At 42.0% G+C, this 107935-nt stretch overlaps 2 protein-coding genes and 1 long non-coding RNA gene across 7 annotated transcripts; 1 reads left to right on the top strand and 2 right to left on the bottom strand.

Annotated features, from left to right (window-relative positions):
• Positions 1-7667: 7667 nt before the first annotated feature.
• On the bottom strand, positions 7668-17442 carry LOC149525149 (uncharacterized). Of its 2 annotated transcripts, none has more exons than XR_016349055.1 (3): positions 16776-17442; positions 13367-13470; positions 7668-9108 (listed from the first exon to the last, which is right to left on the bottom strand). It is a non-coding gene; the product is annotated as an uncharacterized LOC149525149 (long non-coding RNA). The 2 variants fall into 2 exon arrangements; XR_016349054.1 differs by lacking the exon at positions 16776-17442 and adding an exon at positions 14277-14516.
• Positions 17443-17525: 83 nt separating this feature from the next.
• On the top strand, positions 17526-74381 carry HEATR1 (HEAT repeat containing 1). The gene is made up of 45 exons (XM_075924808.2): positions 17526-17679; positions 18033-18187; positions 20424-20640; positions 21592-21733; positions 22267-22368; positions 24155-24295; positions 24996-25207; positions 26568-26701; positions 28206-28314; positions 28938-29048; positions 33271-33388; positions 34382-34489; positions 34887-34982; positions 35761-35849; positions 35992-36203; positions 36827-36948; positions 37582-37779; positions 38973-39156; positions 39662-39810; positions 42143-42335; positions 42910-43082; positions 44945-45112; positions 46550-46792; positions 47419-47550; positions 48081-48187; positions 50303-50446; positions 51986-52107; positions 52266-52387; positions 53891-54019; positions 56361-56591; positions 57737-57863; positions 59392-59555; positions 62125-62171; positions 63391-63514; positions 64413-64553; positions 64794-65086; positions 65742-65892; positions 67062-67220; positions 68256-68390; positions 68698-68802; positions 68892-69060; positions 70357-70511; positions 71326-71484; positions 73381-73489; positions 74101-74381. Exons 2-45 carry the CDS (start codon positions 18046-18048, stop codon positions 74187-74189), a joined length of 6477 nt encoding a protein of 2158 aa, XP_075780923.2. The 5' UTR covers positions 17526-17679; positions 18033-18045; the 3' UTR covers positions 74190-74381.
• LGALS8 (galectin 8) lies at positions 69060-101316 on the bottom strand. Of its 4 annotated transcripts, none has more exons than XM_075924811.2 (11): positions 101158-101316; positions 97647-97762; positions 96284-96372; positions 94875-95085; positions 87958-88077; positions 85428-85484; positions 85315-85341; positions 84508-84596; positions 77788-77953; positions 77181-77315; positions 69060-69217 (listed from the first exon to the last, which is right to left on the bottom strand). In XM_075924811.2, the coding sequence occupies exons 2-11, from the start codon at positions 97704-97706 to the stop codon at positions 69209-69211; spliced, it is 963 nt and encodes a 320-aa protein (XP_075780926.2). In that variant the 5' UTR covers positions 97707-97762; positions 101158-101316; the 3' UTR covers positions 69060-69208. The 4 variants fall into 4 exon arrangements, with proteins under 4 accessions (XP_075780926.2, XP_025039915.3, XP_075780924.2 ...); XM_025184130.3 differs by lacking the exon at positions 69060-69217 and adding an exon at positions 73884-75623; XM_075924809.2 differs by lacking the exon at positions 69060-69217 and having other exon boundaries at positions 73884-77315.
• Between the last annotated feature and the right edge of the window lie 6619 nt (positions 101317-107935).

The following is a 107935-nucleotide window of genomic DNA, read 5'->3' as shown; positions in this document are numbered from 1 at the left end:
ATGCGCTATGCACAGGAACAATGATTTATCTACAGGAGGGAAGTCTAATCAAGAAAATTCACCTCTTTATGCATTCTCTCTTTAGTAGCTCTGAATACTTTTTGTGGTGTGCATTGCTGTCTTTTTATTTTAACAGCATGAAGAAAGTGTTGAAGTTAAATTTCCACATTCAGTGCATGTATCTCTAGTTTGGAGAAGGAGGGCTACAATATATAAACAGTTTATAAACTAAAAAACAGAATCAAAATGGCTATATACACATTCTGACATATAACACACCACTTACAGTTGGTCCAAAGTTTCAAGGCCCTTGACTCACTTCTCACTTTTCCCGTTTTGAAAAGGTTCTCATGAGCCATTACAGAAAAGCATTTATCAAGAGAAAACAAATTACTAAATAGATCAAGACTTGAATATAAACCAGAGAAATTAAACGTCAGATCTAGCAAAGCACTGAGTACTCTAAACTCTCACTGAAATCAAGGGGAGGCAAATGTAGTACTTTGTGGGATCTGGCCCCCTCATTAGAATGAGACCATTATAAATTAAGGACATTAAAGACTAGTTGATTAGTCGACAATCCAATAAGCAAATGCTTATCTGACAGTCGAGTCGAATAGTCGATTCCCCCTCCCCCTTGCTGCCTCTATCAGATAGAAGCAGCAAAGGGGGGGGGAAGGGGCACTTCACAGTGGCAGTGCCACATGGAGCCCTTACCGAGCTCTATGCAGCGCTTCCCCTTTGAAATACCACCACCGCATGGAGCCCGGAGTCAGAGGGGACTCCCCAGCTGATCCCAGATTCCAGCACAGCATTTCAAACCATGCAGAGCCCGGGGTCAGCTGGGAAGTCCCCAGCTAATCCCAGGTTCTGAGCAAATGCTACATGGAACCTGGGGTCAGCTGCGGAGTCCCCCTCTGGGAGTCCCCAGCTGACCCCAGGCTCCATGTGGCATTTCAAAGCAGCAGTGCAGCGTGGAGCCCTGGGTCAGCGGGGGACTCTGAGTTCGCTGCTGACCCCAGGCTCCATGTGGGCGCTTTCACTTTGAAATGCACAAGAGCCCCTGCTGGGGACTCTTGTACATTTCAATGCTGGCATGCCATGTGCAGCCCGGAGTCAGGGGGACTTCTTGCTGGCCTTGGGCTGCATGTGGAGTTCCACATTCCTCCTTTGAAATGTACAAGAGCCCCAGCCCACATTTCAAAGGAGGAATGCGGAAGTGCCTATCGACTAGTTGAGTAGTCAATGGAAATTCCATCAACTACTCAACTATAATAAGGATGTTAAGTATTGAGTAATTTACTAAATTAAGGTGACTGCTAAAACAACAATTTAGAAAAAGTCTGTTGGAAAATTCAGCGGGGAAGCTTTTTGTTCTCTGTATGGCACATTGTGAACAATGAAAATGCAGGACTGTACTCAAGATACACACAGGCACATCCCATGCTTCCTATGTCATATAATTTTAATATTCCTGAAATGGAACACTTCTCTTGGAAACTGGCAGGCAAGTTTACTTTGTTCTTTATCTAGTCTATGTGTATTGGACACAAATCTGTCTTCATCTACAAAGACAGAATGCTCCCCAAAGGTGACCCCAAATAAATTAGGTCAGATTTAGGGCTACTGTATGAAGTGGCAAGTGTTCCTTGAGATGCTGAGAGAGAACTGTGAGAGTTAATGTAATATTAGGAAGTCTGAAGCAGACTATAGGCAGTCATCCGAAAGGAACACAGTTTAGAAATATGCACCTTTTTAATATGTTCACATATTCTGTGATAATTATATAAAGTTGGGGGAATCACATGAGCACAAAGCTGGTATTAGCGAGGGAAGAGTCAGGCTAAAAGCGAAGCAAGTGGTGCTAGAGAGAAGGATGTGTGGAACAGGAAACAAGAACCCAGTAACAGGCAAGATCAATCAGAATGAACCTAGAAAGGGAGGATGAGGCGTTTGACTGTGATGTGGAAAGGGACTTGAAGCCAGTAAACAGATTTAAAGTGGAAGCAACACACTTTAGCCATAGTGTGAGCCCAGGGTGGGCAATAAAATGGTGGTGATTCACCAGGGTTAGCCCCCGTGGGCTGCCACTGCCATATTTACCTGCAATTTTGCATGTATGGGCAATCACAGCTCCCATTGGCCAGGAATGGTGAACCACAGCCAATGGGAGCTATGATCCCTCAAACCTGTGGAGGCGCGGGTAAATATGGTGGTTTGGGAGACCCCCAGGAGCTAATCTTGGCAGCCCATAGGCTGGTATTTGCCCACCCATGATGTGAGGAGAAGACGATTTTCAGAGTGGTATTTTGAAAATTGGATAAAATGAGGTTCACTTCTGGGAGATGAGAGATGGAGAATGTAGCAGGAAATTGTCATGGCCCAACTTCCTCTCCCCCAATCTTAAATCCCTCCCAGGAAGACACTGTAATGGTAGGATGTGATTGTCACCTCCCTTGTTCCAATGCAATATAGGAAACTAACGCGTTCTAAAATAAGTAAGTTAAGTGTAAAGCCTGGGCATTAACTCAGTCAGCATCTGCTCACAATGCTTCTTACCCATGGAGCATTTCTGAAATTCATGTTATCAAAGGGAAGACATTGGTAACACTGCTTGCTCTCCCTTACATTGAACCTTCTGTGGCGATCTGCATATTGTATTTACATCCACACATTTAAGTAATGATCTTTGTACAAAATATGTCTTGTGAGGAATCATTTGAAAACTCATAACTTGCTTGTTAGTGTTATCATAGTGAAACATATGTAGCAACACTGTATGTGAAGTTATAAGATTCCAATGTTCCATGTTATTAACACATGTACCAAATCCCACAGCCCGGCCCAGGCAGAAGCTGGCAAACACATCTGTCTTTAGAAAAGGAATCCATGTTTTGCTTTAGTTTGCATTTAAGCAGTACACAGAGTCATCATGCAGAAAGGGAGGAAACCTGCATGCAAGCATACACAGGTGAAAAAACCCAGCAGGCAACATCCTTCCATATAGACTCTTTGTCTCCTGGCTCTCAGAAGGAAAAAATTTTCAAGATGGTGACTGAAACTATAAAAAGGAGTTGCAAACACCCCTAGATTCAAGGTTCAAGAAAGAACTAGATAAAGAATAGATGTAGGTTATATCCATCAATACTTATTAGCCAGGATGGAATGGTGCCCCTAGCCTCTGTCAGGAGCTGGAAATTGATCACAAGACAGGGATCACTTGATGATTACCTGTTTCTATTCACTCTCTCTGGGGCATATGACATTGGCCACTGTTAGAAGACAGGATACTGAGCTAGATGTACCTTTGGTCTGACCCTGTATGGCTGCTTTTATGTTCTTAAGATACATCTCCTATCACTTCCTGTCCATTTCACTCTTTGCACCTGCAAAAACAAAAGCAGCATTCTTTGACTCTTGGGGAGAGATCCTGATGGAAAAAAATTGGTAACACTCATGGAAACATGGTGAGAAACTGTGCTTTAAACCTAATATAGTTTGAAAAGTTAGATGCTAGACTGCTTTTTATCTTTATTTTTCTTATAACCATTTCTTACTCTTATCCCTTGTTACATATACTCATTTAAAATCTCTCTCTCTCTCTGTAGTTAATAAACTTGTTTTGTTGTTTTCTCTAATCCATTATGTTAAACTTACGGCATCTGGGAAACACTATTTAAGCTAATAAGATGTATATAAATTCTCTTAAAGAAATAATAGACTTAATATCTTTGGACTGGCCAGGAGAGGAATGGGCAGTATAATTTGTACATTTAGAGTAGGAGGGTGGGAAATCCTGGACTGGGAGGGCTTGTCTACACTACGTGTAAGAGCTACTGCAGTCAATCTTCAGGGTTCAAATTAGCGGGTCTAGTGAAGACCCCTAGTTCAACCTGAGAGGATGCCCCTGTCAGTGCCGGTAGTCTTGCTTCTCATGAGGAATAAGGGAAGTTCTTATTCCTCCTGCTATGTGGATGGCATGAACACACGATTTAAGATCAGTCGACTCCAGCTACATAATTAACGCAGCTGGAGTTGTGTATCTTACGTCAATTTTCCCCTGTAGTGTAGACCAGGCCAGAGTTTATTTGGGTCACCCCGCAGAAGTAAACCAGGTTGATAAAAGCCAGAGGATAACCTAAGCATAACTGGCAGGATGCAGTTACACACAGGCACTCAGGATGTGGCTTGCATGCTCAAAGGCTGTTTGTGAGCAGCCCAAGTGGGAGTTACTGCAGCAAGACATTGAAAGGCACCTAAAGTTGCAGAACAATGATGACACACCTCCTCCCTGGTCTGGATTGCATGCTAGTATGTTCCATCTCCTGACAGTCAAAGAACTGTTCTCATTGAGTTAGATGCAATGTTCACCTCCCTGTACCAGCTTTAAGCAAACTGGCTCATTGTATCATTTTAAATGAAATAGGCATCCTATTTCATGTAACTCATTTTTTTAAATCCTGCTCCGCCTTGCTGAGATTTTTTATTTCCCCCATCAATGTCTCACAGAAAACTTCCAGTGTTCACTAGGCCTTTCAATTTATTTTTTTCCATCCTCTCACCTTCAGAATACTCCCATATGCTATACCTTTGTTTCAACCATAAAACCAAAATCTTATAACCTTAGTCCTATAGATCATTCTTTCAAATTAATCAAAATATACTAAACAAAAAATTAAACATTTCTGCTAAATCAATCACCAATGAAATAGTTAACAGTGACATTTAAATTATTATAATTAAGTTTCAGAGTTAACACCCCAGATTGTTAATGGAGCAGTTCACCTCTACCAGAGCAGTTTCAGGGACGACAAAAGATCCTCTGAAAGTTCCAAAATTTTCCACTTGAGTTGTTAAGGACTCCTGCAGCCACGGCAGGGCTTGTCCCTCTCACAAAAACCTGGGCTTCCCAATCTCATGAATTATGGGATTTCTCAAAAATCATAGTACATCTAGGGTAACCATATCTCCCTATGCTGAATTACTTTTATTCAAGTGAGTTCAATGACACTCAATCAGAACTATGCAGTACAAATGTTCAAATTAACATCAAGTTGACAGGAGTCCCTGCTGGTCCATAAATGCAGTCCTCATCATTTTGTGCATATAGTTGGGATTATGTTTTTAATATGTATTACTTTGCATTCATCAACATTAAACATCATTTGCCATTTTGTTATCTAGTCACCTAGTTCTGTGAGGTCCTTTTGAAGCTCTTCACAGTCTGCTTTGGTTTTAACTATCTTGACCAGTTTGGTATCAACTGCAAATGTTGCCACCATTCGGAAAACTTATCATTTATTCCTACATTTGTTTCCTGTCTTTTAACCAGTTATCAAACCATGAGAGGACCTTCCCTTTAATCCCATCATAACTTAATTTACTTAAGAGCCTTTGGTAAAGGACCTTGTGAAAGGCTTTCTGGAAATCTAAGTATATTATATCCATTGGATTCCCTCTTGTCCACATGTTTGTTGATGCCCTCAAAGAACGCTAGTAGATTAATAATGCATGATTTCCCTTTACAGAAAACCATGATGACTTTTCCCCAGCAAATCATGTTCATCTATGTGTCTGAGAATTCTATTCTTTTAGTTACAGCTAATTTGCCCAGTACTAACATTAGACTTACAGGTCTGTAATTGCCAGGATCACCTCTAGAGTCCCTTTTAAAGACTGGCATCACATTAGATACCTTCCAGTCATTTGGTACAGAAGCTGATTTAAAGCATAGGTTACAAACCACAGCTAGTAGTTCTGCGATTTCACATTTCAGGTTTTTCAGAATGCTTGGGTGAATGCCATCTGGTCCCAGTGACTTGTTTCTATTCAGTTTATCAATTTATTCCAAAATCTCCTTTGCCAGAGTCTTTCACTGTGGAGGAAGGAGGACTCCAGCAGCATACATGCTGAAAATAGGAGGGAGTCACTGCCTGAGCATATGGAGAGGCAAGCAGAGTGTATACCCTTGGGCTACATCTAGACTACATCCCTTTTTCAGAAAAGGGATGTAAATTAGACGTATCACAATTGCTAATGAAGTGGGGATTTAAATCTCCTGCACTTCATTAGCATAAAAATGGCTGCCGCTTTTTTTCAGCACAGAGCTTTGTTGGCAGCGCCCCAGCTGCTCTGTTCCAGGCGTCCAGATTCAGCCACTGTTGAAACTGATCAGCGGCTGATTCCAGGAAGCCCGGGGTAGAGAAACTCTGCCTCAGGCTTCCTGAAGTCAGCCGCTGGTCAGTTTCAGCAGCGGCTGAATCTAGATGCCAGTTCCGACTTACGTACAAATTCAACTTAAGAACAAACCTACAGTCCCTATCTTGTACATAACCTGGGGACTGCCTGTACATGCCTCTGCCGAGAGAGGCATGTAGTCTAGACATACCCTTACAGAGATCATTGCAGAGTATAGCTCTATATCTTATTTCTGAAATCAGTTTTAGTAAGTTACAGTTTTATTAGTTATGTAAAAACTGACTATTATTTTAACTAGGGACAGCGTGACTTTAAAAAGTGAAATAGAGCATGATTATAAAAGTCTAATAGAAAAACTTTTGAAGTCAAGAAAATAATTTTTGAAAGAAGTGTTGGTAATTTCTCAACACAGTGAGGAGATATATAAAATCTCATATTATTCTTATTAGAAAGAGTTATAAACTTAAGACATGTTTCAAAGTAAAAAAAAACTATATTGAGTATTAGACACGTCTGGTTCATAACAACCAACGTTGTCAAAGGATCCCAAAGTGTTTACAAGCTATATATAGATATATAGGAATAATTTTGTCTGATGCTGAAATACAACCATGGATAAAATGTGGCAGGAAATACTTATAAACTATTCAAATACTACCAAAGCATAATAGCATCTTTAAGAGTACAAAGCAGATGCTGATGAGACTGCAATCAAGTTTTGCCAACTTTCTTGAATGCAGAAGGAAGGTTGTGTGGCTATGCCTCTGGACAGGGACTCAGTCTCAAGCATAGCCAGATTTCCTATCTGACATTGAGCAGGTCACTTAGAGTGACATTTCAAAAGAGCTTGCTTGGTACTGGCCTAACAGCTTCCACTACAATAAGTGATCTCTCTGTGCCTCCATTCCTTCATTTGTTAGACAGGGTAAATAACGCTTCTCAGTATTACTTACTACTTCTCATAATGCAAAAACAAGGGGTCATCAAATGAAATCAACAGGCAGCAGATTTAAAACAATCCAAAAGAAGCATTTCTTCACACAACACATACTCAACCTGTGGAACTCTTTGCCAGAGGATGTTGTGAAGGCCAAGACTGTACCAGGGTTCAAAACAGAGATAAGTTTATGGACTTCAATGGCTATTAGACAGGATGGGCAAGGATGATGTCCCTAGACTCTGTTTGCTAGAAGCTGGGAATGAGCAACAAAGGATAGGTCACTTGATAGTTACCTGTCCTGTTCACTCCCTCTGGGGCATCTGGCATTCACTATTGGAAGATAGGATACTGAGCTAGATGGATCTTTGGTCTGATACAGTATGGCTATTCTTGTATTCTATTCTTTGTCATGCCCTTTTAGATTGTGAGAAATTTGGGGCAGAGACTTCTTTTCACTCTGTGTTTTGTAACTTGCCTAAGCACTACTGCAACACATTATAAAATAAAATAATAAACTGCACTGTGAATGTTGAAAGATTTATTATAAAGGTGTACAAACCCCTTAACAGTGATTGGACATGTTGGAAATTTAGAACTGAGATTAGACAAATATTGTTACTTTTATGAATCAGAGGAATCCTCAGCTCTTAAACTTCTCTCTTCTCCCTTTAAAATTCCACCCTTGAGAGGCCATTACACCTTGGTTCCATAGTCCTACCTGGGTGACTACAGATGTATCTCATCATAGTGACGTGAAGTGGTAGTCAAAGGGTCTTTGCGCGTATTGGAATTATAACACCAAAGCTGGGAAATTTATATGGTAATTTATACACAGCATACCTAGTCTGTTAAAGTACTATAACTACAGCAGCATTAGACAGACATTACAATGTAATACACATGACGACAGGTGGGAAACTACAAATAGTGTTGGCATAAGATTGGAAAAAATGGTCAGACAGATCCAGGGTTTTAAAAATGATTCAATGATGAGAATGCATGGGGCAGGAGCAGAGGTATAAAATAGCCTATTACAAACTTTCAGAGGAACAGACATGTGTTCTCAGAACTTTGGCTGTGTTCCTGAGTTGTGCTGGCTTAGTCTCAGCTCACACAGATTTTAAATAAGGAAGAAATTACAGTTTTAGAGCAATGCTAAAACCTGTAATAGGCCTATAAAATATTCAGGAATGTCAGCTGATTTTAAAAGTCCATCTTTGAGCTATATTATGGGTTATACTTGATTTATTTGGAATAGTCTCAAAGATGTGCTATGCTGTTGAGCCATGGTTTGGGGTATCATTGAACAAGGAGAGCAGGTATGTGTATCAGGTAACGAGGACATGAACAATTCCATAAACTGTGCTGTACCTAGAATAAATTGGCAATAAATGCTGACAATCAGAATTCCCAAGCAATAACTAACTATGATGGTAATTATAGGTAGGGTTGGATTTAGAATTACTGCAGTGTGATCTAAAGGTTAGAAGTGGGATAGGAGGAAAATCAGACCTAATGAGTTCTATACCCAGCTCATATAATGAATCCCTCAGTGACCTTCACCAAGTTATGACATCTCTGATCTAAACCAATGCAATCCCACTGAAGTAAATTAGAAGATCACTTGCCTTGAAAACCCAAAATGGATATGATTACTTCTTACATATTCCACAGGGATGATGTGAGGATCAGTTAATGGGCCAAATTCACCTTGGATAAATGCCACGAAAGTCAAATGAGTTACAGAGGGTTGACTTGGAATCATCATCAAGCATTTGGAGGTATAAGGTTTTATCTTCTCTTTGGAACACATATGTAGTACAAGCTGCTGTTGTCCAAAGATGAATTCAGTCTTGGAGAGCTTTGCTTGAACATTCCGCTGTATTCTTTTAATAGTCAGTGGAGAGAACTAAGCAATACTGCTGTGACATGGGGGGATAAAATTTCTCAGGTCTTGAGTTCTCCAATTCCTGTTTTGATAAGCAAAGGAAGATGAGTCAGGAGGTGGCTCTGTCTGTCCAGCACCTATCAGTACCACATTTATCTTATTCTTGTCCCCATCTCAGGAGCACTGGGCAAAATATTGCCCTTCCTACTGTCCATTGCAAGAGTGGTAGCTAATGAATTCACTATCCCCAACTATAATTTTTTCATGCAGGAGTCATTCATGACTTTGCTTGTAAAACCAAGCCTTGTCACCTGGTTCTTTATTGGCTTCTCTCTTTCTTAACAGATACTTGGTTTATCTTAAGTCAAAGGAGGAGGGAAAATATGTTATTTGTAGATAATTTCAGCTGTAGGAAGTGGTTTGTTCACTTTGAATCAAATTCATCTCGAGTGTAAATGCACAGAGGCTGCACCAGTCATGAATTTGGTCTCTTATCTGGGGGGACATAACACAGGATTACACTTGGAAGAGAGTGGTGCACACGTCTCCTCAGATTTTGTATCAGAAGCTGACCAGACATTTTGTCTTAGGACAGGTGATCTTAACATCCCAATGGACAATAGTTCCTATGGTTGACCCAGGGTCTACCTTAACATGACAATCATGAGCCTATCGCCAGAGCTTCCAGGCTCTTCACATAAATGTGAGTAAACTCCAGAACTCATTTCTGAACTGAGATGGGGAATTATGGTCATACCATCGTATCTTTACTTACTGAAGTAAAGGAATCATTTTGCTCCCATCAAGAAATGCATTTTGGAGATGCAGATCACTGAGCATATTTGTTTAAAGCTAGGGTCGGGAACCTCAGGCCCATGGGTTGGATGCAGCCACTAGCTTGCCTGGATCTGGCACCCAAGACTAGTGAGTCCATGCCGGCACTCCAGCCCCTCCCTCCCGCCACCATCCTACTGCAGGACAGAAGCACACAAAATCTACAAGCCTCTACTCCCCTAGCCTCTGGTGTGCTAGGGAAATGTGGGGAATGTCTTTCTACTTATCAGTCAGGGGTCACGCCAATGAGGGAACATTTTGTTTCTCACTTGTGCATAGGCCCTGACTAATTTTTCTGTGGGCCAGCGGCCTCCAACCCAAAAATGGTTCCCCACCACTGGTTTAAATTTTGCATGAATCAAATATGGGTTCTTCCAAGGCCAGATATAAATTATACATGAATGCAAATCTTACAAACAGGAATATCATAGCTCTCAGGAGAATTTTAATCCCCAAAAAAGATATTAACTTTAAATTTAGTCTTTCCATGGTTTTTTGTTTGTTTGTGTAGTCTTTTCAAGTGAGCCAATGTGTGAACAGTGGGAAAGGGATCATAACATGTGCTAGAATATATGAGGGACTATATACAGTATATTGGAAACGATCTATCACAAAATATAGACTTTGTCTCTATGTTAATTGTCTTACTGCTAATATTTAAAATCAATAAAGTATAGGAGAAAATTGCACAACTAATACAAAAGTATATTTTATTTAGTATGTAATATATGTTTAACTGAATTCCTATATTTGTGGTTAATCTGTTATATTTGCATTGTGGACAATTCCTAAAAATAAAAACCCTTAGACAAAGATATTCAGCATTAACTGGTAACTCTGGGTGTGTAATCTGAGACATCGCAGATGCGCACAGGATGTGAACTTTATACTTTCTGAACATCATACTAGGTTTAGGAGTGAAGCTGAGCACCCAAAATTTGGGGCACACAGAATTCAGTCATTCTTGAAAATCTTGCTATGGAAGTCTGAATCTGCAACCCTATCTCATATGGGTAATCCCTTACTAACACAGTCAGTGGAACTATTTGTGTAAACAAAGGTTGCAGGACTGACTGATTTTGTTTTGTTTTGTTTTCTACTCTCTGTGATAGGTTTGCAGCTGGACAAATAGCTTCAGCTTCTTGTTCCATGTTTTGAAATACCAGAAGACTAAATTTCTCCATCCCCTCTCACCTTTGTCACCTTACTGGCAAGTTGCCATTCTTCCAGATATGGTAGATACATGCTTGAAGAATAACTGGCTTATTACATGAAGTTTATCTGCAAAGTTTACACATCAAGCAAAGCTAAAGATACTAGCCAATATTTTGGAAAGAGCAATAGAGAGTACATCTGTAACTACTGCTTTCCCCTACAACATATTGGTTGAAAGGAAATAAACATCTTAATTATTCTAAGTACACCAGATAGTGTGACATATTATCATGGAATCATAGAATACTAGAACTGGAAGGGACCTTAGGAGGCCATTAAGTCCCACTTGCATATCCTCTTTCAAAAATACAGCGTAGTTTAAATGTACCCTTGCTGTAATTTAAGCCTGTTTCTTCTTATCCTATCATTAGAAGTCAAGGAGAATAATTTTTCTCCCTTCTCTTTATAACACCCATTTAGGTTCTTAAAAGCTGTTATGTCCTCTCTCTGTCATCTCTTTTCTCTTCTCTTTATGAAAGTTGCTCAATATTTACCATAAAAAGGCCTTGTTTTCAATAGCTTATGACTTCACTAAACTTTAAGCAGATGAGCTGAAATTTTATGCTGGATGTCTCCCTCAGTCTCGTTTTTCCCCCACAAAATTTCACCCAGAACAGTTTAGCCATTTCAAGAATGAGGCTAGTAAAAGATATGCTCTTTTGCCCATGTTAAAAAATTTGGTAAATTCTCTTTGACAACCTCTGGAGACTCATTGTTTGTAGCAGGAACTTTAAACCTGGAAGAGGGGTGCTTTTTTGTCACAGATGTGCCTTCTATTTTCTCTGTGAAAAACTGTCCAAATTTGGCCAGGTTATGAGTCGTTGGGGGTAAGTGGAATCAAAGTTCACACATGCTCAACAGAGACTTACTAAATTCCCTCTAAATTGTTTGCATTGAGCATCTTCCAGCTATTGAGGGCTGAGTGGAACTTTCCCTGCAACTGCAAGCTTTAGACCACTACAAGCCATGCTGAGTCCCCTAAACTTTGGGGAAAGCAGCTGTCTATTTTCTGTTCTTAATGACACCACCACTCAGCCCAATCATCAATCACAAAGTTGCCTGATCCAAAAGTAGAGAGGAAAAGCATCAGACTTTCTGGGACAAGGAGTATGGGAATGGCTGGGCAGAGACTGGGACATAGTCAGACTGTTATAACTAAAGCTCTACCTAATTCATGGTCTACTTTGGTCAATTTCACTGTCATAGGATTTTAAAAACAGTAATTTTCATTCTGTCAAATATTTAAATCTGAAATGTTATGGTGGTATAATTGTTGGGGTTCCGACCCAAAAAGGAGTAGTGGGGAGTTGCAAGATTATCGTACGGGGTCTGTGTATTGGCTATTTTTGCTTTTGTGAGGCTGCTGCCTTCTGAGTTGGGCAGCCAGAGAGCACTGGGCTGCTGATCAGGAGCCCACTTCAGAAGGTAGAGCCACTGCCAGCAATCGTGCTGGAGTAAGGATGATATGGGATAGTATTGCCAACCTTACTTCTGCCTGCTGCTGGCAAGGTGCTATCTTTAGTGTTGGGAACCTGGCTAACAGCTGCCACCTTACATCTTCCCAGCTCTAAAGGCAGTGTAACAGTAAGGCCAGCAATACTGTGACCTCCTACACACAACCACCTTTAGGGTCAGGACTCCCAGGACTGTCAAATGTGTGTAGTGTCGGCTAAAGGCACACAAAAAGACATGCTTTCACAGTCCAAGATGCATGTTTCATGGCCATGAATTTGGTAGGGCCCTAGTTAATAACTCTTCAGTGGGGCAAACAATAGATACATTCCTCTGTCCTTTGCTGCTCAAAAAGAAACTGTAGGACCTTCAACAATGAAATATGTTGGGGGCAGGTAGTATCACCTATGCTGCACTTCTAGCTCAAACTCTCTGCTGAGCAGTTATGGAAAAGTCTAAATGACAACGGCAGTTGAAGGAATGAGAAATGGTAATAACTTGGACAAGCAGTCTGACAAAAAGGATCATTATTTATATTTAGCACTTATATAGAGAACAGTATTTTTCTTTCATGGAAAGAACTGCAGTTCACCCTAACCCTTCAAAATATCTAGCAACTGGCAAGCTGAATAGTAAATAGAAGCTCAAACAGCTGTGCCCTAGGAATGGACAGTTGTACCATAAGAGATCTGCTGCTAAACCATATGTTGTGAACACGACACATGGTTGGCTGGATTACTGGTGGGAGAGAAAGGTGGCTTTGGGTGCAGAGGGCAGAAAAAACCCTAGAAACCTGAGATGTTATACTACAGAAGACATATAATAAAAAGCAAACTTACATTCTTTACTTCTTTATCTTTAATTGCTGTAATTTATATGTTGTTTCAGTGACCACAAGTGGCATCTTGACTAGTTTCCAGGAAACAAGAGAGATGTATACCAGCTAAGAAAACTAAATCTGCCATTAATCTATACTTACTCAACTACAAAAACAGATCATTAATATTTTAGACACTCATACATAACACAATGTGTGGCAAAACAAAATACATCCTTCAACTAGATGTTGACCCTATCTTGCAAGAAATTTACCAGCTACATCAACTACCGAAGGACATGGATTGACTTACTACTCAGTCATACCAATAAGACACAAATGAATGCAAACATGCACAAATGAATGCAAACATGAACTTCTTGCTTTTCTAAAAAATTCTTCATATTTTAGTAACCACAAAAATTTAGAACATAATAGATACTAAAGAGGTTACAGTCCCTTTTACATGTCTTAAAGAGACTTTAAGACCTTATAATTTCCTTGTGATGCGTCAAATTTCAGACACTATGCATGGTCATTTTCAGTAACCAATGGCCTTGGAAACTTCATGGAACATATAATGCTGAGGTGTCCAATATGCTAGCCACTAGTGGCAATTTGGCCAGTTGAGCATGGCTAATTCACTATAGCAGTAACCACTATAGTTGCTACTGCTTCAGAACAAGCTGGACACAATAGATGTAAGGGATACAGTAAGTGGTAAGGATGATTCCTTCTATGTCAGCACTGTGTTAGTGCTCCAAAATAATCTGATATTTTGGGATATTGCTGATGCAGAAGAAACACAAAATTAATCTACTTAATTAAAGCAATCTAAAAACTTCTGACCCATTTCATCAGTGTGGGCTACATATCACCAATATCCTGACCAAATTCTAATTTGGAGAGTTACTTCCTGTTTACTTACTTACCCTCTGCAGTTTTAGCAGAATACATATTCACAGATTCTTCTTTTTTGTTGCCATGCACGGTCATTGCATGTTCTAAAACAGCTGTTGCATACTACCCCAGAAGTGACTGCATTTCAGCTCCACATGAACAGACTCCCTTTCTATAGTTTGAAAGTCAATACAGTTGGTGAAGTGTTTGGGGAGAAATGGGATCTGTATGAATAAGGACACTGTTACATGTCCTTCAGCAGTAATCAAGCATATCCAAATATGAAGGAAATTAAACATTTCCAGATTTTGCATCTCTTAAAGAAATCTTGTCAGACATGACCTGTGTATTAGTTCTCACAGGGGATGAAGTTAGTCACAAATACAGATACTGTTAGAGAAGAAACAGGCGACACAAGAGTGGATGGGGTACACAGAACTGCTTTATTGCCTATGCACTTTTACCTTGGACATACAACACAACATCTAAAAGGCAACAAATTGGCTTTAGTCAGATGCTTTTATCTATTTTAGTATGTTAATTCACATGTCATCACTACTTTTCCAAAAACCTTATTTAGTAATATTTACTCCCATAAAATGAATAGTAATTAGCAAATAATTAATACAATTATACTCACCCCTAATTACTATTTATATAATTTCTAATTGAATCAACAGTTTCCTATACTACACACTAACAGGTTACAGAGATTACAAGGAATTTGACCCTGAAGATGTTATGCAGAGCCAATGAGGATAATCAAGACACATAAAAAATAAAGCTGCATGCTTATCTATTTTTCTAGGATACAAAAATGAAGGGAAACAGCATGTCCAAGGGTAATACCTATTGTGGCTGAACTCCTGAACAACTAATATAGAGCCATTTCAGACCTATTCATTTTTACATACCCCAACAGATACTTAAAGCGAGCCGTTTTCTAATTATGAAATCACAAAAAGCACAAAGATTTTAAAATATAAAGAATTGTTTTACCCCAAACTTAGAATTAAAAAATGGCTTATTAGCTGATTTATTTCAGTCTTCAAAAGTGATTAACAGTAACTACCGTAAATTAACGTATATAACCCGCATTCGTGTATAACCCGTGGTTTTTCCTGAATGTAAAGAAAAAAAAGTCTTAGATAACCCACGCACCTGTATAGCCCATGGGTTATATATGCTACTTTAAGGTACCTGGTAATTGCACATACCTCCGGGAGGGGGGAACAGAGAGCGCAGCGCAGGCATGCTGCCTGGCCTGCAGGAGGGAAGCCGCACTCATTCCCAGGTTCCACGCAGCTGCAGCCAGGCGCAACCCACCCTCCTCCAGAAGGGGGGAACAGAGAGCGCATCACAGGCAAGTAAAAATAAACTTGCATGCCCCGCAGACATGTATACCCCACGGGGGCGTTGCAGGGTTTGTAAAAATTTGTATAACCCGCGGGTTATATGTGCTAAAACACAGTAGTTACAGGCTTAATCTGGGGCATGATATCTTTACCATAACCAATATTAGGGCTACGTATTAGCAGCAAAGTATGAGCAACTAGAAGAGACAGATCACAGAAGGCCCAGGCTTAAATATGAAAAAAGGCCCTCTGAAGTTCAAGTTTTTCTCAGGCGTCCTAGTTTAATACAAATAATACAAGCTGAGAAACATCTCTGTTTATATTAAGCTTTACTGTTAGGGAATTACAAATCCAGACAACTTTCCCCATTGTCCCTACATTTGTATATTTCTCTAGCATTCCCTATGATCAACAACACCTCCATATCCCCACAGGGGGAAAGGCTCAGTCAGCTCCTCTTTAAAGTACACCTAATTAATTCCATCTGGGAGTTCTTGAGATAAACTGGAAGCAGCAAGAGTTCAGAATTAATAAAAGAAAACAACAGAGACTACAGGCTCAATAAGGCATTTTTCTAGAGGTACATGAGAAACCTGTACAACTTTCATAATCTGTAACAGAGCACTTCGCATTTGCCTTTTCCAAGCAAGAATATTTGAAATAACCATATTGTTAATAAATAATTGATTTTAATGGTAGGTCCATGGTAAACTGATAAGTACCTTTTAAAACAGAACTGTCTTTTTTTCAAAGAGTATACACTTCAAATAATATGCAAGTTTAAAACATAGCTTTATTAAGCATACAAAGAGTTAAACTATTTTTAGTAAAAGAGGTTTGCAGGACCCCTGTAGAGGAAAAATATGTACATAACAGTAAGCTATGCAGAAAAATGTGAAAGTGGTATTTTGATTTGCATCAGAGCATATCATCTAATATGCCAGAACAAGCACCATACATGCCATTAACCATATAAACCCAGGGGCTACATCTAGACTACATCCCTTTTTCGTTGACAAAATGGGTGCAGGAGGAGGTGGGAGGCAGTGTTTGGCCAAGAGGTAGGGTGTAGGAGTGGGCTAAGGATGGGAGGTAGGGGACAGAACCAGGAGGAGGCGTGAGGAGAGTAGGAATGCAGGGTCTAAGCATGAGGAGAATGGGGGGGGAGGCAGTTACCTGGATCCATGCCCCCTGCTGCTCCCAGGCACCACCCCCACAGCTCCCATTGGCAGTGATTCTGGCCAATGGGCACGGCAGGGAAAGGCTCCTGGCTGCGCTGCTGTTCTCCCAGTTGTGGGGGAGGGGAGCGGCAGCGCCCCCCGAGTCTCAGGGCTCTGCCACTCCCAGTACCCACAACCCTTGACCCTGTTTTTTTGATCATTTGTCCCACCGAATTAGTTGCACCCCAGGTCCAGTCATCCCTCCCGCAAGGCTGGGGGAGGGGCTTTTAGAAGTGGGCTTTCAAATAGACCAGTAGGGGGATGCTGGCACTGGCGTGACAATCACAATGTGTGTGTGTGGGGGGGGGGGGTAGATTGGCATGTCAGTGTCAGCTCCTCTCTGTGGGGAGCCCCAGGCCTGCGGCCCACCTGCAAGAGGCCGGGGCCCGCGCTGTAGAACCACTGGCTGTATGCGCAGAACCCCCGACGCCATTGGCATGAGCGGGAGGCCCAGAGCAGCCCCGCCCGCCCCGGCACAGAGCCAGGGGCACGCTCCCCGCTAAGGAGAGCGACGCGCTTATTGGCCCGCCCCCGCGAGTTTGCTGCAGGGCCGCAGCGCCTCCCGCCGCTAGGGGGCGCGCGCCCCCCACAGCCACGGAGAGGGAGCAGAGACGCGCGCCTGCTTCCACAGGCAACCCGAGCGCTTCCGTTCGCCCCGCCCCGAGCGTGTTATTCTGGGGCGCGCATGCTCAGTCCATGAACAGGCGGGGATGCCCGGTTGTGGGTTTTTTTTCCCCCCCTGGTCGTTTCAGCCCATCACTTCCGGGTCAAGGGTGAAGTCTCTTTACGCACGTGGCCGCGGGGACCGCTCGCCTCGCGTCTCTGCTGCGTTGCAAGCCGCGTGCGGCGGCGGGGGCTCGGTAGGGACCCGCCCCCTCCAGTCCCCGCGTGCCTGGGCTGCGCCCGGAGACCCCGGCAGGAGACCCCGGGGGGGGGGGGGGGGGGACAGATTGTTAGGGAGTCGCCGGGCGCGCCGCCGTGTGAACGCGCAAGGACTTGGCATCCCCCCCCCCCCCCCGTGGCACCCCCCTGTGTCCCCGCACGCGCCCATTTCTCGCCTTGCTGCCCCCGGCAGGGCCGTGTCGCTGGCTGCATTGAGTTCTGTAACCTCTGGCTTGGGTGACAACTGGGCAAAAGGCCGTTTGATCCAGGGTTGCTTTATTTGTGTGGGGGTGCGTTGTTTAAAGTTTGTTTTTTCCCCCCCCCGCCGCAGAAATATTTCAACTATGACATCCCTCGCCCACCAGCTGAAACGGCTCGCTCTCCCTCAGAATGATCCCAGCCTTCTGTCTCGAAGTGAAGCAGCATCCTTGCTGTTTGATTGCAAGGAAGCTGCTAATATTGACAGAGACACCTTCTTTGCAATAGGTAAGTGTTACTGTAGGGGCACCAACAGGTTAAAATCCACATGTCTATCAGAAAATGACAAAGTGATTTGGGGGGAAATTCTGTTTTCCTCTTTGTGCCTTTGAGGCCACTTCAAGTTTAGTAGTTTCTTTTTTTCCATTTTATAGTCACTCTGCTTGCATAAGTCTTTCCCATTGGAATATAGGAGAGTAAAACTTCTTAAAATACAAATGTGTGTACAACATCAATAATTATCAGAGACATTGGGATGCACTGTCCTCATTTTAATGTAATGGTGCCCTTTTTATTCTCTCTCTCTCCATAAATAAAATGTACCATAGATATGTCTAAGGTGCCTGTTAGCTTTATATTTAAGCACCAAGGGAATCCCTGTATTCAGAGCTGGTGACATAATTTGCCAGGCCCTGAGCAGTGTGTGTGTGGGTGGGGAAGAGGAAAGTTTCTGGGCCTCCGACACAAGGAACTGAGGTAGACTCCCCAAGCCAGCCACCACCTAGACCCGTGGTCGCCGACCGGTAGATAGCGATTTACCGGTCGATCTCAAGGGCTCTGAGTCACTCTTGAGCCCTCTCTGAACTGCGCATCTGCTCAGTACATTTAAATTTGATTTCCTCATTTGAGGAGTAGCTACTCACCGAGCAACAACACTGGTGGGAGGTGGGAGGTCGGGAGGGCTGAAACACCCCGGCCAGCTGGCTGTGGCTTTCAGCTGAAAGAGGCTTCCCCGTGCTCCAGCTGACCAGGTGGCTTCTCCTCTGTGCCTGCCCACGTGGAGCGTGGGGCACCGTGGCTGAGTGTCATGGCCAGCTGGCCAGGCAGCTTCCCCTCTGCACCAGCCCATGTGGAGCATGGTGCACTTTGGCTGAGCACCATGGCCAGCTGACCGGGCAGCCGCTTCTCTTTGCTCCAGCCCAGCTACCCTGCGGTCAGCCCGGAGGGAGCATGGGATGGAGGCTTCCCTTCTTGGCTGGTGTAGGGAACTCCCTGCCCCCAACCTTGTTCCCTCTCCCCTGCTTTGGTTTCCTTTCTTTACTTATACACTGGGGTCTTCAGACGTAGTGGCTGTGTCTAGACTGACAAGTTTTTCCACCAAATCATCTGATTTTGCTGAAAAACTTGCCAGCTGTCTACACTGGCCGCTTGAATTTCCGGAAAAGCACTGACAATCTCATGTAAAATCATACTATGCTGCTCCTGTTCAGGCAAGTCTTTTTCCAAAAAACTTTTGCGCAAAAGGGCCAGTGTAGACAGCATAGCACTGTTTTCCGCAAAAAAGCCCCGATCGCGAAAATGGCGATCGGGGCTTTTTTGCGGAAAACCACGTCTAGACTGGCCACGGACGCTTTTCCGCAAAAAGTGTTTTTGCGGAAAAGCATCCTGCCAATCTAGACGCGATTTTTCCGAAAATGCTTTTAACGGAAAACTTTTCTGTTAAAAGCATTTCCGGAAAATCATGCCAGTGTAGACATAGCCAGTGTGTACTATTTACAATCCTGTTTTACAGTAATGAAATAGTTCTCATGATTTTTACTGTGCTGTAAAAGATAAAACCAATGTATTTGCTATATATGCTGTCCTTTGCATCTTTCATGACTATATATTTCATACATCAGAAAATAATGTATTGTAGGTTAGTTCTTAAAGGTTCTCCCTTTCATTTTTTATGCTTTATTAGTGAAAAGTCATGCTTTTTCTTCTCCAACTTAAAAACTGTCTAAATGCAGCAAAAGCTCTGCTGTTAGATATGTTTACCAATCATCTATAGAAAATTTTGTATTGGTTTTTCTGCTGTATGTTCTATACGTAGTACATAATATTTCTTGCTATAGTTATGGTATTGTGCACCTTTTAACGCTCCTGTGACGCAGGAGCCATAAATATTGGATTTACTGTTGAAGAAACTGAGACGGGGGAAGGTATGACATGTCCAGATTCACAGGTGACACTACTATCAGAACAGGGATTAGAGTTCTGAAGTTCTTGGTGTTGAGTCCTGTGCCCAGATCTCTAGTAAAGAATGATTGCCTGTTTGAATTGTTATGGCTATCTCTAATATGGCAAAATATACTTTGGGAGGGGGAGTTGTAACATCATAGTTCAGTTTGTATGACTCGTTCTGTGAAGGAGTGCAGAAGGAAATATTTCAGATTATTTGTGATGATTCTTGGATGGGAAGGAGAAAAATTTTTGAGGTAGAGAACTTCTGTGTTAAACCATTTTCACATATTTCTCATAGGTTGCACTGGCCTGGAAGAGCTGATGGGGATTGATCCTTCCTTTGAGATGTTTCATTCCACTTTGTTCAGTCTCGCGTCAAAGGGCCTGGAGCGCAGTGTTCAGACTAAAGCAGTAAATGAACAATTGGATGAGAATATTTCATCATTTCTGATTCATTTGTCTCCTTACTTCATGCTTAAACCAGCACAAAAGTGCCTTGAGTGGCTAATTCATAGGTAAATAAATCACATGCACGTCTACAGATAAATTTATGACACAAGGTTTTTTTCTGTAAGCCTAGTTTGGGTATGATTTGGCCCTCGATTCCTTGAACTGAGACTTAAATCCTAGCACTGCCAACTCAATCCTTCCTCTTTATTAGGCAAGATAAGTTTAGTTCCTTGCCAATTCCTGTATGGGTCAGTTGCAGGAGAACATAACAAGGGTCTGTATTCTCTTTGTGGCCATTGAAGATTCTGTGGCATTCTAAAAAAAACGAGGAGTCCTGTGGCGCCTTAAAGACTTAACAAGTTGGGCACAAACTTTTTGTCAGCTGCAGGAGATTGAGGCATTTATTTGGAGTGTTATGTCAAATTGGTGTATTTTTAATCTAAGTGAACTCTGAGCAATATGATCTAGTCTATAGTGTAATATTTTAGTATGTGTTAATTATTTTTGAATTCTATGATACTAAAAAGAATGGAAGAGAAAATGGACCATATATATTATGATATGATGATGTCCTTATTTACATAAAACAGTTATACCTTAAGAAAGTGGAAAGTATTTCATACCTCTAAAGTGTGAATGACTGTTATACATGCTTCCATTGGGTTGCAGAATTGCTCTGGTCTGTGTTATGCGAAGATCAAACTAGATGATCATAATGATTCTCACTGATTTTAAAATTTGTGGAAATGAGACATTTGTTTCCCTTGAACTAATTAAGGTAGAACATTTCTTCGATCAGTTTATTCCATAACTGCTGGTTGCAGGATCTCTTGCTGCTTCATCTAAGTATGGTGCTGAATGCTTTTGGAGACTGTGTAGAGGGCTAGATGGACTCAGGCCTGATTCAACATGGCATTCTATGTTTCAGGTTTTTATTTTAAACCTGTGTTGTGAGAATAATACGAATGGACCTCATACTATGAAATTTCTGATTGTATTGGGTTTTTTTTCCTTAGGTTTCATATCCATCTTTACAACCAGGACAGTTTGGTTGGTTGTGTGTTACCATACCATGAGACTAAATTGTTTGTGAGAGTTATTCAGCTGTTAAAAATTGGAGACCCAACTCATAAATGGAATTGGTTGCATCCGATTACGGTAAGTAGTTACAGGATACAGTTCAGGTGATGTCTGGCTGAGAAATCATACTATTAAGGTCCTGGTTTTGATATTGTATCTGTTGACAAATTTTCCTACCACTGTTGGCAGCCCCATGGATGTGGGTCTTGGCTAAAAGATTTGGTTGCTGGCTCGAGGTTCCAGTGTTCCCATATTGTTCCTGATCTCTCTTTTTAAAGGAAAATTTATTGTAGTAATTGGTTTGACAAAGGGAAAAAAGTCTGCTTTTTATTGTGCAATATGTTGGCAGTCAAATTGGAAAGATATATGTAAAAATATCAATTACTAGTAGATATAATTTTATAAAATGAAGGCGAAGAAATGAAGTCCAATGAAAGGACATTACTGCTTATTTTAATTTACATCAGGATATCTGTGATTGTTCAGTCTAGTTTGGAAGTTTGGAGAGGTGACTGAAGCTTGTGTGTGTATTTGTATTTGATTTTACTTGAGAATATTCTAATTTTATTAAAATTTAAAAATCTCTTTTCTTTGTTTTTTATCATGGACAGAAACCAGGAGTCCCCCTTGCTAGAGGTGCTTTGATTACACACTGCTACAAAGACCTGGGTTTCATGGATTTCATTTGCAATCTGGTGACAAAATCTGTAAAGGTTGTTAAATTGTTCAAGTTCTGTCTATCTCTCATTCCCCTCCCTCTTATGTATTTGTGTTATAGTGTGCTGTTCGTACTCATTTTTTATCTTGTATCACTAAACATTCTCAGTACATAGAAGTAGGCTGATAATCTGTATTTGAGCTCACTGATTTACACAGAACCTAGCATGAATGAGCAGGGCTCGACAAATGATTAAAGATTTTAAACTGGCGGGTCCGTGCAGCGCGATCTGCGCATGCGCAGCGTGCGCTTCCGCAAGCGAATGAGTATGATGTCATTGGGAACAGAATTTTGAAGATTGGATCAGACCATTGTTGGGATGTTAAAATGCATTTATTTGTGTAAATGTGTAACCACTGAAAATTTCAATGGTTACATGTTTACAAGGTGGGGGGAAGCAGCTCTATAGGAGCCATTACATGCTTTGCTGCCTCTGATAGAGAGGCAGCAGTGCATGGGGAAGCCTGCATGTAACCATGCATGTTAAGCAATGAGAAATGTGTACATGAGTACACATTCACATCCCTAGGCCACTGGTCCTTCCTCTCTGATATTTTGCTTCTAGAGGTGGCCAGTATCTGAAGCACCAGAAGAATCCCAAGTGGGAGAGACAAAATGAAGTTAGCCAACGGTGTAGTGCTTTGTATACGATGGGAGGAGAGGGCGCTGGAAAAAGTAGGGGCAAAGATGTTTTGGGTGTTTTATGCAGGAAATTGTCTGGTGTCCTAGAATAGCTCCAAAATATGTTTACTGTAATGGTTATGGAGAAAACTGAGTTGCTTTTAGTTGGAAAAAAAAAGCCATCTAATTCCTGCCCCTTATTGGTAGATAATTTTTGAACTTGGGAACCTCTTCTTATAGTTTTCATGGCTATTTTAAGTGTGTGCTTTAAAATATTAACAATAGTTTTAAATTGTGTATTAGACCCATTGATCTCAGGATGGTAGAATCAATCATCTGGCCAAAAATCTCAACCAAAAAATGGGGTATTAAAAATGATGGATGTAGCTGTTACAGTTTCTTAAACTTCTGGAACATCCCAAAATAAGCAAAATGTACAAACAGTGGATTCCACTTTTTAGGAACTTCTCAGTCCTTGACAAAATTGCTATTATCCAGAAGTTGCCAAATAAGTGGCAAAGCAGCTTTATCAGGATGCAGCCAGGAAACAAAGGCCTGCGATGTGCCAAACACCAGCTATAGGCACGCTTGCAGAGTTGCAGCTAGGAAAGGCATGTCCCTTCTTTTCCTTCCGTAGCTGTAGCTCTTCAAACCTGCCAGTGGTCAGGTCTTTATTCCAAAATAGTGCAGTCAGTGGTATGCCATTGCCAATATCTAGATCTCATTAACATTAAAGTCAGTGGGACAGGACTGGTGCTGGCAAAATGTTGTTAACATCAGAAGTGATAGTAAACAGAATCTATGTAGTAACAAGAACTTTTAATATGAGGCCTTAAATATATATTTTATCTTCAATACTTGAATACCTATTACGGATGTTTACCCATAACTGGTTAACTGGCAGCCCCAGTTACGTGGGCAGGGGGGCAGCCCCAGGCTGGCTGGTTCCACCATGCTGTGGGTGGGGGTCTGCTTCAGGCTGGCCAGGCCCATCTCACAGTGGGCAGGCTGGAGTGGCCCAGCATGCTCTGAAATCCCGATTAACCAGTCAAACTAAATGTTTAACATTCTGTTTAACTAGTTAACTTTTTAACCGAGATTTTACATCTCTAGTAAATACTATTAATTACTAATGGCTAAGTATTTCTCCTTTATTCTAGATCTTTTCTGTGCATCGTGACAGCGTTTCTCAGTTGAGAGTCCTGTTTACTTTTTATGCCTCCACCATTGTGTCTGCTCTTGGGGCTGTAGAGAAGATAACAGATACTATAGTCTCCAAACTGCTGCCTTATATACAAAAGGTACCCAGTATTTCATTCTTTTGCATGATACGACATGGCTTATTTTGTAACTAGAACCAAGAGGGATTTTCACCCTTGAATAAATTAGAAGAGGGACTAGATAAACAGAGCCCACCTCACTTTTCTGTCTTCCTGTTGCTGCTTCTGCTAACTATTAAAAATGTACAATATGTCTTGTCTTCATGATCCTATGTGGCGGACCAAAATTTGACCAGGAATGCTATTGTTAGGCTGCCTAGGAAACTGGGTCTGCCTTGCTTCAGTCTGATACACTTGATATAATATGACACATTGAGGCTAAGGGAGTGCGGATAACCATAGTGTATTGCTATGAGAAGAGCTTGAGAGACATGTACACAACCAAAATTGTCATCTTCATATTATTATGGCTAAGGGTGATAAAATGGTGCCTTCTAACTGATTGTGCAGCATAAGGGAATGTCAGTGTTAATGAGCATGTCGTCTTTTTCTCCATTTAGAGTTGAGGTTTAACTAGCTCAATAAGGGCACGTCTATACTACATTCCCCTTTCGAAAGAGGAATATAGTCTAAACATAGCTAAAGCATAAACATGATGAAATGGGGATAATGCAGATGCATGAATGTTGGTCAAAAAGTATCCTGTACCATTATTTAGACCAACTGTTTTTAAACTTACACTTGGCAGAAATGCACTTTTCAATTCTTTCCCTCTTGGTAGGGTTTAAAATCCTCTCTAGTGGATTATAAAGCTGCAACCTACATGATCATTTGCCAGTTGGCAATGAAAGTGACAATGGAGACCTCCTTGGTGCAGTCCCTGACGTTACAGATCAGCAAGAATTTGACCAAAACCCCTTCTCTAGCCAGGGAAGGGCTCTCCTGCCTGCTCGTTCTTCTACAGAACCAAAAGGGAGAGTGCCTTGGGAAAAAGTAAGTATGTATGAGTTCACCAGTAGGACATAGCAGATTGCCTCTTAATAGCTAGGTCCTAAATATCTTCATATTAGTTTCCATCTTCAAAAGGATTCTGTCATTACCATAGGGTGGTCACACCACTGTACTTGAGACTGCGTCCTGTATAATAGTCAGTATTTCAAAATGCTCTGAAATGTACCTGCATAATCAAGATGAAGATTGCTGTGCTTCATAAGCAGGGCCAAGGATCAAGTTAGTGGTACAAGTTTGTGGTCTTTTTGTCCAGCTGTTCCTCAGATATAGCCCCCAAGGCATGTATCAAAGGGGTAGCCGTGTTAGTCTGAATCTGCAAAAGTGGAGAGGATTCCTGTGGCACCTTACAGACTAACAGAAGTGTAGGAACATAAGCTTTCATGGCAAAGACCCATTTCGTCAGATGCATGTAGTGAAAATTTCCACAGGCTGGTATAAATATGCAGTCCAGAATCAGGCTAGAGATAACGAGGTGAATCCAATCAGGGAGGATGAGGCCCACTTCTAGTAGCTGATCTGGAGGTGTGAATACCAAGAGAGGAGAAATAATAGAGATATAGCCGTGTTAGTCTAGTATAGCTGAAACAAAAAACAGGACTATGTAGCACTTTAAAGACTAAAGAGAAGGTTTATTAGGTGATGAGATTTCGTGGTCCAGACCTGCTTCCTCAGATCAAATTGTGGAAGAAAATAGGCATGGCCATATATACCAAAGGGATTCAATGAAAAAAAGTGAACACATAAAAAGGACAAATCAAATTTCAGAACAGAGGGGACGGATGTGGGGGAGAGGTAAATGTCTGTGAGGTAATGATATTTGAGGTGATAATTGGGGAAGCTATCTTTGTAATGGGTAAGATAATTAGTGTCTTTGTTAAGACCCTGGTGTAAAGTGTCAAATTTAAGCATGAATGACAGTTCAGAGGTTTCTCTTTCAAGTCTGGTGTTAAAATGTCTTTGAAGCAATATGCAGGTAATCAAGTCATTGAGACAGTGCCCTTTCTGGTTGAAATGGCAAGCAACTGTTTTTTCTTTGTGATACTGTCTGACATCCGTTTTGTGTGCATTGATTCTTTGGCGAAGTGTCTGAGATGTTTGTCCAATGTACATAGCAGACGGACACTGTCGGCACATGATGACATAAATTATATTTCTGGATGAGCAGGAATATGTGTTCTACACTTTGCCAAAGAACCCAGTAATCCCTTTTTATATTTTTTAAACTGAGGCTAAGCCACTTGATGGTATAATACAAACAGTAGAAAGTTCTATATAATAGAAAGTGATGGCTGAGCTATAACCCACAGTGATATTCGTTCTTCTCGTGTTCTCCTTTGTGCAGGCCATTTCGTTACCTATGTAACGTTCCAGACCTGGTTACTATTCTGCATGGCATTTCAGCTGTCTACGATATCACCCCCCTTCTGCGTTACCTGCTGCCGCACCTCGTTTGTTCCATTATTGACTGCGGTACTGGTATGTCTGCATGTGCATGTATACATTTTCTGAGTAGACTGTTGTAGCAGCTTTGCTAGAACTAGTTTTCTTTGTTCCTGATAGACTGCTCCAGAGTGAGGGGAACTACTCATGGTCTACTTTCTGTTAGGTTTGTGGAATAGTTCGGTTGCTATGCTAGGTGCCTAGATATTCATTTGCAGTGCTCCAGTGAAAGCATAAGAATGGCCGTACTGGGTCAGACCAAAGGTACATCTAGCCCAGTAGCCTGTCTGCCGACAGTGGCCAGCAACAGGTGCCTCAGAGAACTAGGTAGTTCGGATTAGGCTTCTTCGTTACCGTTCCACGAGGAGTAACGGTAGTTCGGAATAGGAAGCCTAGTCTGAACTACCTAGTCCGTGCCGCGTGTAGCCGTGGGCACGGAGTCCGAACTAGCGGACATTTAAAAATGGCGGCGCCCGGCAACATGCAAATCAAGCCTGGGAAATTCAAATCCCGGGCTTCATTTGCAACTCCGGTTACCTACATTACCACCCTAGTTCGAACTAGGGTGGTAATGTAGACATACCCTAATAGATTATTAAGACATGATTTTTCTTTACACAAACCATGTTGACTTTTGTCCAACAAATTATGTTCTTCTACATGCCTCACAATTTTATTCTTTGCTATTGTTTCGACTAATTTGCCCGGTGCTGAAGTTAGACTTACTGGTCTGTAATTGCCAGGATCACCTCTAGAGCCCTTTTTAAATATTGGTGTCATGTTGGCTACCTTCCAGTCATTAGGTACAGAAGCCGATTTCAAGAATAGATGATCTAGTGAGAACTAGTGTAACCTTATGAAGATCCTTGACTTGTCAAGCGCTACACGTAGAACATCATTTGATAGACTAGATATAACATTGCTAGGGATGTTAAATTGCGGGTAATTGACTAATCGAATAGGGCTGTTGCTACACTTGAAAGGTGAAAGTGCCATGTGGAGCCCGGGGTCAGCTGTGGGCTCCCTCCTGATGCTGGGCTCCCGTGGCGGCGGTTAAAAGCGGCAGCTTTTGGTCTAGCCCCAGGCTCCACGTGGCACTGCCTTTAAGTACCCTCTTGGTCTCCTCTCTCCCCTCTTCTGCCCTCCCCTGCTACCTCTTTCTGATAGAGGCAGCAAAGCCGGGGACGGGAAGGTGACTAGTCCTTCACATCCCTCATTTTTACTCCAGGCACATAGCAGTAATACTGAGCAACTCATAACATTTAATCATATAATTTATGTGAAATAAATAAGCTTAATGGACTTGGTTTTACAGGTGGGGGAAGTAGGATACTGCATGTGGATACTAGGCTTGATCAAAGGCACACAGCAGTTTAGTGTTAGACGGGGAATGTTCCTTTCTCCTAGTTATGTGCTTAGTCCACTAGACTTCTTGTGTTTGTTTTCTTTCATGGGTGGTGGTGTAATAAGTGTAGAAAGTTTATTTAAACAACTTTTCATCTTTCTTTCAAAATTGTCTAATGATGTGTTTCTTATTAAGAGAGTCATGAGGAATCTGAAGTGGCAGATAACCAAATATTTACAAGTCATCTAGAAGCCATACTTACAAATATAGCCCTGGAAAAGGATTTAGATCGCTTATTGGCCATGTGAGTTAATTTTGATTATTTTCCACACTGTATGTTAATTTTAGCTGCAATAGGCATAATTTGTGACAGTCTTTGTGTCACAATGTTTATTGCCCCCACATTCATGGACCTGATCCTAACTTCATCCTGAAAATCTATTGGTGCCTAAACATAGAGTTTTTACCTTCACTAGGATTACTTACTTAAGCAGAATTTAAACCATGGATGAATCTTTGCCAGATTGGAGCCTTATAAAGAAAAATTGGGGGGGGGGCTGAAATTTCAACTCAAAAGAGAAGCTGTAGTCATAAATACATGAACCACACAAACTATCACAATGATTAAATGTTATGGGTGACGGGAGGGATCACGTGAGGATTACCTGTTGGGGTCCCTCCCTTTGGAGCATCTGGTGATGGCCACTGTTATCAGACAGGATACTGGACTAGATGGACCGTTGGTCTGACCCAGTATGGCCATTGTTATCCTGTTGGTCTAAGAGGTGCCACAGGATTTCTCGTTGGGATTTTTTAGATACTAGTTAACACTGCTACTTCTGAGACAAACTATCGTTTTTGCCTCTAATACTGATGATTAGTCTTGTTTTGTTGATATGTCTGTTGCATTTGTGTTTGTTGTTTTAGTAAATTTCTTGAAGGATTTATTTCCTATGGTGTGGAGAATGATTCTGATTCCACCAAATTGACTGTGCTCAATAAACAACTTCTTCCCCTTGTCAGACTTCTTGAAAGAAAGTAAGTTACTTTTTATTTCCTGTGCCTTCTGTGCAGTATGAAAGTATGTTACATCACTTGTGAATCTTTATATTCATTTTAGTTATATGTGTTCATATAGTGTTGACCTAGGGCACCTTTATCTTAATTGTGTCTTCATACTTGTTACTTAGATATGTTGAGGGATTTGTGGAAGCAAAGTCTTTATGGTACTAAAGCCAAATCCTGGGGCATTCCCCATCACCTCAGCTGCTAGCCTCCCCTTGTGTTCCTAAATTATACTGAGCCTTCTCTATTCATAATTTACAATCATGGTCTGCTTATTAATGACCTGTTTTATGAAAATACTTCAGAATTACTTGCTATAATTTATTGGATCAGGCTTTTTAAAAACAAACAAACAAAAAAACAAGTAACAATCATCCAAAGCATAGCACTAGGTGGTGATGGTGAACTTCAACTACAGTAGAACTCCATTAGTCCGGCATCCAATGCTCCGGTACTCCTGATGGTCCGGCACCATCAGGAACCCGGAAGTGCTGGGGCAGCCGGACAGGCTTCCCACATTCAGCTGCTGCTGAAACTGACCAGCAGCTGAATTGGGGAAGCCGGGAGCAGAGCAGCTGGGGTGCTGCTGGGTTGGTCCCGCAGCGCCGAGGGGCGGCGCTACGGGACCAACTGGGCAGTACCCCAGCTGCTCTGTCCCAGGCGTCCCCAAGAGCAGTGGGAGTGCTGCTGGGTTGGTGCTGTAGCGCCGCCCCTCGGCGCTGCGGGACCAACCCAGCAGCACCCCAGCTGCTCTATTGCAGGCATCCCCGATTCAGCTGCTGCTGAAACTGACCAGCAGCGGCTGAATCAGGGACGCCTGGGGCAGAGCCGGACTATCGTAAGGGGGGGGCTATGAGGGGTCTGGGGTGGCATCCCCTCCCACCCTACTCCAGACCCCTCATAGCCCCCCCCTTCTAATAGTCCGGCATATCTGATAATCCGGCACCCCCTGGGTCCTAAAGGTGCCGGATTATCAGAAGTTTACTGTACCAAGACATCTGTTGGTAAAATAACCTAAAAGGGCACACAAAGTTCTTGGAATATATTGGAGACTGTGTGTTTTGTTTTGTTTTTTGTTTTTATTTATTTTAGAAGGTAGAGAAAGCTACTAAGGGAAGAGGCTGTTATAGGTTTGATTTTTGAGAAATAGGGAGGAGTTTGTTGAGAATTTGAAAGTGGAAGGAAGCTTGGGTGAAAATGATTATGAAAGAGTAGTAGTCATGATTCTAAGGAATAGGAAGAGGCAAAACAGCACAATAAAGGGGGATGCCCAGAAGTCCCCTTAAGAATCTCTGTTTACCTCCTATAACTAAACCTGCCTTTCCTTAAGCACCAGCATTCAAGTTTAAGTAAAAAACTATTACTCTATATTTTTAAAGAAAAATAGAAGAATCTCAGCTACATTATGGCTTATTAGCTTTTGTGGGACAGTTTGGGGACCTAGATAGCATACATAAAATTGTTTCTATGGGAAAATGCCTTCTGAGTTCCAAACAACTGACTTACAAACAAACTTTTGGAAGACAGTTGTTTGTAAGTTGGGGACTTTGTGTAAATGGCAGTGAAAATGAGGTAAGATCAGAAGCTAAAATAGGGGAAAGAACAAGTTAAGATTACCTAGACAAGTTAGATGCCTTTCAGGACATCAGGGCCAGATGAAATACATACTAGAATACTCAAGGAATTGACTGAAGAGATATCTGAGCCATTTGTGATTCTATTAAAAAAGTCATAGAAGATGAGGGAGATTTCAGAGGATTGGAAAAGGAGCAGAAATAATCCCCATCCATGAAAAGGGTCAGTAAGGACAATCGTAGAGGATTGCAGATCGGTTAACTTCAGTATCTGGAAATGTAATGAACAGATAATGAAGTGACCTGTTTTCAAACACCTAGAAGATAAGGAGACAAGTAACAGCATGGATTTGTTAAAAAGAAATCATGTTAAACCAATCTAATAGCATTTTTGACAGAGTACCAAGCTTTGTGGACAGGGGCCAAGGGCTAGATATAGTATAGCTTGATTTTAGTAAGGCTTTTGATACTGTATTGCACAATCTTATAAACTAGCCAATTAGCCCATCATAAGAAGAGATTTTCAGGTCTCTCCTCCATGTCGGTCTTCTCTCCTGAGCCTCCGGTCTCCTGCTCCGTGTGTCTCTCTCTCTCTCTTTCTCCTACTGCCTCTCCCCCCCCTCTCAGCTCTCTTCTGCCTCTCTCTCAGTCTCTCTCTCTCTCTTCTCCCCCTCCTGCCTCTCACTGTCTCTCCACTCTCTTCTGTCTCCATCGGGGATGCACGCTTTTCCAGGTCCTGCCCCATGGATGTGTACATCACCGCCCTGCCCCCCTTCACCTCTCGCATGGTGCTCTGCTGACGTCTGCGCTGGTCAGCCAGCTCGCTGCACGGGCGCAAGCGGTGCAATCGGCCCCTCTTTCTCTCCTCCTCCTACTGCCTCCCCTTCTCTCTCTCTCAGCTCTCCTCCGCCTTCTGCCTCTCTCTCCATCTCTCTCTTTCCCTTTCTCTTGTCCCCCTCCCGCCTCTCGCTCTGGTTCTCTTCTCCTCCACCTGTTGCATCTCTCTCTCTCTCTCTCTCTCTCTCTCTCTCTCTCTCTCTCGCTGTCCTCCGCCTCCTCTGTTCTCCTCTGTCTCTTCCACATCCTCTGTGTCTGCTCTGCTTTCCTTCTTTTGAATCCTCACCCGTTCCTGATGTCAGAGATGCACGCTTGTCCTTGCCCTGCCCCTGGCTGTTCCCTCTGGGCGGCGCTGTTGCCTCCCTCCGTGGCAACAGCACCGCCCAGAGGGAACAGCCAGTGTTTCAGCGTTAGTCAGAGACATTGGACTACTGTGTATATGACTAGGGAAATATACCTTAGTGTGCATTGAAAAATGGGTGTGTAACTGTTTGGAAACCATACACAGGGAGTATTTATCATTGTTTCACAGTTAAGTTTGAAGGGCATATCAAGTGGGCTCCAGCAGGGATCCGTTCTGATGAATATTTTCGCCCATGGTTTAGATCAGTGGTTCCCAATTTTTTGGGGCTGCTGGGCACCTGGGGGTGGGGCCACTCACTCACTGGGCACCGGGGAGCGGGGCCACCCATATGTTACACTCCGGGGCTGGCGCCAGCGCTGCTCCTCTGCCACGCACCCAAGGGCGGGGACGCCCATATGCCGCGCGCCTGAGGCTGGCGCCGCTGCTGGGCCGTGTGCCCAGGAGCGGGGATGCCCATACGCCGCGCGCTCAGGGCCAGCCCCAATCACTCAGTGGGCACACGGAAATGGCCCGGCAGGCAACATGGCGCCCATGGGCACCACGTTGGAGACCACTGGTTTAGATAATGGCATAGGAAGTACACTTATGAAGATTGTGGTTGATACCAAGTTGGGAAGGGTTGCAAGTGCTTTGAAACATAGGATTAAAATGGAATGTTATATGGACAAGCTGCAGAAAGGACAAATGCTAAGTGCTCCATTTACAAGGGGACCATTTGTCCATATTTAAAATAGGAAATGACTGCCTAGGAAAGAGAACTGCAGAAAGGGATTTGGGGTTCATAATGGGCCACGTGCTAAATGAGTCAACAATGTAACGCTGTTACCAAAGAGAAACAAAAAACAAATTACCATCATTCAGGGGTGTAAAAGCAGAAATACTGTAAGCAAGACACAAGAAGTAATTCTGCTCCTTAGGGCACTGATTAGGCCTCAACTGGAGTATTATGCCAGTTCTCTGTGCCACATTTCAGGATAGTTGGGCATAAATTGGAGAGAGTCCAGAGGAAAGCAATAAAAATTAAGTCTAGAAAATATGATCAGAGTAGGAGGGAGAAAATTTGTTCTTAATTTCTGGGGGTAGGACAAGAAACAGTAGGCTTAAATGCAAGAAGGAAGATTTTAGGTTGAATGTTAGGGAAAAGCTTGATTAAAACACTGGAATAAATTGTCTTGGCAGGTTGTGGAATCTGTCATTGTTTAACGTGCTCTGAAAAATCTCCAAACAGAGATGGTCTGGGTTATACTTAGCCCTGCTTTGAGTGCAAGCGACTGGAGTAGAAGACTTTGGAGTTCCCTCCAGTCTTGTGGTTCAAACAGCATTCTAAAATTCTGTGTCCTCTGCATGTATTTCTGTTTTAATTGGTGCATAACTTCTGTGGTAATTCTGTATAGAACCTGTTTCATTTGGTTGTTGGCAGATATCCTAAAGCCCTAGACATGGTGCTGGAAGACCATTTGCAAGACGTTACAAATCAGAGGGAGCAAGATCTTTTCCACCAATTTATCTCTCTGTCTGTGAGTGGCAGTAAATATCAGGTAGGTAAAAGCATAATTTATGGATGTAAATCACTGCTGGTATGCTGCCTCAAAGTCAGCAGTATTTTACTTCCTTCCCATCCTTCCTTTTTTCTCTTGTCACTGATTTCTGTGATTTGTACTTGATCAAAACTGATGCCTACAAACGTAAAAAGCAACTTGAATAAATGAGCATTAGCTTATATTGTGCTGCTTTGGTCATGATCTTTGGTCACAAGGTTGTTATAATCAGGGCTTGACAAACAGCAGCGAAATCTGCTTGCCAGCCATGCACTGTGCATGTGCAAGACCCGCATTGCGCATGCGCGCGCCGCCAGCAAACGGGGTGACCAGCTAAAATCTATTTGCCATGGGCGAGTAAATTCAATAATTTGTCAAGCCCTGGTTATGAAAAAACATCTGTTTTTGTGCAAAAACCTGCGGATCATCCACACCTCAAGCGCGGTTTTGCTCAAGAAAATCTACAGTTAGTTGACAGAACAGAGGGCTTTTTGTGGTGTAGGTATACCGCCTTCTACGAGGCATAACTCCTTTTTGCGCTACAGCTCTTGTGCAAAAAGGCATGTGTGGATGCTCCACAGAGGATTCTTGCGCAAAAAGAGCCTATCTGAAAAAGCACAGGTGGGGTGGCCATCAGAGCTTTCTTGCGCAACAGCGTCCATGCAGTGTGGATGCTCTTGTGCAAAAGTGATGTGCTTTGAGGTGTGGACACGCTTTTGCGCAAGAGGTTTTTGTGCAAGAACTCTTCAGCAAAAGATTTCTTGTGCAAAAACCTTGCAGTGCAGATGTACCCTTAGGGTATAATTTAGGAAATGCACTAAGTGCATATATAGGGCAATTGTGTTATTCTGAAGGTGACATTTTACAATTTGAATTATACAATTTCTATTCTGGATTTATAGTTACCATATTTTTTCTTACTTTGTGATTAATATGTATACTATAATTCAATAATTTTCAATATGTATTAAGTAACTGTAATGTGCACTTCAGTTTCTGGCAGACTCGGATACTTCTCTGGTGCTCAGCCTGAATCATCCACAGCCAGCAGTCAGGATCTTGGCTGTTCAGCATTTGAAGGAGATCATTGCATCATCAAAAGTGAGTACCTCTAAGTCTCTCATGGACAGAACTTAATTGATGTCTGTTGTCTTCAAATTTCTATAAAAAGATCTTCGGAAGACAAGACAAACATCCCATTTAAAATATGACAGTCACATATCTTTAATGTTTTCTTCCATCAGTTCACTTAACTATTTCTTTAAACTTGGATTCTGTCATCCAGAATCTCGGATTAATTCTTGTTTATGAAGCTGTTTGTAGTCCCTCCGCGGAGTGACTGGGTGTTTATTTCTTCCATTGATATTGGCAGTTGGCTTCTCCCTAGCTGAGGTTTCTGTTCTCCTGTGTTGTAGTTAGTTCATATGTCATGTCAGTTACGCTGCCAAGAAGGCTTTGGAAACTAATGGTCCTTAGCGGCTTTTCTCTTTTTGTACAGGAGGGCTTTGACAAGACCTTCATAGAAGAAGCCATTTTTGCACGACTTAAGGATGACAATCTGGAGGTTGTTATGACTGCTCTCGGTGCCTTGGAGGTAAGTCAGTATTTCTTGGTATGTCAAGTAAGATGTTACTATTTCTCTATATTCAGAAGCAGTCTGAAATTAATGCTGTGCATTGTCATCCTCTCCGCTCACCTCTGGCATTGGTGAGGAGGATGTGTGCATAGCCTTTATTCTTGAATGGGACAAAGAAGCAAAAATCTAGCTGACTGCTGCTTAATTTACAATTTTTCTCTCTTGAGGCAGTTACAACCAGTCAGAGAAAAGATTAAACCCAGGATACAGCCTGGATCTAGTCACTAAGACCTATTTTATTTCAGAATTGTTCCTGATGCAGAGTTCTGCTCATCCTACAAGCTGCTCTGTCCCTTTTCTAGAAATAAATAAGGAGCATTTGGCCCACTGCCATAACATCTGTAGCTCATTTTTTGGGACAAGATGTTTGTCAATATTCATTTTCTATCATGATGCTGATAAGTATGCATTGTTACTTTTTTAATGAAGTTGATTGTAGCCATACTTATTCAAGTCCTGCCTAATATTTCTGTATCAGACAATACTAAGTCTTGTGGGAGAAAAAAAATTTCCCCACTCAAATATGCATTCAGACCATATTCTTCATGGATCTAGCAAACCCAGTGGATATAAGAAGTTACTATATTTATCTTTTTCCTTAATAATAATCATGCTACCTGATCAATAGAAGTTCACTCAGCAGTGTTTCATTTTTGTACTTAATAGGATCAGTTATGCACTTGCCATTATAGTTTTGTAGGTTGATCATTTCACTTTTGCATTTGTTGATTTGTAGGTTTTCAAAGGACAAATGAGTACAGAAATAATTGTTTCAAGTCTGTTGACTCTCTTTCAAAGAGTTGATCTTTCAAAGGATGGGAAGTGGTATGTGCTTGTATTTTCCTTTCTCTTACCCCAGCTTTTAATATTAATGGCTGGAGCTTTGGTTGAGGGGCTGTTGTCGGGTTGTGGTGATGATGGAATCAAGTGGTGCTTCTTCAGCTTTTTTTTTTCCCCCCCGTTTTAGGCATAAGGCTCTGGAGGGAGCAATAAACATCTTATTCAAAGAAGAAATTCTGAGTGAGAAGGAAGAGCTATTAAATCAAGTAGTAATTCAGTTGCTACCATTTATGGTCATCACTAATAATAATTCAAAATCTGCAGAATGGAAAATAGCAGTTTCTCTATCACAGTCTGGCTTCTGCTCCCTACATCCTTTATTGAAGGGCTGGCCAGAAGGTAGGCTATTGAAAACAATTGGTTTGAGAAAAGAAAAATGATTGAACATGAGAATTTGATGCTCATATAAGACAGTAGAGATCTCTGGTCCACCACTAAGAAGTTGCCATCCATAATGTGTGCCTAAATGCCTTAGAAAGTAGTTGTTTAATCATACATCAAACTCTTGTGGGGGGTTTTAGTCAAATTTAGAGAAGCATGTTGCTACGAATGTGTTTTTGTTGTTCAGTGTTGTTAACTGTAACTGATATGAGGAGTCTATTCTTGGGACGTCGGTTTGCCATTTTGAGGCCAAGTCATCTGGACTTTAATGTGGCAAAATTCCAGTTGAACTTAAAGAGAACTCTCAACGATAGATTAAACAGTAAAACAGTGAGTGTGACATGTTGAGTAGTGGGATTCTTTTTTTTTGAAACAATAGTATGTTCTTAAAATAAGCTCTTCTGATTCAGACACGAGAGGGCTCATAGAAAGCAACAATAGTTTGAGTGCTTAGTAGAGAAAAGCAAGAACATTAGTGATAAGAAAATTACTTAGTGTCAAAATATTTCTAAACATCATCAAGCTTGTCAGTATTTTCACTTGTGATTAATTTATTCACCTTTTCTGTTTTATGCTTATAGCTTTTGAAAAAGTGATAAAATCCAGTAAGTCGGTAGATTTGGCTGGTGAGGCCAACCAGAAAATGATTCTGCTGATTTCTGATAACATAACTTCAGGGAATCCTGACTTAACATTACAGATGGTAGGTGCACAATTTAAAATGTATTCATTTTAATGGTAGCCCAGACTTATTTACAGATAATTGCTATGGCAGACTGAATGAGATTTGTTAGAACTTGAAATACGCAGTTTGCTACATTTTTCAGCATTATCCAGCTTCTGGTACAATATATTTATGGCAGAGTCCCTTATGTAATAATACATTAAACACCTATTAACTCTCTCATGACAAGAAAAGCCTTCTATACAACACATTAATGTACTCCTATAGGTGCCTTATTAGCGTAACCATAGCTAAACTACTTTGTGAGCATTCTGTGCCCCTAAGCCAATCAGAAAATAAATATATAATGAGTTTGAAAGTCTCTGCACAGTTTGGACAGAGAGATGTCAATGGACAAATGTTGGCATAGCTTATTGCGATAGTATTTTCTATATGGATTAGTATCCATGGTGGAAGAGAAGAAAAGGACTGAATTGGCTATAGAGACAGAACTCTATTCTACTTCTACTGTCTGTGCTGGGACATTGATGGAAATAAAGGACTTCACTCTCCCAGACTTCTAGTCACGTACCTTTCCGCTGTTTTAGATCCAGAACAAGGACATAAAAAGTCTCTTATGCTGCCATGGATGTTTGTGTTTTGTTCTAATAGGTGGAAGGTCTGATCCACATAGCTGAAAATGAATCTGACAGTGTGAGACAGAAAGTAACTGCTCATGTTATCAGCTTTGTGCTTGTCCAGTGTTGTTGTAATTCACAAACGGAAGAAAGCTATTGGTCATTGGCTCTCAGAGTCTTCAGTCTTCTGGAAGGAAAAATTAGAAAACTTGAAGGCAGTCATTCTGCAGAGGTAAGCATTAAGTAATTTTGGAGATCATACTTTTTGTGTGTTTGAGGTCTCTTTCATAAGTGGAGTTGCAAGATCAGCAACTTTGGGATGTACAGAAAAATCTCGTTTCTGTTCTTAAAAATATACTTGTCAAGATTTTCTTAAAGTATTAAGACTTCAGAGTTTCTTTTTGTAGTCATTGAAGTGTATGCACAGATAGAATTAAGGAATTGAGCTTTACAATTGCGTAACCTATTAAAATGTAGTGTTCCTAGTATTGTTCTATTAATTACTTCTCATCAACTCCTTAATTACTTTGTTACACTGCTATAAACATTCCATGCTCAAGTAAGTCCCATTGAACTAAATGGGACTACTCCAGTACATGATATTTGTTGTGCATATGAGTATTTGGAGAAATTGGCTGAGTACAGAGTAAGCAAATAGAGAAAAAGCTGCTATTAATTGCACATAACTTCTAAAAGGAGAAATTTGTTCATTTTATTGGTATAACTGTGTACTGCTTGTAACTGTAGTAATAGTATATGCAGATTTTCCAATAGAAGGTATCAGATTTTCAGCCAGAAGTCTTTTATGGCAATACTCCTTTTAACAGGCATGAAATTTGCCATTGGAAAACAAAGTACTAGTAAACTTTATGTAGCGAAGATAATCTTGTGACTTGTTCTTTTACAGTTTTTGGGCATTTTAACTGCTGCCAATAGTCTTTTGTTTGGCTAGCCAAACAATCAGTGCAAGCTTCTGGCATGCCTCATTACCTGCTGCGGTATGAAGGAATTCTCCTTCCCTTTTTTTAAGTGTTATACAAATTAGTACATTATTTTATTTCCCTAAAGACATTCAATTACGGGTAACTTCTTAAGAGTGGATTCCTATGTTTGTGTGTTCTTGGAAATAGTATTGAATCACAGAAGAGACTGTTACCATTAGAATTCTGATGGCACTTGATGCTATTTTAATGTAACTTCTGGTTGATTTGGTTGTATCAAACAGAATTGTGACTCCAAATGCAAAAACCTGTTGGTTTGTTTTCTGTGCTCTAAATAGTTAATTTCTGTAATGCTCTGAAAATGTCAAATGCTGTACATAAGTGCTACAGTAAGTATGAGCATGAAAAAAGGATAGACACAGGTCATTTCATAATAACCTATGGAGTTGTATGGGTGTCCATTTACGTTTGCTTTCATTTTCAGATGATTCCTGCAAAATGGCTTACCGAGTCAGTGCCTGGGGGCTTGGTGTCAGTTGAGCTGTTGACTAAATACATAGAAAAGCTCAACAGTGGCCAGGCTGTTGATGCAGAAGATTCAGCCATGCTTGTGCTTCTGTTGAAAGGCTTTGTTAGTGGTCTGAAGCCTCCTGTATTGTGTTTGAAAGGTAAGCTTCAGAACTCAGATGGCGAACCTTCAGAGACCATGTGAAGTAAGGAAGAAAAACATTCATTTTTTTTCCCAGTTAAAAGTTGTTCTTAGAAACATAAACTTTGTTTTATTTTTACATAGATGTATAAACATTTCCTTTCTCTAGACTTGAAAACAGCCCCATTTCTTCAGCTGTAAAGCTGTTGAGGGGATTGTCAGCATTGTGGCTAAGTTGGGGGCTTGGGCTTCAGTTGCAGAGCTACATAGTGCATACATTTGGGCTTTCAGCTGGAGATTGGACTTTGCGACCCTGCAAAGGAGTTGGCTTCAAGACCTCAGGCTGCATCCTAAGCCCAAATGTGAACATTGCGATTTTTTTTATGTCCCACAGCCCAAGCTCTGTAAGACTGAGTCAGCAGACCTGTGCTGGCCATGGCCATGCTTTGGGTCCTTGTGTGGACATACCTTGAATGTACTTAGATAGTTTTTGGTTTTTTTTTCCACCCTTCATGTGCCCATAGATGAAACCTGGTGGAATCCTGAAAGTATGAATGACAAGAGCAGAGACTATTTACACCTGCTGTTGGGGCTGTTTGACATCACTGTCTGTAGAGCCAGTGAGGGAGCTGATGCTCTTCAGTTCAGAGCGCTGCTCAGCCTTTTATTCAAGGTATTGTTTGTTTGCAAGTTTGTGCTTAATGAATATTGTGAATTATTTCTTCAATAACATATTTTGAATCCCTGTGTAATCTTTAAAAAAAAAAAAAACCTGAGAACTGTTCCATGGGATCTCTTGCTTACATATTGATTTGCTTGATGGCGTACTTGAGAGAGAAAGGAAGCCTGTTGGAGCACTGAGGAAGTAATGCATTCCTATAAAAGGTGGTGGGTTGCTCGAAGTCCTTTACTCTTCCTGAATATATTCTTCAGACTAAATATTGAATAGTGCAATTCAGAGTGTTTTTATAGCAACTATGATTGCCGGAATGAGGAAATGTTTAATACTGCAAAGCGGACCTGCTCTAGATAATAAGAGAAAAGTAGACATGCTTAACTATGTCCACTCTAGCTAACTAGATTTAATGGGTTATATTAACTTTTTGGTTTTCCATACAACATGCTAAGAATGCATGTAACATTTGCAGAAGAGGAGAGAAAATGAGCTGCTACTGAGTAGGGCGCCTCTTCCCATCCAGTTTTGTTTGTAAGTACTGTATTCCTGTGCAACGTATGGCCTTGGCTCTAGCTAGGGGTGCTCCCTCTCCTCATGGGCAAGAGCGTGGAGTGGGCCAAAGCTGGGACCATAGATGCCTAGACCTCTCTCAGCCCCGGGCTCAGCTTCAGGCTGCATGGTGTGAGTGGGGTGCCAGTGCCGGTGCAGGGAGCCACTATCCTTCCCTGGCTGCAGAGTTTCCTGTAAGCAACCAGGCTCAGACTGTGTGCTCAGTGGCCAGTCAGCGTGGAGGGAGCCCAGGATGTTGTGCTAGGATTGGGAAGAAAAGGCCAGGTTGAGACTGCCCAAAAAGTGGAGCAAAAGCCAGACAGTGTTAGTAGATGCAGGTAGAGGTCACTACCAAATTTCCCAGGCTCCCCCATTTCCTCACTGTCCCTATCTTCTGTCTACTTCCCTACCAGGACATCCCATGTCCAGCTCCTCTTTTCCACTGGGACTCCGCTTCCTTAGCTGTCCTCCGCCCTCCCCTCTCCCCGTACTTCTACATACACCTTTTTGTAGTGATTTCTGTTATGTAATAGGTAAACTATGGTGGCACCATAGACCAGTGGTCCCCAACCTTTCCAGGTTGTCGGGCGCCGGGGGCGTGGCCGTTCGCTGGCCGGGCGCCAGGGGGCGGGGACACTTGCGCCCCGGGGGCGGCCCGAGGCCGGCTGCATGCCCGAGGCCGGCGCTCCCCCCGCCCAGCATCCCCCCCCCTTGGGCCTGCGCTCCCCCCGCCCAGCATCGCGCGCCCGGGGCCGGCGCTCCCCCCCACCCAGCGCCATGCGCCCAGTGCCAGGCCAGCCCCGAGCACCTGGCGGGCGCATGGAAATGCCCCCGCGGGCGCCATGGCGCCTGCGGGCACCGTGTTGGGGACCACGGCCATAGACGATGGTGCCATATTGTCTTGCAGTACTTTACTCTCAAATAAGCTGTTTGATGTAAGGGCTGTGTTTGTACAGCACTTAGCTCAGTGTTGCCTAAAAGCTGATTCGGAGCTTTGGGCACCACAGTACAAGTGCAGGTTGAACCTCTCTAGTCTGGGACCCCTGGGACCTGACTGATTCTGAAACAGAATTTTCCGGACCCGGGGACCATTGTCTAGCAACATTACCAACTCTTCGACTGCTTACTGGGCTGTTAGAGAGGACATGTAGCGGTAAATTAGAGCTAAATAACAGTACTGAACACTGAGTGAGGACTGGTGGCTGTAAACAAACTTTGAGACTGTGGGAAACATGGCCACATCCATGAAAAGTGGACATCCAGGTAGCTAAAATCATTCTGGATAATGGATGTTTTCAGACTAGAGAGATTCAACCTGTATTAAATAATAATTGTATGTTAGAACAGATCATTGATTTGTGTCTGTCATTTAAACTGAAAAGAGACTGTTTCAGTTTATATTAAAAGCACAAGAACTTGAGAAATCCTTGCATCAAATGACATTGAATTCCATAGTTTCTGAAAGCATAAAAAAACAAGTCTCAACTCTAGAAGTCTTCAGCTGAATAAAACAATAGAAAGCTCTCAGGATGGCATAAAGGATGCTTCACTCAGACAGGGGTTAATTGATGGCAGAAAAAGAATGGAATCCTTAAACAAGAAATACAATTTCTAATGTTCACTTTATATCATGCCCAGCACTTTTAGTATCAATCAAAATGAAGTGGGTGTTTTTGTAAATACCTTTTCATAGTAAGTTATAATAGCGAGAGAAAAGGTACGTTGCATAAAATAATGTGAAGGAGAAGTGTAACAAATGTATATAACACTTATTTTAAAGGTACATTTAGAAGACTCAGAGGATCTGTTCAAGTTCTTTTCAGTCTTATGGACCTATAACTATAATCTCTCAAATCAGCTAAACTACACAGTAAATGCAATGCTGCAGACTCGAGCTTTGTATATAGGGTGTGCAATGCTGATGTCACAGGCTGCCCAAAAGAAGAAACAACTGGTGTCGACCTCCTCCCCAGGTACTGGAAAACCATAAACTTTCCATATGCCTAATCGTGTGTTAAAAATATTTATGCTCTAGAACAAGTGCTAACATATGACAAGAAAATGAATGTTTCTTTCTTTCTGCATTATGAATGCTACATTTCTTGTTAAAACTGTACATTTGAATTTCCTGAGGCTTTGTCTCTATCAAATCATAACCATAACAGAGCCAGATGTTATTTTGGCATAGAATGTGCATGCAATTGTGCAACAGCCAAGGGCTTTTGAAATTTGACTCTGAGAAATTACACCATGTTTTTTATGTAGAACGGAATACAAATTTAAAAAAATAAAAGGCTGTTGTATAGGCTTACGTTTTTTACTACTGAAGTTTTTCATTTAAAAAAAATACAAAGTATAAGCACGTTGGTGATTAAATTGATTGATTACATGTGGTTCATATTAAATATAGTTAGATCCCTCAAGATCTAAAAGGAAAAGCAGACCCTTCAAATGCAAAGGAATCTGTTGATGCTGCTATAGATAGAATTTTTACATTATTATCAAACTGCTCCTTTTTAAACATACTTTTTCTATTTTAATTTTTAGTGGTAATATCTTTGCTGATTAATTTGGGGAATCCTGTGAGTGAAGTGCGAAGGGCTGCTCTTAACTGTCTTCATTCCCTGAGTGGGATAAAGGAGTCTCCATTTCATCCCATTCTTCATAATCTGGTACAAAAAGCAGAGGAGATCATAAATGACCCCATCTATGTGACCCAGGTAACATTTTTGTTGAGGAGCATATTGGCAAAGTAAATTTTCAGGATCCTACTTGGAATTCCAAATTCTGTATTTGTAGATCCGTGCAACTCCACAGCTGTGAACATGGGTAGCCGCAGCTCATTTTTTGTGGATACAGATTAGGGATGTGAACGACTAGTCAACTATCTGATAAGCAAATGCTGACCCTAGTTGATCTCGGGCTCATGCGGTGCTGCCACTTTGAAACGCTGCGGGGAGCACGGAGCCAGCAGGTGACTGCTTGAGTCCCTACTGGCCCCATGCTCCCCACAGTGCTTTCGCCTTTGAAGTGTAGCAACAGTCCTTACGAATAATTGAAATTGCACTGACTGATTAGCCAAATAATCGAAATTTTACATCCTAATGCAGATGTAAATACAAATTTTGTATCCATCAGAGGCAGCAGGCCTGGAGTGAGGGCGAGGGCGGGGAGACTGCTGCAAAGCAGCCCTGCCAGTGGCGGGCCCTGGCTCGTCGCCATGGACACAGGCTGCTCTTCATCCTGTGGAGCAGCCTCTGTCTGTGATGAGCCTGGGCCCACTGCGGGAAGAGGCTGCTTTGCAGCAGCAGCCCCTATCCATGGGGGGGGGGGGAACCCTTCTCCCCGTGAACAGGGGCTGCTTTGTGGCTGTCCCGCTCTTCCCCCCCCCACACGCACCCCCAGCAGTCTCTGTAAGTGGGGAGCTAGGACTCCCACAGACAGGGGCTACTGCCTCTGATACAGAGGCAGCAGCGTGGGGCAGCAGGCAGATGGTGTGCTAGGGGAGCTGATTTTTCAACTGGCTCTCCTTGCGGACCAGCTCCCATCTGACACCCTGCACTGCTGCTTCGAATACAAAGGCAGCAACGCAGGGTAGCAGGGGGCTCCCCAGGAGTGTGGGGCCAGAGCACATTGGCTGCTGGCCCCACCCCTGAAGACTACAGAATAGTCAACTAACCACTAAGAAATCATGTGGTTAGTTGACTATTCAATTAACCGATAGCTAACATCCCTAGAGCTCACTTAATACTTGATGATTGAATGCATTTTGTTTAAGCCACTGTTCATATTGAGAAAAATTAAATACAACTTGGAAATCAGTGTGCGTGGCTATTATAGAATTATGTAATTTGCAGATAATTTGTATTTAAAAACCATAATAATTTAAGATCCTTTCAAGAGATTCTCTTTGAATAAATAGCTACACTTTCATGGACAATAATTACTAATAACACTAGATGTGGAAGACAGGATGAGGCCATTGCTCAGAAAACTAGCATTATTGAAAAAATAGGGTTGTTACAGCTCTGCATCATTTTCCCACAAAATCCCAGGCAATTTCTGCTGGGCCATTGGAGAGAAAAGGCACTCCAAAGACTGTTACCTTCTCTAGAAGTTACTCTTGGTTGGAAGAATAAGGAATAAGAACTTATCTGTTTTCCCCCAGAGAGAAGCTGGTAAAGATAAAAATAGACATTGAAGCCTCTTTCCCACAGTCCAAAAGATGTAAAGGATTGCAAAGAAAGACAGTCCCAACAATTTAAAAACATGTTGATTATGCATTATTCTTTCAAGCAGCAAATGGACTGTGTTGCTAATGTCGTTTGAACTTGCTAGATTTTTGTATAGAGCAATAGATTAATAAAAGTAATAAAAACTTCAGTTTGTAGAGTACACAAATTATTTGTATGTGGAGTGTTTATGCATTTGTCATCTAAGAGTGTTTATTTCTGACTGAAGGAGAATAATTAAGAAAGGAAAAAAATTACTTCACATTGCATTCACTTGAAAATATTTCATCTTTTTAAGGGACTTAACTTCTGTGGCAGGTACTTACTTTTTTTTTTTTTAAATACACTAGAATTTGGGAAGCTTATTTGAGGAGCTGCAAGCACAAAGTCAACAGAAATCACAACAAAAAAGGTTGTCGGAAGCTTTGGAACACATACTTGATAGTATAAGAGCCCCTGGTTGTCCTTCATATGTTTCAAGAAGCTTGATGAAGATTCTTCAGCAGGTTAATGGTGAGGTATGTGTTGGCTTTCTGGTTTCTCTAAATTTGTTTTATGGATAGAATGTAAGGTATATTTGTGTTTTCTCATTTAAACAATGGAAGTATCTTAAAACTGCATCTTTTGAGTTTTCTACATTGAGATACTCATAGATATTTGGGTGAAGCAGTATGCTATGCAAAGATTACATGTCTGAAAAATATAATGAAAAAATTATCACAAACATTTCCATGCTCCAGCCATGAACTTTTTCTATTGTAGGACACTGCATTCAAGTCCTTGGACAAATTTAAACTCTGGAACCAAGTCTCAAGAACATTTTTCTATAAAGATTTCACTAGGAAATTCAGTTCGTCATGTAATAACAAATGGCCTGTGCATTTATTCAGTATTTTAGAATTAGATTTATTTTTGTTTATTTTACTCCTTTTTAAGCAGTCTGTTCAGAATTCACTTCTCTGTACTGCTGATGCATGCATTAGTTCATTGTATGTTGATGGATATGATGATGATATATTCAGAGGATTGTAAATGGCATCTGGATGATTGCTATGGTTCCAAGAAATTTTGGTTTGTTAGGAGCTGTAATAAATCATAAATATTCTGAAAAACCAAGCACAGATTTATGCAGTGGTGTTGGATCCTTGTCCTTCTAGGTAGACATTAGAGAGATTAGGTGGGTGAGATGAAAATACAGCCTCTTCTCGACTTACAAACCAGTTATGGACCAAGCAATGGACCCCATTGAGTTACACGTGACCACGCTGTTCGTAAGCGCAGATCGCGTTGGTAACTCGGGGTCCGCCATTTATGACAGCTTTGGTCGTAACTGCGAACGGTCATAAGTCAACGGTTCGCAACTCGGAGACTGGCTGTATTTTATTAGAAGCTCTCTCAGATCTTTTCTTCAGGTCTGGAAGAAAAAGAGCACTACGTATGTTCAAAGCCTCTCTCTCTGTTGTACCAGCAGAAGTTGGACCACTTAAAAGATACTACCTCACCCACCTTGTGTCTCTAATATCATGGCACCAACACAGCTATAACAGCACTACATACTTCCAGTCTTTCTAGTCAGTCTAAGATTTTTTGTGTCTAGCATTATTCATTCATAACTTTGCTAGACACTAAAAATCAGGGACTGGATTTATGTCTTATTACAACATTATGTAACCCCTGAACTTGTCTGTGCCCCAGCTGCCTTTCTCTCTTTTCCTTTGCTACTTGTTACTGGAGGGGTATTAATAGGCAAGGTCCCCTGAAATGCCACATCCAAGTTAGAAGGTGCATCCAGGAGATAAGGACGTGCCCTGATTATATAGGTATAATACAAAGTAATGCACACTGTGATGTTGGTGATTGATTTTGTATTAAAAATTAAACTGTTATTCTGAAAGTTGGTTAAAACAGCTGTTAAAAAAAACAAAAAACCTTTTGTAAATATTCTTCACTTGTAGAAGATACTGTGTTACCTGTTGCCTGCAATAGATAGATTGCTGGAGAAAGTCCTAAAGGAACCTGAGAACATGCTGAAAGATGAAGTTGTTCTTCTGCATCTCATCCTTGGAAAATACACGGAACATTCAGCTGCCCTCTTGTGCAAGGATCAGCAAAGTCTGGATTTGTTCATCAAAAGTCTGCATATCGCAAAGGAGCTTTACAAAGGAATTCCTACTTTCCAGATCACAGCACTTGGACAGGTAGGTATTTCTGAACAAAATTTTCCATGTTATTGATTTATGTATGTTGTTTCAAATAGAAGATCTGAATGTTGATGAGTGAATTTAAAAGGACTCTTTCAAAATTAGAAGGCCCTAAATTCTGAAGGAAACTTTGTGCCACTTTTCCCAGATCCGTTTAGCTCTTTTGAAGAGTTATCCAAACAGCAGATGCCTTTTAGTTTTTAACATGTTGAAAGGTAAAAATGTGTTTCCTTTTTTGTGGGTATGTGTGTTTTGTTGCTTGTTTTTGTTTTGTTTATTTAATGAGAAGTATTCAGGGTTGCTCCTGGCTGTGGTTGCTGCTCCATTTTCTTTACTTCTCACCAAGCTACTGCAGTGACTTTCCATCCAATTTTTGTTTTTTGAGAAACAGAAAATATGTAATTAAGATGAGTGAGACATATCTTTGCTTGGAATATAAATCAACACTTTGTCTTTCAAATATTGTGCTATAGTCACAAAAGGGGCAGAAATGTCACATTGTGTGCAGAAATCTTACATATACATATAGATAATTTAGATTTTTCTCATGTTTCACTTTTGCCATTAAAAAGTGTACCTCTTTAGGGCTTCGTTAAAAATGCATTTATTTTTTAAATTTGCAGATTACTAAACCATTCTTTGCTGCATTGCCAGATGGGAAGGTGCAACAGAAGCTATTGACCATTCTGTTTGATTTACTATTAAATTGCAAAAATCCACTTTGCGCCCAGACGATTAGCAGTGTTTTTAAAGGGGTAAGTTGCAGTCTGCTAGGACTTTGCAATCTAGTAAGGATTGTTAAGATGACTTGAGGTTAAACTACAGTCAAAAATTTAATTTTTATTGCTTGCAGATTTCTTAGAATGATAATCATCACATGCTGGATAAACCATATTATAATGTAATTGAACATGCAAGCATTAAAGATGAATTAAAATATTTTTCCTACAAAAATAAGTATCATGTTTGTATGTATTTGTTATGTTGTAGTAATGAACTTTAGAGGAAGGAGAAACATTCCACTGTGCTTCATGTTTATCTTCAAAAAGTAACTTATTGAAAAACAAAAAATGGTCCTCCAAATAAATTGAGTATCTGTTGCTTTAATATCAGTTTGTTTGTTGTAATACATAAAAACTGTTCTTATGTTTTAATTGACATGAGAAATGTGTGTAAGACAGGCATTCGTAGCTATTATGATAACTGAGGCCAGATAAATACTTGGGTAGGTGGATAGATATTTGTTGCTCATATGTACTTAGTGTTTTCTTTTATTCTACTCTAGATTTCAGTTGATGCTGAGCAGATTAGTATAGAGCTAGAACCTCCTGAGAGAGCCAAAGCTCCAGCTACTGTTCAGCAAACTAGAAGACAGAAAATACAGCAGCAGAGGTAAAAGAGGCATAGAGATGTAAAAGCTACAGTCTTTGTCTATACAGGCAGTCCCCGACTTACGTGGATCCGACTTACGTCGGATCCCTAGATACGAACGGGGTGAGGCAACTCCCGCACATGCGCAGCAGCATTCCCGGGGCTCGCTCACCTGGGTCCTAGGATCCTCCTCCCCCTCGGGCCGGCTCCGACTGGGGTCCCGCAGAGCTGCTGGGCAGAGGAAAAGTGCCTCCCCACGCCCGCTGCCCCCCCCCCCCCCCCGCAGCCTCGCATCCTGCACGCCTCCCCCCTCCCAGCAACAGGCTGCCCCCTCCCCTGAGCAACAGGCTGCCAAACAGCAGACAAAAGCAGCCTCTCCGCCCCTCCTCCCCCTATACATGCTGGGCTCCCTAGGCAAACAAAGACTCCACCAAAACAAACAAAGTGCTGGCCTCATTGTGTTAGCAAAAAAAGGACCCTCCTCCTAGAACCCTGGGTGGTGTGTGGAAATAAAGCTATTAGCTCAAAGCATGGTGCAGAGCTGTTTGGTATTTGATGAGTTACTCCTTTAGTCCTGAGTTTGTCACAGGGACAGAAATAGATGTGAAATCTTCTGAACAGGGGAACAGACAGCAAAACAAACATTAGAGGGGAGTTAACCTTTCCCTATGCTATCCAAAACTAAAAAAAATGTTTGGCTAGAGTTTCCCCTACAATATGTACCAGTTCCGACTTACATACAAATTCAACTTAAGAACAAACCTACAGTCCCTATCTTGTACGTAACCCGGGGACTGCCTGTATAATATTAGAAAAAAACACTTGTTGAGGAAAATGTCATAAAATACATAGAAAGTATGAGAACTTCTCTGACTGTGTCTGTAAAGAAAGGGGAGAAATCCCAATGATTTAAGAGTTTTATTCTACTGCTCTCTTTCCTTCCTTTCTTTGGAATCATGAAATTGGTTTCATGATCACCTTCACTCAGATTGTCTGTCATCTTCAGATTTGGTACCAGTTCCTCCCTGTTCATCAGAATCAAGTCTAAATGAATATCCCCCTGGCTGCTGCTGTTACTTTCTGGAACAAAAAGTTGTCAGTACATTCCAAGAACTTAATGGAAATTATGTATGTTGTCATATTACTTTTTCCAAGAGATGTCCAAGTAAAGACACCCTCCCCCACACACACAACTTCCAAATCTTCTGTTTAGAAATGACTCCTTTCTCCCACCACCTGCTCCAGATTTGTGATCTGTAGTAGGCCCCTATCAAAATGTCACCCTCAGGGTTTTTTTAAATATTTTTCCACGGACTTCCAACTGGTTTGTCTTCCACCTCCTTCCCTTTTTACTAAGCCTGTTCTTCCTGAACAGGCTGTGCCCCACTATACCAGTATTCCAGTCATGAGACTTATCCCAGCACATCTCAGGGATGCTATTCAAGTTATAATTTAGTTTGTGCACAAATGCTTCTAGTTCTACCCATTTATTCCCTATACTCCTTTCATTTGTGAATAGCTATCTAAAATATTGAGCATATTTTCTCACTGATTTTCCTCTTGTCACTTCTGTGACCTTGCTGAAATTGTTAGTTTCCTTCCTCCAAACATCTAAACCTCTGTTAAAGTTACCTTCTTTTATACTTCATCTTTTTCTGTTTGGTTGATTGGTTGGTTTTTTGGCTTTCTACTTTGAGTCTGGTTTAAAACCTTCCTTATTAGATTAGGAAGTCAGTGAGTGAAGATGCCCTTCCCCTTCTTGGTCAAATATATCGAGTTGAGTCCGTGCCTAGTCAGTAGTAGTTAAAATGAAATTATTCTTCATTGGCTGGAGGCCCAGTGGGTCAGCATCGAGACAACTGATCAATAACAGGAAAAAATTTCAATCACGGGGGCCTATCTCAGGTTATAGAATTGTGTTGGGAGTATGTATCTGTACAGTAGGCACGCAGTACTTTTACAATTGGATTTGTTTTTATTTTGATACTTCCTGAGATTGATTGATTGATTGTTTGCAAAGGTGTTGTTTGTCCCTCCAGTTTCAACCCAAGTCGTGTTGTTTTCTAACAGCGAGCTGTGCTCATTTCTTTTTCTTTGAATGAATCCATCTTGATTTTCCTAAGTTCTAATCTTTAGGAAATCCCAAGTGCCAGACTCAGTGCAAGAAATAAGCAGTGTGAACTGGCAGAGAGTTACACTCATCCTGGAATTGTTACAGCACAAGAAAAAGCTCAAGCATCCTCAGCTGCTAGTACCTACACTTTTTAATCTGCTGGCCAGGTAATGGAGCCTCATTAAAAACTAGTACGAAACATCAGTCATTATCTATCCTTTCCTCACTAGCAGAGGATATAAACCAGAGCTACTCAACATGCGGCCCGTGGTGTGGTTTGGTTTGGGTTTACACAGGGCTCATCACGTGGCCTGCGGGTGGGATCCTTTGAACATGCCCTCCACTGGGAACACACTCCACAGTGGCGAGTCAATACAATGGTCTTCTGTTGATATGCATTTTAGTAGTTAAATTCCTGGACTGCCATTTTTCATTAACAGTAGTGTCATGGGTGGAAATTGAGTAAATATTGCATTTTATTAATATTAGCAGAACTGACTTAAATGGTGGCTGTGTTATATAGCCTTGCCTTAATCTTTGTATTGATGCTCATTGAGTGTGAAAGAAACTACTATTTGCATATATATATTTGCATGTACATGCAACCACGCTTAAGTTGTGGCCCTTGGCATGTGCTGTGAGTATCATTGTGTCCTCCAGGGCTTCCAAAGTTGAGTAGCCCTGATGTAAACCATTAAGGCTATATCTACACAGCAGCATTATTTCAGAATAACTGATGTTATTCTGAAATCACATAGTGCACATCTACATTACAAGCCTTTATTTTGAAATAATGTCAAGCTGGAGGACTTCTTTCTCTGCATCCTGGTAACCCTCATTTCATGAGGAGTAAGGGAAGTTGAAGGAAGAGTGTTCTTCCTTCGACTTCCTGCTGTGTAGTCAGTGCCAAAAGCCAAATGAAGCTATTGCGACTTCAGGTATGCATTTAACTTAGCTGAAGTTGCAAAGCTTAATTCGACTGTACCCCTAAACTTTGATTTTCTGCATGGCCATGCAGACCTCTGATGGTAGTGACACCACTGACCTTGAGGTTCCTAGTTCAGGCTTGATAAAAGATGATTTACACAACGTAGTAATGTGGCCCTTTTTAAAGCAGCCTCGTGAAATTACTGCTGTTGCTCTTTTGCCCCATTTCTAGCTGTTTAATGATTTATTTTTTTTTACAAGTACCTTCCCAACCCCCAAAAAGCACTCAAAGCCAGATGTTACTCAAATGTATGATATCTTAGGAAGAGCATTGCTGAATTATCTGTCTGTCTCCATGGGACCCAATCTATGAAAACTAAACCCCTTTTAACAGATTTGGTGTTTAGTTTTCAAACCTTTAAATTGACTTTTTAATGTCAAAGGAAGATGAGTACTTCAAAGGGAAGTGGGTGATTCAGTGACGTTAAGTGTGCACTGAAGTGTCATATGAGCAACAGTGATTGTTTTCTTAGAGGCCTATAATGAAATTCTTAGTTTGAAACTTCTGATAGTTTTTGTAAAAAGAATACTGGATTAAATAGGAAAATTCTCTGCATGCTATGAAAGAGTAGTAGATTTTGGAATTCTCCTTCTTGTAACATGAAGACATTATCTCTAGGTTGATTTTTTTTTTTTTAAACATGTGACTTGTCCACTAATTTATCTGAATTTTATTTTTCATCCTCCTTCCTGCTCTTGACTATCTCCTGAACCTTTAGATGCCTGGAAACATCAACAACAACAGAACAGGAAAATACGGAATATACAAAGCAGTTAATCCTTAGCTGCTTGCTAAACATCTGTCAGAAACTGTCCCCAGATGGCAGCCGGATCCAATCAGGTGAAAATTTACAGATTCCAGTTCCGAACACAAAAACTTCCCTTAGTTTTTGTATGTTACCTGTCCTTAGGATTGCAATAATATATCAGTTCATGCTTAACACTGGAAATATTTTAAAAAAACAGTTACTAAGCAAGGGTTTTTTTTTTCTTCTGCAGATGTCCTTGACAAAGAGAAATTCAATGTGGAGCTGGTAGTTCAGTGTGTCAGGGTATCAGAAATGCCTCAGACACATCACCATGGACTGCTACTGCTTGGTACTGCTGCTAGCATGTTCCCTGTAAGTAATGTGCAAGGTGTATTACCAACTCTTGGGTCTCTGATTTTTAAGAGAGCAGAAGATAGAGAGAATTCAGGAGAGAAAACTACTTCCTGAAAGAATTACAACAAAATTACATGTCCCTTAAATTCTTTTGGGTAGATACCCACACCCATTTATTTATTTAGAAACAGAAAGATACTTTGTCATGTTGTTCTTAATCATTAATTATCAAGGGTCATCTTATTCCTCCCACTGAAAAGCTCACGGGGAAAGGAACACTTATTACGAAAAGGCAATATGGTTAAACATGACATTATTCCCTTTAGGTTAAATGCCTCACCCATCCTTCTCTTGTGTTCAGGGCCTTTTGCACTTCCTTTTGTTCTTTCTCTCCTCCACACCATGCAGCATAGGAGAGCAATGTTTTAAGTGTTTGAAACTGCTTCTGAAATAGGAGTTCTTTTCTATAAGTTACACAAGTAGCGTTGAAGCCTATCAGTACATATACAAAGACATATTTCCCCTGTTACTCAGCCTACCTGATAAGTGGAAAAATCAAGCGCTTCTCCTCACGATTAACTGAAATGTTTTGATAGCTAGTTTTTAATTTTTTTATGGGAACCCTATATACAACGTGTGAACAATTTTTCATCCTTCTTTAATACTGGGCCAGTGACTGGTTTTCGTGTTTTATATAAAGTATTTATTGTTTACCTGGAATATTAAATATCCTTCTAAGCATGTCATATTTATTCTGCTTATTAAGTCTGGATTGGAAACCTTTTCACAGCCTCTTATCTTAAAAAGGTATATCTACACAGAAGCATTATTTTGGAGTAACTGAGGTTATTCCGAAATAACAAAGAGTGTATCTACACTGCAAGCCATTATTTTGAAATAATGGCGAGCTGGAGGACTTCTTACTCTGACTCCTGTAATCCTCATTTTATGAGGAGTAAGGGAAGTCGAAGTAAGAGTGTTATTCCTTCGACTTCCTGTTGTGTAGTCCATGCCAAAAGCTGAATTAAGCTATTTTGACTTAAGTTATGCAATTGACATAACTCAAGTTGCATAGTTTTATCCAACAGTAGCCCTGCTGTGTAGACATACCAGCAGACTAGAGTCACAAAGGCTTTAGCAAGGTTGTGCCATTAGCAAGACTCTAAAAAGAACTTCTGACAGTTCTTAAGAGCTTTCATGCCACTATGTTACATTAAACTGAAGTTTGAAATTGAATTTGTGTTTTCCTCCCAATCACGGTATGAGTTTATCCTAGTCAGTTTAAAATTGAATGAAGAACCATTTTTTCTAATTTCTTTCAGTTTATAGTAAACTTATATATTTATGGATGAAAAATCTAGACAAAGAAAGGGTCAAAAATCCTTGGTGTATGGGGGAATGGCTGGGAATTGAGGAAAAACAACACTACAGACACATATACACCCCTTGCAAGAGTTAGTAGCTTTAGTATCTAAAACTGAAAACACTAATCTTTTAGTTTTTCGGGGAATTGTTTTTCAGGATAAAGTTCTGCACAACATCATGCCCATTTTTACATTCATGGGGGCAAATGTCATGCGTCTGGATGATACTTACAGTTTCCAAATAATTACTAAGACAGTGAAGATGGTTATTCCAGCTCTTATACAGGTGAGATTTGTTTTCTTTCATTAGAAGCAGGAGGGAGTCTCTGAACTAGGATGTCCGCGACTAGTCAGCTACCCAATATGCTTTGGTTTATTGGGTAGTCGAGTTACTATCGACTAGTCACTTCTCCCCACTTGCTGCCTCTGTATCAGAGGCATCAGGGGGAGCAGGAATCAGTGCTGGGGGGAGCCGGCTTAACAGCCGGTTCCCCCAGCATTGTCTCCATGGGGGAGGAAGAGGCGCAGCGGGTGAAACGATGCAACTCGGGACTGATGTAGTCTCCTCTTGCACAGGTTCTTGACTGCTGCTCCTCTTCCTTTGAAATGTACAAGGGCTGCTGGCAGCTCTTGTACCTTTCAGAGGCAGAGGCACAGCAGGATTGCGAGCACCCTCCTTACTGAATAATCTAGTAGTCGACGGAAATTCCAGTGACTACTCAATTAGCTGATTAATTGAAATTTAACATCCCTATTCTAAATGGTGTTTTGTGTATGGGTTTTTTGTTTGTTTTGTTTTAAAGGCACTAATTAAATAATTCATAGCATGTTCCTTGTGATTTCTACATGACCTGACCAGCCCCTACGGTCCAGTAAAAAGTATACTGAAAAAGCATCCTCCTTATCTAGTGGAGTGGAAAATGGATTTTACAAGAGATGTAGTGAAAGTGATGACTTGAGTTAAGGATGTTAAAACAATGAACCTATTAAATACTACCACTTACCCAGTTAACCATTTAACTTAGGGTTTGTTACCTGGCTCGCCATGGGGGCCCACCAGCCTCTTTGAGGCCAGGATGCTCCTACCTGACAGAGCTGGCTGTTCCCAGAGTTCACTGACAAGGGCCAGTTAACCATTTAGCATCCCTAACTTACATAGCTAGTATGGAGCATGTTTTTGGTGTATAAGTCTTTGACATATGTAAAGGCCTTTAATCAAATCGCTACAAACACCGTATGTTATTAGTTTGCATAACTGAATGTGGCCTGAAATGATGAAACAAAAGCATTTTCTAACTTTATTTATCAAAAAATACCAAATCTGATCTTCCTTGCTTTTGTTGGACTAATTGGAGATCGCAGATGTAATACTGCCCTTATCTGATGGTCGTGGGAATGTCACTTCTAATGCCTTTTCTTTTTCTGACCATTGAGCTAAACAAATGTAAACCCAAAACAAACATACACTGTAAGTTGGAAGTCCTAAAAGCATTTATTCCTGAATCTGATTTCACTTGACATTGTCCCTGTTCTCTAGTTGTCCATGGCTGTGTCTACATTGGCAAGATTTTGCGCAAAAGCAATTGCTTTTGCGCAAAATCTTGCCACCTGTCTACACTGGCCGCGAGTATTTACTCAAGAACACTGACTTCGTAATGTACTAAATCAGTGGTTCTTGCGCAAATACTCTTACGCTCCCACTCAGGGATAAGCCCTCTTGCGCAAGTAGGCCAGTGTAGACAGCAACATTAATTTCTTGCGCAAGAAAGCCCGATGGCTAAAATGGCCATCAGAGCTCTCTTGCACAAATACTTATAATGGAAAAACTTTTCCGTTAAAAGTATTTGTGCAAAATCATGCCAGTGTAGACACAGCCAATGGGTTTTCATGAAAAACATGGTGAGATCTGAATTTGTATTGTAAGCTCAGATATTTTCTTCCTACTTATTTGGAAAACCTTTCTGGCCCCTTTCATTCATCATAAAGAAACAAAGAGAAAATCCCCATTTTATTTCCTCAGAATGTCACTTTATAGATCCCAACATGAAAACAAATGTGTGTGCATATATGTGTGTATATAATTATTTCATATAGCTTGTGGTCTGTTAGTGAACAGTTGATTCTCAATACTACCAAACTTGTGTTTCTTAAAGTGTAAAATTTGAGGAAAGAATGAAAATTTCAATCTCAGCATGCGTATTAAAAAATACTCAGCATTAGTCTCCCTTGAAAGTCTCCCATTGACTTCAATGGAAATAAATATAAACTGTTGCTGAGTAATTTTTCAAAATCTCAGTCATCTTGAGAGCATCTTAATAAAAGACTTCCATAAAACTCAAAAAAAAAAAAAATTAGTGACTGAAAATTGTTTAAAAAAAAAAAAATTCAATCTTTTGTTAGTGCAGCACATCCACATTAAGGGATGTATATATGGTCTGTATTGTATATGGTTACATCAATACAGACTTTCATTATGTCAACAAACCTAACATTTTTGCAAGATGAAGCTTTTAGACTTGTTATAACATTTGGGCATGGTCTGTCTTTGGTTTGTGTGGCTCTCAACAATATCCTCATGAGACTGCCTGTTTAAGATAATTATGTTGTAACTCCTAACTTGTTGATAGGCTGAAGATGGTAGCTCTCCAGAAGCTGCCCAGAATATGGAGGAAGTAGTTAATAAAATCATTCATGTGTTTGTGGATGCGTTGCCTCATGTGCCTGAGCACAGACGCCTGCCCATCCTGGCTCAGCTGATTGATACGTTGGGAGGGGAACGATTCCTCTGGGTTCTTCTGGTGCTCCTGTTTGAACAGCATGTGACCAAAACAGTGACTGCAGTAGCCAATGGAGAAAAGGTCAGAACACAGAAGGGAGAATTGTTTTCCTGTAAAAATGTTGAAACTGAATATAACAGCATGTTTTCAGTGCACAGGTGGTGTAGCCTTGTTGATCCCAAGATATTAGAGACATGATGGGTGAGATGGTTTAGTAAAAGATACTATCTTGTGTAGGTGAGAGACACAAGCTTTGGATTTAAAGTAAGCTCAAAGGTTTGGCCCTATAAAAGGTATTATTTTACCTACCTTGTCTCTTCTAGCATGTATTCCATTCAGTTGTGAGATGAGGCCATTGCCTATCCTACACAAGTAACTATCTGTGTAAGAAGTGATGCTGCCAAAACATGAGGAGGGTGTTTTTCATGTGTTTTGTAATAACACAAAGGTGCCCCAATCATAGACTAGAACCCATTCTTCTAGGTGCCATCCAGACATGACAAAAAAAGCAGTCCCTGCCTCTGAGAACTTGCAGTCTTAAGTAATTATGTGTGACACAAGTGTGAGGGAAAATAGGAAGCTGTGTATGTTCTGAATAATTCCTTGCTTTTTTCTTTCCAGCCCGTTCCACTGTTCCTTTCCAATACTGTATATTGTCTCTGTTAAGACAATGTTTTAACAAACTCCTCCATTTCTTGCTAGGCCCAGGTCTACCACTACATAATCAGAGAACAAAAACAATCCTATTCAGCCTGTGTCTGTCTTTGCACATATACCTTTAGCCTGCTGATAAACAGAAATAGAAAGCCCAGAACTGGCAAGGAGCAAGAGTTGGTAGTTAGGCTGGACAGACTGAAGCCATTTAATTCATTTTTATGAAACTGCAAGTGCAGTTGTAGCATATTTGTGGCAAGATTTTATTTTTAAACTATTTTTAAATGAGAAATGTAGTATTGGGTTGTTTAAAAAAATAAAGTCTGAATTAAATTTAAAAAATCAGATTTTTTTAAAAATATTGACTTTTATCCACTCTGATGTGAAATGAGCTGTTGGTCTCTGTCCATTCCTAGTGGACATGAGTCCACCAATACATTTTGCTGCTGTTAATAAGAGTCCTCACTGTGACCAAAAGTTCCCTAGCACTGTATATTCACACACATTCAACAATTGAAGTTTTTTCTCTTATCTCAAGAACTAAAAATATTTCCCCTTTAATCCCTGCACAGGATGCTGTTTTGGAGACAGACATTGAATTTTGGATTTCGGTTTGTTGTGAGTTTAGTGTTCAACATCAATTCCAGAGCTTGATGAAAATAATCCAGTACTTAACAAAACTGCCAGAGAACAAAGAAGGTAACGTCAAAACAGATTTGCTGGGCAGAGCCAATAGATGCATATGAATCTTACTGTTACTTCTGATGTTGAAGGTTTTGGGCTGTGCAATTATGCTAATTGCATCTCTCTCCTGGTCATTCAATTACAGCTAGGCTATGTCTAGACTGGTCCCTTCTTCGGAAGAGGCATGCTAATTTCGAACTTTGGAATAGGGAAATCCGCGGGAATTTAAATATCCCCCGCGGGATTTAAATAAACATGGCCGCCGCTTTTTTCCGGCTTTTCCCCAAGCTGGAAAAAAAGCGGTGGCCATGTTTATTTAAATCCCATGGGGGATATTTAAATCCCCCGTGGATTTCCCTATTCCAAAGTTCGAAATTAGCATGCCTCTTCCAAAGAAGGGGCCAGTCTAGAAGTAGCCCTATAGTTAAGAAGCATATACCACTTTTGTGCCCAAAAATTTCATTTCAAAATACTTTGAATTAGTATTCAGGGCCAAATAGTATTTGTGCTTCACAGAATATGGTAAGAGTCTCCAAAGAAGTTCAACTTAAAATAAAAAGGTTCCAACCATAAGAATTTGTGTGTACAACATAGCATGTGTAATATAGCAGGCTAATTTCATGATGCTGTTCTTGAAAGAAAAAAAGTTACAGGAACTTAACTCAAATTTATAATGAACTTTTTTTAAATGCAGATTTTGGTTGGAGTACCTCTTGAACAGTATGTCATGATGCTTTAAACTAACCATTATTTAAATATTGTAAGGAGTTCTCTCTTCTTTGTTGATGTTTCCATGACACTTTTCAAGAAAGGGAGACTAGACAGGCCAGAAAGCAACATCTCCAAATATGGTCAGTCTAGAATTTTATGAACCAAGCTGCCACCCACATTCCTCGCCAGCAAAGGCCTCTTGGTGCCATTCTGTTTGTGGCCCATTTCTCATACAGCTATTTCACAAGACACAAATGAAAAGATAAAATGTATACAATTTATAGTACAGAAATGCATGTTAAGATTGCTTGATTCTATTAAAAGTTAATGAAAGGGAGACCTGGTCTCTCCTGTATTTCAGTGTCTTCTTCAGAGTTAATGTAAGGATTATTCTGGGTTTTTTGTAAAATGAATAGAGCTAACACCAAGCTGAATGGAGTTCAGAACCATGCCCCTACTATTATGCTTGAGCCCTTGGCTGCTTGTACAGTATCACTATATGATGATGAAAAAGTTAACAGTGGGAAGTGAAAACTTCAGGCTTTCAGATGGCAAATATCTTGAAAAATATCCAACTTTTGAGCCCAGTCCTTCCATTCTTATACAAGCCAACTTCCTGTTGAAGTCAATGGGGATTTTGCCATTTTGAGAACTGTAGGATTGAACCCTAAATTCAGTTACCAAGTTTACCTCAACTACTAAACAGTTCAGCATGGATTTGCCTCTTTAACTGTTTCAACATTTTATTTAAGTTATAGTAATTGGCAATCAAAAGCCTTTCTCCTGATTATGATTGAGAATAAAACTTTCTGGGGATGGGCTGTTTTATCAGATGATCCAGGACACAAAAAATCAACACCACACAAGATGAAAACACAAGATGAAGTGCAGCTTTTTAATGTGGAGTCTCACACAGACAAACAATTGCGACATTTTAAATTTTTATCTGTCTCCTTCATGGCACAGCTTTTGGCTTCTCAACATTTTGTGAAAAAGGTAATGCAATTTTTTGGTGAAGTTCTCATCTACAGTGTCCTAATTGTGGTATGGTTTTCTTTTTAGCTTTCTGTAGTATATTTGGCTGATTGCCATTTACAGTTACAGTTTGTTAGTAAAAGTTTGTTTATTTTATTTATTTTTGCAATTCTCTTTCAGAGACTTAGGCTGTGTCTAGACTACATCCCTCTTTTGAAAGAGGAATGTAAATGAAGCACTTTGAAAGTGCAAATGAAACAGGGATTTAAATATCCCGTGCTTCATTTGCATAATCGTGTCCAACGGTCTTTTGAAAAAGGGTGTTTCGAAAGTGAAACTGCAGTCTAGATGTAGTTCTTTCAGGGGGGAAAAAATAATTCCCTTTTTCGAAAGATCCCGTACTCCTCATTTTTTCAGGTGTACGGGATCTTTTGGAAAAAAAAAAAAATCTAGACTGAGGTTTCGCTTTAGAAACACCCTTTTTCGAAAGTCCGTTGGGACACGATTATGGAAATGAAGCACGGGATATTCAAATTCCCCCTTCATTTGCACTTTTGAATATCCCGTGCTTCATTTCCATAATCGTGTCCCAACGGACTTTCGAAAAAGGGTGTTTCTAAAGCGAAACCTCAGTCTAGATTTTTTTTCAAAAGATCCCGTACACCTGAAAAAATGAGGAGTACGGGATCTTTTGAAAAAGGGAATTCTTTTTTCCCCCTGAAAGAACTACATCTAGACTGCAGTTTCACTTTCGAAACACCCTTTTTCAAAAGACCGTTGGACACGATTATGCAAATGAAGCACGGGATATTTAAATCCCTGTTTCATTTGCACTTTCAAAGTGCTTCATTTACATTCCTCTTTCAAAAGAGGGATGTAGTCTAGACGAGCCCTAGTCTGTGTGATTGAACATTAGGTAAAAGGGTAAATCCTGGCCAGAGGGGTGTTAATGGCAAATAGTCTCAATAGCTGATTAATTTCACACTATCTGGATTCACCAGAGTCCAGCACTGTAACTCAAAGGTATCTTTTGGATTTGGTTTTTTATTCTATATAAGGTATCTGAGTTAATGTTGTGATCTGATGAATTGCAATATGGTAAAACTCATAAGTCAGAGGGGAGAAATTATACTGTTAAATCTTTAAAGAACCAAAAAAAGTTTTAAAAAAACCCTCAGTTTAAAGAAACAGGGTGCTCAGCAGAGAAGTGCATTGATTCAAATCCTGCCCTTGTTTGTAGCATTTTCAATCCATTTCTTTGCATTTTGGCAGCTTATGTGAAATGAGTCAGTGGTCTGTCTGTTTCTAGTGGATAAAGTGGCCAATCACAAATCCACCATTGCAATTGCTATGAGTAGAACGGACACTGTTGCTTAGGGTATGTCTACACTACAGAGAAGATCAGAGCTGCTGCTGTCAATCTTCCAGGGTTTGCATTCGCAGGTATAGTGAAGACACACTAAATCGAACTGAGAGGGGTGCTCTGATCGATGCCGGTAGTCCTGCTTCCATGACGAATAAGGGAAGTAGAAGGGAGCGTGTGCTCCCTTCGACTTCCTGCAGTGCGGACCATAGTTCCCCCCAAGAAACGCACCTACGCGGCCATACACAAAAAATTCTTGCCTCGCCCAGCTCCTCTGGAGAGCTGTGCAGCAGCACTCGTTTGGCTGGCAGTTGCTCCAGTGAGTGGGGCCTGCTGAGACAGCGTGATGAGTGAGCGGATGGGGTGGGGCACCAAGACCTGTGGCAGGGTGGGAAGAGACCTGCTCCAGTGGCCAGGTGATGCAATGTGGTGCGGGGGCCCGGGCCTGTTCCGGTGGCTGGGGCCAGGAACAGGACCTGCCGCATGGCAGGGAGCAGAGTGTCTGTTGCAGAACTCAGGAACAGGACATGCCATATGGCCGGGGAGTGGCAAGAGGGATGTCTACTCCAGCACTGGAAATGGGACATGCTGCATGGCGAGGGAGCGGAAGTTTCTGCTCCGGCAGCCAGGAACATGTGTGTGTTAATAAATTGTGGCACACATGACCTCAATATTGATGCACAAGCCAAAACTCACTCTGCTCATGGTAGAAAATCTTAGAGGAAACACTGGTGTGGACAGCGCCAAAAATCGAGTTGAGGTACTTCGACTTCAGCTGTGCCATTCACCTAGCTGAAGTTGTATATCTTAATTTGACCTTATCCTGTAGTGTAGACATACCCTTACAGTCTCAGCAGAGAGGCCAAGGACTGAAGGGGCATGGAAACTCAACTCTTCTTCTTAGAGATGATCCCTCTAGCTCAGGTTTGAAGCATATTGATAGAATAGAATGAGATAAGCTTGCGCTGGTGGTGCCACTCCTTGGCTTGCCCTGAGGATGTCAGTTACCTGAGATCTTAATCCAGTGCCATTCATTAGCAATAAATGTACTATAAAAATGTTACAGCAATCTTGAGTTGAGTTTCTTGGATTTAATCCTGTCATTAATGTTTTATGGTTAAATTACAGCTGTGAAAAAATTCTATTTGAAATGTTCACATACCCTTTATGGAAGTTGCTCTAATGTGTTACTGTAATCCAGTCTTAACAATTTTTTTAATTAATCAGATCGTCGAATGTGATGGAGTTGAAGATCTACAGGAGTTGGAGCAGAGGTACACAAACAAAGAGAAGAACCTACAGATTTCTTGTGTTTGTTACAGTATTGCTAAGTGGGCTCTCTTCAGAGAGTTTGAAAAACTATTTCTTTTTAATGTGTCTCTGGAGGTGAAACACCAAACAGTGTTTGTTAAAAGATGGTTGTTCTCAGTCCATTTAACTGTTGTTTATTCTTGACAAGTGAAATACTTTTTAAAAAAAACTAATTGTCTGCTTTGGGTAACTTCATGTATTTACGTCAGTGTTTACATGAGCATATAGCTTACATGATAGCAGGGTCTCTAAGGCTACGTCTACACTGCACAGTTATTTCGGAATATGCTATTCTGAAATAGCTTATTTTGAAATAGCACATCTACACTGCAGGGAAGTCTCAAAATTAGTCCAAGGCAGGCTACTCTAATGACCTGCTATCTCGATTTAGAGCCCCAGGAGAAATAACTTGGAATGGCTTTGCTGAGGGTCTATTTCGAAATAACAGAAGTGGAGCATCTAAACACACCTTATTTCAAAATAGCTGTTTCGGAATAGGCGTTATTCTTCCTAGAATAAAGTTTACAGAAGTCGGAATAAGCCGTCCGCTATTTCAAAATTATTTCAAAATAACGGAATTGCTGTGTAGACGCTCGCATAGTTATTTTGGAATAATGGCCGTTATTCCAAAATAACTTCGCTGTGTAGACATACCCTAAAAATCTGAAATAGTATTTGAAATTCATCAAGTCAAAACACTTCACACTCAGGAAAAATCCCTAATCGATGGAAGCCCTTTTGTCAAAATGAAAGAATTATGATCGTCACAGACGTAATTTAAAAGAGATGAATGTAGTAGCTGTTTCAAGGACATTACAATTTAGGTTTTTGGGAGGAGATGTAACTTGCATGTGATGATAGTAAGAAAGAAGGGATGTATGCACAAGTGAAGTGCTACACCCCTACCTTTTTTCTAGGCCTTCATACATTTCCAGAGGTGTGGGGTAGTTTTTGTTTGTTTGGTTTTTTTCCAAAATTATTATTCTGTGAAAACGATGATAAATGATTGGAGGGCTAGATGGACTTCTCTTAATATGTGCTCTCTCTTTCATAACAGGGGTTTTGTTTTTTAATATCTAGATCTAATATAAATAGTTTTCTGTAACCCTCATTGTCTGTGAAATTTCCTGCCCTCCAGGAATAAAACTGCTTTGTAAATGTTACTCACGTTTCTCCATGTAGATTATTAGAAGCAGTTATTTGCTACATAAATGTTGTGGCACACTCAGTGGAAGAAAATGCAGACAAACCGACAGCAAAGTTTTGGAGGGCTCTGCTCAACAAGTCTTACGATATGCTAGATAAAGTGAGTTTTCATTACTCCACTTGCCAGCTTTGCTTTTCCTCCTCCTCTTTAACATGATTATAACATTTCTGTTCCATTTTTATTTTTTTGAGAGAGAAAGTGAGTGAGCCAATATCTTTTGTTGGGCCAACTTCTGTTGCTGAGAGACGGGCTTCTTGTGTTAACACAAAGCTCTTTTCTTTTTTCAGGTATTCGTAAGCTCAAAAGTGTCTCCCAATAAAAGAAACTATCCAGCCCACCTTGTCTCGCAAATATCTTGGGTCCAACACAGCTACAACAGCACTGAATAATGACATTTTATTTTTGTAATATTAGTATGAGGAATTTTTGTGGGTGGTTTAATGTTACATAATTCATTAATACTCCTTTCCAACTAACTTGCAGCCTGATGGATTGTTTATTTATCTTACTACATTTAAAATGCAGAGCCGCAGTAAAGGTGGCTCTTGGAAATGGCACGAGCCGGGGACTGCTCAGTCCCAGCTCAGGCCAGTTCTGGGAGCTACCGCTGCTGCAGCTCTGTGGAGCGGTCATTATCACCTACCATATACTCGATACAAATTGTATCAACTACACGATTAGCCAGATAACTGCAATTTAACATCCTTAGTGGGAATCCTCAAGGATCAAATGAGGCAGAGCAAGTAATAGATGGCTACCCAATTAGGAAATAAACTTGCAGTTCATGTAAGAAGTTCAGTGATGTAGCAGGAACTGTAACTTTCTCTTTTTCCTTTCCTAAACAAAGCACTATCAGTGCATGCTTTCCTTTCTTTTCTATCCCTTTTTTGCTCTCAGACGGCCCATGCTGCTTTACTTTTTTTTTTTTGGGTGGGAGGAAGGGTGTCAGGATGGTGCGGTTCAGGAAAGAACACTTCTTTTGCTGCTGTTTATACAGGTCAATGGCTTGTTGCCGACGCAGACATTTATCCCTGTCATAAGGGGGCTAATGACCAACCAGCTGCCTTCAGTGAGGCGTAAAGCAATGGATCTCTTGAACAATAAATTGCAGCAGCGCACATGTTGGCAGAAGATCCAGGTAAGGCAAAAGTGTTAAACTCATTGTTTCTGTTGAAACTATTTTCATATTTCAGTTCAAATACAAATGAGATGTCAGGTATATAAGAGGTGTAGAATTTTCAGATGGAAATCCAAGTCTCATAGTAGTGAAGTACCTTTTGAGTAGCAAAATGTGGTCTGCTAGCCCACAGTAACTTGCAGGATCTGGACCCAGGTATGATTTTTAATTTCATATTTGTGTGTTCTTTTGTTCTCTTAGGTTCAGCAGCTCTTAGAACTAATTCCAGAGCTAATCACTATTGCACAGCATAAAATAAATGAAGAGAAGGAGGAGCAAGCCATCAACAGACAGACTGCTTTGTTCAGCCTCAAATTACTTTGCAGATGTTTTGGCACAGAACATCCAGAACCTTTGGTGCCTGTGCTTAAAGCCTCCATTGATCTTATTTCTTCAGGAAAGAAAGAAGAAAAGAATGTGATGGGAAGTGCTTTGCTGTGTATAGCTGAGGTCACCCATACACTGAAAGCACTAGCAGTACCTCAGCTTCCAAGGTATCGTAATTGTCATAAAAGGATTCAATGTGTCAGACGTATACCAGATCCTAGTAATACATTTAAGGCAGGCTGACACTCTTGTTAAACTAATTGGCAGTCTGTACATGAACACAATGCTTTGTGGAAGTTGATGAAAGGCTTTCCAATGCCTGAGAGTTCTCCTGAGTACTGACAGTGAGAGAACTCTGAAGCAAATGTGTTAATTGTGTAAGAATTGGAGATCATTTAGCTCTTGAAGAATCTGTCAAATGGCCTATGTTATCACTGTAAGCCAGACTGTATTTAAAACATAAAACCCCAGTTCAGCAGAGTTAGAAAATAGCGATAGAGCACTGTTTAGTCCTTCCTTATCACATGGAACTCAAGCGTTTAAACCAACAACTTGTTAAGAATGCCCGAGGCTTGATAAATTCTGTGTCATAGTGAAGTAGGCCCTTTAAAATGAACATTCTTCTCGATTTAGAAATAGAATAGACAAATGAATCCAAGCAGGCCAGATTTTCAAAAAATAGACTCTGAATTTGTGCATGTCTACATTTTAAACATGAAAGTTGTGCCTGTAGTTTATAGGCTGGATTGGGGCCTATTTGCCTCCAAATTTACAACTGACAGTGTATTTACCTTTCTGTATGTTACACTTGCTTGTTTTCAGGCTGATGCCGGCATTACTGAAGACACTGAAACACAAAAAGGAACTCCTCTCCAATGAGATTTACTTACTTAGCGCAGTCACTGCCCTGTTACAAGTTGTGGCAACACTAGCACACTTCCTTAGTCCCTATCTGTTGGATACTTTGTTGCAGGTGAGGTATCATTATCCTAATATGGAGGAAAGGGCAAGAATAAGGAGGCTCAAATTATGGAGGTCATGCAGGATTTTGCATGGAATTAAAATTATAATTTTGCCATTGGGATGGCCGGGGAAATCTGACTTCTACTCAGCCTCTTTAAGTACATTGTAATGGAATTATGCAGCTGATGTTTTATTCCAAACATTCAGAGACTTAGCTTGCTACTTTAGGATATGGGTGTAAATTTTGAGAATTTTTCTTTCACCCCAGTCGGTTGATCAAATACATATATTAATAAAAACTCCCATCTTCTATACATAGAATGGATGTGATGATTAAAATGGTAAACAGCTGAACTAATCAAGAATCCAGTATGAGTCAGCTAAGATGTCTTCGTTTTTAATAGTTGTTCTTACCAATAATGTAGTGTTTTTCATTTCCAAAATGCTTTTCCAAGTGCTAATTAAACTAAGGCCACCTCTCCACTAGGGGTGTGAATGGGTAACCAGTTACCTAGTACCTGGGAGCAGCACTCTTTCCTCCCCCCTCCCCGCCACCCACCCACACACACACATCTCTCACTGCAGTTGCTTCCACCTTGCATGAGGCTGCCAACTCCCTGCCTGTGTGCATGGGGGCTGTTCCATCCCAGCCATGGGGGGGGAGTGGGAGGAGATGGCTTCAGCAGGCTGGAATCTACCCCCACTGTCCTGCCAGCCCCCATTTAATCAGTTAACCTGTTAAACTTCAGCTTAGTTAACAGGTTAACTAATGAAACAGAATTTTACATCCCTAGTCTTCACTTGCGAGAAGATCGACAGTCTATTAAAGACCCACTAAATCGAACGCTGAAGGTGCTTCCATTGGCTCCAGTACTCCTACTCCTCGCAATGAGTGAGGGAAGTCAACAGGAGCATTTCTCCCATCCACCTCCCTCGGTGAGGATGGTGCTGAAGTTTGGCTTAAGGTACATTTATTCCAACTATGTTTTTTACATAGCTGGAATTGCGTACCTTAAGATGACCTTCCCCTGTAGTGTGGACCTGGCTTAAGTATAAGTCTTGTAAAATTAGGTAGGTGATTGGTGTGTTGGGTTCTAGACTGAAATATTTTTCTGGAAGAGGTTTTTGTGAAATCTGCTCTTAAAAGATTCATTTTACTGTTCTTGCATTTTCTGATAGGTTGTCCGCTTGGAAAGGATTGTAGTGGAAATGGGTCCTTCATCCCAGCTTAATCTCCGTATAACATCACTGAAAACCACGTTAGCTACAAAGCTTGGTCCCAGAGTTCTCTTGCCAGTGATTACCAAGTGTTACAGTGAACTTGCAAATGTTTGGAAGGTTACAATTTTTTTAATTCATTAGTAAAGTGAATGGAAATGTAATTGTAGTTTAAATATGCATTTTTGTCCTGAACCAGAGAAGTTAGAACAGGGGGGATCCACCAGCCTAGAGTATTGACAGGCGAGATGGCAAGTATGAGAAACAATTCTGTCCATGAAGGCTTTTGATTATTTGCTAGGGACATACAGTAGACTTCTGATAATCCAGCACCTTTGGGACCTCGGTGGTGCCGGAGTATCGGGAGGTCCTGGTACAGCTGCACAGCTTAACAGCTGGCCGGGACACAATCTTCCTCCCTTTCCCCTCCCCTTTCCTCTTCACTTCTACTCCCTGCTGTAACCTGATCCTCCTCCTCCTCCACTCTCCTTTCCCCTTCGCTGAAGCAAAACGCTCTTCTCCATACTGTAACACCATCCCGATCCCACTCCCCTCTCCTCCCCCCCCATGCTCACTCCGGGTACAGCCTGCACATGTGCTGAGCGGCTGGTTTTTTTTAATCCGCTGGACAGGAGTTCTTGACATTTTGATGCCAGACTATTGGAGTTTTACTGTACATTAGAAATCACAACTTTCCTTTGAGCCTTGGTACTATCTCATGTGAGGGCATTTAAGTTTTGTTGTCAGGACTGGGGAGGGAAGCCAAACTCTATAAAGGGACACTGTCTATTTAAGTAATAAATTGTTTAAAAAAACCCATACATTTCTTGACCCTTTATTGATAGTTCTTTAGATTAGTAGAAGTAGGGAGAGAATTAAATCCTGGTTATTTACATCCTGTCAACATTTTTATTTTTCTCTTGGTTTGGGCAATGAAAATCAGTTTTGTGTTTAGTCAGATGCACCTTTTGGGTTCTTAATGGTGCAGATTCAGAGCTTCTAATATTGTGAATGGAAAGTTTTGTTTAAAGACAATGATTTCTCACCTATATATATTTTTTTTTAATTGTGGAAGGAGTTCATTTGATCTGATGATCTATGGATATTAATTCTTTTTAACCACGGGGTAACACAGCTGTGTTTGATCTTGTACAGAACCGTGTGGGTCCCCTTATGGACATTCTTAAAGAGCACATTGCAGCTATGGAGAGAAACCAGCTCATCTCCCATCAGTCTGAGTTGACAGCATTTTTCATGAAAGCCCTGGACTTCAGAACAGAGCACTCACAGGTGGAGTATTGTCAATTCTTAGAGCAAGAATGGGTATAATTTTCTACTATATGTTAATTTTAGAAGTTCTTTATAGGACTGTGTCATAGGGTTCCTGCTTAAATGCATTTTCTGCACCTTTTGAGAATTGTGTATTCAGTTAGGAGAAAAGTGCAGTGAGAGATTGCTCCTTGTGAATAGAAAATTTTAGCTACACAAATATCTTGGACCTAAACATAGTAGCAATAAAGTCAAACTTTGTTAAAGGTTGCTCATCAGAGTGAGTCTTACTGTATAGATTTTGAATTGTATCTTCTACTTGTTCTAGGATGATCTGGAAGAAGTCAGTAGAACAGAGACTCATATTATTAGCTGTTTAATTAGCATGGTCATGAAGCTTTCGGAGGTTTCTTTTAGACCCCTCTTCTTCAAGGTAGGAATTTTGAATATAGCCCATTGGTGTTTGCACATCTGCATTTATAGCTGTGTAAATGTAGCAAAAACTTCTTTCTCTCTCTTCAGTTATATGATTGGTCCAAATCAGAGGGCACCTCAAAAGACAGACTGTTGACATTCTATCGGTTAGCTGATTGTATTGCAGACAAGCTCAAGGGTCTTTTCACCCTGTTTGCTGGTAATTTAGTGAAGCCTTTTGCTGACACCCTGAACCAGATAAACATCTCCAAAACTGGTAAGTCTCCGATTATTATATAATTGTAAAAGAAGGAACAGTTGAAATATAATATCACTGTAAATCTGCGATGTCTACGTGCTCCCCCCCACCTTGTTTTGTAAAATGTTTTCTTCCTGCTTTCTCTTGCATCTTGCACCACGGTGACTTACTCGTTCTGGGGGATGCAAAAGGACATCTTCATTAGGAGCGTGTGGGACAGAAATCCCAAGGAAGAATATTCTTTATCTAAGGGAAAAGTCATTCCACTCAGGAAATTTCTCTTGAAGTCAGCCAAAGTTGCACTTGTGGGATGAATGCAGGCTATTTCAATCCCCTGCTCTCTTGTATTTCCCTCATTGCCTTCTCTGACATGCCCACATACAACACACCAGCCATGCTCAGGCCTCCAACTTACTCAGTGAAATATCTGGTGCTGGTTTTGTTTCATTTCCCTTCCCCATTTCAAAACTCAGGCTCTAGAAAACCAGCTAGTAGGTCAGTAGTGCTGATTGTCAAGTTCTTTAGCTAATCCATACCCTCTTTCCCACAAGCTTTGTGTTCCCCTTCTTCCCCTGCTACAGTCCACATCCAGAAGCAGCAACAAAGCAGCGGTTCTCAAATTGTGGATTATGACCCCATTTTGGATTGCCAGGGCCGGAATAGTAGACTTGCTGGGGGCTGAGTCCCACTGCCTGGGGTTGAAGCCAAAGCCAAGCCTGAGGACTTTAGCCCAGGGTGTGGGATCAGTTTACAGGCCCAGATCCAAGACCTTGGGGCTCTGGCCCTCCCTCCTGGGATTGTGTAGTAATTTTTTGTCAGAAGTGGTTTGCAGTGTAATGAAGTTGGAAACTCCAGGTTGAAGCACTGTTCTAAACTGCAGTAGTGTTCCCTGTAAACTGCACTTGAGCCACCACCCAGGAGAGGTTCAGGTTCCGCCCAGCTGATTAACAGAGCACCCACAGCTGACAGCATTGGTGGTGAGCATTGACACATGCCTCTGCACATAACAAAATTTGTTGTGCACATGGACGGAAAAAAATTAGAGGGTAAATTGAAATGCAGTGAGCTAAAAGGCCGAATTGCATATTGTATTTCACAGGGATGTGTGGATTGGATATAATCACATATAATATCCAGGCCATGGGCCGTTTACTTCTCATTTCTTTGAGCGTGATGGTAACATTGCCTGCTAAGTAATCTCTCCCTTCATTATTGCCAGTTCCAGTATGATGAACAGCTAATAATTCTAATTCCCAGTGTTTGCAGAGGAAGTGGCTTCTTCATGGTTTCTTCCCTTTTTCCCCCCATATACAGATGAAGCTTTCTTTGATTCCGAGAACAGCACTGAGAAGAGCTGCTTATTGCTACAGTTCATCCTAGACTGTTTGTACAAAATATTCCTCTTTGACACCCAGCGTTTTGTAAGCAAAGAGAGAGCAGAAACCTTGATGGTGCCCCTAGTTGATCAGGTACTTACACATATATTGAAAGGACATGATTGCTGGATTATTTAAGTATTGTTTTCCCATTTCATTTAAAATGTGTATTGTTGACTGTTAAAGGTTCATATTATGTTCTAATAAGTCATAGATTTGTCCTTATTTGGATTAATCTCTCCCTGTTCCCATTTTATTTTTAATAATCATGTTATTTAGTATTTGTCTTCAAAGCAATTGAGCATGTTACTTAAATAATCCCTGCACCTGTTTTCTCATCTACAAAATAGAAAAATTTAATAGTTACCTACCTCAATGGCGTACTGGCAGGATTAAGTGACTTGCTCAAAGCTCAGGAGTTTCTGGCTCCCTTCTCGCTGGCTCATACCTTTTTAAACTGCTCTGTCATGCAACACCACTGCCCACTTGGATGAGTCACTCCTGCACGGTGAGGTGCTTTCTGTCTCCTCCCCCAATTCCTGCATGCCAAGTGCACTACCTCTACAGGCACTCAGACCATATTTATCAGTCAAAGATATGGTGTCTCAATGGACTAACCCTGAATTTTTCACACACTAGTAAACAGTGGTATTAAATCCTAATCCCAGGAGGGAGTTCATAGCTGAGAATTTAGGAGAATCAGTATTTTTAAAGCTAACTTTTTAGATTACCATCTTTATATTCATTAATACTTTGGCCTTTAAAATCTCGCTCCACTAGGCTCCAAATTCGCGTTGAGAAAAGTGAACCTGATGTTGGAGTGTGAGGGCAGCAGAGGTTTTTATACCTCAGTTAAACATTTGGGTGTTTGTGTTTTACTTGCTTTGTGATCGTTTTACTCCTGCAGCTAGAAAACATGCTTGGAGGAGAAGAGAAGTTCCAAGAAAGAGTGACCATGCACTTAATTCCATGTATAGCTCAGTTTTCAATTGCAATGGCAGATGATTCTCTATGGAAACCACTAAACTACCAAATTCTGCTGAAGACAAGGCACACCTTACCTAAGGTATGAAGCTAGATTATCTTGGTTGAATATTTTCAACTGCTGTACATACATAGCAGATTGTGGGTTGGCTGGGTCATTGCTTGACATGAAATTTGCTCTTTATGATAACATGTTGTTGTTAATACAAATGATCCTTTTCGTAGTGTGAATGGAATAGCTTCAGAATGGATGCCAGAAAACAATTCTGGGCAACTGTTCATCAGTAGAGCCCAGCAAATTTGTGGATATCTGCAGCTTATGTTTGCAGGATCTATTCTTCAGCCTTCCATGATTCAGCTATGGTTTAGCATGGGTCTGCTGTGTCTTTTGCTCATGTTCCATATTTATAATACAATAAAAGCTTTTTTTATTTGGCACATTGAGGAATCTGGTGTGCTGCTAAATGGAAAAATGACAATTAACTGAAAGGGAGTGAGTTTGGATGCAGGAGTGTACTGGATCTGAGGGATGCTCACCCTGGGCAGCTATCTGCAAGCAGCAACCTTCTCTGCTACTCCTGGCAGAGGCATGGGTAGGCAGTAACACACACATCAAAATACACAAAGTAAATATTCTTAAACTCTCATGTTCCCATTTAGCCTTTTTCTTTCTTTGCCAATCTGTACATTTTGATTGCCAAAGGAAATATTTTTTTTCTTTGGGGGGGAGGGGGAGTGTATGCGCTGAAATCTACATTTATGGGTAAAAATCTAATCTATGCCAAAGTATATCGGGCCCTACGGGTGGATAATGAGGTGGGGCAGGCTGTGAGGTCTTCAGTAAATTGATAACACCCAGCTCTACTTCTGGTAGACATGCTGATGCAGCAACTGTTTTGTGTTGAGGACAAACTGGCTAAGGCTGGGCTAGTTTTGATAGGTTGTGGAACACAAATGGAAGAATTAGTAAATGTTGTCACAACTTCAAAAGTTAATACAGCCTATGTAGTCTAAGTCTCATTGGACCCCAATCTAGGATTAGGAGCCCACCTTTCCTTTCTTGTACATAGACCTCTTATTTTGTGTGTGTGAACTTCGTTACGTTTATTTGTCCTTTTTGTTGTGAAATGACTTCTATAATGCATTCCATTTGGTGCTATCCTTGAGACAAGCTCAAGTCTAAAACTGACATGGAATGCAGCAGTTGTTTTATTAAGAGGGCTGATATATCAAGAGCACAAACATCAAGGCTCCATAAACCATGCTGGATGTTTATAGGCCCCCATGATGTGTGTCTTGACATTTAGGGTATGTCTACCCAGGCCACTGAAGTGAGCCTCCCATCCTGAATTGACATTTAGGATAGTGCTCTAAAACTAGCTCTGTAGTGTAGACCGTACTTAAGTTGCAGCTTGGGCCTACACTTGAAGTTCTAAATGATCTGGAATCATTCTCTTAAAAAGAAATGTCTCTCTCATCTCAGATTCACAACTGTAGTCCGTAGAAGTGCTAAAACTCAACCGAGCTAATGTAGAGGTGTTCTAGATGAGGATCTTTTCATTCTGTCATTCCCTGTGGCCCAGAATTAACAACCTGCTGGGTATGCTTCAGGACTCACTGCAAGTGAAAATTTGTTGTAACTTCAAAAAGGAGTTCAGATAACTTTTAAATATGTCTTCCTGCCAGCAGACCCACCCCCTCCTTTATCCCTTCAAGTAGGCTTAATTCTTGGCTGATTTTCTGTTTTCTTCCATGTGAGGTGTGACTGTATGTGTTAGAATGAAATGCATTAGTCTCTCCAGCTCAGTCACTTAGCAAACTTCAGTTCCCAGAAATCACTACACCAAATAAAAGCCCTGGGCAGAGAATGGAGAAGGAACTAAATTGGTCAAAGATATATATTAAAAGGTATGTTTCAGAGAATATGGTGTAATGTTTGTTTCCATATATAGTGTTTGTTTGTTTGTTTGAATTACAGGTCCGATTTGCAGCTTTGCTTACTTTGGTAGACCTTGCAGGGAAACTAAAGGAGAACTATATGGTGCTGTTGCCAGAATCCATCCCGTTCTTAGCTGAGCTAATGGAAGGTAATGTCCTACAATGCTTCAGTTAATAGCCAGGAGATTTGCAATGTTCATGCTGAAATACTTGCATAATACAAAACAACCTTTAACAAAAGCAGTGGTCCACCATGGGAAAAAAAATCACTGTTTTGAGTGTTAGTCACTTTTTTTAAAGAATTAAGTTATCCATCGTATTAACTCATTGCATTAATTAGTATACTGGGACTTGCCATCTGAGGTGCCAGTGGAATTTTAATTTCTTAACTACTGGACACAGCTATAAACAGATGGGAATTCACCTCTGTGCCTTTGGCCTCTGCACCACTTAAGTCTCAAACAGTTACTATGGCACTGCTTTTACAACCGGCTTTTATGAAAGGTTACTACATTTACAGCACTTCCGTAAGTCAAAAAACACTTTACTTCAAAATTATTTTTATTGCACTACTCTTTAATGCCCCAAAACAGTAAGTGCTTCCTAAATACTATAGACAGTCCCCGCCCACAAATGTATACAACGTGAAAAGACATATTAAAAAAAAGGGTTGTGGGGAGATCTTACAACATAAGAAAAGCTGTGAGGGTGGAGATGGGCATACATGTTAGTTATATCTTCATTAATGTTTGCTTTTTAGATGAATGTGAAGAAGTAGAACACCAGTGCCAGAAGACAATTCAGCAACTAGAAGTCATTTTAGGAGAATCACTCCAAAGCTACTTCTAAGAAACACCCTTACTTGTTTGTCGTGAAGCCTAAATTATAAGAGGTGAAAGTTTTATAAGAACTAATAAGACTGTCACAAAGTTACTATATCATTCCAATTAAGAGTAATGTTATAGAATGCTAAGATCTTACCTGTACATTATACAGAGTCATTAAAATTTCCAGAATTAATAAACTGTACATTTTACAAGATGGCTTTTTGTAACTTTGTCTTTGATCTTCTATATTCAGAATTCAGTTTAGGAAAGACAATGGGGGTGAATTCTCATAAAATGTGCTGCGAGGTTTTAGAAGGGACAGACTTTTTTTTTTTTCCTTTTAATAGGAAAAAAAATTAAGTTCATATTGCAGCTTTTTAGTCATTCATGGTGACAGAGCATTTTCCAATAGCAGAGTCCCTGACTACTTGAAGCTACATTTTTTGTGAGATGTTTTCTTCACAGGGACTAACTTGAATATAAATCACTCATCCTTTATATGCTGTGGGATTTGAGTCTCAATTATACCAGATTAGACATATAATCTCAAATAATAAACAGGTACAGAAAATTAATTTTGCTTTAAAACATGATTACTCTAATCACCATTATGCCATAAATCCAATATGCCACAAGGGTGTGCACGTGTTACCATGTGAATGTATTAAGTTCTTAAACTATGTGCACACCTATCTATTAGTCAGGCATTCTGTCTATATGTGCTAGTTTTCTACCTGGGTTTCAGATTTTCAATGAAGGATGAATAGACAGAAATTATCTGTTCTAGTCCTGTTCTTTCTTTTTAACTATGAAAGAAAATAAGTGAAGAAGCCAGCAATACTCATTTAAGGCTGACCATACTTGAGACAGATGACTGTAAGAGATTCCAACTTTAAAGGTGTTTACAAAATAAGAACTTTGTAAATCCTTCAGTTGGAACAGTATAAAGTCAAACTTAGGCAGAGACTTCAGGAGAAAAGTGAACTGATAATGAGGTTCACCGGTTGTTCTTTAGCTAGCCAAGCAATGCCAGTTCTATAACTGCCAGCTTTTCTTAGGGTGAGATTAAATGTTTTTAGAGGAGGCTGTTTAACAGAAGCATGTTTTAGCTGGAATGTACTTTTAATTAAAAGAACGGTGAAAAGTAAACATACATTATATGCCAGTGTAACATACCGTGCAGTATAGGCATTTTTAAATTGGCCTAATATAAAAATTTCCTCAGGCAATGTTGTTAATAGCTTTGGGGATCCATATATATGCTAATCAGCATTTTCTTACAAATGTATGTGTCAGATAGCATATTATAGTGCAACTTAATCAAAAGTTTAGTTACTATCCCATTGATGAAAAACATACTGAATATTTGCTCTCAGATCAGATTTAATGCATATTATCCATGGATCCACATCCTTTAAATAACCAGATATGATAGCTACTTCTATTCTTGAGCAACCTGAATTAAAAAGGAAGATAAGAGCTCTTTAACATCTCTTCTGTAGTCCGGCATCTCCAAAATTTGAAAAGAGCTAGCAAAATTGCAGGACCGTGATATTTGACTTTGTTCTCAGTTAAAATTACAGAATTCTATCATAAAAGCCAGGACTTTTTGTATGGGCTAACCTTAGGCCACTTGGGTACAGGACTGACATGACTACAAAAGTCAAGGAAAAGGCTTAGAGTATCGTGTTCTAGTACTATAGTGCAACAGACAAGAAAATACCACTAGGAAAGGGGTCGAAATTTTTTAGCCAAGCTGCCATGTTGTGTGAGGTAGCTTCAGTTAAATATTTTAAGCTTGGGATTGAATTATCTATTCAAGATGTATAGAGAACACTCACATTAGCTACTTTAATATAGCTGGGTTCTGATTCACCATTGCATTTCTTCAGGTTTACACTGGTCCAATGCTACTAATTTCAACAGTTAAATCAGCATTTTAAAAAAAATAAAGCACCTAGGCTTGAAATATGCTTTCCCTAAATTAGAGTACATTATTTCTATGTAATTTCCAATTAACTTTGCATATAAACAATGAGGGTTAAAATACACTTAGAACTTGATTAGATCCCTTAAGGGTTGACAATCCATTTTCAGATGTTCCAATCCAACTTTTATCAACAGACAATACTGACTTTATAGTTATTAGCATGTTATAACAATGGTTCCCAACTGCCAGGCCGTAAACCGCTTGCTTCTGGACCACAGCAGCTCAGGGGGCTGGACAACACCACCCAGCACCTCACCTCCTGCTGCGCCTGCTGGGAGAGGCATGACCTGCCCCACCTCTCAGCCAACCAGGGACAGGATCTCCTCTCAGATGCTGAGGAGGCCTGAGGGGAGGGTTGGATGCAGGGGACTCCTGGGTCAGTAGCTAGTGCTGGGGGGCTGAAGGGGTTAGGGCTGGCACTGGAAGGCTTAAGGGGCTGGGGTGTACCCTATCCCCCAGAGATGCCATAAACAGTTGGCTTCAGCTGCCCCCCACATCGCATGTGCTGGAGCTGAAGCTGGCTGTTTGCAGCAGCTCGGGGGCCCGGGGCTTTAGGCCAACTGGTAACATTATTTGCATTTTCAGTATTTGCATAATGAATGTGAATTTGCAAACATTACCAGTCTGCCAAAAGTTTGTGATTGGGTTTGTTGGTCTGCAGTATAACAAAGATTGGGAACCAGTTTTAGTATACAAAATATTTTGCACTTATTAGGAATACTGTAAATATTGCATTATATTAAGTATAATAACAATTCTTATGTCAGGAGATCTATGACTAGTGAAGCAGATAATGTGACTTTAGTTTGCCACAATACTGAAAACTGAGGAAGACTTAATCTAATAGGATTATAACTCCTGGTGCTCAACTTTCTGATCAGCACCAGTACAGAAACTTAGATAGGACAAGGATCTGGACTATTCAATACCGGTACGTACTTGAGGGAGAGACATGGGGGCCGGGGAGGAAGAATTACAGGTTAACATATGGTGAAAATCTGTATAATGCTACCAGCTCCTTACATCCAATAACTGAATGTCTCCAGTAACTTCCAATACGTTGATCTTTTCAAGCTGTTTAAATCTATGTTTATACTCCAGGATGTGCACACCATTTATGGCAACCTTGTAATGATGAACATCACAAAAAAGTAACAGCTGAAAGCAAAAAGAGGAACAGATTTTTAGTTAGGTTTTAACTTGATTAAAGTGAAGACTGGTGGTCTAATTCAGAAGCAGAGAATCCTGGTTTCTGCTTGTGAAAAATGTGCTTGTATAAAAACACTTTGCTAGGTAGGACCTTAAAGTTAAAAAAAATTAAAATTGCAAAGGAAATAACCCAAGTTGGACAGAGTCCAATTTGCTTAAGATACTGTTTACAACTATTAAAGGTTAATTCAGGCACTTTCTCTTTTGTCTGAACATGAGAGAGGATTGAAATTTTTCACAGCAATAAGATTTGGAATCAAGTTTATCTTTAGTTGCTGCTTTTTAGTTTGTCCCAAACGGTTACTGTACCAGTAATTCTAACTCATGCTAGCTACATGAAATTGAAAGGGTATCATTTAACTGTTTTCATTCAATACAAAGACATTGTTGAGTTTTTCTATCCTAATTGAAGTAGCCTTACCTCAAAGTACATTCCTGGACTGAAAGGGAAATGAATGACATCCTTTTCTTCTTCTCCCCAGCTATCATAAAGATAGGAATTTCTCACAAAAACTTTTGTTTTTATTCGGGGATTCAGATGCAATGCAATATCCTTTGAGTCGCTTGATTTCAGATTAACAGCAAAGCTGAAAAACATTAAGATTACATATAGCAACAGGCAGCATATATGCCAGATGTGTGCAGCATATTTAATGAAAAAAAATCTAGGCATAAATGCTAGTTGGAAAAATTGCAAATCTAGTGCCTTGATCTTGCTAGTAACTGAACATGCGCACAACTGTTTAAGATTGCACTCTTACAGTTTTCTTAGTGTACTTCTTTCCTGCTACACCTCATTTATTGTGGATCAGTTTTAAAAGATCACACATTTGTGAGATCACAATTGTCTTCTGTCAGCATCATACTGAAAATGTGTTGCCTGTGACAGGAAAAACTATTTAATGCTGTGTCCAACTGGCACATGTGCGGTGCTTACAGTGTAATAGATTTGTAGCATTTATTGATACTGTGTTAAAGGAAGACATTCCCCAAATCCCATTTTCACTCTGAAACACTCAGTTTGGTTGAAATATTCCGGGCCTGGTCCTAACACAAAAGGAGAGTAACTAGTCTGTGCAGTAACTTGAGCGCTTCAAGATGTGTGCGCTCGTGTGCTCCACTTAAGGGGTATGTCTAGACTACAGGACTCCTTTGACGGAGCCATGTAGATGAGTTTACTAGACATAGGAAAATGAAGCGGCTCCGATATCCCTCATTTCACGAGGCATACCGGAGCGGTCGACAAAGGCTTCTGTTGTCAACCGCAAAAGGTCCAGACGGCCCCGCTGTGCCGCCAAACAGCTGATCGGCACAGTGTAGCGGCCATTTTGATGTAAATGAAGCGGCGATTTTTTAAATCACCGCTTCATTTTCCTATGTCTAGTAAACTCATCTGCCTGGCTCTGTCGACGGAGCCATGTAGTCTAGACATACCCAAGGTGTGCATGCACGTCCAGTACTTTATAAGAGTGAGAAACACTGCTCTAAAGTACCCCTTTTTAAGAAAGAGTACCCTCCTCCCCCCCTTTAAAAAAAAAATACGCCCAGTACCTATAGTTTTCAGACATTTTTTTTCTACCATTGCAACACATTTGTTTAAACAACTGTACCCAGAGGAGTAGTGATTTTTTGTGTAAAAAGTACAAAAATAATAAAAGCACTACAAAACTTAAATTTGATTTTCTCCAAATATCAGTTGTGTTGATGTACCCCCCAGCCTTCTCTCGAGTACTCCTGAGGGTACTCATACCACTAGTTGAGAAACACTGCCTTAGAGGTCTGTCATCCCCGCACCTCCTTGGCCCATGCATGTACCCTTCATGCCCCATACTAAGGCTATATAGGGCTGCATGGGTGAACTCCCTTAAGGTACTTCTATATTTGCTGCCTAGTTTGAGCTAAGGGTGCAATATATAGCCAACCGAAATTGCTAATGAAGCGGGATTTAAATATCCTGTGCTTCATTAGCATAATCTCGCCCGTGCGCTATTCTGCTCGCCAGCTGATTCGAACCAGGAAGTGCGCTCCGTGACACATTAGTTCGAATGTCACAGAGCGCACTTCCTGATTCGAATCAGCTGGCGAGCAGAATAGCGTACCGGCGAGATTATGCTAATGAAGCACAGGATATTTAAATCCCCGCTTCATTAGCAATTTCGGTTGGCTACATCTGCATCCCTAGCTCGAACTAGGGAGCAAGTGTAGACTTAGTCTTTGTTCCTTCTCTCACACGATCCCGCAGAAGAAACTGATGCAGTGGGGAAGGAGGGGACCTATGCCCTTAAGTGGAGTACCTATTTGGGTGACCTTTCAAACTCCAGTTACTACACCAGGCGAATAATCTCTCCTCCATTGAATAGTGTCCCCATGAGTGTTCCTTTGACAGTGATTCCAGAGCAGTGTCCCCGCAGATGAAATCTCTGGAAGTCTACTACTGAAGACAAAACAGCATTGCTACCTGTAAAAACTCTAAAGAGACATGAACAAAGCACAGTAGTTTGAAAAACTATGTACTGAAGTCCAGACAGCAGCTCTGCTTCTTTTAGTAATTGAACATTCATGACTAATGCCATGAGACTGTACTGCAACCTTGTATAGTGGGCTAGCAATCTACAAGGAGACTGAATGCTGACAGTCCTAACATGAGATAATGCATCCAGGGATCCATCTTGAAAGTCTGGGTGGAGATTGTGGGTCCTTTTGTTTGAATTCTAAATAAATCCAACAGTCGGTCACTTTCTGAATGGCTTGATTCTGTCCAAAGAAAAGGCTAATACCCTTATTCCATCCAAGGCAACTTCCTTGTCTGATGCAGTTTTGAGGGACAAAACAAAACTGGAGATGAATGGTCTAACATGAAATGTAGTCAACACTTCAGGTAGAAACTTAGGATGTGGCCCCAAGAAGACCTTTTCCTTAAAGAAGATGGTGAACATGTGAAAGAGAGGGGCGGACAGTAAAGCTCCCAATTCTCACCCTCCTGTGAGTAGTGATAGCCACCACCAAAGCTATTTTCATGGATAGATCAAGCAACAAACATAGTTAATGGTTCAAAGTGATGTTGCATAAGAATAAGGTTCAAGTAGGGAATGCTGGGGAGGAGGGGGCACATGCTCCCTTCAAGGTGGGAGGGGCTGGCCAGCCACTGGTGAGGGGACTAGCAGGGCCAGTACTGGCCCAAGGACTACAAACAGCCCCTAACTTGCAGGGAAAGCAAAGCAAGGTAGCCCCAACTCACACTGCTCTCTAGCCATGCCATGCTGTTTCTGGTGATTAGAGGAACAGTCCCACCCCTACCTCTACCCCAGACCAATGAGACCAGTGCGAGGTACAGCCACCTTGCTTGAAGGGCTGGCCAGCAATCAGCAGGTGTACTATGGCGTTGGAGGGTGAGTGCCAGCAGCAGGAATCCATGGCCTCCCCGACCTACCAGCACTGCTGCGGCAGGAAAAGCACAGCAAGCTGATTGTAGATCACACTGCTCTAGGGCACTCACTAGAAGCACCACAGCACAGCCAAAGGGGTGAGGGTGGGGTTTTTGTCAGGGGTGTTTTAGCCCTTTGCCAGGCTGGGGGCAGGGTGTATGTGGCCGTTGTCCCCTGGGGCGCTCCCCTCTGGGTTCAAATCCTGTATAGGGAGTATGTTTGTTTTCTAATGTGTAGAAAAATATTTCAGATCTCAGCAGTCTGAACCCAGAGAATGAGCAAAACCCTCCAAAAAAGTCTTCTGCCTGTAAATGAAAGATTATCATAGCTGCTAAGTATACCTTAAGAACTTTCTCCCAGCAGGAGGGTTATCTACCAGGAAAGGTCTGTGCCTACTGCAGGAGGATCTGTACTTCTAGGATTGGATTCCTTAGGAATCTCAGGATCCATATGTAAATTTAGGATAGAAATCAACTTTGAATAGAGGAATCATTGATGAACGCATAACAAGAACTCCTAGTAAAAGCTGATTTTTCAAAAAATCCAACGGGTAGTCTAGAGCCAGGGAAAGAGGAGCAGACACTGGAAACGTCTTAGCAGCTATGCCAGAGGCAGTATCTCCTCCCCTTCTGATGTTGTGTGTTTCATGGACTTCTTTCTGGAGTTAACAGCACATGTTGAACAGGAAGTCTCTAACCCAGAGAACCATCAAAGAGCATGCCTGGAGCCACAGAACATCCAGTTTGGGATAAAGGGTCTGTCTGGCATCCTGTGACAACACATGACAACTGATTTGAAGTCAACACAAGAAGTAAAGCAAATGAGACCAGGATAACAAGTTTGTCTTGACCAAGTTGGTGCAATTAAAATGACCTTGGTTTTGTCCTGCTTGATTATGTTGAGAAGTGAAATGAGAAAAGCATTTAGAGATCTTGGATCAAGAGCCACTATTCATCAAAACTTCTTGCCACTGCACCCAATGCAAAGTGCAAGAAATTAAAAAAAAAAAGTTAGAAATGTGCTAATGAGGACTCATGCATTCAATTCCCACTCAAAATTCTGGCAGAGGTGCTACCTTGGTCAACAGTCTTCTGTATACCCAGAAGCTGAGAACCACATCTGTGTGGCTATGCACCAATTTCAGAGTTTTATTACTTCAGCACAAAGTAAGGAGTGTTCTCTGCCCTTTCAATTGGTGTAGAATAGGTGGACCACGCTGTCACAATCTTGATGGATTTGGCTTGAATCAATGGCAGATATGGAAGCATCCTGACTCCTCTCAGAAAGCAGATATGCAGAAGACTCTCCTGTGAAGACCATTTTCCCTGGATTTGCTCTCCCCACTCCAAGAAGGATGAGTCTGAAGTGACAATAGCAGTTGGAGGATCTTGGAAAAAAGGGAACTCTTGCACAGACTTTGCACAACTGGTCAAGTCCCAATGGGGAACAAAGACCTGTCTGAGTCAGCTTATTAGGCTGCAGATGATTCTGAGCCACCTGTGGAAACAATGGCACTGTAGCGTGGCATGCCTGGATCATGAAGACTCATGCTGCCATATGACCCAATGGCTTAAGAAATGGGTCCTGAAGGTCAAGATACATAAGTCCATCCCTGGAATCTAGAAAGGGAATTATAACTGCAAGGATCACCATCTTGAATTTGCTGTTTCTGCTAATATTGGCCTTTATCTCCCATTCTTTTTCCAGACCAGAAGGTATTTTGAATAAAACCCTTTGCTGCTGAGCAGAAGTGGAACTGGAATGTGCATAGGAAAGAAAATTTCCTGACTCAGGAATAGGGATGTAAACTCCCATTTAATTGGTTAAACATTGTTTAACCAGTTAACCATTTAAAGAAGGTGCAGGTGGGGCTGCTCATGTTAAAACCTCCAGAACCCATTTGTAAGATGTTAGGTTTTCCCGGGCAGATTGAAATTGGAAAGGGACGGGGGGGGGGAAGGGAATAATGCTGCAGTATATCTCTGTGGTTCAGACTCTTGACCAAGCCATCAAAACTCATACTTGGATGACAAGGTGGCTGGAATGAAGTAGTTATGGCAGCCGCAGTCTTTGTTGTTAAGTATTCAGGGCTCATGGCTGAGAGCTTGGGTGGCCTACAGAAGCTAGAAAAATGAGCTGGGTGAGATATCTGATGTCTGAGACTAGCTAAACTTTGTTTACAGACATATAAATCCCAGTGAATTGAAGAGCAGCCTTCAAGTCTTTCAAGGTGTGAAAGGAGTAGTTAGTAGACTCCAAAAATCTATGTGATCATCCAAAAGAAGGTCTTCAAGCATATTCTCTACAGTATCTTCATAGGGAAGCCTTGACAGTTGGAGCTGTGGCTTGTTACATCATGATTACAGTGGAAATGGACCATGCAGCAGTATCAGTTTCTTTTAAGGATGCTTGTCATGAGGATCTCACTAAGAACTGACCCTCCTTGCTGCTGATCTTGAATTGCTCACAACGCATCTCTCTCAAATACACAATAAAAGTGTTAAATTTATGGCAGTCTTAGCTTGACGGAAGTGCCTGATCGTTTAGTTGTAAGGATTATCCTCAGCAAAGAGATTGAGCTGCTTCTGGTCCTTATTTTAAAGGGTAGATTTAGCATAATGTTGGCTATTGTGCTCATTTACCGCTTCCATTATCAAAGGTTGGTGATGGATGAGAGAATAAAAACTCTGAATCTCTGGCTCGGATGTAGTATTGTTTTTCAGCATGCTTACAAAGGGTGAGGCTGTCACTGCAGTCAGTGATCTTAGAAAGCTCCAATAAAGCTTCATTGATCAGAGGGCTACATGTGTAGAATAAGTATGCAAAAATGCATTTATGATGGGAATCCTGGACATTTCCAAGATAGTTGGAGAGTAACAATGATGCATTTCATCATTTGAAGTAAATCTGCCCCAGAAGGGGAGGTGTTAGAACTGAAGCATCATGCACCTATGTAGAATAGGGCTTGATGAAGACTAGTTTCCATCACTGGTATTTGGCTGGCTGGCAAATTTTGTCAACACATTACACAACTGATATTTTGTAGAGCTCAACGTAAGTTTTAAACTGATCAGCTATGGCCCGAACTTACACAGAGTGCAGATCTGCTAGGTACAATATCTTTTTTAAGTCACTTGTCAGGGAACAACTCCACTTCAAGCTGACTCTGGAGCAGCGTTTCCTCTGAGCTGCATGGCAACACAGCCCTGCGGCTGCTTAATGAGCCCCGCCCAGGCAGGGGCTCAGGACTTGTGCACAGAGCTGCCTGGCCCGGGGAGGAGGGGCACTTCTCTCTCAGCGATAGCAGCAGCTCCCTGCTGAGGACAGAGCCATGAGTCTTTCCCAATCAGTAAAGAGGGGATGTGTCCCTAGTGGCTGGGTCTCTGTCTTCAGTAGGGAAAAGTGCCTCTCTCCACACTAGGCAGCTCTGTGCACAAGTCCTGAGCCCCTGGTTGGGTGGGGCTCATTAAGCAGCTGTGGGGCTGTTCTGCCATCAGCACTGAAGCAGTACTGATGGCTCATGAGACAACTACAGCCAGATCTCTTCTCATAATACTGAGGAGATGTGTCCTCTGGCAGCTGCAGCAGGTAGGGAAGAATCAGACTGGCAGAATAACTCAGATATTAAATTATAGTAGTAATGAAGAGTGACAGAATTACACGTTAAAATTTAAACTGCTATTAGGCTGTAAGAACACTCGTATCTATCTACTGACCTGTTTGCGTTTTTATTCACTTCCCCTTTGATGACAATTGTACGTCCAGAACGAAGTGCAGAATTAAGCCTTGCAACATAAGGAACCACCTGGAAAGGCAACCCTATGCAGTTATAATCTGTGGCTTTAAGTATACATTGATGACCTCTATCTGTCACCTCCCTATTGCCTTTCTCTGCTTTTGTATTTTTAAAATAATCTGAAAAACATGTTAAAAAAAATCTGTCTTTCAAAGTTGCCATGTCTTTTAATTAATTATTTTCACAAACCATTGGAATGATCTAGTTATGGTTGGAAGGCAAATATGCATGTTCATTTCAGGATCTCTTTTTTTAATATACATAATTATTTTTAAAATCTTTTGACTAACCAGTGGGATTTTAAAATACTCCAGACAGATACCACAAGTAGTTATATCCAGCAGACTTTCTCTAAGGGCGTTCTCTGCATCCATGGCTACTGCTGGACAGCATAACAAAATAAAGTTTTATTTTCCTTAGCTCAGAAACATGTCCTGCCTGTAGCATCAGCTTGGCGTTTCCCTTCCTGGAATTGATTTGTGCTGTGGACTGAGCTGCAATAAGCTCATGGTTAAAATTACAGCCCTGGAGTTGTGAAAAATGTACCACTAGGCTTCTGATTCTGCAATCAGCCGCCTGCGCTGGTCTGGAGTATCACCTAGATGTCATATAGGCAGCCTCAGCTGCCTGCAAGGATGAGCCAACAGGCACAAGGTCTGTTGCTTTTAATGATCCAGATGTTTTAATCATTTCACATTTGCAATTTACATCTACAAAAGATACTTACAAATTGTGAACCATCAGGAACTTCTCCCTACAAAAAATAACACACACTAAAATTAACTACAATATCAATGAATGGGAAGATCATATAACCACAGTACATACATACATACATACATTTGCTGAGTTTATCTTTGTTATTCCTAGAGATGATGACTGAGAGCCTTGTAAAAACTGCAGAGAAAAGGTATTTAGAGATCATTGCTCGCATTTACTAGAATTCTTATTCTAAAGTTTGTTAGAACTGTACAAAAAGGGGTGTGGCTTTGGACTACTATGGAAAGCCTGAGACTATGGTTAAAGTTATTCAAAAGACTATTTATGAACCCACATTGTGCTATCTAAAAGAATCTAGCCCTATGTTGGCCCTTCTCTGGACAGGCATGTGACTGGTCACCCTGAATGTTTCTGATCAGGCAGATCCTCAGAATACTGATGTGATTTGTTTGGAAGATACTACATTTAAGTGCTCCTAAATGGAATGAGGAAGGCAGTTATGCAAAAGCTTTAAGGGATAAAATCCTAGAGGACCTTAAGATTTTAGCAATCTGGGGTTTTTTACATGACATATAACTTGACTCTTAAATAAGATGATGTTAAATGGGAACAAGCTTTGACCTAGCCACTTTCAGGCCAGACATAACCTCAAATTGTTTGGTTCAGTGCCCCCTCTCTTCTCCACTGCATAAGATAGCAGACTGTCCCCATTTGTCGTGAAGGAAAACAGAAAAGTGGAGACAATGAAATGGCTATAGTCAGCCTCAAAACAGAAAAAAAGAAATTATGAAAGCACAAAAGCAGAAAATTTGTAATTTCTTAATCACTGAAGTATCAGAGGGCTAGCCGTGTTAATCTGGATCTGCAAAGTGACAAGGAGTCCTGTGGCACCTTATAGACTAACAGTTGTATTGGAGCATAAGCTTTCGTGGGCAAAGACCCACGTCTACATGCATCTGACTACGTGGGTCTTTGCCCACGAAAGCTTATGCTCCAGTACATCTGTTAGTCTATAAGGTGCCACAGGACTCCTTAATCACTGAAGAAAATGATTGTGTAAAGTTATATGTTTTTCTTTTCGTATTGTACTTTGAGGGCAGATGTCCAAATGTTCGACATCTGCTAGCCCCAAAACTACTCCCAGAATCAGTTTTCCAAAACGGAAACCTTCAGCTTCAAGTTAATATTTAATCAGGTTTTTAGATGTTGAGGGCCATATAAGTACCCAGATATAGAGCTACATACATGCTGCATACATAAAAGAGCTTGGTGGACATCTCTGAGTTCAGTCCCTGTTTCTCTCAGGCCCAAGTCTACCTCCCTTCAATACACTTATTACCCTGAGCATTTAAATTAGACTAGAGGTTGGGCAGAAAATAAGGAAGATTAAACTTCAATTAGGATGTAAAAATCCAGGGAGCTCCCACATAGGAAAGAAAAAAAATCCATCTGAATTTTCTGAGGAATTTTATTTCATAGGCAAACGGCAGGCCTGACAGTCACCATGTGCCCTGGAGCAAGACATGGCTCCATGCCCCCAGAAGGGAAGGGGACGAGGGCAGAAGAGGTGGGGTTGAGAGTACACAGTGCTTAGTGCTGCCCAGATCACAGTGTGCCCCCCCCCCCCCAGCCCACAGAGCTACATGGAGCAGCGTTCTGGTGGTAATTCAGTGGGGCCTGAGGCTCCGGTTGCCAAGCTCCGGGCACCAGGGCAGTTGCCCCCTTTCTTCCCCTATGTAGGTGGACTTGTAGGCAGTTAAAAGGAAGCATCAGAGTTGAATATGGAGGCAGAGAGAACCATTGTCCCACCTAACTACATTTCTGGACTGCTCCCCAATCCATTGTGCTGTGCTGCCTTGTTGCATTCACTAGCCAGTGTCTGCACTGGTGGCAGGAGGGACAATTCCCTCGCTGTTTTGCTGATAATCCCCATTCTGCTGTCTACTGCAGCAAATTTAATCTCATTCTGAATAAATTAGAACATAGTACTGTTCTCCATGTTATCTCAAAGAATTACAGCACAGCCTCAAAACCTAAAAAGGTACACTCACCATCCAATCAGCCAATTTAGAGTTGCTTTGGTAGGTAAAGTAAGATCACCTCTACAAGTAAAAGCTCTGTAAAGAATGCTAGCTCTGTTTTAGTACAGTGTTTGGAAGTAGATTATTCTGAGAAGGATGCTCCAAGAATCATTCTGAAGTACAAGCAGCTGAACGTTCTGGTCTGTGTGTCCAGCTGTGAGGTTGGGGGGCAGGAAATTACGCCTATTTCTGCATATAATTTGATTTTCATATTAACTGTGATGTAAGTTTTCAGTCTGGGCTTCCCTCCCCAACAAAGTAGATTCAAATCCAAAATAGAAAAAAAAACAAACATTCTGACACTGAGTAGAGTAATTTGACAAGACTAGAGACAAGACTCTGACTCGTACAACATAACACTGTTTAAGGAACATAACACTGACATTTAAGGAAGAAGACATTATCTGACATTAAGAAGACATTAAGACACTTCAGTATATAAAATATAGATTTTGCTTCTGTATTACTTCATTTTCACTGTTGATATCTTACTTAAGAATAGCATAATGTACAGTAGGATGACATAAGGAAAAGCACCCCAAAATCAGTTATCCAATTCAGAAACTTACATTATTGGAAACAAACCCTATAGTCTGAATCTGTACTTTTCCATATATCCCGAGTGTATCTATTCTTTCCAGGTTAACTCTGTGGTTGTACAGCAACAAATGGTTTTTATTTACAGACACCTAAAAAGGCAGAAAAAGGCAAAAATGAACTGGTATCTTAAATAATGTATATGCTTGACAAAAGAACACTACTAAACCTTTAATTTTTTCTCAACTTTAATCAATTATGTTCAGGAGCTTTGGGGGGTAGCCAAGTTAGTCTGTTACAGAAAAAAAAACAGCAAGCAAATGGTCTGGTAGCACTTCATAGACTAACAAAACATGTAGATGGTATCATGAGCTTTCATGGGCACAGCCCACTTCTTCAGATGACAGGAGCTATGATTAGAGGATAAGGAAACTCGAAATAAATAGGAGAAGGGAAGTGTGTGGGAGAGAGGGGGGGAAAATGTTCTGTCACCCACTTCCCTAACACTATGCATAAAGTATCAGGAGAAAGGGTGCTACACCTGGAGTAGATAAAGATCAAAGTCAGTGGATAGATAAGGCAGGAAGGATACCATTCAGAAAGTAGTTAGCACCTTCATTGATAAAGGTTCCACCACCCCATATCTTGATTAAGTCCATAATTAATTGAATTTGCATATGTATTGTAATTCCAAACTTTCCCTGTGGATTTGGCTTGAGGAACTGGCCTGTGACAAGACCGCCACCTTCAGATCTGTGAGACTATGGTTAGGTAAACAGAAATGTTCTGCCACTGGCTTCTGAGTATTTTCTTTACATATATCCAATTTGTGTCCATTGATTCTTTCACGTAGAGAACGTCCAGTTTGACCAATATATATAGTAGAGGGGCACTGTTGGCATTTGCTGGTATAGATCAAATTACTAGATGAGCAGTCAAATGACCCTTTGATTTTTGTGGCTAGTGTTGTTTGCTCCAGTGATGAATTCGTCAGTGTAGATATGTGGGCAGAGTTGATATCTTTTCTGGTTGCAGGGCTGGATTCCTGGAGGCTTATGATGTAGTTGTGTGGCATGGTTATCAGAAAGAATACATTTCAGGTTTGGGGGTTATCTGAGAAGCCCTGGGAGAAAAACCTATTCTTGCTTACAGACAACCCCCTAAACTTCTCCTATTTATTTCGAGTTTCCTTATCCTCTAATCATAACTCCGGTCATCTGAAGAAGTGGTCTGTGCCCACAAAAGCTCATGATACCATTTACATGTTTTGTCAATCCATAAAGTGCTACCAGACCATTTGCTTGCTGTTTTTAATCAATCATGTTTAGTTTTGTTTAGTTTCTTGCTTTTGAACATACCTTTAACAACAAAGAACTTAGGTTTGAATTCATGTTCTTTTCCTTCACATTTTGAAATTGAATTAGTGAACATTATGAGTAATATGACAATTATGGTTAAGTTGCACAAAATCTATTAGTCTCAGAGGGATAGTTGTGTCAGTCTGTATGTGCAAAAACAATGAGGAGTCCTGTGGCACCTTTAGAGACAAAACGGTTACCTACCTCATAACTGTTGTTCTTCAAGATGTGTTGCTTATGTCCATTCCACTTAAGTGTGCATGCGCTGCGTGCACAAGTTCTGGATGCTTTTTACCCTTAGCAGTACCCGTTGGGCCAGCCCGTGAGCCCTCTGAAGTGGCGCCGGCATATTGGCGCCGGACGTTTCGACGAAAGGGAGGTAGCTGGGATTGGAATGGACATAAGCAACACATCTCAAAGAACAACCGTTATGAGGTAAGTAATCATTTTTTCTTCAAGTGCTTGCTTATGTCCATTCCACTTAGGTGATTCCCAAGCCATACCTACCGAGGCGGGGTTGGAACCTAAGGACAACTAGACTGCAGCACCACTCTGCCAACAGCCAAATCCTGTCTAGCCTGCATAATGGTTAGTAAAAGTATGGATCGATGACCACATAGCCACTCCACAGAGGTCTAGGATTGGCACCTATGCTAGGAATGCCATTGAGGAGGCCTGAGTTCTGGAAGAATGGGCCATGGAGGGGGGGGGGGAAGACGGCTTTCCCCTTAGATCATAACACGCCTTAAAGCATGCCGTGAGGACAGGCACTGAGCCAACACAGGGAGGCCCTTCATCCTCTCGGTCATAGAGACGAAGAGCTGGGTCTACCTATGAAACTGCTTTGTCCTCTCCAAAGAAAAGCTGAGCGCCCTCCTGACATCTAATGAAGCGCTTACCCTAAGCTGCACGCAAATGAAAAAGAGCAAAAGACCAGTGGGAAAATCTCTTGGGACATATGGAACAGGGACACTACTTTAGGTAGAAAGGCGGGGTGTGGACGCAATATCACCCTGTCCTTAGAGAACAGGTTATATGGTGGCACCAAAGAAAGGGCTCACAACTCAGACATCCTCCTAGTTGAGGGGATAGCCACGAGAAAGACTACCTTCCATGAGAGAGGGAACATGTAGCTATTGGTTCGAATGGGGGTCTCATGAGTCCCTGGAGCACTAGAGTCAGGTCCCACTGTGGAACAGGTTGCCTAACCTAGGGATAGAGCCTATCAAGACCCTGCAGAAAGTGCTCAACCATCACATGGGTGAAGATAGAGCTTCCCCTTCCCCCTGGTGAAAAGCCACAAGGGCTACCAGGTGTATTTTCACTAAAGAGATGAACAACCCCTGTTGCCTGAGGTCAAGGAGGTAGTCTAAGATCATAGGGATGGGGCTCAAAAGGGGTCCCCCCTTTTCTGACTGACTGACTCAAGTGGAAAACCTCCTCCATTTGGCCTGAGAGGTCACCCTGGTGGAGAGCTTTCTACCCTCCATCAGTACCCATCTGACCAGGTCTGAACAGAGGAGCTCTCTTCCCCCTCAATCACGGATCTTCCAAGCCGTGAGTCTTATCTGGGTCCCTGTTGGTATGGTCTCTGTGATCTGGGATTCAATGGGTGACGCTGGGGAGCAGGGGTGTGGATGCCCAAAGACTTGAACATCACCCTCACGTCCTTCCGACTGCAATTTACTGACAGTCTGCTCTGAGATGAGCCTTGAGCCTTTGAAGGGCAAGTCCTGCAGCATAGTCTGGACTTCAGGCGGGATGCCCGAGACTTAAAGCCACAAGTTCCTCCACAAGACAATGCCCTTGGCCACTAAGCATTCCACAGAGTCTACTGCATCCAGTGTGGCCTGAAGGGCGGTGCAGGATACCACCTTGCCTTCCTCTGTCAAAGCCCCAAACTTCTTCTGCCACTCCTTCAGGAGCTTGGACTTGAACTTCTCAACCGCCACCCAGGAGTTATAGGCATATCTGCTGAGCATTACTTGCTGGTTAGCAATCCTCAGCTGTAGCCTCGCTGTTGTGTATGTGATTTGCCCCAAGAAGTCAAGCTTTCTGGGCTCCCTGCTCTTAGGAGTGGGCCTGGGCTGCCCCTGCCTCTCTTTAGAAAGCAGCATAGGCCACCACCAAGCCCAGGGGCAGATGGGAAAACAGATGTTCGTGACCTGACTGTGGCATGAAATACCTCCTCTCCACCCCTTTCTGCGTAGGAGGAATGGACACCTCCAAAGGTTTTTCATAATTTTGGCCACCGTCTTAAGGGGGAGGGCAGTCCTAGCAGGAACATCCACCATCAGGACGTCCACCATGGGATCATATTCTTCCACCACTTCCTCGGCCTGCACCCCTAATTTTTGTGCCAACCTCCTGAAGAGGTCTTGATGGGTGCACATGTCCATGGTGGGCATAGCCAGGGACGGGTTTGCCAGAGCCACATCGGAGGAAGAGGACAAGGAGTCCCTCGGCAACAGTGGCTCCTCTGGGTAGGATTCACTGTGGCTGGCTGTCGAGCCGGGAGATCGTGGTCCCCTGCTGGTCCCGAAGGACTGGCCCTGGATGCTGAGGTTCGGTCCTGTGTGAGTGTGGTGGCCAAGGGAGTCACTCTGTGGCCTGAGTACACTGAAGCCGAGGCTGACCCCAACCTCGAAAGCTTCAGTCAGTGGGCTTGTTGATATGCCCAGGGAATCCAAAAGGGCCGCTGGGCTAGCGGCTGCTATTGTGAAGGCCATGTCTGAGACCCTGGGTGGGCTGACCTTTCGCAAGTGATGCCTCGAGCGGGATTAGTGCCAGGATCAGTGCCGGGACCGGTGTAGAGACCTTGACCAACCTGACCTTGATGATCAGTGCGATGAAGCCCTTGAAGTGAATGACTCTGAGTCTGATTCAGGAGTGCTCTGACACGGACCATGTTGGTGCCACCGATGCCTCCTGCTCCCGGTTCTGGCTGTGGTGCACCATGGCCATCGGTTTGCCTCAGAGCAGTGGTGGCGGTGGCGGGGGAGGCATGACTGCATTCTCTGGTGCCAACAGTGCCGGTGCTGATGGAGCTGAAGTCGATGGTGCTGGTGTTGGGATGGTTCCGCTCCACACAGAACCTGGCTCCTATACCAGGGGAGCCAGTGTCGCTACTACCGGCAGTGCCAGACCAGAATCCCTCACCGGTAGCAAGGAGGGTGGCACCATGTGTGTTGTCGGCCCCATTCTAAGTCTTTGGCGCTCACAGCCTTTATATGGCTTCGCACCGTGCAGTGCTGATCCCGGGGATGAGGTAAGGTCGATCAGCTCCGAGGCCACAACAAAGGTGTCTGGGGTCAACGGCCGAGGACCTCTTCCACTAACAGGTCCCGAACCTTGGGACTACTTGCCCGAGCGGGGCTCAACCTATGCCTGTGGTGTACGGAAGCCTCTCTGCATCTGGGCAGTGATAAAGTCTTGGGGTGTCCCTCTCACGGATGCACCCCCTGGTCCCGCCTTGAAGGCAATCTCCCTTTCCGTGCCTTCTTGCGAGCACTCAGTACCAGGGACTGGGAACAGTACCGCGGTGCCGAATGACGGTCCAACGCCACAGAGTGTCTGGGTGCAAATCCCGTACCCTGCACCAACCCTTGGGCACTCCTCACGGACGGTACTGGTGCCACCGGTTGAAGCACAGACTCCATCAGCAGCACCTTGAGTCTGGAGTCGCGCGCATATTTGGTCCTTGGTTTAAAGGACTTGCAGATCGTACATGAGTCTGTCAGATGGCCTTCTCCGAGACACTTCAAACACTCCTTGTGCGGATCTCCACAGGGCATAAGCTTCAGGCACCGCACACAGGTTTTGAAGCCTTGAGGCCCCAGCATTCCCCACTCGAGGCAGGGGAGAGGAAAAAAACAACTTACTAAGCACTTCTAATCAACAAGCAACTAGGAAAGCACTAAACTACTGAAGAAGGTGCACTTGCATGAAACAAGCCAAGAGTTCCAGCAACAGTCACAGGCGGTAAGAAGGAACTGAGGGGGTGGAGGACCAGCAGGCTTATATATGCTCCGATATGTTGGCGCCACTCCAGGGAGCTTCAACAGGTACTGCTAAAGGTAAAAAGCAGCCAGAACTCATGCACGTGGTATGCACACACCTAAGTGGAATGGACATAAGCAAGCACTCGAAGAAAAACAGATTTATTAGGGCATAAGTGACTTGCAGCTTGATTTTGTTGTTTTAATTTGTAATTGCTGACTTCATTTATTTTTCTTAATATATTATGTTTAAATATTCCCTTCTCCCCAGCCACACTCAAACACTTCCCCTTCCATATTAGCACAAGACCAAAATGACCCTATCACAGACCCTCACTAGTGTTACTTGAGATGAATATGGTTTTCTATTTAACTCAAGAACTACAACAGAATCCTTGAATACAGTGAAAAAAGCTGTACTCCGTTCTCTGAAAAATCCCGAAGATATAACCAATCAAGAGAAGACTAGAAGGACTAACCAGGAATTAAACAGTGATGGAGATGGAAATATTTTCTTCTTCCTCTTCCAAAACAAGAGGAAAGCACACCATGATCCATGGGATTTGGTGGAAAACCAGAAACACTTGCCTGGATAGGTTTCTTTACCAATAGTGTGGAATATTTAATGGCATTCAATCACAAAAGTATATTTACTGCACATATGTACTTTGGGTTTGATACTGCATCACTTATCACATTTTGATTCTCTCAGCACATCAGCATTTGTTGACATACAGACTATAGCCGTGGTCCCCAACCCGGTGCCCGCGGGCGCCATGGCGCCCGCCGGGCTCTTCACATGCGCCCGCGGAGCAATCTGGGCTGGCCCTGCCCCTGGGCGTGCGGCAGGTGCCAGCCCCGGGCGCATGGCCGGTCCCGCCCCAGGGTGCGCCGCGCGTGCCCTGGCGCCGGCCCCGGCCCCGGCCTTGGCCCCGCCCCCGGCCCCGCCCCCGCCCCCGGGGGCACAGCGCGTGCCCTTGCCGGCTCCGGCGCCGGCCTTGGCCCTGCCCCCGGGGGCGCCGCACGTGCCCTGGCCCCGTCGCCGGCCCCGGCCTTGGCCCCGCCCCCGGGCGCGCGGCGCCTACGGGGGGGGGCGCCAGCCCCGGGCGCGTGGCTATGGGGGGGCCCCGCCCGCTGGCGCGTGGCTATGGGGGGGCCCGCCCCCGGGCATGCGGCTGGGGGAGGCCCCGCCCCCGGGCGGGCAAGTGTCCCCGCCCCCTGGCGCCCGGCGGGCGAATGGCCACGCCCCCTGGTGCCCGACAACCTGAAAAGGTTGGGGACCACTGCAGTGCTTCCTCTGACCGATGCAAACAGAAGGCTGCTGTGTTCAGCAGAAGCCCTTTGGGCATAGAAAAGGGAGGGTCTGGGTAACAGCTAGTATAATCAGGAAGGTATTTACTCACTCAACACACAACTTTCCAGGCACAAGTATATAAAATGAAAGGCCTACATTATTCAACAGTACCCCTCTTTCAGCCTATAGTTTCTCTTTGTAATTAAAGCGTACATAGCCATAAACAATACTGATGCTTCCATAATACTATGTTTATGGCATGACAAGTGGCTAAATACTCATGTTTCTTAGGAACTCACCTGAAATTTATCCTTCAAAACCATAAAGACAATCTCAAATGGCTTCCCTTTTTGAAAAGGCATCTCATAAGTGATCTCCTCCCAACCCCATCTTTCTTTTTCCAGAGTGTTACAAACTATGAAGCCAGATCTTTTGAAGCGGGGATTGAAGTGAAAGGCCACATCAGCCCGAGGTTTAGTGCTATTGCCACACTGGAAGTCCACCTGGAACCTGATCAGAAATTAAAAACACACATTCAGTTCAGCTCATCTAGAAGTGTTCTCTTCTAAAATATTTAATTACGTTTTAATAATATACAAACTTTGTATTAAATCTCATTATGGTGATTACAAATTAATGACAAGTAAAGTGTTAGATACATAATACTAATTTATGACTAACCAAACACAGGAAGATTGCCCACTGTGCCTTTAACAGTTATGCACCCAGCTCCCACTGGGAAAAAAAACAAAAACAAAAAAGAAAAAACAATGGAAGTTGGGAGCCTTACTCTCATGTGTTTTCAAAAATCTCCTTAATCTATTACCTAGAAGTAGAATAACCTATAAGTATTTCTCTGGTGCTAATCACCATAGCATCTGAGCACGGTATGTACTTTATTAAATGAATCCTTATTACTCCTTCTAAATAATGCTCATTCCCATTTTAAAGATGGGGAAATAAATTAAATGACCAAATCCACAGTGGAAACTTGTGGAAGAACAGGTAATGAAACCTAGATTTCAATTCTCTATCTTTGACCCCCATAGCCACCAGATTACGACTCATGTGAAGCCTGATTCTTCTGAGTGACAAAACACTTCTATTGTTTCAGATACTGCCCTTAGAAAGGAAAGGTTTCTGGATCATAGGAAGGAGATTATTATCCAAAGAGGAAGGAAACAAAGGGAACCAAGAGACCAGACCAAAAAAAGTGAGTACAGAGCAGGGAGCAAGATGAGAAGTGACTTATTTTCCTTAAATCTCACTTTGAAACCTGCATTTATCCTTTGCTTCCTACTTACACGCACACATTCAGCATTATGTAACTCTACTACATATATTCAGAGCATTTTATAAATCAACATGTCAACAGGTGTCTACTGTGGCAAAGATCAGTTTTTAAATATAAATTCATTACTTTTTCAAATCTGAATTTTTTTTTCTATTAAAGCTGTGGGTTTGCTTCCAAAGATTTCAGCCAATTTCAGTCACACATCTTGGGGTCTCCTCCAATGTCCATTAATGAGCTTCTCCATTGATAGATGCAGGGTCAGGTTCATAATGCCCCAATTTTATGATAGAAAAATTAAAATATTTCCAGTGAATGTGTATCCCACAAGATATAAAAATCCATTTACCAGCATGGCTCCTTAAAGACTCATTCAAAATATAACCACTTGAGAGTCAGGTGACTTTAGCAAATTACCTGTCAGAATCATCAGGAACATTCCCTCGTATTAAAACTAATTCTCCAGGATGAAGACCACCAAGAATTGTCCCAGTGTATGGAACAGCCTATGAGAAAGAGGAAAACATTCAAAAAACATTTGGGGATGTTTGGGTAAAAAAGAAAAAGAAAAAATATGGTAAAATCCGCCATTCTAACTAATAATATTGAAGGGGAAAATTCTAAATAACCAACATAAGATGACCCACATAGTTAAAAAACAACTTGGTTTAGTGAGAAAGTGAAAGCAACTATAGAAAATAAAAAGTAAGTAACAAATGAAAGAAAAGGGAAATTGACAGTAATAGATATAAAACAGAAACTAGGAATTATAGAGAGAGACACAAGAAAAAAAATCGATGGCCTGCAGAATTAAGGACAAGAAAGGAGCTTTGGAATCCATGAATCACTGGAAACAGTTCTAATCCTTCCTCGTAATGGGGAGTGTAAAAAAAAACCAATCAAGTTGCTAAAGGTATTAGAAAAAATGAATTTAAATTAATTTAAATGTTATTTTTATGTTAGGGGTATCTCAAATTTGTAACTGCACTGCACTACCCCCGCCATGAAAATTTAAGTAAAACCTTCCATTTCTACATGCAGCATAGAAGTGGATTGGATTGGATTGGATTGGATTGGAGAGTAAAAAAATATATTTCAGGAGAAAATATCTTTGAGGCTCTTTCTGGTAGGGGAACCCGAGAAACCACCCCTTGTATGGCCCATTCAAGGAGAGATCGTTATGAGAAAGAACTGCTTAATCTTGCTCCCTCTGCAGAGTGAATCACATATGAAAACAGAGTTGGGGGAGAGGCAACTCACATTCCTTCACTTTCCCTGACTCACAAAAGATAACCTAACACACATGCTGTGGGTGAACATAAGGCTGGGGGAGGCAAGCCCTCACCCTCTCCTTCCGGAGGGCCTGCCTTTTACAGGAGCCAAGCTCACTCCCCATCCCCACCGCAGGGGCAGGCCTCAAACACAGGGAGAGTGGGCAGTGCATGGTGTCCCCAACCTCAGTGCAGCTGAAGACCCATGCTGGGCAAGCTTTAAGCCTAGCCCTGGAGTACAGATGTATGAGTATTCTCTCCTTTTTGGATATACTGTACTTTAACAACAAGATACACACAGCTCCAAGTTCCCTACCCTATTAATAAGAACTGTACTGAAAGCAGCAAGTTATTCTCGTGTGCATGAGAAATGCGGAGATTTTGCAGTAATCCTATCACCGCACAAAAAACACTCGGCTCTGACTAGCTGACATGTAAGAGCAAAGTCCTAATAGGGTAAAATTGCCCACTGCCTGCAGGGAGAAGCTGTTTACATGATGGGAAGTTACCGGTTTATGGGTTGTGTTCTGCAGTTGGTCCAAGGACATCATCTTCCCTCCTCCAGCCATGGATTTTGAATATAGTTAAAGTTCTCACTGTTTTCTTGGCATTGAAGAAAAAATCCCTTTGGAAAACCAAAACTTATTAATGAAAAACATTGAATGAATTAATCCTTGTTCTGTTTTCAAAATATTAAATTACTGATTTTGACATACCTAACGAACATGTTTTAAAAGCCATGTGCTTGCTTAATTTTATAGTTTTTACAAAATTATGTGTTTAGTGGTCCCAATAAGACACATCCATCAATACAGGGCAATGTATAGATAGCTCACTTGAGAACTCTGGGCATGATTGGTGTTCAATAGACATAATCGCTCCCACAGCTCCTTACTGAGGATTGTGGACATGCACAGTCCTTAAGCATGGTCAACCCTTTTGCTTTCTACACAGCTCTCTTGATCTTTTGGTCAGCATAGAAACTGTGAGAGAAGAAAAGAGTTATCATCCCACAAAGACCTGAGGCATAGCTCCTGCACTCAGGAACTGCAGCAGTGCCTGATTCTTACATGGGAGTGCTAGAGGGGAAGGTTCTTTGCACATTCCTACTTCCTACACAAGAACAAGTTAAAAACCTGACTTAAAAACAAGCAAGAGAGCAATTTTATTTTCTTCTTTTGTAAAATCCTTAATCTCCTAAGGGAGAGAGTCTGTAGGCCAGTGGTAGGCAACCTGAGGCCCACAGGCTGCACACAGTTCATCAGGATAAACTACCTGCAGCTTCCATTGGCCGCAGTTTTCCGTGCCTGACCACTGGGAGCTGCAGGAAGCAATACAGGACACAGGGACTTGCTGGCCACTGCTTCTCACAGCTCTCATTGGCCAGTGAACAGCCAATAGGAGCTGTGAGCAGCCCATACATGCAAAACACAAGGTAAACAATCTGTCTGGCAGCCTGCCAGGGGCTTACTCTGACAAGCCATATGTGGCCTACAGGTCTCAGGTTGCCCACCACTGCTGTAAGCTGACCTTTGCTTTCTCCTGCCAAATTAAAAGGGGCCAGAAGTTCTCTTACCTTCCATACTATGAAAAGACTAGCAAAAACTACAAGAAAGACGCAAAGTTTCTGTTTTCTATGTCTCTCAGCATACACAATTCCTGGTACAAATTAACAGTTCCAGGACAGTACTGACAGATTCACTGAACAGACAGCGCTGAACAACAATGAAATTTCAGCTTCTTAGTGCAGTGGTTCTCAACCAGGGGTACAGGTAACCCTGGGAGTACACAGAGACCTGTCAGTATACATTCATTTATTTAGATATTTTCCTAGTTTTGTAACAGGCCACATACAAAGCACTAGCGAAGTCACTACAAACTAAAATTTCACATAGACAATGACTTGTTAGTACTCTATAAACTGACATGCAAGTGCGATTTTATAATTATACAGTAAAAATTATAAAGTAAGCAATTTTTCAGTAACAGTGTGCTGTGACACTTTTGTGTTTTTATGTCTGATTTTGTAAGTAAGTAGTTTTTAAGGGAGGTGAAACTTGAGGGTATTCAAGACAAATCAGATTCCTGAAGAGTACACTAGTCTGGATAGATCGAGAGCCACTATCTTAGTGTATTCTGTACTAAACAGCAATCCCTCCCTTCTTCAGAAAGGTATCCCATCGTGACCAGAATGCAATACCTAAACATTAACCAACAGACAGTAATATTAATAATATTATGTATTGTTCTCTATTATGCAAAAAAAGGCGATTTCATTTAAGCAGATTTAATGGGGCCTACCTTTGCTGCATTGCTGCCTGATACCTGTTACAATATATTTGACCAATCAGAACAAAGTCCATTCTTATACTTATGCATCGTGATTTATCTACATCAGTCTCCGTGGAGGTATGACTCATTGTAACTCTTTAATAATATTTTCATTTTTTCTATATGTGATTATTAAGTGGCAACAACACTTAGCTCTTATATATCGTTTTTCATCCATTAATCACAAAGCAGTTTATAAAGAAATCCAAATATCATTAGCCTGATCTTAGAAATGGGATAAGAGAGGCACAGAAGAGACATATTCCCTGGACAAAGAAGGCTAGTAAGAGAGCCAGAAATGGAACTCAATCTTATGACTCCTAACTTGGTAGCCCAGTGTTTCTCAACCAGTGGTACAAGTACCCTTAGGGGTACTCGAGAGAAGTCTGGGGGGGGGGGGTACATCAACACAACTGAAATTTGGAGAAAACTTAATTTTTGTTTTAGGTTTTACAGCTCTTTATTATTTTTATACTTTTTACATCCAAAAATTTAATTGCTCGCCTGGCTACTATTAAGTTGTTTAAACAAATGTGTTGCAATGGTAGAAAAAAAATGTGCATTTCTGAAAACTGTAGGTATTGGGGGTACTTTATTTAAAAAGGTTGAGAAACACTGGTAGCCTATTCACTGGACCATGCTGCTTCCCATGAAAGTGTGGTGCATTTGAAATCTTGGAAATGTTGCTTGATACCACAGACAATAAGTCAATTCCATACAAAGAAAGCAGGGCAATAACATGGAGAGAAAGTTGGAATTTAGGTATTTCAGTATTTTAGGAATGAGGGAATGTTGTATAATTGCTGGGTTCTGGATGTGGGTGGGAATTCACTGATAGAAATGCATAGCAGATCCTCTCTGACAAAGAGAAAAATTACTTTCAGTATTCATTAAGCTGATGTCTCCAAACAATACTCAAACTGCTGAGTGCCATTATTTCTATTTCTAAATGTGGAGCATGACTAAAGTTAGAGTTTTCTAAGACTGGTAAACACCTACAGGGGTTCCCCGCCCCCATTTTGTAGCAGAAAAACTGAAATTTAATGTCACTATGTATTATCTCACTAACTCCAAAATATTCCTGGTAATAAACACCAGATAGGCAGAAAATCCTGCCATTCACTAAAGTCAGTCATATTATCATTTAAGAATTTCTTAAAGAGATGTAGTCAGGGCTATTTAAACACAAAGCACAGATATTATTTTTAAAAAACAAGTTTTACATAATAATGATAGTAAGAGAAATGTCCACCTTTAAAAATAAAGCAGTGCAGTAAAATTAATTTGCTTGGCTCTAAACGTTCCCATGCAATGTCTGTTCCCTGAATTTTCCAAAATTGTGTTAGTACATCAGAAGTAGAAAGTGAATACAGAGTGTATAAAGTGAATGACTCATTTGAGAAAAACCTAAAAAGTAAACAAAATAAGACCTTCATGAAAAATAAATTAATTTTAAAGGTTTAAATTTTAATGATCAGAGGAGTTTAATAACATAAGACATTTTTAAAATACAATTTTAACCTTGCCATTTTAGTTTTCTTGCTTTGTTTCTTCTGTATGGTCCCCCTCACTGGATTCAATCCTTTTTCTCTGCCTCCACACACACCTGGATTTTAAACATTTCAACTTTTTTTCCAGAAAGGATACTGTCAATCTGTTTTAATCATATTTAATTTATATTTAACTTACCTTTGTAACTAATAACCTCTTCCAAGCTTCAAACTGAAATCTGACTGTAAAGCATATGCATCTATATCCATTTCTGACGGCTTTAATTCAGCTGGTTACTCTGCTTTGCACAGGAAAAATGGTTCCTCCACTTCTACTTCCTAGTTCCCATGGACCAACACAATGACATCACCACATGCATGTGGCTCAGAAAGCCTGACTTCTTTCTACCGACATTTCTTAAAGGACCAGTGTAAGTTTCACAGCTCCCATGCTGACAATGTGGGTTTATTTTTTATTGTGCCTCTGTTTCTGCTAGAGGTAGGTTACTGTTTAAAACTGCCTTTTGAAACCAATTGCATTATTCATTTCATACTTTAATTTCTTTGTATGCACTTTAAAATAGTAGTATGAATTTAATCCTGGGGAAAATTGCTGCCTAGGAGAATGACATTCTTTCTTTAGCTGCTTACTAGCTCTCCTTCTAGCATCCTGCTTGGTATAGAGTTGGGAACTTAAATCAGCCCCATGTCTGTCTTCTGCTACCTTGCTTCCAAAAAATGATCAGGAGGACACAGATTTTGCAGGACACTAGTATCTACAGCAGGGGTCAGCAACCTATGGCTCACGGTTCAGCACCAAACATGGCCTAGTGGAGCTGTGTGGTGGGCAGCAGCCCTGTATGTCAGAGCTGGAGTCGGGCCACGGTGCAGTTGTCTGTACTGGGACAGCTGCACCACGTTCCTGGTTCCAGCTCCAGCGGCTGCCATGCGGTCTAGCGGAGCTGCATGGTGGGTAACTGCCCCGTGTTCCAGAGCTGGAGCTGAGCTGTGGTGTGTCCGCTCCTGGGACCAGGGCCATAGTGCAGCTCCAGGAGCAGCTGCACTTTGGCTCCAGCTCCAGCCTCAGCACATGGGGCAGCCACCAACCTCACCTCTCTGATGCCATCTGGCTGCAGCGTCCTGGCCCTTGCCCTGATCCTGGGGCAAGCCCCATAGTCCAGCCCCCATCTGGCCTCAGGAAGGGCTGGGGGTAGCCTCCACTCCTGCTGCAGCATGGGTAGGAGGGGCGGCCATGATCCTGCTGCGACAATCCTGGCCCAGCCCCTCGTCCAGCCACTGCTGCCCAGGTACAGTAGCCCAACCCCAACCAGACAAGGTAATCCATCCCAACGGCCCCTCCACATACTCTGTTTCCCACCCCCAACACCTGGCTTGCGTCCTGCATCCCATCCCTGACTCTTGCACCCCCACATCCACAGACCCCTACCATAACACTCCTGCACCCCCCATACACCCCAACCCTGTGCCTTGAGCCCATCATGCAGCCAAACCCCCCTGAATCATGTCAAAGGTACTTTGCGCTCAGGATTGACAGAGGACAGCCTGAATGCATGCATGAGGCTGAATTTGAACAGTTATGATGTAAACTTCAAAGAAATGTGCGAAAAGATGCAGCAGCAGAAGTCCCATTAAATAAAGTCTGTGAGTACAATGTTTCATGTATACTATTATTAATCATCACCAGGGCTTGCCAAACCACGGCGAGCCCCGCTCGCCAGCCGCACTGTCCAGCAATCTGCGCATGCGTAGATAGTTCTGCGCATACGTAGATCGCCCAAACCCAGCTCTTCTGGATTACAATCTACTCGCCCGTCGAGCCCTGATCATCACATCAATTATCAATAATATGAAGTTGCATATTTTCAGCCAGGTAAATGAGCATTCTTTGTTGACCACTTGTTCTGAATTTTTTGATGTAGTTTGGCTCTGTGGTTTGAAAAGGTTGCCAACCCCTGATCTCCAGTCTTGTCTTACCAGCTCACCACTGAACTTTTTACAAGTAGCAAGCATTTGGCATCTCTCCCATGCCATCTCCTCAGGCAGCCAGGTAACCCCCCTCTTCATCTGGAGACTGAGACTTAGCTTCAGCAGGACAGGTAAAAAGGCCCCAAAATTGGCCCTAGACTCCCCACCCCTCCCAGGTTTCACTCTATCACAAATCCTAACCCAGTAACCCAGGTACCCAATCCCCTCGCAAAGCGAACTCAACAATATATAAAACATGTTTAGTCTTTAAGGTGCTACTTGTCTATTTGTTGTTTTTTAAGTTTTTCTGTTACGGACTAACTCGGCTACCCCTCTGAAGCTTTTCAGTGATATATGACAGTTTCTTTCCTGTGTGGGGGTCCCTTGTCACAGCTTATGGAGTGCTGTTTGGTGTTTAGTTGCCTCTCCAGAACTCCTTTTTTAAGGTACACGGAGACAAGTGAAAGCTCCAAGCCTGAGCGAGAAAAACCTCACCCAACCAGAAAGCCTGGTCAGAGCCCAGCAGCTCCTGGCACAAGGTGGGATTTCCATCATTTCCCACTGGCATATCAGCTGCAGGAAGCCAGACAGACACAGGCTGCAAAAATATCTGCTACACGTAGTATGTAATGCAGCAGCAGGATAACATATGGGTCCTTGTCCTTCTCCAGATTTCTGTTCCCTGACAGTTCTCTGAATCTGCTGTTAACCTACCTTCATTTGCAGCCTGGGATTGGGGTTGGAAACTGGTGAGCTTTTCCTGTTTCCACTCTATTGCCATGGCCACCAGGGAGCTGTCTGCACTGCAGCTGGCAGGCGTAATTGCCAGTTTAGATTGCTATGGATGTGCTAGCTCTGCTCAAGCTAGTGCAATAAATTAGCAGTGTGGCCTGAGTAGCATGGGCAGGCTTGTACTGGTGACCCTGTGCAAATATTAAGGTGGCTACATATTACCCCCTATCCCACACAGCACTGCTCTCCTGCCAGCTGCACAACTGTCATCTCCAACTGTTATGGAACCCTCTGGCTCTAGCATTCCATTACTGTTGGAGTGAAATGCATCAAAACGGCCTTTCCTCCTCAGCACTGAAACGTGGTGTTTACACAGGTGCAAACTCTGGCCCCCTTGCTGCTTAATGCAAATTGTATTAATTTTAACAAAAAATATTTTAAGGTAGATTAGGGAATTGCTGAGAGCCTCATAAATCTGTGTCCATCACAACTCCCTCAATTTGGGTTGCCAGGTGTCTGGCTTTCCCCTGGCACACCCAGCGGGAAAGGGACAGTGGCAGCTCCAATTAAAAGTCCAGTTGGCACAAGTCTGACAGGCTCCCTTCCTGGCTCCTCACAGCTCCCAGAAGCAGTGACCTGACCTGTGGCTCCTAGGGGGAGGGATGGTCACAGAAGCTATGGGGCAGGCAATATGCAGATTCAGGGTTTGAGATGCAGTGTGGCTGCCTGGCCACACTTCTGCCAAGGAACTGAGGTACATGTCACTGCTTCCGAGGAGCCCCCCATGGTAAGCACCACCCAGAACCCACATCTCAAAATCCTTCCCTGTGCCCCAACCCTCTGCCCCATCCCAGACACCCCCATCACACCCAAACCCCCTCCCACACTCTGAACCCCTCAGACCCAGCCCAGAACCTCCTCCTACACCACAAATCGCTCTTCTCCAGACCCACCCCAAAGCTCCAGCCATCACCCTCATCCCAACCCTTTGCCCCTGTCCGATGAAAATGAGGGTGGGGGAGAGCAAGAACAGAGACAGGGCTGGCCCTACCTTGAGGTGAACTGACGCGACCGCCTCAGGTGCCAGACTTGGGGGGAGGAGTGCTACTGGGACCCAGAGTGTAGAAAATTGTGTCTGCTGCTGGTGCATATGTAGGTAGCAGAGCAGTACCATGAGAGGAGTACAACAAGTAGAAGGCAGAATTGAGACCTTTCAAAGTTTTGGCCCAAGCAAGGAGGCATGGGGCGTCATTTCAGCTCCCCGCCTCAGGTGCCAAAATGTTGTGGGCCGGCCCTGGACAGAGGGAGGGCAGAAAAAGTGAGCATGTAGCCTCAAAGAATAGAAAAGGCAGGGAGTGGGGTAAGGGTCTTTGGCTTTTAGAAAGTTGACAGTCCAACCCCGCACAAACATTCTCTTTGAGCAGGAGCGGCCCGAGGCCAGCTGCAGCAGCTGGCGCCCTAAGCGGAGCGGCGCAATCGCCGCCTCTGCCTGCACGGTCGTCAATGGCCGTGACGTCATCACGGGGTGCATGGGGCAGCGGCACCCTAGGCAACTGCCTAGCTCGCCTAGGCTCACAGGCTGCCCCGTCTTTGAGGCAAAAACTCCTGCCCGCTTTGTATGTTCTTCCAGCCCAGTTAGTGGGAGGCTGAGGTGTAACAGAGAAGAATATAATGAACTTTTAATATAGCTGTTAAGTTCCTGATTACATGGACCTTGCTCTGCCCTAAATTTGTATATTCCATGCCAACATATCTGATAGGGGATGGAAGTATTTTGTGAGCAAAAGTGCCCACAAACAGCATTCACACATGCTGATGGCAACGTGGGGTCTGAAAGAGAAGCAGCATGGGCAGCGGGTATGCTAGGTGGGGCAAGGCATTGCCTTTCCCAACTGCCAGCCTGGGTCCACCCATACTTTGCCTCCAGAACACCTACTGTAGGTGTACTGGGGGGGAGAGGGAAGAGTGTTGCTGCCCCCAAGTGCCTGCCCTCCCTGTGCTCAAGACCTGGGGAGACTTGGGCTGCATGCCCTCCGCCCTCCTCATGTTCTGGGACCAGGGAGGCTCAGGCCACACGCCCTTTGCCCTCCCCCTGCTCTGGGGCTGGAGAGGCTTGGGCCGCCTGCCATTCCACTTCCCCGTGATGGGGGATGGGGCCTCGGAAGAATGGGCAGAGCTGGAGGTGCACCTGTTCTGAGGATAATTAGGACATCAGTCTCCACTGCTGTCCAGCTATTAAAATGAAACCTTGTTGCAATTGTTCATTTTTAAAATGGAATGTTCAGAGTAGTTGTTTTTGGTTAGTTGGTTTATTTACTTATTTTGGATTGTTCCAAAGTTTGACAAAATATAAGTTTCAAAGAAAAAGCAACCCTCCCTCCCCCCCTGGCTGTTGCTGACTGTGAATGAAATGCACCCACAGGGTTTGAGATGCAGTGTGCTCCAACCCTGTATCCCTGCCCTAGATGCACCCCAGGAGGCAAGGATAAGAGGTTGTAGGAAGGTGTGGGGACATTTTGGGGATGAGTCCCATTCACTGCACTTACACCGCATGCTAACTAGGCACCCCAGCACACGCAACTTCTGGAAGATCAGGGACGGAGGAGCTGGGAGCAAGGGCAGGACCAAGCAGCTGCTGTCCTCAGCACAGCTGGGGGAGGGATGATCCCCACCATCCTGGCAGCCAAGAGCTGCCTCCCACCTTTCAATTTTGCACCCTGCTCCAGGCGAGCTCTGTTCAGCAGCAAGGAGCCAACTGCAGGAAGCTGAGGGCAGATTTTGGGGCAGGCTCCCATTTGCTTCCTGGGCACACCTACCCACGCAAACCCTGGGAGCACAGCAGGGGCCAGAATGTAAAGTGGAGATCTGGCAACTGCACTGAAGGGAGCAACTGAGGCATGCGCAGTGGATGAATATAGGGCTGGAGGAGGTAAGACCCCACCCTACTCCTTCTGCCTGTAGCCCCACCCCTGCTGCTCAGGTCCTTGTGGGAGCTAAGTTGCCCTGCACCGTAGGAGCAGGCCACCGTCGTCTCCAACGGGAAGTGCGCATCTCCAGCCCTCCCCAGCCCTGGGAACACATAGGTGTACAGCAAACCAGGGTTTAACACTGTTCTGACTTGTTCCCATTGGCACTGCCAATAGACTACATCAAGGATTGTTGGCATAGAGAAGACTAAGAAATTTGCTCCAAAGAGTCTAGGATACATACAGAGGACTTCTGCTGTCTGAGTCAAGCGAGGGCTGCATACATGCAGAAAAGCCACTGGGCTTGGACCTCCAGCTCTGCAGGATCCAGGAATTCTAGGTTTGAGCCCTAGAGTCAGAGGTGCTGCAACACTTTGTATAGTGGGTGTGCTGAGAGCAGTTGAACCAAACTTGAAATCCTGTCAATACTGGAAACCACTTCAAGCCAGGGGTGCAGAAGCACCCCTGGTTCTAGCGCCTATACCTAGATTAATAAAGCTAGTGTGTGGATGCAAGGGAGGGGTGGGCTTGAGTGCAGGCTCAAACATGTGCTGGCTGAACTTACCCTAAGAGTCTTGAAAGCTTTAATTGGATATAATAATGGATCATCAATAATGGATAATAATGGATCATCAATATTGTTATATTAGGAATCGATTAAATAAGTTGATAGCCTATCCCATTTACACACTTTTCTTGGCTGAGAGTTTTTAGTGGCCTCTTGTGATTCTTCTTTGGTAAGTTAATGTTTTAGCCCTGACTAATGTTCTAGATTTGCCTTGTAGATTAGTGATTTTTGAAAAATATCAGTCCTATGAGTCAGACCCTGCACCAACTAGTACAGGTACTTAAAAAAAATGGCCCTGTTACTTCACCAGTTCCAGCAGGCACCATGACATTCATAGCCTCCTCCCATCTGAGAAGGCTGTTCACTGGTATTCCTTTAAACCAGGGGTAGGGAACCTCAGGCCCAGGGGCTTGATGCAACCCTTGGCTTGCCTGGATTCGGCCCCCAAGGCTCAGCTCCTCCCCCAGCATTGGGAAGCCCATGCTGGTGCTCCAGTTCCCCCACCATCCCACAAAATCTACTAGGATGGACACCCCTAAGCTCTAGTGTGTGAAGGAAATGTTCAGAGTGTCTTTTTCCTTCTCAGGCCAGGGGCCACATCAGTGAGGGGTTTTTTGTTTTTGTTTGTATGTTTGCTTCTCATTTGTGTGCAGCCTCCAACTGATTTTTTTTCTGTGGGTCAGTGGCCCCCAACCCAAAAAAGGTTCCCCGCCCCTGCTTTAAGC

This window comes from Pelodiscus sinensis, chromosome 3 (assembly GCF_052426305.1).
Source record: "Pelodiscus sinensis isolate ZL-2025 chromosome 3, ASM5242630v1, whole genome shotgun sequence".
Lineage (NCBI taxonomy): Eukaryota > Metazoa > Chordata > Testudines > Trionychidae > Pelodiscus > Pelodiscus sinensis.
Note: the sequence above shows the minus strand (reverse complement) of the source record. Positions and strands in the feature narration are given on the sequence as shown.

Bases quoted from the DNA above. Each gene is read 5' to 3' on its own strand.
- HEATR1 (XM_075924808.2), top strand. From the start codon at position 18,046: ATGACATCCCTCGCCCACCAGCTGAAACGGCTCGCTCTCCCTCAGAAT. The intron at 63,515-64,412 runs GTGAGTTTTCAT...CTGTTTATACAG, and splicing joins CTTACGATATGCTAGATAAA to GTCAATGGCTTGTTGCCGAC. The intron at 64,554-64,793 runs GTAAGGCAAAAG...TTGTTCTCTTAG, and splicing joins CATGTTGGCAGAAGATCCAG to GTTCAGCAGCTCTTAGAACT.
- LGALS8 (XM_075924809.2), bottom strand. From the start codon at position 97,706: ATGGCTGGAGGAGGGAAGATGATGTCCTTGGACCAACTGCAGAACACA. The intron at 85,342-85,427 runs GTATGTATGTAT...TATTTTTTGTAG, and splicing joins CAAAGATAAACTCAGCAAAT to GGAGAAGTTCCTGATGGTTC. The intron at 77,954-84,507 runs GTCAGTAGATAG...AATGTTTTTCAG, and splicing joins GTGAATAAAAACGCAAACAG to CTTTGCTGTTAATCTGAAAT.